At 32.4% G+C, this 144,179-nt stretch overlaps 3 protein-coding genes across 6 annotated transcripts; 1 reads left to right on the forward strand and 2 right to left on the reverse strand.

Annotated features, from left to right (window-relative positions):
* Positions 1-3,654: 3,654 nt before the first annotated feature.
* Positions 3,655-7,567, reverse strand: LOC112751121 (NAC domain-containing protein 55). 2 transcript variants are annotated; one of them, XM_025800170.3, is made up of 4 exons: positions 7,222-7,567; positions 5,719-5,981; positions 4,409-4,532; positions 3,655-4,291 (listed from the first exon to the last, which is right to left on the reverse strand). In XM_025800170.3, the coding sequence occupies exons 1-4, from the start codon at positions 7,373-7,375 to the stop codon at positions 3,858-3,860; spliced, it is 975 nt and encodes a 324-aa protein (XP_025655955.1). In that variant the 5' UTR covers positions 7,376-7,567; the 3' UTR covers positions 3,655-3,857. The 2 variants fall into 2 exon arrangements, with proteins under 2 accessions (XP_025655955.1, XP_025655954.1); XM_025800169.3 differs by having other exon boundaries at positions 3,655-4,532.
* Positions 7,568-24,042: 16,475 nt separating this feature from the next.
* On the forward strand, positions 24,043-28,073 carry LOC112751122 (uncharacterized). Of its 3 annotated transcripts, none has more exons than XM_025800171.2 (6): positions 24,043-24,346; positions 24,419-24,846; positions 24,945-25,346; positions 25,782-26,168; positions 26,596-26,810; positions 27,266-28,073. In XM_025800171.2, the coding sequence occupies exons 1-6, from the start codon at positions 24,198-24,200 to the stop codon at positions 27,518-27,520; spliced, it is 1,836 nt and encodes a 611-aa protein (XP_025655956.1). In that variant the 5' UTR covers positions 24,043-24,197; the 3' UTR covers positions 27,521-28,073. The 3 variants fall into 3 exon arrangements, with proteins under 3 accessions (XP_025655956.1, XP_025655958.1, XP_025655957.1); XM_025800173.2 differs by having other exon boundaries at positions 24,102-24,346; positions 26,602-26,810; XM_025800172.2 differs by having other exon boundaries at positions 24,102-24,346; positions 24,948-25,346.
* A 1,115-nt stretch (positions 28,074-29,188) lies between these two features.
* LOC112751123 (midasin) lies at positions 29,189-72,374 on the reverse strand. The gene is made up of 77 exons (XM_025800175.3): positions 71,964-72,374; positions 71,510-71,820; positions 71,149-71,215; positions 70,779-71,014; positions 70,500-70,709; positions 70,072-70,241; positions 69,544-69,653; positions 69,299-69,418; positions 68,758-68,824; positions 67,133-67,249; positions 66,884-66,980; positions 66,643-66,736; positions 66,419-66,553; positions 66,283-66,339; positions 66,007-66,183; positions 65,794-65,919; positions 63,995-65,713; positions 62,912-62,979; positions 62,627-62,822; positions 62,428-62,532; positions 61,919-62,224; positions 60,764-60,957; positions 60,589-60,679; positions 60,302-60,452; positions 59,427-59,500; positions 57,975-58,122; positions 57,148-57,246; positions 56,583-56,683; positions 56,369-56,458; positions 56,205-56,270; positions 55,836-56,000; positions 55,352-55,559; positions 54,331-55,223; positions 52,414-53,919; positions 52,158-52,326; positions 51,845-51,910; positions 51,154-51,242; positions 50,809-51,060; positions 50,575-50,710; positions 50,390-50,475; positions 50,163-50,257; positions 48,565-48,706; positions 48,369-48,458; positions 47,278-47,401; positions 46,946-47,100; positions 46,679-46,792; positions 45,151-45,300; positions 44,307-44,486; positions 44,019-44,207; positions 43,811-43,912; positions 43,496-43,720; positions 43,204-43,326; positions 43,033-43,114; positions 42,822-42,952; positions 42,563-42,727; positions 41,887-41,962; positions 41,693-41,805; positions 38,514-38,578; positions 38,295-38,408; positions 37,970-38,038; positions 37,718-37,874; positions 36,562-36,722; positions 36,387-36,484; positions 35,907-36,133; positions 35,546-35,791; positions 34,695-34,916; positions 34,457-34,615; positions 33,635-33,859; positions 33,245-33,553; positions 33,023-33,169; positions 32,507-32,713; positions 30,690-32,405; positions 30,306-30,587; positions 30,004-30,183; positions 29,789-29,887; positions 29,579-29,704; positions 29,189-29,443 (listed from the first exon to the last, which is right to left on the reverse strand). The coding sequence occupies exons 1-77, from the start codon at positions 72,066-72,068 to the stop codon at positions 29,414-29,416; spliced, it is 16,272 nt and encodes a 5,423-aa protein (XP_025655960.1). The 5' UTR covers positions 72,069-72,374; the 3' UTR covers positions 29,189-29,413.
* Between the last annotated feature and the right edge of the window lie 71,805 nt (positions 72,375-144,179).

A 144,179-nucleotide genomic window follows, 5' to 3' on the forward strand; every position in this document is an offset into this window, starting at 1 on the left:
ATTTTTACTGAACATGGTATTACGAATCTCTTGTCCCTACACACATCAACAACAAGGTAGTGTAGAGAGAATACATAGGCATATAACTGAAGTAGGATTGTCACTTTTGACTACTGCTGCATTATCAATGTCATTTTGGAAAGACTCATTTACATCAGCAGTATATATCATCAATAGATTACCAAGTTCTGCATTAGAAAATAAATCACTTTTCGAAACTTTATTCGAAAAATTACCAGATTATAAGAACTTTAAAATATTTGGATGTGCTTGTTTTCCTTATTTAAGATCTTATAACAAAGTAAAGTTTGCTTTCAAATCAGAAAAGTGCTAATTTCTTGGTTATGATAGTAGCTACAAGGGTTATAAGTGCATGACTAAAGATGAAAAAATTCACTATTCGAGATATGTGATATTTGATGAAACTGAATTTTTTTATAATTCTCTATTTCATGATAAAAATATAGTAGTGAACCAGGATACAGTTAAAGATCTACTAGTTTTTACATTCAACATTTCACCCCAAGACTCCTAATTCTCCCTAAACTTTACCTCTTCCAGATATCTCAAATTCTCCCTCATCAACTACTTGCCTTGACACTCAAATTACTGAGCATACCCCTTCTAGTACTAGCCTTAATCAGAATTCTTCCATCCCAATTTTAGGCCTTGAAATTTGTCTAGCTTTTGAAAATGCTACAAACACTAGTTCTACTACATCTTCTAATACTCACAATATGCTCACAAGATCAAAAACTAAAAACAATAGACCTCAAACATTAGCTATAACTTCAGTAGAACCTTATGATTTGATTAACAATACCCCAAAGAATGTTAAACAATCCTTTCACTGTTTACACTGAAAAAATGCAATGAATGCTGAAATTCAGGCTTTAGTAAGATGTAATACCTGGGATTTAGTTGAACCACCAAAGCATAAAATTGTTATTGATTCTAAATGGGTATTTGCTATAAAAAAAGATCCGTTAGGCAACATCATCAGGTATAAAGTCAGGTTGGTTGCGAAATATTTTTTTCAAGTTGAAGGCATATATTACAACCAAATATACAGTCCAGTTGTGAGACCTACTACTGTGAGAATTGTAATTACTATAGATCTATCACTTGAATGGACACTTAAGCAATTTGATTTTGATAATGCCTGTCTGAATGGCATTCTTGACGAAGAGGTATACACGTCTCCACCAGCAGGTTATCAATTTGGAAATACATCATAGATTTGTAAGTTGAACAAAGCAATCTATAGATTGAAACAAGCTCCAAGAGCTTGGTTCAATATACTGACTGCTACATTATTATAGTTTGGTTTCACCAGAATCAGAAGTGATATTTCATTATTTGTTAAACACACTAGTACATTTACCGCCTTTCTCTTAACCTATGTAGATGACATTGTTGTCACTGGAAGTGACACTGATGAAATAGACAAACTTATTTCTGATCTCAATAAAATTTTTTCGCTTAAAGATCTTGGAAAACTCAGTTATTTACTTAGGTTAGAATTCTCTTCTTTAACAGATGGATCTATTATAGTTTCTCAACAAAAGTATGCCCGAGATCTATTACAAAAAGTCAAAATAGACACTGCAAATTCAATGCCTACCCCTATGGTCTCAGCCTTGAAGCTTACATCAAATGGTGCTGAACATTTCAAGATCCAAAATTGTATAGAGAGATTGTTGGATCACTTCAATATTTGACTATTTTAAGACCAGATCTTGCTTTCTCTGTGAACAAGGTCTCTTAATACATGCACTCTCCAACAATTGAGCACTGAAAAGCTGTCAAACGCATCCTCAGATATATTGCAGGTATAGTATTAGCATACATTAAATTTAAAAAATGTGCTGACTTAAAATTACTTGCATTTGTAGATGCAGACTGAGCAGGAAATTTGGAGGACATGAAATCGATTACTGGCTATTGTGTATACTTAGGAAACAATTTAGTATCATGGAGAAGCAATAAGCAAGCCAAAGTTAGTCGCAGTAGCACTGAGGCAAAGTATAGGAGCATAACAGCATCTTAGTCAGCACTAGTTTAGTGTCTATACAACAGCTTTTAAAGGAACTTCGAATTCTACAACCAGTGGCACCTACTATTTACTGTGATAATCAAAGTGCTTGCTCATTAGCTGCTAACCCAGTCCTTCATACTAGGTGCAAACACATGGAAATTAACCTTCAATGCCTAAGAGAGATAGTGAATCAAAAGTAACTCTATATCCTCCGTATACCTTCTATAGATTAAATTGGGGATATTTTCACCAAACTCCTCCCATCACCTTTATTTCACAAATTTTGAGACAAACTTAGAGTGATTTTTCAACCCACTGCTAAGTTTGAGGGAGTTGTGAATGAATATAAATAAATTAGTTAGTCTCTATTAATTTTGATTGTTGTTACACTATAAATAATTTCACTATATATGTTGTATTACTCCATTACCCAGCACAGTAGCTACAATGCAATCACAATGTATAAGTTTCAGTTTTACTTCTGTATCTCAAGTCTCCTTCTTTAATTCTATTTTCTGTATCAGTGCATGAGAACACTCTCATATTTCTAATTCTTTAATAATTTTTATAGAGTAATACCCTATGAAGCACGGACACTTTGCTGAGTTGCCGTGTCTGCTGTGTCCAAACCGTGTCTCAATAAAAAATAAAAAATTCTTCTCCGGACACATTTGGACACACCTAAATACCATCACATGTCAGCGTGTCCGGTCTTATTCTTAATATATATTCTTAAAATAAATTTAGATATAGTATATATTATTATTTATTAAAACAAAAAAATTTTAAATACTTCGTATAATTAAAATAAGATATTAAAAATAATTTAAAAAATTAATTTATATTTTAATATTCATTACGGTTTATCTAAAAAATACTTTATATTTTATATGTATGCGTGTTCCCGTGTCATGTGAAATTTTAAAATTTGCGTGTTGGCGTATCTCTTGTCGTGTCCCGTGTCCGTGCATCATAGGTAATACCTAAATTTTTTAATAATTTTTATTCAAAACATTATGTATTTTTCATCAAATAATAATTTTTTAATAAATTTTTTCTTTTTTGCTATTTTTAAATATAGTCTTTTCGGTTACAAATTCTCTTTCAGCAAAAGGGGAAAAAAATTGAAAAAAAAAAAAAAAAAAAGGCTAAAACACGACCACCGAATTTGACCCCAGAAAAGGGCAAAACCCAGCCAGCAAATTCGAATAGGCCATATGTGTGCATTCCACCAACTATACCCGTTCTTATGCATTTCACACATATATTACTGCCATTTGCAAATTTAATTTTTCATTAACTTCACATACTATTTTATCTTTTAATTATAAATTTTTATATTACGTAATAAAATTGTTTATCTCAATTTTAAGGCAATAAAAGGAGACACATAATATGCCTAACCTATGCTTTAAAATAGGAGAAAGAAAAACGGTTATTTTATAGAAAATTCTTGAGTTGTTAATCCTAGAACATGAAACCTAAAACGACTGAAAGGACCCTAATTTTACACCTAATTACAACAACTGATTATTATCACTATTCACAACATCAACATTAAGGTTGGTTGACTTTTTATTTATTACCGAAGGGCAAAGAAAGGACACATACATAACTACTAAAAATTAGGATGTTTATTACAATTTTGAAAATGTTACAATTTTTTTTTCATGTAGGAATGGGAGCGTTACATGGACATATATATTAATAATATAATAATTCACAAGAAGTTTTACAAGATGAGATGGATGTTAGCTATCTAGCAAGCTAGAGCTTCATATACATTATTATATATATGCTTTTCAATTCATTCATCAATTTACCAAAGGGAGTCCAAATTGAATGGTTGCTCCTGTTGTTGTTGTTGCTGATGTGGCATACATTCCAAAACTTTTGATGAAGAAGAAGAAGAAGCATTGATGAGATTTGAAGAAGTTGTTATTAGGTCATCATTATTGGTTCCAATAATAACTTGTTGATGAGGAACTACTACTCCTTGATGATGAGGCATAATATATGATGATGGTGCAAATGTGGATGCAACTTCTCTTTGTTGATAATTATTCCTAAGCTGCAATGCCTTGAGAATCAAGGAATTCATTGATGAAATACTTGGATTCAACAACCCTACTGAAGGCCATGGAACATTATGATCACTTGATGGTGGCCAATTCATTGCTAAGTTCATGTTTGTGTTAACATTGTTATTATTGTTATTATTGGTTAGGTCATGGTGATGATGAATGTGTTGTCCTGAAATAAGAATGTTGTTAGGGAATAATGCACTTGAGGATGATGATGAAGAATTATTATTATTATTATTGGTATTATTAATGTTGGTGTTTAGATTTGGAAACTCAATAACATCACCAAATTCATTGACCAAAGAGGTTGTGTCATCACATGGGGATTCAGGTTGGGAGGATGATGTTTGTTGCGGCGGTTTTTTCGCTGCTGTGCTCTTTTGGAATACCCTGCACACTACCCATTCATCCTACAATAACCATATATTAAAAAAATAGTAAATTAATTAATTTCAGAAGACATATCTATTCACATATGTATGAATAGTTGCCTATCATACTATAAACTTTCATAATTAACGATGGAAAGAAATTAAAATATAAAATCACATTATTTTTTCATCATTAGTGTACATATTAACTAAGAGTGTTTATGTATTGGATATGACTGAATTTAAGTGGATCCGGTCTTAAAAGACAGCAGGATTTATTTTGATCTGACTCGAAAATGACCTAAACAAATTGGATTAAACCAAGTCGATTCGATGTAAAATTAATATATACAAATTTGTAAATTTTATATATTAAAGTAATAAAATTTTATTTTTAAAAATAAATTTAATAAACATTATATTATATTTATATCAAAATAAATTATTTTAAAATAAAAATAATACCGTATAATATAAAAAATATTAATTGAAATATAAACATATAATATGACATTACTAATTTCACTCTAAAATATAGATTTTATTGTTAAAAATAACTTCTAATCAAGTTGGATGCCTAAAACATAAGTCGAATCTAATCCAAAAATAATGCTGAGTAGAAATTACAAACCCAAATCCAACAAAATATACCTCAAATCCGGACTAGGTCTTAAACAGCCCTATTTCTAACTATGGATATTAACTTTTTTTTTTTAATATTTTTGTAAAACTATAACTATCTTCCTATTATGAACACTTTTATTCAATTTTTTTTCATGATTTTTAGATTTTTTTTTCTGTACCTAAAACTCAAACTTGGCATTAATGATTAATAGAAAAAAAAATCTACTGCTCTAACCATATTTTGGTAGAATATATATTAAAATTATCACAATCCGACTTTAAAATTGTCGCTATATATCTATCGTTATTTATATAATGTCAGCTAATATAAATTAATTCTTTTAAAATTATTTTTTATTTTAAATTCTAAAGTTAAATCCTCAACTCTAAATCCAATGAATGTCAAATAATAGTTTTACAAAAATAAGTTAAAATTATCTGATTAAAAATTAAATTTTTATATTAATTTTTTAAAAAAAGAACATAATTCTCTATATGTAACTAAGAAAATCTAATTAATTAATATAGTGTTTGTGAATTGCTTGTGATGAGTGATGAGGTATGCATGCATGATAATAAATTAATAACATATAATTGTTACCTTAGTTCTAAAGGGATTCTTGTTCTCAAGTCTATATTCATGCATGACCCAATTACTTTTCTCACCCCTTGGAGCCCTACCCTTATAGAAGACTAGGGTTTTCTTCATTCCAACCAAAACCCCACCACGAAATATCTCTTTGTCTTTGCCTGTGGTCTTCCAATACCCTGATTCTGTTGCCCTATTTGTTCTTAGTCCTGTTGGATACTTTCTATCTCTTAAACTGAAGAAGTACCATTCCTTCTCACCCATGCTTGCCTTACCTGTTCCAACACAATAATAATCATTTATTTATTTATTTATTTTGGTTCACCAAATTAAGAGAGTGGCTTAGCTTATAGCTACTACGGTATGGTACACCAATATATATTAACCAATACTTTTACTACCATTTAAAAGGTAAATAGTTGAGTTATTTATATATATGAGTATGACTAATAAATGAAAAAGTATAGGGTATTAACATATTATCTGTCAATTTATTACTAAGAATAATTAATTATTATGTTTTAAACACATGTATAAAAAGACACATCCAGGAAATATATCTATAAAGACACTTCTATTAGACACAATCATAAAAAAGATATTTTTATTAGACACATCCACAAAGACACTTCCATTAAACACAGTTATAAACAAGAGTTGATAGAAGTTAGTGGAAATACTGTTGGTAACTTAGCGGGATTGCTAATAAATTAGGTAGTACTACATGCGCGTATGCACATTGGGAAATGTTGTTATTTAGTTATTAATTATTATTTATTATTATTTCATGGATTATGAAGCATATATATGCGCAGCAAAAGTAGAACGGGTCAAAATACAACACTATATGCATAGTGTAAAAATTAAAGAAATAATTTTCCTTGTTGATTTATGAAACTCATCAGATCAAAGCTGTGTTTTTTTTTTTAATCAATTACAATATATATTATAGAGAGACAAATTGAAAAGATCACCATGCATGGATCTTATTAACTCTTATATATATATGGTTGAAAAATTACTTCTGCTCATCAATGTTTTCTATTTTCCTAATTTCATAATTCAATTTGTTCCTATATATGTTTTCAAAAATTTGGAGTCTTTTCGATACAATCAATGGCAAGTTAAAAGCTTTGTTTCAATAATTAAACTTAAAATCTATAAGCCTTTATTTGCAAATTAAATCAATTGTAAAAATAATCCTTAGAACAAAAAATAACAAATAAATTAAAGCTAGTTTAATTTTCTCAAGAAAGAGAGTACTAGTCCATTATTATGTATATATAGAAGAAAGTAAAAACTCACGTGAATTTCATGTGAAGTTGATAGTTGAAAATTATTAGATCATAATTATTTAATCAAACTTATTAAATTATTTAATGATTCTCAACTATCAATTTCACATGAAATTAACTGCACCTGAGTTTTCATTATATACAGAAGAAAGAAATAAAATAAAAAATAAATTGAAATTAGTTAAAGCACTATAGTATATGTGTGTGTATATATATATACCTGGAAGATCCCAAGGCTCAGACTTGTTGAGATCAACAACAGCAATAGCTTTAGAAGTGAATCCATTTTCAGAGACTTTTCTTGTAAGATAATATGTTATAAGCTCTTCATCTGTTGGGTGGAATCTGAATCCAGGAGGTAGATTCTCTTCCATCAATTACTCTTCCTATGAAGAACCCTAAAACCCCTTTGATGATGACCTTAATTAATTTCAGTTTACCAAGCTATGATGTGAAGAATCCTCATCAATTATAACATACATGACCAAGATGAAGCTCTTATTAAATGGTTCTCCACTTTATGGTTTTATAACTCCTCACAACTTCAACAAGAAGAATCCTCATATTAGATATCATAGTTAAATGCATATATCTAACCCTTTGACAAATATGGTACCCTACATCAACAAAACTATACATTTAAATTAAATAAATATATTATATTAATTATAAGATGAGGTTAATTAATTAATTATTTGGAATTGACCAAATTGCCACGAGGGTTTTGGTATTTTTACTAGACAAAATGAAGTATATATACCCAGCGACCTTGACTATATCAATGTGATGTGTTATGTGTCATATTCAATATGAATCAGGCTTATGAAAAGTGAAGAGATTAATAAAATGGAAAAATAAGTATTCAATTATTTTTGAATTAAAATAATAAAATTTATATATGATGAAAATTATAAATTTAATGACGATTAATTTTTTATTTTATTATTTTATTAATTTTTTATTTCAAAAGAGCTAAATTCTTCAATAATAAATATATATTTAAAGAGAGAATAATATGTGAAAATTAATATGATTTTTATTTAAATTTAATTTTAATATATTATCAGTTTATAGTAATTTTACGTATGTATTTAATTACGTATTATTATATCAGTAAAAATAACTATTTTTATATTGATTGTAGGAATGATAATTTAAAAGAAATGATATAATTACACGATTGTATAAAACAACACACTAAATTTTCTATTATTTTTTTAAACTAATTAATTTGAAAAGTAATTAATATTATGTTTGCACGAGGGGGTTGAGTCTATGTTGCACCATACTAGCTAGTTTTATTTTTATTATTATTATTATTATTATTTTGCATGTTTTCTTCTTCTAATAAGATCTATCCTGTCCAACCACCTCACCCATTTCTACCCACCAAAACCTTTCACGTTAGTCCAATGAGAACATGACTTATTGTAACCATATTCTCTTTAATTCATTTTTAATTACTCACACTTGTATTAATCTATTAATTATATATTGTCTACGCCACTGCCGTCTTTTTCTCTCCCTCAAATTCTGTATATTTCAAATTAATTAGTAATTAAATTATATATAATCATTTAACTGATCAGACTTTTACCATCACATACAGCTTAGTTCTTTTGCAGTATATTTTCTAGTCATGTAGCAGGTAGCATTGTCCTTAAATAATATAATAAATTATATGCATATAGCAATTTCATAGTTTGTAGTTATATATATATATATATATATATATATATATATATATATATATATACTTATGTTATGATTTGTTATTGATTATTAGTAGGAAAAAAGTTTAATACTATCATTATTCAATCACATACATTTATCTATAAAACTAACCATATATAGTTTAGTAAATAACAATACATTAATTATATATATGTACAATTTTTTTATACTAGAAATATATTGAAATTAAATTCAACTTTTAACTGCATGTATATATATATATATATATTGCACAGTTAATTCATTCAGAATCTCAATCATGCATAGTTTATGGTCCAGACTAGGAGAAGATCAGGAACAATCTAAAGTAATTTTTTTTTTAAATATCAAGAAGAACGACTATTCAGTGTTGTATATATAATGAGAAATTTTTGGAAGTGAATCATTTTTAGTATTTATAATTATTATTTGATGAGTATAAATACTAAATTATTTTTAATAAATAAATTTTATTAATTTATGAGTGTAAAGTACAAATTTTAAAAAATATAGATACAAATTATATTGAAATTTTGATAAATATATATGTAAATTATATAATTTTTTATGTGTAAAATTTCTATAAATATAAGTGTAAATTATTACTAGTCAAATACTAGTAAAAGATAATAATATTTTTAGTGTAAAAAATGTGAATTTAATTTCAATATAATTAAGAGTGTTGGAGAGCTAATAATGTTATTACTGGTGGTTAAAATGGTGACCAACCAAGAAGACCGTACGTATATACATGAGGGTAAACCTTTCTGTTTGAAACCCTTTATATATATATATAACTCTCATCGTAATTATTCATCAATTAATCTTCAAAGTATCATTCATAAATGTCAATCCTAACAAGAACTTTGTGTATCTTGCATATATATCTTCTTGTTTCCTCACTACTATAGTGTATAGCCTAGGGTTTCTAGAAGAAAGCAAATAAGTCCCAATAATTAATTATTCTAACATTTTTAATTTGCCAATTGAGAAATGAATTATAGGTGTCATGAAATCACTTAAGCTCATAAAAAAAATTAATATAAATAATTATATCTTTAACCTTTTCTTTTAAATAAGTCTTTTTTTTTATTTTTTTTATTTTTGTATATATATATATATATATTTTATTTATCTTATGCTATTTTTTTTTAAATTTACCAAAATTTAAATTCTTGACTTTTTAAACTTAAAATCCGATACTATATTATAAAATTATTTATTTTAAAAATTTAAACTAATAAAAAATAATATAAATAATTATATTTCTAACCATATCTATATGCCACAAAACAAAGTCAATAAATAAATATAAGATCAACGTAAGCTAATTGTGTTAAATTAAAGAACACATGTGAGATGAATGTGTGTTGATGCAAAATAATTAAGATTTCAACATCTGTCGTTTCGTATCATTCCATTAACCTACTCATCTCTATCTCCTTCTTTTCTGTCCGACCTACAAATTCAACAATGCCTACACAATAAAATAGCCTTCTAAATTACTCTTTTTCTTCATTTGTATATATGTCTATATATATATATCTACTATATAATTGAGATATCAAAGAGAGATAGTAGATCTTTTTAAAAAAATATGCATTATCATTTATAATTCATGATTTTTCGGTTTTTAGTATAATGTATTTATCGTTTTAGCCAAAACAAAATTTATTATTATTCACATTTGATATACATAAAAAATTAAAGGTAGACTATTAATACTATCATGAATTCACTTTTTTTTTTAAATTAAAAAAATAGATACATGAATGATTATATATATTTATATATTAGTATATAATGAAAGTTAATAGTTAAACTTGTTTTTATTTCATTTATTTTTTTTAATTAGAGAAGTTTGTACAAAACCAACTAATAATCATTGGATTGAATAGTACTATAAAATTTTGCATTAATCAAGTATCGTTTGACAAATACTTTATATACATTTAAATTAACCTAGTATGTGGTTCTTTATTAGTGTAAGGTATAAGAATTCTTTAGAGAAGAGTAATAAAATTGTGAAAGAATGGGAAAATAAAAGAATTGTGAAAAAGAAAAGATGAAATTTTATTGATTGTTGATTGAATGAATTGTAAATTATGAAGGTAAAACTAAGTATATATAGAGTATTGGCCTATGAAAGATAAAAGTAGATAAAGATAAGATAAAGATAAAGATAATTATAAGATAAGATAAAGACTAAATTATAATTTAATTTGTGTATTCTGTTGGGCTGAATTTGTGGGCCGTGAGATGTCTTTATTGTTGTCATGGGTTAAGATGGAAGAGTGGTTTAATACGCCCCCGCAAGCTGGAGGATGAAAGATGTCAAGAATACTAAGCTTATTCAGATTAAGATGGAAGGGTTGAGGAGATAAAGGCTTGGTGAAGATGTCAGCTAGTTGCCCAGAAGAGGGAATTGGGAGAAGTTTCATCACTCCAGCTTGAGCTTTTTGTCGAACCAAGTGACAATCAACCTCTAAATGTTTGGTCCGTTCATGAAAAACCGAGTTAGCAGCAATATGAAGAGCACTCTGATTATCACAATATAAAACTGGTGGGCGGATAGGAGAGATGCGTAAAAATTGTAACACATTTAGTATCCATTGAAGTTCACAAGTTGTGTTGGCAAGTGCACGATATTCTGCTTCCGTGGAAGAGCGGGCAACGGTGGTTTGTTTCTTGGTCTTCCAAGAGACTAAAGAACTGCCTAAGAAGAAACAATAACCTGTTAAAGATCGCCGAGTGTCAGGACATCCGGCCCAATCAGAGTCACTGAAGCCGAGAAGCTGAATTTCTGATTCCCTTGGAAAGAAAAGTCCTTTGCCGGGACTAGTTTTCAGATATTGTAACACATGCTTGGCAGCTTGAAGATGAGATTCAGTAGGAGATGCCATGAATTGACTTAATTGTTGAGTGGCATACATGATGTCCGGTCGAGTAGTGGTGAGATAGATAAGACGGCCAACCAAACGACGATATACAAAAGGGTCGGATAGCAGGGGACTTTTGTCTTGATATAGTTTTGTAGTACTATCCATTGGAACAGAGGCAGGTTTAGCACCTAATAAACCAGAATCCTCCAAAAGATCAAGACAATATTTTCTCTGAGATAAGCAAATTTCCTTCTCTAATTGAGCAACTTCAATACCCAAAAAATATTTTAATGGGCCCAAGTCTTTAATTCGGAAGTGTTGGTGCAAAATAGACTTAATGGCAGCAAGTTTAGAAATGGAATTACCAGTGAGAACAATGTTGTCAACATAGACTAAAAGGATAGAAATTTGATCACCAATGAATTTGACAAATAAACTATAATCAGATGAGGTCTGCTGATATCCATGAGATAGCAAAAGATGAGAAAGTTTCTCATACCACATACGACTAGATTGTCGTAAACCATACAGTGATTTTAGTAGCTTACAGCATTGATTCGGTTGAGGAGATATAAATCCGGGTGGCAGAGTCATATAAACATCTTCAGAAAGATCCCCATGTAAGAAATCATTATTGACGTCCAACTGATGTATAGGCCAATGCTTCATAGAGGCCAATGCCAAAACTAATCTGATAGTGGTAGGCTTGACAACAGGGGAGAAAGTTTCCAAGAAATCAACACCTTCAGTTTGAGTGAACCCTTTAGCCACAAGGCGTGCTTTATATCGATCAACTGAACCATCAGGCTTACGTTTGATGCGATAGACCCATTTACAGCTAACCGGCTTAACCCCTGCAGGGCAATCAACAAGACGCCAAGTTTTGTTCAGCTCAAGAGCATCCAACTCATCTTTCATAGCACTACGCCAATTAGAGTGTTGATTGGCGTCCTTAAAAGACTTTGGCTCAATGTCAGAATGTAGAGATAAAAGAAACTTTTTATATGAAGATGAAAGAGAAGAAAAAGACATGACTGAAGACAAAGGATACTTGCACTTTGAGGGAGATTGATTTGTAGAGATGAGAGAGGAATTACACAAGTAATCAGAGAGATATGCTGGAGGTCGGTGAGGCCGGTCGGAATGACGAGGATGGGGTTGCTCAGGTGGTGAAGAAGGTGACGGGGGATGAGAAGGTGATGGTGGATTGGTGTCTAGTGTTGAAAGTGATTCGGTGGTCATGGGTTCAACTTGGTTAGGAAACGATAGTGAGGAAGAAGGAGAGGTTGTTGGAGAAAATAAAGAACTATGTGGAGTTGGGTCAATGGGTATAGGTGAGGGTTCAACTGGAAGACTAACTGAATCTTGTTTTTGAGAAGGTGTGTTTGGCAATGTTGGGCTGAGTGTCTGAAATTGGACATTTTTTGTGACTAAGGGCAAAATCTTTTCATAAAAAATCACGTTTCTAGAAATCTGAATTCTTTTATCTTCTAAAACATAAACAATATACCCTTTAAAACCAGATTGAAAGCTGATAAATACAGCCTTTTTGGCTCTTGGATCAAATTTTGATCTGTTTGCCATTTGGGTAGAAACAAAACATAAGCATCCAAAAACTTTAATGTCCTAATAATTTGGTGGATGATTGAATAAAATCTCAAATGGTGTTTTAAAATTATTTGCGGATGATGGAACTCTATTAAGTAAATAAACAGCATGTCTAACAGCATAAGACCAAAAAGATGATGGTAAATTAGATTGAAACATAAGAGCACGAGCTATATTCAAAATATGTTGATGCTTGCGTTCTACCCTTCCATTTTGTTGAGGAGTTTCAACACAACTACGTTGATGAATAATGCCCTTTGAAGCATAAAAATCAGGTAAAATAAATTCTGGTCCATTATCGGAACGAATAGTTTTGACTTTGGAGTTGAATTGTGTTTCAATTAAAGTAATAAAATTTTTATTTGATTTTTTACTTCTCCTTTTGATTTTAATAAAGTAACCCATGTAAAGCGGCTAAAATCATCAACAATAGTAAAAAAATATTTATGATTATGAATAGAATTTTGTCGAAACGGACCCCAAATATCAAAGTGTAATAAATCAAAACTTGCATTAGCTTTGTTAAAACTTTGAGAAAATGAAAGTTTCTTTTGTTTAGAAAGATGACAAATGTCACAAGCCTCGTCATGATGCATAGAGATAAAAGGAAATTGTTTATGTAAATGATTAAGTCTTTGCCCAGAAAGGTGTCCTAAACGAAAATGCCATATATTGGAAGGTGTAATGGGTAGAGATTGGATGGAATTTATGGAGTGTGTAGTGGATGAATTTTTACCGAAATTGGGTTCAAAGACATATAATCCCTCTCTCATTCTGACCAAATCAATTGTCCCCAAATTGTTGCTCTGCAGAGTGCAAGAAGAAGATGAAAAAGTGAGTTCACATATGAGTGCTGAAGTAATTTTTGAAACAGAGATAATATTAAAGTTGAAATAAGGTAAATAAAGAACATCATGAAGAACCAAGGATGGTGAAAATTGAACGATGCCTTTATAAGAAATAGTAGTTCGAGAACCATTTGGTAAATGAACAATAATAGGAGAAATTTGTGTGTAAGAAATAAACTAAGACAAATTTGATGCAATGTGATCTGTGGCACCAGAATCAATGATCCAAGTATTCAAGAATGAATCTCGATTTGAAGAATTGTTAACAGTAGAAAAGGTATTGAAAGAACAAAGATAATGAGTAGTTGGACTTGGCAAAAGCTCAAGTTGGTTTGAAGGACGAGCTTCTTCATTGAAAGGAAGTGCCATGAAAGAAAAGTGTTGGGCTGACGAAAGGTCCAAAAGAGGCTCCGGATGAAGTTGCTGGTGTGCCCTTTCTCCTTGATCCATGGATGTCAGCAGAGCTCAAGAGGAGCTCTGATACCATAATAAAATTGTGAAAGAATGGGAAAATAAAAGAATTGTAAAAAAGAAAAGATGAAATTTTATTGATTGTTGATTGAATGAATTGTAAATTATGAAGGTAAAACTAAGTATATATAGAGTATTGGCCTATGAAAGATAAAAGTAGATAAAGATAAGATAAAGATAAAGATAAAGATAAAGATAAAGATAATTATAAAATAAGATAAAGACTAAATTATAATTTAATTTGTGTATTCTGTTGGGCTGAATTTGTGGGCCGTGAGACGTCTTTATTGTTGTCATGGGTTAAGGTGGAAGAGTGGTTTAATAGAGGATGAGAACACACCAGTGAAGAGAGAAAAAGAACGAGAGAGATCTAAAAGTTCATAGAGTGTGAATGAGAAATAATTTTATTAGCTAATTATTACATTGACTCTTAGTCTTATATAGCAGCTCTTACAGCAAATACTAATTAACAACCACTAACTATTTTCATAACTAACTAAACAACTCTACCAACTTATTTTACTGGCTCAATTGCTATTTATCCCTGACATCTTCCCTCAAACTAAAAAGGGTTGTGAAACCAATTTCAGTTTGGACCTGAGGCGTATAAATACATCATGAGATAGAGGCTTTGTAAGGACATTGGCAACTTGATCAAAGGAGGGAAATATGCACAATATATGTCTGCTATTAAACAACCCAATCCTGAACAAAATGCAGGTCAATTTCAAAGTGCTTTGACCTACTGTAAAGTATTGAATTTCTACTCATTAGTATGGTGCTCTGATTGTCATAGTACAGTGTAGGTGTTGGGCTTTGAGGAAGGTGTATTTCAGAGAGCAGTTTCTGCAACTACATAGTATCTGTCATAACATCAACTAGAGCCTTGAATTCCGCTTCAATACTGGACCTGGACATTGAGACTTGTTTCCGGCTAGAATAAGAGATGATGTTCAATCCTAGGAATACACAGTAACCCGTAGTAGATTTACGATCAACGGGATCAGTGGCCCAATCCGAGTCACAAAACGCTAAAATCCTGAAGTCCTCGCTCTTATGGAACTCAAGCTCCATGTCTACTGTGCCTGCCAGATAGCGCAGAATGCGCTTCACAGTTTTTCAATGTTGTTCTAAGGGAGAATGTAGAAACTGTGAGACTTTGTTCACAGCGTATGCAATGTCTGGCCTCGTTATGGTGGCGTATTGCAAGCTACCAACCACCGATCAATACAGAGTTGGCCTATCAAACACTGCTCCAGATCACGCGTTAAGTCGAAGACCACTCATCATAGGGGTAGGCATATTGCAAGCATCAGCCATATCAGCCCTCTTGAGCAAGTCCTTCACATACTTTGTTTGTTTCAGCACTAAAGGACCAACGACTATTCTCTCAGCCTCAATATCCAAAAGAAGCTCATTTCTCCCAAGTCCTTGAGCGTAAAGACCTCATTCAAATCAACAATATGCTTGGTTACCTCACTTGCAGCAGTGCCGATCATTAGAATATCATCAACATACCCCAAGAGATAAATAGTAGAGAGGGAGCTGTACTTGACAAACAAGCAAGGGTCAGAGGTAGTACTGATGAACCCAACACTCTCAAGAGTACTTTTTAGCTTGAGGAACCATGCACGTTGAGCCTACTTGAGGCCGTATAGTGCTTTCTCTAGTTTACACACTAAATTAGTGCCAAAATTGTAGCCGTCAGGCTGCACCATGTAGACATTTTCAGACAAATCGTCATTGAGAAAGGCATTGTTAAAATCAAACTGACGAATTCACCACTATCTCGACAAAGCAACTACCATGACAACACGGACTGTCATAGGTTTAGCCACCGGATTGAATACTTCCCCATAATCAACGCCTTCCCTCTGATGAAAGTCTTTTGCCACCAGCCGCGCCTTGTACTTCTGGATACTTCTATCCGGCTGTCTATTGATGCGAAATACCCATCGACATCCAATTGAATTTGCTGCTGTGGAGGGATCTATAAGCTTTCAGATTTTGCACTTCATCAAGGAAGCATACTCTTCGTCCATAGCCGCCTTCCACTGTGATGAGGTAAGAGCCTAAGCAACAAAAGAGGGCTCCACTTATGTGAGATCAGATGAGGAAGAGCAAAGCTAGGAAGAGTATACCTTGGGCTTGAAAATACCCGCCTGACTTCTAGTTACCATAGGGTGAGTGCGCCCAACCTTTGCTTCAGGCTCAGGAACAACACACGATGATTGTTTAGTTAACCCTGCATTATGTAACAGCCCAGACCACCCGCTAGCACGATATTATCCGCTTTGGCACACAAGACCTCACGGTTTTGCCTTTGACGATAGGGATGATAGCTGAAACCCCCCACACTCACTCGTCAAAACGCGTCATGCTAGGGAGAGGTATCCACACCCTTATAAGGCATGCTTCGTTCCTCTCCCCAACCGATGTAGGACCTTACAATTCACCCCCCTAAGGGAGCCCAACGCCCTCGCTGGCATATCGATCTGGGCTCCAGCTCTGATACCATCTGTAACAGTCCAGACCAACCGCTAGCATGATATTGTCCGCTTTGGCACATAAGGCCTCACAGTTTTGCCTTTGACGATAGGGATGATAGCCGAAGCCCCACACACTCACTCGTCAAAACGCGTCATGCTAGGGAGAGGTATCCACACTCTTATAAGGCATGCTTCGTTCCCCTCCCCGACCGATGTGGGACCTTACACATTACTCAAGGGAAACTCAAAAGTAAAGTTAGAGATGCAAGTGTCAGCAGTGAATAGGCAAGAATCAGTACAAATAGGACTGGCAAATGGCTCAATTATGGTTAGTGGAGAGGTTGAGGTTGCTCGGATGGAACTAGAATTGGAGGAGGAGATATAATAATGGCTGACTCTGGAACTCTCCCTTAACAAGTGGACGAATTAAATTGAAGAGGTGAGGACTCACAAAAACTTGATGAGGGTACCGTTGTGGCTGGGGGATCTGTTGAGGGTATTAGTGTTATGGGTGCAGGCGTACTAGGGGGTGACTCATGAGAAATTTCGAGAGGTATTGGTGGATGGCGCACATGAATAGGAATAGTGATAAGCTTGGTTGTATGAGGAACTGATGCCTTTAGATTTGAGTCCTTGTTAAAAAATAGCAACTGATAAGAAAATTCAGATTCGTCAAAGACTACATGCCTTGTAATATAGAGTTTTTCAGATGGATAAAGGCACTTGTACCCTTTGTGGTGTGGTGAGTAACCTAAAAACAGACACTTGTGAGTCTTAAAGTCAAATTCGTGTGGTTGGTAAGGGCGGAGCTAAAAAAAGCATGAACATTCGAAGATTTTAAGGAACATATAGTCTGGAGTTCTATTGTTCAAGAGTTCATAGGGTAATATGTACTATGTGGTGGCAGAGAGCAGCAAGTTAATGAGATAGGTTGCAGTGAGGCAGGCTTCATCCCAGAATTTTAAAGGCATGGATGCTTGAGAGAGAAGGGTTAGAGCAGTTTCAATGATATGCCGATGCTTCCTCTCGGCTTTCCCATTCTGTTTATGGGTGTATGAATAGCTAATTCTATATGCAATCCCATTCTCAATCAGGAATTTGGTAAAAGCTTGTGAGGTATACTCTTTGCCATTGTCGGTTTGAAGTGTTTTAATCTTATGCCTAGTTTTGTTTTCAATTAACAACTTGTATTGGACAAATGCTTGCAGGGCTTGGCTCTTGTTTTGGAGAAGATACAAAAGGTATATATAGTTTTAGCATCAATAAAGAGAATATAGTACCGAAATTCCGAAACACTGGTAATAGGAGAAGGACCCCATATATCTGAGAAGATTAACTCTTGAGGTTGACTATAGACAGTTTGAGAGTCAGAAAAAGAAAGATTATGGAGCTTGCCTTGGCAACATGCATTACACAGGCAGTCTTTAGGTAAAAATTTGCTTTTATTCATATAGCCAACATTACAACTTTGTAACACTTTTTCAACAATTCGTGCACTTGGGTGACCTAACCTCTTATGCCACATATCAAACTCATACACTGACTTAGCATTACAGACAATGCCTACATTATTAGTGCTACTTGCTACTGTAGAATTAGATATAAAAAAAATTGAGATTACAAACTTTATGAGTGGGTGATAGATGAAGGTTCTTAGACTCTGAATTGCCTGATTTATTGTTTGATGGTGCTGCTTGTGCAAGCACTCCAACATGCTCAAAATGGTATAACCCTCTTCTAAGAGACCCCTTTAACAGAATTTTCTTGGTCTCCTGACATTTTACAAAACAATCAAAAGGATGGAATTCAAAAAACATATGATTGTCAAGAGCAAACTTGGCCATACTTAGTAGAATTTTGGTGATGGAAGGTACATAAAGCATATTTAATAGTTTAAAGTAGTGAGGGTTGGTCTCATTAAACAGTATAATTTTGTCAATACTATTTATACTCATACCTTGACCATTACCTGTTAGCACTTGATTTGTCCCTACATACTCTGAGCCTGCAATCAAGTTGTTTGCATCAAAGGTCAAATGATGCGAAGCTCCGGTGTCCAGGTATCAGGCTTTGTCAATGAGAGGTGTTACTGTAGGTGTAGTGGCTAAGAGAACTTGAGCTTGCTGGTCTTGTTGTGGCTGGTGGAAGGAAGAGGGAGGCGGTGCTGATGCATTACCAATAGTCTAATGTGGATTCTGAAAATTGTAGGTTTTCGAAGTAGTCATAAATCAAAACCTGAAAGCTCTAATACCATGTAAGGTATTAGAACTCTTTAGAAAAGAGGATGAGAATACACCAGCGGGGAGAGAGAGAGAGTCAACTCTTAATCTTATATAGCAACTCTTACAGCAACTACTAACAACCACTAACTATTTTCATAACTAACTAACCAATTCTGCCAGTTTAACTTACTGGCTCAATTGTTATTTATTCCTGACAATTAGATATGTCACAATGAATTATTTAATCATATTCTTAATGTTGTCGTTTTATTTTTTTTTTTTGTTAAAAAATTTTAATTTGCACAAGTTACTTATTCTTATTCATAAAAAATTTGGATTCTCTAAATTTTGAATTTTGATTTGAGAGAGTAAAGTGTGATCTCTCACTCATAAATAGTTTTTTTTTTATATTTTCTCTTGGTCCTATTTATAAAATAAATGATAAAAAATCACACTTTATCTTCTAAAATAAAATTCAAAATTTAGAAGATCCAAATCCTATTCATATAATAAGTCATTAGAATTCGATGTCCGGATTGATAAAAAACAATACTTTAATATTTTATACAAAATCATTGAAGAAACAAGTTTGCCATACAGTAAGGTTTAAATCGAATTTTTCTTACATATATGTAGATTTTTCTCTATAATTAGTTCATTTTCCTTATAATTAGTTCATTTTCCTTTTAACACTACTTTCAATAACAAATAAAAAGCATATATAAATAAGAATTTAATTTGTAGGCGTTATCTATATGCTCTTCATGAAGGACATCATTTGTTTTATATAATCAGTTTTCATGCTTCTCTTTTTATTTTAACATCCAAAACATGCTTGTTTCTTTGAAAATGTGCTAAAATGAGTAATCATATTAGATAGACACAACAATTACATAAAGTTATGGTTTTAATTACTCTTGTTAATCCCAGAAAAATAGATATTGACTAAGAAGTAACTATATTCAAGCATGTTATTAATGTATAGCTTTGTTTTATCTTTTGAAAAATGTGTGTGGGTCTTGGAATTTAATTGAAGTGAAAATTGCCACCATATCTATATATTGGGTCAGATTTAAGTTTCAGCCATGAGCCCATCATTTCCCCAATGTAATATTTAACTTTTATATTGGGCCTTTTTTCTTTTATGCAACCACAATGGTACGGGTACCCCCTTTTGTACTATTACTATACTTCAAAATTTATTTTGACTTTTGAATGATTTTGGAAAAAGAATAATAATTTAATCAAATTCATATATTTAGATAATTTTTTAATAATGAGTTTAAAAATTAAATAATTAATTATTTTTATTAATATAACATATGAAAATTACACCATGGTACACGCATGAAAATTACATTAAAAAATTCTTCTTCTTTTCCTCCCCGGAATACAACCGTTTATAAGATTCAAGAAGCTTATTAATTGACAAGGAGCATAACATTCAATTCCTTCACATGAATCCAATCTTTCTCTAATTATATTTGTGCATTATTTCCTTTTCCTTTGTCCTTTATTATTATAGGTTTCTTTCAAGTTTAATTTATTATTTGTTCCTCTTTGCCGACTCATAAAATAATTAGGAAATGATTGAATCCGTGTGGTGATGCCAAAGAGGTTTGTTTTAATTGCAACTTTTTCATTACAATATAATGTGATCATATACATAACTTACATTGAACAACTAAAAAGTCGGCCAAATTTCATAAAATAAATACTAAATATAACATTGCAATAATATCATAATAATTAAAATAATCATACTACGTAAACAAAAAATCAGTTATTAAATTAATCATACATATAAATATATGTTAAAATATAAAATATATATTTTAAATAAATTAAATATCGTATATATTTAAATATATAATAGTTAATTTAATAACTAATTTTTAATGTGCATATAGAATTTTTTAATTAAAATGTGAATAATTCTACTAAATAAGTGAAAGATATATTTGTTAAGGTTTCAAAAAAAAAAAAAAAAAAAAACAAAATTTTGATAGTCTCAAAACAATTCTTATATATAAAAAGGAAATAAGCAAAGAAATCATCACTTAACTAAATATGTTCTCTATCTTTTCTATTAATTATATATTGACTAAAAAAACTATTAATTATCTAAATTTTCACTGATTTAGAATAAAAAAACTCTTGTAATAATATTCATCACTAATTTTGCCAGGACAAATTAAAACATATGTATTGTAATATTTGCTAGGGGTGTGCATGAGTCGGGTGAAATCGGGTTTGATGTGATTCAGACCCGACTCGAAATATATACCAGGCCTATTTGTTAGATCCGATGAAACATATACACTTTCGGGCCACGATTATACCGGGTAAAAATCGGGTGAAAACCGGGCCGTTAACATTATATTACCTTGATACCTTCTTGTAAGTTAGCATGTAAAAATATCCAAATTTCTAAGACTCCAACCATTATTTGACATGATAAAATTCACTTAGAAAAATATAATAAGAACTATCTCTTCTCTAAAATTAAAGTATAACCATAATCAATACTAATATTACCTAATAACACCAAATATTTAAATCAATACAAATAACACAAGATTATGCATTAGTCTAAAGTCTTATGCATTTAAAACATAAAACATTAACTTATAGTCTTATATATAATGACTAATAACACAAAATATTAAGGTTTATAATACTTAAATTTCACATAATAATAGCCATCATCCATCACTAATAACACAAAATATTAATTGTGTATGATGACCGGGCCACGGGCCGATTTCGGGTGACCCGAACTATGGTCCGAACCCGACCCGAAATAATGACCGGGTCTACTTTTAAGACCCATACTCAGCCCTAAACCCGATAAAATCACATTAAATTAGCTCCTAAAGTGTTCGAGACCGAGCCGAGTCTTCGGACCGGACCGGGCTATGCACACTCCTAATCTCTGCAATTTTAGTGGCAAGTCAAAGTCAAAGATAGATTATAAAGATTAGAGGAATTCCTAAAAGCATTTTCAATTAAGATCTTTTTTAAAAGCAATTTTATTCCTTATTATTAGGTAGGTGAAGAATACACTAAAACACTTCATTAAAGAGAGAAAATTCTTCCACGTTTTCAGTGTTTAGGGCCAGAAGCAAAAGCCATTAATCATTAATATTTAATAATTTGGTAGGTTAAACCTTAATACACACTATACGTGCATGCTGATAATAAATTTATATCTTTCAATCAACTTACTTTTCCTGAAATAATAATTATATAATTCTTTTTATAAAGTGAAGTTCATATCATTGTCTAATGTCTACCTATGCGTGTGGCTTGGTTTTGGTCTCTTTTTTTTTTTTTTTTTTTTTGTATACTTCACTTCACATTGTTTGATATATTGGGAAAAATAAAAGCATCTTGTTTTACACCATCTCATTTTCCATTTTTCCACATTACATACATACACATTAGAAAACAAGATTTACAAACTTTTGATGAAAAGTATAGTAGAAATTATTCCCTTAGCTAGGGTTCTTTTTTATTATTATTTATTATTATTAGTATTTAAGATAAGATGAAAACTATATTGTCCTGATCCATTGTAAGTGAAATTAAATGAATTAAGATCGCACCTCATCCGACCAAGATGTTATTTAATTACCAATCAAGGCATGCATGAGACACCCTTTTTCTTTTGTTTGGCAAAATTTGGATTAGAAAAATGTTAAGAAATTAGTTATTAAATTAAACGGTATGTATTTATGTATATTTAATTATTTTACGTATTTTTTTAGCTAAATAATAAAAATTAAAATTATCGGAACAGAATAGTAAGAGTATAAAACCTTTTTCACAACAATATAGTCAAACTTTTTATGAATAATAAAATTAGATATCATTGTATTTTTGCATATTATTTATATCTTGATTATAAATGTTGTAATTATTTGATTATATTGTTTATAAAATTGGATTATAAATATAAATTAAATTTGATTATATTATTATAAAATTTGATAATATTGCTTATATAGTTATAAATGTAAATATGTGGTCATTCTGTATTTACATATATCCTATATTGGGAAAGTATCATGGTTCATTTGCATAATCCAAATTTATGAGGGAAAAAAAATAAAAAAAAATAATAATTCCACAATATGTCTTTTAATTAGTACATAATTAATCAAATAATAAACAAATCTATTTCCTTTATAATTTTAGATTCTAGACCAAAAAAAAACTAAAACTATTTTAAATTTAGGTTTAATTATTCTGTCCAAAAAAAATTTAGGTTTAATTACTTTTTCGGTTTCTATAGTTTCACCGAATTTTCCATGAGGTCTTTATACTTTTTTTTTCTTTTTAATTGAGTTTCTATACTATATCAGATTTTGTAATTAAGTCCCTGCCGTGACAAAAACATTGAAATTAACGGAATATTCTGTTAAACAAAACGAATATACCTAACACTCGACTGAATATTCTGTATAGCTTAGTAGAATATTTTGTTAATTTCAACGTTTTTGTCACGGTAGGGACTTAGTTACAAAATCTGATATGATATAAAGACTCAACCGAAAAGAAAAAAAGTATAAGGATCTAATTGAAAATCCGATAAAATTATAGGAACCGACAGAATAATTAAACCTTAAATTTAATTAGTCAAATTCATACTAAAATATAGATAGTGATTACACAAGAGAATGTTCTTCTAAACTCTACATTTTAAGTATATACTTTTAAGATGTTGAGAAAGAAGGCACAATTATTCAATCTTGGAGGATATCCTGCTGAGTCCAAATGACAGATTTGCCCTTGTTCATGAAACTAAACAAAAACAATTTGCAATATATAAATAAGAGATTTTTGTCTAGAATGTTTTTTGGATATGCATGTTAGAAAAGCAAAGCAACTAAGGCCACTTTATATTTTTTTTAACTTTGCTTAGTGGTGAAGTCCCTTTGGAGCAATTGACAGAAAGAAAATGCCACCATGTTCTAAAGAAGAAGCTCTTGTTAGACTCTTCTACAATGTCTCAAGCTCTTTTCAGCTTCTCTTCATCTTTCTCTTCTCTTCTTCTATTTTGCTTCTCAACTTCATCAACTTCATTGGAAGCTACTCCATTTTCCAAAGGTAATAGAACATGCTTGGTTAACATAATTGTTTTTGGTTTTGGTTTCTTATTGTTTGTTTGTTATGTTGCAGGGATCAGCAGTATGAATATGTGTCTTCTGAATATGATGAAGATGAAGAGATTCAAGAAAGTTATAATAATAATAATAATGATGATGAGGATTATTCTATGGAGAGAGATCATATAGTAGCAGATATCATTGGTGGAGGAGAAACCCTTTTGTTTCTTAAACATAATCAGAATCTCTCTCATGAAGAATTCATCACCCCCCAAGAGAGCTTCATTGAAGAAGATGATTCAGAAGAAACCTTTTCAGTTCACAAGTCACCAGTGGTTTCAGATTTTGGAAGTGAGGAACCAGAAGTAGTAGTAGAAACTGAAGAAGAAGAAGAAGAAAAAGAATTGTTTCCAGCAAGAGATGCTGATTCTGTTCCAGATTCTGTCCCAGTTGAGATAGTGACAAAAAGTGACATATTGGATAGAGACAAAAACTGTGATGGTAACATCTCACATCATAGCTATAAGACTATATAGTTTAGTTTGTTACATCATTATTATTCACATGCACAACATAGTTCTTGATTCTACTTTATGCAGAAGATGATGAAGTTGGTGTTGGACTTGTCAAGAATAAGAAGGTGCAAGATTCAAACAAGATCACAAGGGATGATGAGAAGAGATTCTTCTATGTGCATGCTGGTCCTACTATTACACAATTGGACAGTACTAATAATAAGAAACTTATTGGTGAGGAAAAGGATCATAATAATAAATATGATGAGGAAATATTTGGAGATTCTTGCACTGTAGGCTCCACTTCTAAGAGCTCCTCTGAATGGAGGAGTTCCATCAAAGATTCTTGTTGTGGAACTGAAGACCCTTTTTCTTCATCATCAAGGAGAAGCTGCCCCAAGTGGGAATCTTACACTCTTTTTCAAAAATATGATGAGGAAATGTCATTCCTTCACAGGATTAGTGCACAGAAACTTCAAGAAACTGGTAAATTACCTCTCTCTCCTTGTTCCTTGTTTAATTCTGGCTACCCCATAATTTTTTTTTTTTTTACCAATGTCACCTTTTTCGAAATTTATTATCAAAATTCCATCTTTTACAACTAAGTACTCAGATGTTACTCTTACCTTTGTTATTTCATTTTTAATAATATTTGTTGGTCATGTAACTAACGTTGCTCTCAGTTTAAAAAGGGTGGATTTTTAGTAATAAGATACGGAAAAAGTGACACTTTGGTAAAAAAAAAAACGCCATTGGTTTAGATTGAGATTGCAGCTGTTTAAAACCTTTGGTGCAAGTTTAGATAAGGACTAATTACATTTATCTTCACTAAATCTCAGAAGAGGAGAGTGTAATTTGTCCTTTAAATTATACTAATGTATTAATCTTTTTAGTTACATAGTAACAATTCAATTTAATCAGAGTCTTTAAGATCCATTAAGGTGGCTCCAAGGTCAATTTCAGAGAGAATTGTGTACAAGTTTTCAACTGCAAATAAGAAACTAGAAGGTGATAATAATATCCACCATAACCCATACAATGAACTAGAAGCAGCATATGTGGCACAAATCTGCATAACTTGGGAAGCACTTAATTGGAACTACAAGAAGTTTCAGTCAAAAAGAGCTTCAAGGGTTGACCTTGCTGATCCTGGTTGTCCAGCCACTATTGCACAGCAGTTCCAACAGTTTCAAGTTTTGTTACAGAGATATGTTGAGAATGAGCCTTATGAACATGGAAGGAGGCCTGAGATTTATGCTAGAGTCAGGCTCATGGCTCCTAAATTGCTTCTAGTGCCCGAATATCGAGGTATGATAGCTTCGTTAAGAAATATTTTGTATACTTATTTTGTTTCGTCCTTTAAATCGATATGTACTTAATTAATTTTGAAGAAATATACATTAACTCAGTGTAGAAGGCAAAAATAGTAAAATATTTCATTAAAATTGGAAGTTGAAAGATTTATAGCAAAAATAACATTTTTCAAAATTGATATACATAGGATACCTATGGTATGTTATGAAAGTAAGTAATTTCTCTTGCTTTGATTTATGTCATATAATTATTTGTCAACTTCCACTTTTGTAAATTACCTTTATCTTTCTAACCATCATAAAAATAACTTGTCATGCAACATGGTACATGAGAAATTGAGTGTACATAATCCAATTATACACACTATTATTGAATACTGATTAATAATAACTGAGTTTTGTTCTTATTATTTGTATTAAAGAATCAGATGATGATCAGAAGGAAGATGGCTTAGACACAAGAATATCTTCAGCTTCATTTCTTGTGATAATGGAAGATGGGATCAAAACATTCATGAGTTTCCTGAAAGCTGATAAAGAAAGACCATGTCAAATTCTAGCATCCTACTTTAGGAGAAACAAAAGGGCCTTGGTTGATCCAACACTACTCCGCCTTATCAAGAAAGTTAACCATAAAGCAAGTACCGAATTCTAAACTAATTTCTCATTAGCTTCAGTGCTTTCCATATCATTCCATAATATTTTAGCTATAAAACACTTTAGCTATTAAATTCTAAATTACTTTCTCATTGGCTTCTTAAGTTTTCAATGCATAAAGTACAATAAAAGCTTCAAAAGTCACTATTCTAAAAGAACAAAATGTTTGGGAGACAATAAAAATCAGTACAAAACGGTCTAAAATTACCTTATTTTGCCTTTTTAATTATCGCTTATCTTGTTTTATATTTTGTAATTATTGTTGGAATAATTGAGTAACACTAAAAGTAATAAGTATATATTTATCAATGTTATATATATATGAAATTATAGATGTTAGTTAAGAGTAAGTTTAGATTATTGTCTTCCTAACATAGTCATTTGAAAGACTTACTTCATTAACAAAACTCATTACGTGATTAAATGTATATGCAGAAGAAGATTAAGGTTAAGGACCTTCGGCGTTCCGGCAAGTGTTTGAGGAGGAAGAAGCTGAAAGTGGAAGAAGAGATGGAGATTGTAATGGCTCTGATAGACCTGAAAGTGGTGTCAAGGGTGTTGAGAATGAGTGAGTTGAGTGAAGAACAGTTGCATTGGTGTGAAGAAAAGATGAGCAAAGTGAAGGTCATGGATGGCAAGCTCCAAAGAGATTCCACCCCACTTTTCTTCCCTCCTTCTTCTTCACATTGATATGACCCCACTCCACAGAGGCAAAAACACAAACACCAAGAATGCATGATGCGTGATGACATGGATCATGGATCATGAATGTGCATGGGAGTTTGAGACTGCACAAAAAGGAATATTCATAGCACACACTTTGGTGTAATATATGGTTTAAAGAAAATGTGACCCTACTAACCAAAGTGTTTGAAACATGTGGGGGTGGCATGGATTTTGGAGCCTAAAATCGAAAGAAATATTTTGTGTACTTATTTTGTCTTGTATATCAAGTCCATACATATTCTTTTACGATCAGATCAGTTATACGTTATAAAAGAATAAAGTGTATTGAATTGATATACGAGGCAAAAATAAATACAATTAACATGTATGATAGAAAAATGTTGGGTTGCATTTGTGTTAGTGGGTTGAATGTTGAAAGTGAAAGAGCAGAGGACAAAGAAAAAGAACATGAAGAGATAAAGACAAGTGTAGCTTTAGTTTTGCTTTATTAGCTTTTTTATTAGAGAGTATATCTGCTACAACAAGGGATTTGAGATGAATCATAAAGAAGAATATATGAGCATGACTTTAACAGAAAAAAAAAAAAAAGTAAAATCACATGATACACTAAAGTAATGGACTAATATGGTAGGCTTATTTTATCTTCTTTTAGAATAATAGTAATGGGTTTATTTTATCTTCTTTTAGAATAATAGTGGAATGAAAGTAGGAAACCCCACCAAGTTTGGTGAAATTGCAAAATGAATAAATAAAATAAAATGGAATAGTTCAACCTTTAAAAGGGTTTTCTTCCTTGGGCTACCAACTTACCATGCATTGTACTATTTTCTTTCATAAAATTAACCGAGGGACTTATGATTTCCTTGTGAGAATTTGAGCAAACCTAATTGCTTTATGAAAAGTCATACTTTTTTTTACATAGAATGAGAAGTCATACTTCCTAGTATAATAATATTATATAGTTGTGCACTTGTGCTATAGATATTTCAATTATCTGAATTTTTGTTTCCTTTTTCATCGTACTTACTCAATCCTCATATCATAAGACAAGTGTCATATTCCAAATTGATCTTTAATGATTTTTATATCGAATAAATTATATTTTGATAAAAAGAAATTGTCAAATTAATTCTTAATATTTTAGAATACTAGACAAATTATTCCTTGACATAATTTTTCGCAAGAAAAATATGATGATTGAATAGGATATAGTAAATTTGTACCATTCTTGTTCATGTAACTCTTCATACTTTCCGCGAGTATAATTGAATTTAATGACGTTCCAAGTTAAGTAGCGGAAAAGGTTCTAAATGTCGATGCATGTAATTAAATTTCATTACAAGACTACATCATTTTAAGTTAGACTATTTAACATACTTGTTCATGGGAAGGTGATTTATTTTGGCTTTCAATTATGAGTTTGTTTATGAAGACTAGGTAACGTGAACATAGGTTCATGTGTTTTGAGGCTTCGATTTTGGTGAACAATTTTGATGTCAGCTTAATTTTGAGGATTCAAAGGGGTTACATTCTTCCCAATTTCCACGAATTATATGGCTAAAATATTCTGTGTTTTAATCCAAATTAAAATATATCATCATCCCTTGGTTTATTTGATTACATGCCACTGTATTCCAACAATTCCTAATCTCTGTTTTTTATGTAGTTCTCTGTAGAAACTATTGTAGTATTTCTGATAAAATAAATATCCACTGAAACAATTCATTCAAGTTTCAATTGAGAAACTTGCATACATTATTTTGTTGTTGAAAGACTAGAAACTTGCATATATAAAATTGTAGCACTATACAATTTTCTTTCGCCTACTATACAAAATTGAGAAAAAAAAAATCTAGAAATGTTTCTATAAGAGAACTTGCACTCTGAATAACTGCATCAATTCAAATGCTGCATAAGCTCCAGCCACTGAAATCACCCCAATAAAAAAAATTAACAGAAGAAAGCATTGCAAACTTTAAACATACAGAACCATTTACATTTTCACAAATAATTTAAAAAATTTTTCCTTTTTCTCCCAAAAGGAAAGGCAGGGTCATTTACCTGTCTAAGTAGGTCTGCAAGAGTTCTTGGCAGTGCTTCAATGTTCCTCAGAACGACATAGTAGGGAAACGGAAAAGAATCCATGTACTTGGAAAACCTTGGTGTTCCGTCCTCAAAAGATGCTTCCTGCAAAACTCGACGAGGTCAAGATCAGGGGAAAGTGTGATGTGCTCTCATGAAATATGTAAGTTGCGCAAAAAGAGAAGATACCATGAGATCCATAATTGACTTCTCAGATTTATCCAGAACCAAAAACATAACCAATCGATTACTAGTCAATAAATCTCTAACACGTCGCCTCAACCTCTCCTGGAGACATCAAATATTGTAGACCAGTCAGCAAAGAAATTAAGCGTTATGAAAAAAAATACAAAAAAAAAAAAAAAAAAAAAAAAAAAAAACTCCCTTGATATGTGATCAGATACCTTTTCATGAAAAATACCATCTGAAATTATTAATACAAGTTGCTGTAGAGGGTTATGACCGGATGGAAGGCGCGCTTGTACAACCGCAGAATCTAATTTGTTGGTCAAATACTTTAACAGATCAAGAACTGGTTCATCAACTATAGTATTCTCTTGCTTGAATGTCAAATTAGAGACCATCTGCTCATCAGTAGTTCAAATCGACAGTTAGATCGGTTTTCATGAATATACAATTCGAGTACGTCAACTAAGAGAGTACGTCAACTAAAGAGAGAACCAAGCTTTATGTTGATCCAACTAACCTTTATCCCAGCCTCCACAGAAAATGACCTGTCAAAGTCATGTAGTAACTTTATGTTTCCTTTGGTTCCAAAGCTTGCAACAGCAAAGCTCCCCAATTCGAGTTGAGAAATGGCACGGCATACCGTGACCAAAGCTTCGATAGCAACATCACCACTACTACTCTCCGACATACTGAGTGAATCATCAACAGCAATTACTACTTGGTAGTCACGCTTGTTGGGTCTGGTCAGCCTCATCCATATTTTATCTTTAGTATAGTAACTTGCTATGAATTGAATCACCTGATTTTTTTTTTTTTTTTATTGAAAGTGATGAAAAAAGAGTCAATAGTAAGTTCACCAAAATGCAGATAAAATGTTATTCATAAGAATATTAGCATTTACCTTTTTCATATTTATCCTTTTGCCAGTTCTATAATCCCCTTGCAGCTTGTTGGCTACAGTTGGTTCCATTACAAGGCGCAATTGTTCAGCTAACTCCATAGACAATTTTGTTGTGCTAACCTCGTATCTCCTCCAAAGAGCAGCTGCATCGCGCTCACAACTAGGATCATCAGAAGCATCTTGACCTTTGCCCAAGTCATTGTCATGCACAGAAAGTTGTCCTAATTTTTCTGTGTTTTCGCTTAAGTATGATTTCTGGAAAGAAACCAAATCTTCAGAGCGATTTTCAAGATCAATACGTTGACCGGTAACAGGTTTATATGACCCCTCATCTGGCGCCTTCTCGATGTCCGGCATATTAATTTGCTCCCTTTTTTCAGTTTTGGGGAAAGACAAGGAGTTACTCAGAGAATTTATTTCTGATTTTTTCTTCTCAATCTGCATAGCTGCATCTTTTTCTCCAGCAAGACATTCTTTATCGGTGTCACCATTAACATTTTTGTCAACCTGCTCCATTGATGCAGGCCCCAAAGCCTGATCTGTCCCCTTTTCAAATTCTGAAACATAGCCATATTCATCTGCATTATCATCGTCCATTTCACCATGCTGCTCCATGTTATTTTCCTGAAGATCACCAGACACCCTAACCCTTTCCTTCCAGTGCTCAAGTGCATCCCCTACACTTCGATAAGGATTAGGTTGATTTTCCTGAATAAATGAATGCTCATTCTGCGGAAGATGGGATTCAGATCGATTTTCATTGATTCCTCCAGTATTTGATGAATCTGACATCTTAATATCCATCTCAGACATACTATTAGAAGGAAAGCCTCCCAAGAGAGCAGGATTATCAATATTATGTTGGCTATTTGAAAATTCAGGTTCTGCTGTTATATTTTCAGAACTGGAAGTCTGCCGATCAACATTAGACTGTGATGACGATTTAGCAGTGAAAATTTGATCGTTTACCATACCAGAAGATTCAGATGTATCTTTCTTAGGATCCATGAGATCCATCTCGGCATTCTTTTGGCCCTGTCCAACATCTTCCTTTTCTGTGGTTGCATCAACTTCAGTATGAACTTCTTCCATAATTTCATCAGGGGGGCCTGTCTCTTCCCCCTGGTCCCCTTCTTGCATTTCATTCTCAGCTAACTCACCTTGTCCTTCAGGATCTCCCTCTTCCATGGGTTCTGCATCTTCCCCCATATCCAAATCCTCATCCATGTCAGAAGTTTGATTTAACTCATCAGGCATCAACCCAGTAGATTCAGAATATGCTGTTTCCTTGTCCATATTCAACTCTTCTACATTGTCTCCATCCCCAGTTTCATCTTGGCTCGCAGTTTCATCATTCTGAGCATTGCCTTCGTCATAATTACCATTGCCAGTTTCATCTGTGGCATCATCCTTAGCTCTCATCTCTTTAGTGCTTCCATCTTGATCCCTAACTGAAGGTCCAGATTCATATTTTTCATTTGAATCATTCGGAGTTTCATCTTCATTCTTATCCCAGAATTTCTCATCAACTGCTTCACTATCTGGCCCAGTTGGCCCCATTTCAGATTCAAGTTCATCATTCTCACCATCAATATCTTCATCATCCCCTGAGTCCTCACTTAGGCTTACTGCATCAGCTGTAAAATCCTGTTCCATCTCGATACCAGAATTATTGCTACTAGGGACATCCTTGGAGTCATTTAATTTTTCATTTTGCTGCACCATCCAATATAAACAAGAAATATAGTTTAAAATTCCAAGTCCAACCAGAAAACCTCATCAAAACTTACAAAATAAGCAGGTTTGAGGTTGCTAACCTGGTCACGGGATCCCAGCAGCTGGTCTTCGTCATTAATCTGATCACTGACATCATTCAGTCCTACACCCTCCCCCATGCCAGTTCCATTAGCATCTTCAGATGATTTGAGGTTACCATCTTCATCCCGGTTTTCATTAGAAACTCCAAAACCTTCCGAAAACAAAGACGCTAAAATAGTTGCAATCACATGAGTTGTAACTGAAACCTACAAGTTGGCATTCCAATCAAATTATCAAATTCGGCACTGGGAAAATGACAGTGAATTGATGACAATTTATACCCCCCCCCCCAAAAAAAAAAACAACACACACACAAAAAAACACTCTGAAAACAATTATCAGTACATCAGAAGATGAGATTTTCTATAATCAATCATTATAACAGAATATGGCAACTATAAAAACACAGTATTAAAAATAAGCTCTGGAATGAAAAAACAAAAAAAAATGAGATAAAGAGATAAAAAAAACTGTATGCTTATACATAAGATGAGATAAGAGATAATTAAGCTTACAGATCTGTGCATGTCTAAGAAATTTTCCATGAGCTCTTTACTGAAATTCAGCAATAGGTCCATGAGCATATGTAGATCTCTAAAGCTGGCTCCTACTTTGCAAGAATAGCTGTTAACTTTATTGTCAGCATGATTGACCAACTTCTCCTACAGAGACACAGAAAACCCATCATTGATTGATTTATCTAGCAAGAAACAGTACCGAGACAAAACCAAACTTACCCCAAAAGCAACTGTTTTGAAAATCTCATCACAGAGCATGTCCAAGCTGAGATTTGCAACAAATGACTGAAATAGCAATTCCCCCGTGCCAAGATTTACCAAGGACTCTTCAACAGTAGGGATGTTGCTAGACAAACATAAATTCTGGAAAACAGTTGCAATATGTTTATATGTAGACGCAAGGGCCTGATCGAAGTCAGCATTGAGCTCTTCACAGCTTTTTCCATCAGAGCTGTGTTTAGCAGATGACTCTACAGGAATGGAACTTTCCATTTTCGCAATGGTTAACTCTTCCTCAATTAATTTTGCCTGAGAAGTAAATGATTTTTCAACTGAGTTTCCCAATCAAATAATCAGGTTTCGAAAAGGTTATACGAACAGATCATGTACCTTCTCAATTATTTCTTGAAATTGATGAATCAAAATTTCTTTGACTTTGCACCTATCAGGATCATGCTCCCACAGTTCTAGAAGACGTGAGTTGAACACATTTAAAGCCTTGAAATTTTCGGTTAACAGCTGCTCCATATCTTGTGTAACAATGCAAATATGTGTGGTTGAAGTCAATGCAGTGACAGCTTTCGTCCCCCCAATCAGGTAACGATCCAATGATTCCTGTATTACGTTTTGATATATACCAAGAAATAGGAATGATTAATAAAGAACTTTGCATGATTCACAACCTCAAGACTGATATCAATAATCAATATAATATTCTTAGGAAGAAAAAATAATTTACAGAGAATCAACGAAATCAACTTCTGGGAGGAGGAGGAGGAGGAGGGGGGGGGGGGGGGGGAGGAGGAGGAGGAGGAGGAGGAGGGAGGGGGAGGGGGCACTAAGCAGCCCCTACTCTCCAATGCCTAGGCAAATGATTCCCTACCACATTAACACCCTTAGCCCCCTTCAAATAATAACCCTCCCACGCACTTACACAGCATCACACACGCACATGGCCTCTCACACAAATCCTAGTAGCCGAGTCAGCAAGTTAGTTAAAATAACAGGACCTACTAGATTAACCCAATCCCCATGCCCAATCTCCCTGGTGTATCCTCAGCTGTCCCCCTATTCTTCCTCACTCTAACTTGGTATGTGTATATATCCAGTTTATTAACATAAGGGTAGGTCTGTAACACGTTTACATAAATGCAATGAAATAGAAACTAGCACAAATTCAATGCAATTTAGAAACAAAATCATCAGCAGAACCTTTGATTTGAAGAACGACGGTAAAAATTCGTCAATATAAGCAATCATCTGACTGGCTGAAGAACATGCTCTTTCACAAGTGCGTAAATGGCTATGTTCTAATGTCCTCAACAAAAGCATTTGCTCATGTGACACAGCACATAGACTATCAAATAATTGCTGCAGGAAGAGAAAAGAACATCAGAAGCACTGCAGTCAATAAGAAATATCAAAATAAAGAAGAAATGAGGACACTTACTTTTTGTTGCCACAGGCATTTATAAGTGGCAAACTGATTTGGAATAATAGAACACATATCAACAGTACTGTTATCAGCATCCAAGGAAACTTTAAACAAATTTGCCAGAGTATAAACACATTCTCTTAAACATTTCAATTGCTTGCCAAAATCACTGGCAGCAGCCAGTTGATTCTTTTGTATTCCAATGAGCTGATTGAGGAAAGAATTGGACCTATCAACCTGCAGAAATCATTCACACCTTAGACATATAAAATGGCAATGGTAAAAGTATTCATAAGCTTGACAGCGATGACAGAGTGGGTCACTAATATTAAATAGTTCAGTTGTCATTACACAGTATGGTTCAGTTGAGGTTGAGGTTGAGGAAGTGGAGGTAGTGGTTAGGTTGAGGTTGAGGGTAAGGAAATGGAGGTGGTGTTGACAGTGGGTGTGGGTGTGGGTGAGTGTGGGGTGGACGAAGATGAAGATGATGATGATGAAGAGATGATGATGCTGATGGAGGTGGGGTTGGCTGCTGGCCGGAGATAAGGAAGATGAGAGAGAAGTTGAGGATGACGACTATGGTGTATTGAAACTTCGACTTTGACCATCAAAAAATTCAACAAAAAGGTAAACTTGAAACTTATTTCAAGTGTTAGAAATAAAATTAAATATTAGGGGTATTTTTGAAAAACTTTAGAAATATAAAGTATACTTGACATATATATGTGAAAAACATTTCCAGAAAGTATATGTTGAAAATCTTTAAAAATAAAAGTGAAAAAGAAAAGAAAAACTAATCACCAATAAATAAATTATCATAAATTTAGTGAGCCATAGGAGTGCCAATATGAAGAGAGAGATTCCACCTGTTCAAGAGTTATATCTTTATGAGGATTAAGGCATATCTGCTGCAAAAAAAGCACAGATATAACACTTTTGAAATAATGTTCACTAGCTGTCTTCCATTCTATAAGCATGCTTTCTTCCGGGACATTCTTATCTTCAATTTTAGCACCATCTTCGGATGTTATAAGAGGTAGCTTACTATTTGTTAATAGTAAATGATCCACGCTCCCAAAAATTTCAAGAAACCACCAAGATTTATGCTGATCCTATATGTATAAAAATATTAAGGGAATCAAAGGGGGGAAGTTAGAATTTTTTCTAAAAAGAAAAAATAAAGACATAATATTAACTTTCATGGGAACTAAATATTAAGTTTCCCACCTCCTCATATGCAGACTTGTGTCGTGACAACCCACTGCTCTCTAAAAGCTTAAGTAGATCGGACAAAGCTCTTCTCTTTCCACGACTCTTTTTTTCTTTGTTCCAAATATCACCACAGTGAACAGCTGTGTCATATATGTTTTCAATCATATTCCACATGTCTTTCCATCCCTGCAAGTGAAGTTTATCCTGGGAGACACCACAAGCTCTGAATACGCTTCCAATATCTGCACAAATTGCAAGGTCATAAAAAATTGTGGACAAGAAACAAACCAAAATTTTTATTTTTATTTTTTTTTAAAAAAAGAATGAAGTCAATGAATCACAAGTTTGAGTTCTAATTATCTCTTAATAAGAAATAAGGAAAAAGATTTCCATTGAATTAGTATGGTTCTATGTTGCATGAGTACCGGAACACTAGATTACCGGAATATGTATCTAGCACACTGTAGTACAGGATATGAAAAGAGCGAAATCTACCTTCATATTTTGTTGACAAAAATTGCACATTTCTCTTAAGCTGTAAATTCTGCAAAGCTTTATCCAATTTTTCACCACATTTCTCAAACCACAGTGATCTACATCAGAGAAGACATGTTAACAACTTAAAGATTAGAAATATAAAGTGTACAACTTATATTGGATGTCAACTAACCTGTTCTCACCACTGAACAATGTCAAATCAACTGCACCACTGAGCAAGCCCTTATTTATAACATCATAAATAAGCTTGTGCCCACGAAAAGATTGAGCTTTGGCTCCTCTTTGTGCAGCTTCTTGGTTGAGGAATAACAACACTGGCTCTTGCAGAACATCCTTCATGAGAAAGGAAAGAAGACAACATATATAAGGCAGGAAGAATAAAATGCAGCGCTGGAAAATAGACAGCTGGATGAGGAGAGAAGTTTGCACAAAAGAATGAGCCGAGAAGGAAAAATACATGGATACTTGTGTTCATTGCCTAACTTCATATGGATTTATGGATTTAACATGATTCTAATGTTTGGTATCCTTCAAGGGCCCTAACTTGTTTTATATACTTTATAATGGTTTCTTATAACAGAAAAAATCGTAATTTAAGGGAAGTTGATTACACCAGGGGAAAAAAGTGAAAGGAAAAGATGTTGGTTGCACAGAAAAATTAGCTCTAATACCAAAAAGAGATGAGCAAATCTGGAGAACTAGAAAATATGAGTGAATATGAGATAGTTATTATGACTGAGAAACACTGATACAGCAGAATATATAGTAGAATAAATGGGGGCAGATTGGTCCTGTCACTCACTACTGCAGTTACAGGTCTATTATTGACAGTTGTCGCTAACAACCAACTGCTGATTGTAGTTAGTAACTGCTATAATAGACTACACATCTTCTACACCTCATTATGGAGAAGAAATGCCTCCGATTTAGACTCCATTCATAAGTGTTGCCAATCAAGAAAAACAGTGTTCATTACTACTATTACCTGTGTATTTTATTTCCCAGGTTATTGTTAGTGGGAGTGGGAGAGAGGCCAAGCATTATCCAAGTTCAGTGTTTCAACAAAAAGGTTCACCAGGTAGACTAAAAAGTTTTAATACGCAATCATATGATGTATTAGAAGCAACACCTAACTTTTTTTCTTCAAGAATTTTCACAAAGTAGAATATTTCAAGGAATGGAGAGGTAAAGTTAGTTGATTATTTGCTTATGTCCACATATAATGCTGAACCAGAGAAAGATAAGGTAATAAATTAAAAGAATAAAAAATAACAAAGACTGATGCATTAATTATCAAAATGTTATTTAGAGATTCAAGGATCACATACAGTATACTTCTGCATAAGCTTCTTCAGCTTTTGCCGGCTCTTCTTCAACTTTTCAATTGATGCATAACTCTTACTATCATCCCATCGGCATAGTTTCACCAATTCTTTTAGTTCAGTCTCAATTTCTTTCTTACTGGCATCAATGTACTTCAATACACTGCAATAAGTGTCATAATTCAATGTTCATAGATTCCCAAGGTTGAAAAAGTAAAAGACAAAAAATTGAATACAGAGCAAGATTAACGAACTTACATTGGTAAGAACTGCACATAAAAACCAAATATATTGTATAAGTATCCCAACTGCTTAATCCGAAAAGACCTGTCGTTATAATTAACAATTAACAAAGAGAATATTAGAAAATGGGTTATAACTTATAATTTCAAATAAAACTTGCTTGACAAATATTACACATTTATGCTAACTATTCATCAACATATCTAATGGCATAAAAACCGTTGAATTTTGTTGAGGGAGAGAAAGTGACACAATAATATCTATTGTCCTCCATAATGGTTTTCCTTATTCTTGGGCATTAGGAGACAAAGCAACAGCTAGAACTACAAACAAATCATACCTGGAATCATAGTCTAGGCACACACTTATATGGTTTTGTTTAAGGAAAGCAAAAAGAAGCTGGAGACGTTTCCCAAATTCACCAATGCTGGATGTTTGAATGAAGTCTTCCAGGCTGCAATACAGTAAATCAATAGAACAGGTTCAAAGATAAAACAAAAAAATAAAGGATGTCAAACTTTAAATGGAACAACAGAATGAGCTTTTGTTTCGAACATGCCTCTGGACAATGGATTGTGCAGATGGAGAACTGGTCTGAAGAATCGAATACAGAGGAAACCATAACTGCAACAAAAGCAAGTGAGAAAGAAAATAAGATATAGCATAAAAGAAAAAATCAGGATATTCATAAGAACAACAAAAGTAACAACGATAAAGAAAAGGTTTTGCTGGCTCATCATTATAAAGAACTGTAACTGCAATATAATTTAAAGATCATTCTTATCCAAACAACCAAAAGTTGCCAAAACCCTTCTCTAGATCAATTGGCGCAGGTCTCACTAGTTGCCTCTCACAATTTTGTTTTTCTCCTTACTTTATGGAAGTTACAAACTATTTAAGAAGTTACCATCTTTCGTAGTACAAAATTTAATTACAACCAGCAATATAAGGGACTGGATATTATGCCAGGATATTGACAGAATATCTGCCAGTATATCAGCAGAATATTTACTCATTCAAATATACAAATTCTGTTAAATTGTGCTCATGTAATTCTGGGTTTGAAGAAAATAAGAAGCTAAAGTAATATTGGTTTTAGAAGAGAGTCTGTGACAGCAGATGAATTTCAGAGAGCTCAATGAGGATACCATCGCTCTGCTACCATATTAAGATTCATGGTTACTCAGCAGAAATATTAGAGCGACTAGACCTGGGAGAGAGAGCGAGATAATATATTACTTGCGTTAATGCACCATCTAAACTACTAACCATTATCTAACAATAATTCAACAAAGACCAAAAGAGGATCTTGCATGAAGAAACATGTTAGATAATAAAACAATTAGGATGTGTTTGGATTAGCGTTTTGACTATGAAAAGTACGTTCAAGTTTCTTGAACGCTTGAATATTTCATTTGGCTTTTTTTTTTAATTCCAGAACGCAGATATTCTCACTCTCAACCCACGTTTATGATAAGTTATAAAAGTTGTAGCTTATGCGTTGCGTTCACTTGTTACGTTTACCTATTTTATCAATTCTACCCTTTATTCTTTTCTTCAAAGAGGCACAAATAACAATTCATCTTAGGAATCATTAATCCCACTAAGAAGGATAAATTAAATAAAGGAAAAACAACCATTTGTACCCATGAACTTTACGAACGCTGACAAAAATACCCATTAAAGAAGAAAACTAACGTTGTATCCATCAAAGATGGATTCCGTACGACAAAAGTACCCAAATCCTAAATTTATGTTGACTTTTTAATAAAATTCCAGAATTACCCCATCCTTTATCTTTAACCCCTTCTCTCTTCTTTCCCAAATCTCAAACACCTCCATTGCCTAAAAACCCTAATCTCAATGGAGGTGTTTGAGATTTGGGAAAGAAGAGAGAAGGGGTTGAAGATAATGATGGGAGTAATTCTGGAATTTTATTATTCAACATAAATTTAGAATTTGGGTACTTTTGTCGTACAGAATCCATCTTTGATGGATACAACATTAGTTTTCTTCTTTAATGAGTACTTTTGTCTGCGTTCGTAAAGTTCATGAGTACAAATAGTTATTTTTCCTTAAATAAAAAACTAACCATAAAAAAATAACAAAATTATAAGTAGTGAAAAATTATAATCCAAAATAGTATCAAATAAAAGAGTACTACTATAAAAAAAATATGGATTCTATTTTTTTCAGTTTTGTAAAATTTGACAGCGTAATTCTTGTATACTGTTTATTATTGTAATTCTTTTAAAATATGAATGATTTTTTTTTTTTGTGACTCAGTTTTTTTTGGTGACTAAAATATGAATGATTGATCTTATTAGAAAGGACAAATTAAATAAAAATTTAACCATAAGTAATAATAAAATCATAATTAGTAGAAAATTACAATTCAAAATAGAACTAAAAACAAGAATACTGAAAGTACTAAAAGAATACGATGCAAAAAAGAGTATTGAAAAAAAAAACTAAAACTAAAATTCTTATGTATATACCTTAAAAAATGATAGAATAAACCAAACAAGTTATTCTTTTAACCATAATATCAATTAATGATCTTATTAGGTAAGCAAATTAAACAAAAATAACCATAGATAATAACAGTGAAAAATTATAGTGTATAACAAAAGAGTACTAAAAAAATACTATATAAAGATATACTAAAAAACCTAAAAAAGTATAAAAAAATTAAACATGTTTGAAAGGATAATATTATAATGTAATATCATGTCTATTTTAGTAATCATCTATTTAAATGTGATTTTAACTATCATTATCTAAACAATATTCATTCTATCAAAATTAATTTTCTAGAGTTGCCAAACATAAATCACGTTGCTACAAATTCACTTTTATCCAAAATCAATTCTATAAAATCAAGTTCATTCAAATTTTAGTTTGATAAACGTCAATCCAAACACACACTTCATGTACCTTTATCTGAAATGTCAACATTTTCAAAGAGATGTTTCATGATACAAGATAACCAAGGAGAGAGTATATTTAGCCCAAAAAAAATTCTCTTACGTAAGTGTACAATTAATTAACGTTAACAAACCTGAAAGCTATTGTGAAACGAAAACAATATCAAAAGAGTAAAGTATCATTTTTGTCCACAACGATTGGGGTAAATCCTATGTGTCCCTAACGTTTAAATCGTCCTATTTGTATCCCTAACGTTTGTAAAAGTGATTCAATGTTATCCTGCCGTCAATTACACATCATGAGCGCTATAGTTTGAGTTTTAAAAATCTCTTCTTGAAGTTAGAATATAAATGTCTGGGATAGAATCGATGATCTACTCCGAAAAATAGCTCCTCAGATGTTGAAACTAATTTCTACAACATTTACATAATTCACTTTTCTAGGGACATAATTGAATCTAAACACAAATAATGGGTATAATATTAAAATCGAACACATCCAAATAAGACCTAATTGAGAATGAATACATCAAAGTGAGAATAATTGAAAAATATAATCTGATTTGTTAGTATAATTGATAGTAGGATAACATTTAATCACTTTTATAAACGTTAAGGATACAAATAGGATGATTTAAACGTTAGGGACACAAATAGGACATACACCAAACGTTGGGGACAAAAACGATACTTTATTCGTATCAAAATAAAGAGGAAATGGTAAATACTTTGCCAGCATGTCAGGGATCATATCTAGCCCATTTATGATGAAGGTTAAAAAAAAAAATAAAAGAAGTGAATTTCCACTTACTTTGCCAGCATTATGCTCATATCCATGCATCACCTCATCAAGCAAACCAGGCCAAGAGCCCAGTTCTATCTTTTGCCATGATGACAATAGATCATAAATATTATTCAATTTATCTACAAGCAAGTTAAACCAGAAAAATTAGTAATATTAGGGAGTACACAATGGATAAACAAAACTTGAAAGAAGATTCATACCTGGGAAGGGGAACTTTGAACCATGTTCTTGCATAAGTTGAGCCTTGTGCAGTAGAAACTGCAATCCTGAGAAGGCCTGAAGTAGGGAAAAAGGATATAGCTTAGAAAACACAATATATTATAAAAAAAATTAAGAAAGTGTACCCATGGCATACAACTAAACTAAGCTTCATGAGTCTTGTTAGAATATCTGTGAATAAATGAGTTAGCATATTATAGGAACCCTTAGGATATGGTAGTTAATTGTGTATATCCTGCAATTATGTATAGATTCCCTTTTCAGGCTACATAAATTAGTCTCTGTTGTTCAGCTAAAACAAATGGAATTCTTATGTCTCGCTCCTTCTCTCACATTCAACAAGGCTAAAAACAACATTCTAATTCAAAAGAGAACATTGAATTAAAACTTTCCAGAGAATAAACTTTTGAACAGAAAAGGATAGCAGATACACAAGAAGGCTTGAATTGGGTTAAAGTTACAGTTAGATTGGATTTGAAAAACTTGAAATCATATTCAACACAAGAAAAGTACCTACAAACAATTACTATTAGAGAGCAGTAATAAATAATAACCGTATTACATTATACATAGGAATTTTTCCAAGTCAACTGTTACATTTTCTGCATAAAAACAATCTGTAAGGAACGTTGCAGTCTAACCAGTCATGATTACTACCTTTGCTAACGGGATATTTGAAGGAAGAGACAAGAGCATGTCAATTACGTCTGAAATTTTCTGGAGATCATTATGATTTTCCCACTCATTTAGCACGGATAGGATCTCCCGACGGAGAGGTGCAAGTACTTTCAACATATTTGCCATCTCTGGAGCATTTGGATCCTAGTACCGAGAAGAACAAAAAGGATATACATGTCATCATGCAACTACAGAAACATCAAGGGGGAAGAAACACATCTTAAAGTAACAGCCACACCTTGTAAAAATTGTATCTGGTGTCAGATTTGTGAGATGAAATAAACTTCCTCTGATAGTCTAAACAGAGATAAAGTAAGTGCTCTGGCATCAGTTTAACATCTAATCCAGGCAAAATTGAAGAATGGATTCCTGAAAGCAGTTGGAAACAGATACATGAGCTAGGCTCAGAAACAAAAGTTGCAAACATTAACAAAAACAGTGATTACTACCTTTCATTAAATCAATTCCCAAAGAATACGAGTCACTAAAGGAATGCAACCAATCTTCATTAGAAACCTTGAAAGATCCCGACTGAACCAAACGCGAACGTTGTTAAACACAACATATAAATCAAGTTTGCCAATCCAAGCAAAGGAGACAGAAAGTAGAGACAAACTCACAGTCTGGACAAGATCACTAGATCCAAATAACTGGTTGTGAATGAGAACCACATTGCTAACAATAGACTCTTCCAGTTCCTTCCATTCTTCATCCAATATTTCACATTCCATTGACTGTTCCGTCTGATTGAAAGAATAAATTTCATTTCAAATATACATATAGAATCAACTAATCAACTAGAAAAGGATATTTAGAGTTGGAAAACACTTGCATTTGAGTCAAAGGGTTTTTCCTCAGAAGAAACTAACCAACTAAACAAATAATAAAGGATATGAAAGTTGAAAGCATTACTGTATCATTGGGTTTTTCCTCGGAAGAAAATTGTTCCCATTCTGAAAAGGTTTCAGTTGCACTTAATTTTGCAAGAGTTGGCATGTCAACTTCAATAACACTCTCGATTTGGAAAGCTCGAGGTTTAAACTTGTATTGCTGAGATTCATAATCACTTTTGGACTTAGCATGAACTTTCATACCCATCCAAAGGGTTGCAAACTCATCAAATATCTTGTGCAAGAGCTGATGCAAAAAATATTTGTTAAAGAAAGGACTTGTAGAATTCCATACAAATGATTCAGCAGAAGTTTAAACTACAGTAAAGATACTGACCATATAAGTTTTAACATCCATTACTTTTGCATGTGCTATGGAATGTGCAAGCTGAACAAGAATGTTCTGATAGACAGAAGCTCGATATTGCAATGAAGATACCTGTTTTACTTAATCCAGTTACAAACGGATGAACAAAAACAAATTGATTCTATTGATTAAACAATCGAGAAAGTTATTTTACATAACTCAATCCATTGGTATGTACCTTCATATTAGCAGCAATGCCACTGGAGAGACACATAAGCCTTTCCATTAAAGCAATATCAAGCGAGTAAAATCCTTTACCAAAATCAAGTGTGTATGATAGATGCATGTCATGTCTAATGTCATTCCTAAGAGAGATAAACTTGCGTGAAGTTGCACGCGGGAAGCGCATAATTGTGTATAGCATTTCCTGCAATATTCAAAGCTCACCATGTCAGTTGTCAAAAACCAAAACCCCTCAAAACAAATTGCTAAAAAAAGGTAGAAACAAACAACAAAAACAAAATACCATATCCAGGATGATGTTTTCAAGCCCAAGTCTAGCAAGATATTCTTTTTCCAAGCTACTTGACAGAATCAGTGACAATCCGAATTTTATCTCATACACAGCAACTTGTATTGGTTGAATAATATCATTAAAACAAACGTATTCATCCGTCAACCGATCAATGAAATGTGTTGCTGTTTCCTGAAATTCAAAATTGGCAGCTAATGTAAAACTAAAATAAATGAAATGAAAGTTGTTACATGTAAGAATTGGACAAACAGGAAGCATATGTCTTTTACAGGCAATACATCTTGGTCTAGGCCTCCTACATCTGTCTCACGACAGCATGTCATCATTTCTTTGTTTTATTCCGAATTCATGCATGCTTCTCGTATCAAATTTGAATAATACGTGCATCCGAGACCAACTGTCTCCACTTATTAGTTCTTACCAATACCTACCTTGCTTGTCAAGCTGTCATTGAGGAAATTCCATGACAAACAATTTTCATGAATCCTTCAATTTCTTGGAAATTTTATTGTTCACAAGCATACTGAGAACCATTTCATCTGTCCACCTTTTATAGCATGTTATTCTTGTCCTATTTATCACATCGCAATGGGTTCTAACATATTGTCCCATTTTGATAGAATTTTCTCACCTCAAAATAAATAGGACTTGAGAACCATTATTTTCCAATGTTCTTACTCGGCATTTTTTAATTTCAGATGATAAGAAGAAAATATGCATTGGTTGTTCTAATCACAAATAAAAATTTTCTGTGATTTGAGTTACATATAGAATAACAATAAATAGTAGTAATTCAAATTAGTTCAACCAACAACACATGCCTAAGTAGTTATACCTGCCAGTTCCGAGCCCGATCAGCAACCTGTTGAAATTCCTTTACTTTAATACTGCTTTTCAAATCTTCCAACAAAGCAAGTTGTTTTAGAAACTCATGACATTCATTCATTAACTTCTTGTATTTCCATGGTTCAGGGCGGAAGACAATCTAAGTAAAAACAACAATGATCAATGTTGGTTGCTTCACAGAAAATGTCGACAAAGATACAAACAGAAATAAAGATGCAAAATAATTTCATCATCGAACCTCATTAGACACAGGAGGTTTTGGAGAGAGAGAGAGAGAGAGAGAGAGAGAGAGAGAGAGAGAGAGAGAGAGAGAGAGAGAGAGAGAGAGAGAGAACAGCTTGGAAAAAAAATATTGAAACAAGAAAAATACAATGCCAGGTAAATTGCAGTAGTACCCACAAAAACGGAACAAACGCACGAAACAAATGAAATTGTTTAAATAAGTTCTCAACTTGGTAGACCAAATCAGCCCCTTGAAGATTTTTATAATAAATTTGTTTCGTTTCAGTGTATATAAGATATCAATTAAAGAACAAAATTGAAGTGCAAGACTATATTTCATGTCAAATAATGAAAAACCAAATTGATGCTCAAAGACACAAATGTTCAAAGAATAACTTGATATCATGTATATTCCCAACTATATTATTAAGGCTATTGGTACACCCTGAAATTTTTGAGGGGCAAAAGTTAAGGGAGAAACTAACTAGTTATTAATGGCCAAAAAAGAAAAAATCCCTTTCAACTTGTTCGGTAAAAAGTCGAAACAAAATAAAAGTAAAACCACCATGAACAAGTCACCACTGCACATAGCTAGTAATGCTGCCACCATCAATCTGATTCAACTACTCCACCTTGAACAACACCATCCCACTACCATTAATCAAGCCCCAATACCACCACCCCTGTCAATCAGTGTCATTGGCACCACCATCAAGTGCCAGAAACACTACCACAAGCACCAAGAAGGTCGGCATTACTGCCACTTGAAGATCAGCACCATAGCCACCACCATGACTGACGTTGAGTTGCCACCATAAACAACACTACATCCTCCTGTAGTGCAATGCTAGATGACTATCGGGCAAATAAGCGTACAAGTTTGATGGCATTGGCTACACAAAGATGGGTGAACTACAACCCAATGGTTATCAAATACAAGTGATGGGTGAAGGAGAGAATCAGTTAGCAGAGCAATGTCGAGAATAGTATGCATAGGAAGTAAAGGACTTCTATGATTTCAACATAATTGGGAGGAAAAATACCATAATGTGGATTATGGGGACATTTGACCTGAAAGGAGATGAAAATTTTATGCCAATAAAATTGACCCTGGTTTATTATTGATAACCCAAGCATGGATATCAGAATTAGATATGTACCAATCTCTTAATCAAAACAAAAATCTTGATACCACAATGCTGAAAGACAGTAATTATATTCACATCATTCAAAGCTTAAAATTTTGGATGGAATAAATTTGGAAAGTTGAAACAAAATTGAAATAATTTAGAAACCTTTCTTTGAAGCTTCATATGTTCTGCTTGAAGCTTTTCTAGCCTTTCTGCCTTTCTTTTATCAGCTTCTCTTGTGAAAAACTGTCCTGATAAATACCCACATTCTTTCCGCACCTGAAAGAAAACAATAATTATAACCCAATTCACCCAGAAGACAAATAGATTAAGTACATAGGAGTACAAATCATAAAATAACAAACAAACAAGAACGATTAGCTGCTACAAAGTGAAGAAGACAATCTTGATCAAATTCGTTGACTCTAGTACCTGAATTTCAAGTTCAAGTGATGATACCATTTCTTCAATATGAGAATACTTGCAAGAGTACTTAATGGCAGGATCAACATTATAGCTGCTAAGCAGCAGATGAATGCGTAATCCTCCAATATGTACCCATGCACAACCAATGCTATAACTGAAATCTGAGACAAAAATAGCTCAAGTTAAATATACATGAGATTCAAAGAAAAAAAAAAAGATAGTTAACAGATACCAGACTATGTCAAAGTAATAGATTCAAAATACAACATAATATCGAATTATATGCTTAAGAATTATATTTTCTTCCTATATATATATATATAAGCACAAATAATTACCATCAGAATTCGACTGAAGATACAGCTCACTGAGCAGCGGAACAATGATTTTGGGCACTGAGTTTTTCAATCTATGGTGGCTTGAAGAAGCAATGAGAGTGCTCACCAAATTGATTCCTTCTTCCTACATTCATTCAAGGGAATGAGGTATAGAACATAAGCTTGGACTCCGAGCATCAACAATTCAAAAAACCATACAGAACCACCACACAACATTATACAAATAAAGAGCAACATGAAGCAGAAAATGCATCAATAACACATTTCAAGTTGAGTTCCTCATTCTGTCCTAAATTTATTTCATCATTACAACAAGGTCATCCTTATTCATAGTCCCAGATGTAATGAAAACATAGTTGCTATCTGCTAGAGATACATCATCTAATTACAAAAGCTAAAGTACAGGATTATTTCAGTTAACATCAAATGAAACTTTTTACCTCAATTTAAAAGGCTAGTTTTATAAGTAGTAGAGCAAAATATTGAGGAGCTAGAACATTAAATAATAAGCCTACTAGAACTAACAGCATTTTAGAGTCAATTTTCGCAATCTTCTGGTAAATACTGGGAACTTGTGCATACATATTCATAATAAAGGAAAAAGACGCTATAAATGACCCAAAAATGAATAAATAGAAAAGACTACATATCCCAGTCCGACAGCATTCGTTCATTTTAGAAAACCAGTATTCTATAACCTGTTGTCCTAATCTATCATATACGTGAAAGAAGAAATTGAATTATACAATGCTCAACTTAATATCAATCATTATACTAGCTAATGTTGCATTCAAATATATCTCCAAATATTCACTCTGAAAAGTATAATCCATGCTGCCAATTGACAGAATCAGTTTGAAGATAAATTTATCTGTACATTGGTGTTCCTAGATTTTCCAACTTCAATTTGCTACATATATCAGTACATCCAAATGAGCACTATATAATAAAGGTAATAAAGCATCAGCGAATTAATTCCAACCGCATTCAAAAAAAACATCAGCTATCATACTCGTTCAACTGTAATGCCATTATTAAAAAATAAAAAGATAAAATACTGACAAAAAGCATAATAAATAAAATAAACATACCGTGACTGCATTATTCTCTAAAGAACAGAAACTAGACTTGAGTCCTTCGAACTGATCCACATCAAAAGATTTTTTGTGCGCATAGACAATCTACGTTTAAGCAAACCCATAAATTCATGAACTTTTCAAGCTATTTATGAATTTAAGAAATAATAACATAAGGCATAAATCACTGCAGAATTGAGGAAAGCAAAACCTGTTGAAAAAGAGCACGGGCCGCTAATAAAAGAAAACTGGGTAGATCAGGTCCATGACAAGAGCAACGCCACAAATTAGACATTGTAACTCTAAACTTATGACATTGCACTGGAAGTTCCTTGATAGCATGAGTGTTTTTCCTGAATCATGATCCCCAAGAAAATATTTAAAAAAAAAAAAAAAACGAATTCAGTAGAAAAAATAAACAGCTTTATGTGCTTATTTGGCATTATAAGGAGTTCAGAAACTTTTAATATCCATGCTAGGTATTGAACAACTCATGAGTCTGAACCTAAAAGCTTAGATATCCAGGAAATGAAATAATATAGTGTTTAAGCATCAGTAGAGATATCCAGAGTTGAATTACTGTTTGAATTACTCATGAGTCCAAACCTCTCACATTAGGTGGTATGGGCATGCTTTGAGAAGATTAAAAAAAGCATCAAGTCAAGAGGGTGGATAAGATGGCAGCTAGCTGAATGAGTTTTGGGTAGAGGGAGACACAAGGAGACTCTATAGAACTAATCAAACGAGATATAAACATAAATAGGCTACGTATAGACATGATCAAAGATAGCCACACAATGGCATTATTTGATTTATATAGCTAACTCCATCAAGCAGTGTAAGGCTCTACTGTTGTTAATCCTTGTCATGAAACTATTTGTCCCAAAAGATTAAAACTTATCAGAATAGGCACATGAACTATTGTATCTCTAATGCGCCCCCTTATTGTAAGAGCCTTTTTTACTCTTTATTTTCCTTATACTGGAATTCTTTCTATCCTTGGCTGAAAACCAACTTGTCTGAAGACAAAACAGCTATGATCAACAACTTCAACCTCTATATACTCTTAGTGCTCTAATTGGATGTCAAACTGAGGAGTGCCCATAGTATACTCTTGCAACTCTAGTTGATTGTGAAATTGTTCCTTTGGGCGGGAAACCAAGGCATCTTTCCCTTTGGGAACACGGTACTGGAGATTCTTCTTATCTTCTAATTTTGATAACCTAAAGGGGATATTTCTCATCCTTATCTTTATGATATAAAATTCTATTGAAAAAAAAAAAATATGATTGCTTCAACTATTTGGGTGCTTTGGAAAAAAGTTTTCATTTGATGATTGACTTGTGTTCTAGGAAGGAAGGCAGTCTGAATCTATATGATTTTGGTGTCTTAAAGACTTAACAGTTTTTCCTGAAAACTAATATATAACCTCTCATTTTAGCCCCATAAAATTAATTTCTCAAGGATTTACTACATTAGAATATCTTCTTTCCTCAAATTTAAAGTAATGATCTCCTGTGAGCTTCTGAGAGGAGTATATAACAATGAACAATGCACCTTTAAGTCACCTTTCTCTCATTTTCATCATTTATTCTCATTACATAATAATCCTATCTGAAATTTCGACAATGTGCAAAACTTTAATTATTCTAAGAATGCAAACTTTTCTTCTGCAACCAAAAAGATAGGTCTGCTCAAGATTTGAGACAACAAAACAAAGCCAAAATTTGAAATATAAAAATATATTATAAAAAGGTCAAGAATTGTCCTCCTATCTTTCAAACTCTATGGTGCATAAACTGTACTCACGTGATATGGAAGACAGTTGATGCATTGACGGGCTGCAAGAGTATGGGGGGTATAGCAACACTGCTTACATCAAAACCTTCAACCTTTGAGAAATTCTGCATAAAACCGTATATCATGAGTGGTAAAAAAAATTGCATATCAAGCAGGACAACTTACAGAAACAAGTGGTAAAAAAAATTGCATATCAAGCAGGACAACTTACAGAAACAATGTATGCTTGCACATACCTTAATGAAGTCAGGAAAGCATATCCACAATGATTCATGCCACGTAAACCACATCTCTAGAATAAAGCTTGCAATCTTCTTAATCCCTGCAACATTCCCCCCATACCCCAAGGGATGTAGAAGAGGGTTAAATGCCATATTTGAGAAAGTGGATAATATGAAACAAGCAGCAGTTTTGCACGAACCTGCATCCACCGAGGTCCATTCACTCAGGATCCACAATATCTTTCTTTGGGGAGAAAACATTTGTGGAGGGATTGATGATAAACGCAATGAAAACTTTAATGCATTGTCCAGATTGATTGTAAGATAGTCCATAATCTAACAGGTAGCCAAATTTGCCAAGTCAATAAAACAGACAACAAATGAAGCCCCAACAGAAAGAGAGGAAATAAAAATAAAAATAGTGATCGTATTACTCGGTCTTCCCCTTTGAAATCATCCCAGTGAATTGAGGTGAGCTCCTGTAGCAACTCCATATCCCAGAATAAACTGGTATAATCCAGTGGTGGAAATGTATCCTGCAAACTCTCAAATCCTGACATTTGACACAACATTTCGGGAGTAAATGAACAACAAGAAGCAGAACTTTCTACAACAGATGAAGAGTCTCTGTGTCCTGTATTCATCTGCAACTTCTTTTTTTCATGTTCAAACCTTCTTAACAGCATCTGTAGAGCAAAATGAGTGAGAACTACAAGAGAAAAACAAAGGTGCATCATCATTATCATCATGACCTCATTGAGAACATGAAAAGCACAAACCTGATACATCTCCTCCAACTGCTTAACAATTTGCAGATCATCACCATCATGACCCCATTTCTCCATTATAAATGGTGACATTGAAACAGCTGTAATTAATAAAGAAGAGAACATTTGAAGATATCCATTTACAAATAAACAAGTGTGCAATAAATCAGGCATGAACATAACTAACACTTCTACACCAGCAAACAGGTAGTACCAAAAACATCCATCATGTTATTTCAATATGTACACTCCTGAGTATACCTTGCAAACCCAATAGACGAATTACTCAAAACAAAGCCAACACTTTCTACATGGAGAGAAACCACAACAGAGATGCCAAATAATTTTAAACCAAAGAATTAAAGCTACATCATGATTGAGAGGGAAAAATATTTTACAGTACGAAGCCAAAAACAATTTTACACTTCCAAATTCATCATAGAACAAGAACAAACCATTCAGTATATATTGAGTCATATGTATCATTGTATTTGTCAATATAAGTTCAGATGATAAACAAAAGAGACAGTAACCCAATTGGACTAAATGGCCCATAAATATCATTGTCTCTATTATAATTCATATAGCATTCTCAGTTTCTCACACAAAAGAGGAACAAAATGTACAAAATCAGTCATACAAGGAAATAAATATACAAAACTCAATAAAGCAGGGAAAGGAAACCAGGTAGCCAACCATATACCTTCCATCACACCAAAGCGAAGATCTTGATCAAATGATGCAACAACATCAAGGAGATGTCCTGATTCTACAAAAATTAACAAAACATCAATTACAAAGGTTAGAACATTTCGCTAGAACTACTCCAGTTAAAGAACAATGAACCACTAAACCAGTTTTGATGTTCTCAAGATCAAGAGGGCTTGAATAACAAATAAAGAAACCAATAACCTACTGCAGTCATCAAATTATTCAAATACCGAAGATATCGCAATCAAGAGTATTTTTACAGCAATATTCCTACAGATATAGACAAAAAGTGAAATATTGCAAACCTTGATTAGCAGATGCTGTCTTTCGTGGCCAAAACCTTTCAACAAAGTTTAAAAGTTGTTGTTGTTTATCATGTAAAGCAGAGGAAGAGGGCAAAAACGGGTGACCACCATAAATCCACAGCAAGGATTTTTCCGGAAAAGAATACCCCTCCAAATTTTTGCTCTCCATCTATTGAATGTTATTAAAAAAAATTAATTGTCTAAAAAAAATACAGAAAATAATACATATATTTATCATGTTCTCTGCTTATCTTACCAGAAAATTCTCTACCATTTCTGGACAGATATTCATTAGTTTTCCAGCATCTTTCACCAAAGAATGCCAAGAAATTAGCAATAGATCAAACTTTGAAGAAATCAGGTGTTGCCAAAATAGCACATGATCCTCAATAAGGTTAGTGTAGGACTGTATGAAATAATCAAATGTTGAACACTCAATTAGCTTAGGACTTGAAGTAACAAGTTTATTAAGGAACTCATCTTCCAATACATGAAGAGATTTCAAAAGTGGAACAAAGCACCTAGCTCCATCAGTAAAACTATGCTCGCTCTCAGAATATTGCTGCTGCAAAGTTAACCTTAATGGATCAATGCAGCGAATGGCATTACAGATATAGTTAATTTGGCTATTCGATGCAACCAAATCAACTAAATCAAATGACAACATAGGAATTGACTGCAAACCAAAATCAAGTGGGTCACGCCATGCAATGTATTTCCAAATTGGATGCTCCATCATCTTCTTCATCAACTTAATAAAGTCATGGAAGAACTGACAGAAGGGCTGCAACTGAGAACCAAACCAATTAAACCAGAGCAGATAGTACTTAAAGTCATTTTCAGTTGCCTGCTCAAATGTCCAGCTGGCAGCAAAGGATAGCATTTTATTTGTCATCTCCAAGTCAATTTCAGTTTCCTTTTCATATTTTGCAAAAAAGACTTTGGAAGACTTTGGAAACATAATTTCTTGCAATGTCTTTATATCTACAAAATAATGGTTCCAACAGGCAAGAGAAGTTTGCGGAGAAGCTGTTGAGTACTTTTTCCGAGCATTTTGATATTGTTGTGCAGCAAACTGCCTACCAAGAAACTCCAGATACATGCAATCTTGTTTAGTGCACGCTTCTCTTGAGTAGCATGTATAATCCACTAACCTCAATGGCACTTGCCATCCACCGGGTAAACCTAAAGGAGAGTCTGGATAACAGCCATATCCACACAAATTACTTTCGGATAAAAAAGCTGTTTTTGCGAAATTTATTATTTTCTCTCCTTTAACATCACCAAATGAGGAGATATATGTGTGTTCCCAACTTATTTGCAGACTCCAAATGGGATGACAGCCATTCATAAGAAGTTGCTGAAAAAGATGAATCCAATGCGACAGCTCAAGATAGGTTATGCGAACATTAATCTCTGAACCTTCTTTCTTAGCATAAATGTGGGCTCTTGCCATGTAGTCAACGATTGGAGCAACAGGGATACCAGACAAAACAAGAAATCTCTTCACATCTTTGAGTTCTTCATTCTCACAGTTGTATCCACCTGTATCATTCAATGCCCAATAAGGCTGCATCATAAATATTTCAACACCCCTATTTCGCATTGCCCGAGAAACTTCACCGTAGTGGGGATTCACCGTGAGAAACAGGCGGAAATTTGGGTGTGGATGGACAACATAGGGGTTCCCATCAACAATTCCACGCTCATTGACCACAATTGAGCCACTAGGTTCCACCAAAGAGTTAATTCTATCAAGAACCTGAAAACCAAATAAAAAATGCAAAATACCTAATTAGATACATACATACTCAAAAATTTACTGGAATATGATTTCAGTTACATTAGCTAAAAATAATAACAAAACAGTCATCAAAACAAGGAAATATTACAATCAATACACTATAAATTTAAGCTTCTTGGGGATAAAACAAAATGTAGGAAGACTAAAGATGTGACATTTCACGAGGAACCAGTTGTATCTGACACACTTTCAGTATCTGTAGAAAAACAATCAGATCAAGGGAGAGAGAAAATCATACAGATTGACAAGCATTATATACCACACAAGTAAACAACAAAATCTATGCAGACATAATATCTTTAAAAAGCATGCATGATGCATTCAATAATGTCATTAATAATATCACTATTAAATATTGACATCACATACCGTAGGGTTGCATAGATTTGCATTGTCCAAGACAATCCATTCACCTCTCTCTATAGCCTTTATCAATAATCCAGTAACCCATTCAAACTTGGTAGAAATCAATCTTTTCTGATCATCTGCTTTCAGCTTCAAAATTGTCTTCAAGACCAAATCTAGATCCTTGGTTGAATAGGATACAGGAAGAGGATTCTTTTCTAAATTCAACTTAAGCTGTTCAATGATCTCAGCAAGCAAACTAAGAGAACAAACAACTTGCTTCCAGTTTTCGAAATAATTTGAAGCAGAAGCAGCCAAGCTGTCAAAGTTCAAGCTGGACAAGAAAGTAGTCCATCTCCTACATAAATCTCTGTGCCTAAAAATTAATTCCTTTGAAGCCTCCAATTGCAAATTGCTGTACTCATTAAAAAAGTGCCCAACTTGAACAACAATACAGTGAAAATTACGTAGGGCATCATATTGTTCAAAAGATCCAAGCAATTCAGAGATATCAGTTGCAGATGAAAGATTTATTTCATTAAGTACATTGCTTGTGAGATTAGCAAGTAATCTTATCAATGAAGTTTTCCCCGAGCTTGAGGGGCCAATCAAGATGCATAACCATTGGCGCTCTACACACTGAGCAATAGCTTCCAAACTTTGACAAATTTCCGGAAGTATAAGAAGCTTACTTTTGTTGGGCACAGATAACTGGACTTGACTCCTCTTAACAGTAGCATTCCCCACAATTAAATGACTTGAATCAAGCTTAACATGAGGATATGGATTTATAAACGGCATCACCCCAAATACCTCAGTGAAAAGCCTTAAAACTTCCTTGCGGTCAGCTGCAGAACGCATTCTCTGAATATAGACAATGTTCAAGAAAGAATATTCTCCCATCTGCTTGGGTGACCCTAAATTAAGGACAAGGAAATATTAAGATAAAAGATGAGAATGACCATCAGTGGGATAAAGAAACAAATCTATCACACAGGGAAACATAAGTATCAAAATGGTATTAAAGGAAAAAGAAATGTTGGACCTTCAATTACTTCACAAGATCGAAAAACATCACGCAGATTAAACTCCCATGGAAGACCATCCTTAGCAAACTTATGATGCAACATGGTCTCTTCATGCATCCTTTGATTGAATAATATTAACTTTGAGAGTAAAGGTGTGGGGATAGTTGGATATTTTGATTCACAAATTGACAGATAGTCATCCTCAACTAACTGGTCTACATATACCTGTCATCAAATACAAATTCAACTGATAAACTTGCAAATCAAGAACAAAAGAAAAAACTTATCCGACAACTCCAGTTTGGACAAGATGCGAGAAAATAGGACATACACAAGAAATAGAACATTAATACAAACCAGAGGTTAAATAGTATCCCTCTTTGTTTTACATGCTTCAAATTATATAGCTCGAGTAATCCAGCAGGAATTTTGAAATTTTAAGTCAGTTATGCTTGTTTGAGCCTTACCCTTCAAGCTCTAATTAAGATACTGCCAGCATACCTTGGTGAAACGATTTAGAAATGATCTTGGAAGGCTTTTCCGGCCACCACCTTGATGTGATGGATTTTGACAGGCAAAAACTCTAAACGATGGTGGACATTTATAAGTATTTCCTAGCTCTGGTATAAATACCTCAGCTCGGTGATCCAAAATAGCATTTAAACCCTGATTAAAAAAACTGTTAAAACCCATGAGAGAGAGAGAGAGAGAGAGAGAGAGAGAGACCATTAATTCCCAAAGAAGCATAGAAAAAGAAAAACAAAGAATGAACAGTTATGGTGGAAACAATGCACTACTATGGTTATAAATTGTGTTAAGAATGAAGAACAACGAGGTCCAAATAGATATTAAAACTGATCAGGAATTTACCTCTAAAACGGGTTGTGGAGCAAGATTAAGCTCGTCTAGCAAAACCCAACAGCCTTCCCTGAGGGCCTGCATCAACAAAAAAGATAAGAAGATAAATACACGTAACACGTCAAAGCTGGTGATGAATGTTAGATCATGTTAATTTTTATGGCAAAAAGTTTAACCTGCAATAGTATCCCATCGGACCAGGAAAACATCCTGCCTTCATCACTTTCCACTGGTAAATCGGATCCTAATAGATCCATCATATCAGTCTGCAGCAGAAAAGCACATCATCATCATCATAATACATAAGTGAAAATTATCCCATCACAGAAAACAGGAAGAACCATAGATCACAGTAAAGTAGGAACGCACAAAAAAAGACTAATTACTCACCTGTTCAGATAGGTTTATCCGTACCACTCTGTTCCCAGAACATTTCCCCAAAGCCATGATTAAACTTGTCTTACCAACACCAGGACTACCTTCCAGTAGAACTGCAAACCAGAAGTCAATTAAAACAGAAACATGCAATTGTTTGGATGACAAGATTCAGAAAGAAATTTTGGAAAATACAATGCAAATGAAAACTGATGCATTAGATACATAATTATTGTTCAGTTTTATGAATATTTTCAATTATTTTGTACTTTAATTATGAGTCCTACAATAGAATGATTTAGGAAATGATTTTGTAACTTAAAGGGTATTTAACCCTAGAAGTCCCACATCCGGAAGTCCTCAATAAGAACTTGTGTTTTGAAGGCTATCTATAGGGCCTTGGCTGTGATGTTGAAGTATTATCTTCTAAATATCAAAAGTCACTTTTTATCTTTAAGACCGACTCTCTTATTGAATCCCAGTGAAAGTGCCCAAGTTTAATAGTTTTTTTCCATGTTCTGTTTTGCTGTACTATTCCACATCAGTAACATACCATACTATTTCAACATCAGTAACATACCAGGCTTTGAAAGCTGCATCGCACGCAAAACTCTAAAGGCATTTTTGCGGGTAGTCGGTGCCTTGAAATCAAAATAGCCATCCTCACAATGGCCAGAACCTAGAAGCATAACCAAAAAGTCACAGAATAATCCAAAAAAAGCAATCTGATCGGTACTTGGTAGTACTGGGGGGAGGGAGGAGGGGGATTGGTAATGGTAAAAGACTACAAAAGGATAAAAAAGAATTCTTCAACATACTTCAAAAAAAAAAAAAAAACACATCTAATATATCTAAATAGTTTAACTCAATTTTGAAATAGCTCCTCAATAGTTTTAAACTTTTCTAATTCGACCAAGTCCCTTTTAAAAACTCCGTGAATAATTCTTGATGCTTGATATTAAGTTGTTCTTCTTTCTGAAAATTCTAAATAACAAAACTTTCAAACTAAAGGAACCAGGTCAGATAACATTTGTACAATATAGGGGGCTGACCATACAGACCTAATTGAAAATTTTTATACACTACAGAGACTCGATTACAAACTTTCAAACAACAGCAACCTTAATGAAAATTGAATGTAACTATAACAACATTTGAAGTAATTAAAGCTAGAAAACATAAGTGTCAGGCATTGCTATACAAACCATCTCAAATATGAGTTGAAGATAACTGAGCATTCGCAAACAGACACCAAATAAGACACAAGTAGAATGTTATTTACGGTGTTTGGGCTAGACTGTATACACCTATTACTTAATATATAACATAAATTTATAAGATTAATATAAGGGGATATGTAACATTATCTCTCTAAATGAAAAATTGTAGGTATTTGAACATGATTACCTTTCTTGATATAGAATGGATCGATGCCAAATAAAGCATCGATTTGAGAATTGTCAATATGCAAGATATTTGAAGTTGAGGCAAATTCACCCCATCCATAACTTTCCATTCTTGAAAGCTTCGAATGTAACAAATTGCCTTCATCAACCTGCAACAAAAATCCAATCATCATTTACAACTACTGAATCAGAATAATAATGATCCGAGACAATAGTAATATTGAGCAAAGCCTTGTCCCAAATATATCATAGTGCTGTAACATGTAGAATAATAACCCACGACATGAAAATAAAAGTTTTTATCTATCATGCCCCGCAACATGGAATCATTACGATCCATCAAAAGAAATCCAATATTTTTATTTTAGCAGATATTGAAATAAATCCTACTACATCACATGCAGAGGAAGAAGGAAAATTTCAGCATTTTTATTTTGGAATTTAAAAAGCTATTTTTTGAAAGAATCAATCAGCAGCATCTACAAACCGCACAGCAAACAGAAACAGATAAGCCACTAAGCAAGCAATCAATTGTGTAGAAGAAAACATACATGACAGACAGGAAAGAACACCAATGAAAATGGGTTAGCATCCTATCATTTAGGTGAAGACCAGTCTAACCAATCAAGAACTGGACATCAAAATGATTATGATTCATAAAATAATGCACAGCCAAACCAGTTCCAAGTGTCAAACCAAGCAAAATAAACCAAAGCACAGTTTGGACCAACCCAGTTCAAACACTTAAAATCTATAGATTAAAGCTCCTTATTTCACACATTTCACTAACTCTTACATGTATTTCATATCACTTCAAGTAGATTATCCTTATAACATCACTGGATTTGACCAGTTTTGATATATGAACATGAAGAACGAGTTCTGCGAGTTCAATGTTTGGTTAGGTGTTTGACAACATAGGTGTAAAGTGTAAACCTTCAGTAATGAGAATATGCCGAAAATTAAACAGATGTTAACACCAGCAAGAATAAGGAAAAGTAGTATGTACCAACGTACATCTGACTCTATAATAAATGTTAAAACTTCTACTGGGTATATTCTTCTAACTTGATCAGCCAAGTTACTAACAGCACTATTGCTTACTACAGACTTGCATCCTATATGTGCCTCACTGAGGAACGTAATTACATAAATATATCTTTAATATATCAAAACAAACAACCAATAACAAGATATTCCAAATGTTCTTTGATACTTTCACATTCAAATTGCTCAAACAATGATAATTTATTGGGAAAATCCTCCATGTTATATCACTTGATTATAGGAATTTTAAGTTTTGACTTTCAATAAAGATTGATAAAATCACGTGACCAATTCCAATACTGATGTGCAAGGAAATGGACAAGAGGTAATCAGGTAGTGTATAGCAGATGAGCACGGAAACAGGGTAGATATAGTTTCAACAGAAAACGTAGAGGGAGGAACATACTCTCAGCTTTTGCAGAAGAAAAGATAGACATCTCTCCCTTAGCTCTTTAGAATACCTTTCTGAAATTCCAGTGCCTGGCAAAAAATGAGCAACTGTTAATAGAGAGAAAAAAAGAGGACAATAAAGCGTCTCAATTCATAAAGGCATGAATGCATGTAATATGTCATGTTACTGTATACATGAGTTGTGGAACGAGTATGTTATATAGTCCACCCAATCTTGTTGATGCTTATTCTTGTAACATTCGAAGCATTTCAGGCATATGCAAGCTAGTGAAAACTAGATATTTTATTCAATCTTTAGTACCCGAGCTAGTTACGGTTAGATGCAGCTATTTGGATTTGTTGGTGAATAATAAAACCTTAACAGTCAACAATTTCCATCACCACCACACTAACCATAACTGATGAAGAATTCTTTTGGGGGAAAAGAGATCATTCTTAAAAAATAAAGAAATAGAATGAGAGTAGAACTAACATCAAAATTGAAATTTAACTGATTCTAATATGGCAAATAAATAAACAGAAATTCAACATTCAGATGAACAGAATCAAAAGCAAAGAAGAAAACCAACTTCTCAACAGTAAACGACTCAAATATATAACAGCATCCATGGATCAGCATTGCATTAAAACCAAAAGGAACTTCATTTATACAGATAAGAACATATTAGAAGATTAAAACGAGACCAAAATAAAAAAAAGAATAACCCCTCAAGCCTTGTCATACTAGATGGAATTTCTAAAAGGATAAAAGTCAAACGACACCAGAGACATATTAAAAGAAAAGCAGCACCACAAAAATATTCAATATGGCAATAATATATTTGAATGAGAAATCAAAGATGAAGGCATAAAATAAGTGGCAAGCTATACCTAGACTTAATCCATCAAGCAAAACAAGAAAGATTCCATGAAGAAGTGCATATTTAGGACCTAAGGTTTCTTCCATTACATCCAAAAAGTCAACCCAAGAAATGAGATCTCTCACAGTAAGCCTTCTGCTAGGATGTATTTGGTTGAACCACTGAAAAGAAAAGTTATGTAATGAATACAAGCTAAATAACACTATATATAGGTCTGATCTGATGGAATTGATAGGAGAAAAAAAAAAGGCATAAACACCATTAACAAAATTAACTGCATATATCAAGATAATATACCTCAAAAAAACTTATCATAGCATTAACAACTTCCAGGAGCCTTTCACGATAATCTTCCTTTATGTTTCCCGCATTTTTAAGCTTGGAAATTCTGTAAATAAATCAAATAAACCAAATATTAAATATCTGCATATCTAAATTTGTATCCTGTAACAGTAAAGGCTTAGAGAGGTACCTTCTCAGCGCAATGCCTTCAAGCTCATTTAGATCGCTAACAGGAGGAACCCATATCTCTGTGAAGCGATTGCGCAGAGCCGGAGATAATTCCTTCTTTCCAACATCACCACCGGGGTTCATTGTAGCAAGAACAAAGAAATTTGAATGTGCAGTTACTTTCTCCATATTAGACCCTCCTTTTTCAGCTAAAGACTGCAGCAAAGAAACAAACACCCAGAAACCAAAGATAGTGAAAATCAAATCAAACAAATTATTGATGACAAGATCATATGCATATAAAAACATCTTCCACCAGCAACCAATGCCATAGAAAATATGTAATTGTGTTTATTGCTTGTATTGGGAATTTTTCTCTTCATGCTCAACAGCATTGTCTTTTAAAAGAGCATTCCTAGAAGATATCCGGACTTAATGAGACCCCACTCATTATCATTATCACACATTTAAATACCTTTTCCATTTTTTTTCAGTCATTAGGGCATAATTAAGGAGGTAATTTACCCCCTTTCAAAAAATTTCTGTTTGTTATTTCTTCAAAACTGTTCTTTTGGCAGCCAAAAAGAGTTAATAACCCCTCAATTAGTCCTAAGAAGATGTAAGGCTTAGCCTCTTCATTTCACAAAATACTTCTTGAGTGGGCAGCAAGCAGCAACCGACATTTCTTTACATACAAGAAGAAACTCTATGAAGAGAAAAGAATATGCAAAAGAGGAAGAGACATCCTTAGCAAAAGAAAAACAAAAACATTCCATTACTTGACCACCATAGGAAACCATGAAAATAATCATAACTTGAATAGAATAGGACAACCCACATGTCATATAATTTCAGAAACATTAAAGGTGTGTTTGGTTTGCGTTTTAATTTTCAGTATTTTCTGCTATCAGGACTTTGCAAAGGAAAAAGAGAAAACAGTGAAAACAATAAAATCCTGTTTTCTGTTTTTCCCTCCTATTTTATCTTTTATCTTCACAAAATTCTAAAAATAAAAAATACTGAAAATGAAAACACAAACGAAACACACCTAATTTTCTTTGCAGGGAACAGAAAAACAGTGATCAGCGATCCTATATAAAGAAAAAGGTGGTGCTACTTGATACATCATGAGTCTAAAAGGAAGTTAAAAACAGAATGTCAGTATGAGTTAACTTACCAGCGTCCTTTCTGGCTCCAACACACTATTCAATCTCTCAAGTACACTATCATCAGCCAAAGATATCTCATCAACAAGAAAGAGATCACCCCCTCTCATTGCTTTTACAAGGGGACCATCCTGCCATTCAAATATGCTCTGCCACTTCTTGTGCAAGACATCGAGCTCAAACTTTAACTGCTCAAAAGCACAAAGATCTTCCCTGCTGACATCAGGAATTTGAATTTGACCTTCTTTATATTTCCTTATCATGCCATTAAGCAGATCAAGGGTTGAGGCAGCTTGCTCTATGTCAGAAGAAACTAACTATAGAAGAGAACAAGAAATCAGGATTTATGCTACAAATGACTTGGATTAAGAAAAATGGGTACAGAAAATAAAACTATTGCAGAAAACAATGTGAATACAGCAAAACTAGGTCTCAGGTCTCTTACTACATGATTAAAACAGAACTTTGAAATTTATCATCTGAGCCAAGTGGTTAACAATAACAGAAAAATAGCACTCACTGGCTCTTCAGGAAAGTATCTAAATCCCTCTAGCTTCTTCAGTTGTTCAACAATCTCTTTATAGTTAGAAATCAGTCTAGATCTCTCTCTTAGAGGACGGAACCCCTGGAAGACATCATTCTAGTTAGCACCGCAGCTATTAATAGTATTTGAGCTCAAGCCTAAAAACTAAATAAATTGAAGGGGGAAAGATATGTACCCCAATGAAGTCAGATGTTTCTGTATGCTTATGACAGTTCAAAATATGTAACTTCAACTGCAAATAGGCACTTAGTAACTGACATACAGTAGTCTTCCCTCCACCCGTTTCACCAACAAGCAATACAGGTTCACGTAATTGAAAGCAGCGCTCCACAAGGAAGAACAACTTCTGCATGCTTTTGGTCAAGAATACACTGCACATGGAAAAAACCTCAGCAAGTAATAGTGAAGCTATGATTTAGGATCAGCGGGTAAAAGGAGCAATAAGCCCATAGAGCCATACCTATGAAGAATCTCCGAACCTCCTTTCACAACATCCAAATTGGAATAATTGTTGCCTCCAGGAGGTATCTGATATAGAGTAACATTAGCAACACATTAATTATTAGCATTTTTGCGGGAGGGGGAAGGGGGGAGGGAGGGAGGGTGGGGGAGAGACATATTTCCAAAACTGTAATCCTGTTATTATAGTTCAGATACTGATGCTGTGCTTTAATACACACAGCAAGCTAACCCTAAGGTGTAGAACAGACTTTCTACCATAAGTCCATAACTTAATTAGGACAGCTGTCAGGGGGCACTGCAGTTTATATACTAATCTCTATTCTCCTTAGATATCTTACTAGCTTACTCTATTATTAATGCTATGCCATTTCAAGTCTATTAAACAAGTTTTGCACACACAAGATGTTGACGGAAATCCTGAAAGAATAATTTTATTAAAGACCATATCTCTACACAGAAAAGCAGAAGTTAAAAATCATGCATAATTAATCCAATATAGTCAAACCTATGATACATTATTAAACAAACAAGAATAAGCATGATAACAGAAAGTGAAGCTAAAAAATATAGCCAAATGGATGAGTCTCCCACTTAAGAGATTCTCCAGAGGGTAGATATGGGAAATCTTATCACTACAAGATGCTACCAGGAATCCATGACCTCAAGGTAACAATACAGCAACCTTATCCTTGCACTAAGGCTCACCATCCTATCCCTTTGGTTTGTAACAACACAAATTACTTATCAAACAACAACAACAAAACCTTGTCCCACTCAACCAAGACAAAAATCGAATGACTAAGTTCACAGTGCTGAATCCAGGAAACTATATAGGGTGACTTTTATTCAGTATTTTTTATTTAAAGTACATGATGACTACACAAAGATACTGCAATTAGAAAGTATACATAGAAAAGGTAAATCAAATATAAACTTTTTATGTTTTCTATGTATTAAATAGATTGGAAAAATTGAAACTTCCCAGTTTTATCCTCTCAACCTATAACTTAGGGCACCTTTAGTTAAGTTTTATATTATGCGAAATCAGATGCAACACAAGTTAACAGCGCAGGAAAAATACCTGATCGTACAAATTATTTATATTCAGTTTAACCCCTAGATGCTTTTCTAGAACTTCTCGAACAACAGACTTCTCATCCTCATCCCGTAGCCTTTCAGCCAAAAGATAATAACCATCTTTGGCCAAATCGTCAGTAGACACACAAAATTTCCTGTAACGATCAGCCCAACGGAACAAGTCCCGAGGAGTAACGAATCCATGACGAACAGCAAACTGTTTGTAGTCTTTTTTACTAGAACCCTGTGTCTGAAGCCCATGCATGACCCCAACCATTTTTTTTGCACGACTATCAGGAATTTTACACTTGTTTGCCACAATTGTACTCAGCTCATCATCAGGAATTTCACCAACATGAATCTCTACAAAACGATTACGAAATGCACGGGACAAAATTTTACGCCCATTATAAGATGGTGGATTTTGAGTGGCAAAAAGCATAAAGTCTGGATGTGCTTTAATTGTTACTTGCAGTTCAGGAACAAAAAGCTCTCTGTTATCATCAAGCAATCGGTTCAATGCCTCCAGCACATCAGATGGAGCCAGGTTAAGCTCATCCAATACAATCCAGTAACCATTTCTTACAGCTTTAACCAAAACACCTTCATTAAAAACAAGCTTTCCACTAGTGTCAGTTATATAAGAACCTAGATAATCTTGCAAATCAGTGTGTTCATGATTATTTATTCTTACAAACTCATGACCAGTTAATGCAGCAAGATACCGAACAAGGCTAGTTTTTCCACTAGATGTGGGACCCTGTAAGAGGACGGGATATCTCTTTATGAGAACAGCACGATCCAAATTCCGAAGATGCTCCTTGACACTCTTGGTTAAAATATAGTCACTTTCAGATTTGAAGGTTAAATAGGTGTCATCGGGAGGTATATGCCCTCCTAAAAGTAGAGAAGATATCTTTTGCCTCATTATTTCAGTACTGCGTACATCCAACAATGTGAGGAAAAACATACTAAAGCCATCGTATAATGCCTTTTGAAATCCAAATCTTCTCTCTGCTATCCTTGTATATTCTAGAGCACGATAAAGAGACCTTAAACTGAATTGAGGGCTCTGATCAGCACCATCCAGCAACCTCTCTTCAGAATCTTTCTTTGCTGATTTATAGAAACTTACAATTTTATTTACCAGCTTTTGACCCTTATTGCCAATAGAGATGTACTGACTAACAAATAGACTCAAATCATCATCATCCAAAACATCATCAACAAAATACTCTGTAAATCTACTTCTCAAAGACCTTGGCAAATCCCGCTTCCCAATATCTGTTGCTGGATTCATGCAAGCAAATATACGGAACTTTGGATGACGATTTACATAATCAACATCACCTCGTTCAGCTAAACACAAAGCCCCATTTTCCCCTTCTAGAACACCAATAATTCTCTGCAAGGTCTCCGGAGGTGCCAAATTCAACTCATCAAGTAGAATCCATTCACCATTTCTAAGAGCAGTTACAAAACTTCCTTCCACAAAAGAAAACATCATCCCTGAAGACGAATTACTTTCGCAGACTCTGTCAAGTTTTGTAGAAAATCTCTCCCAAGCTTGAATTTGTTCTTCATTTAGTTTTTTACGCTTTTCTGAAGGTGCAGTTATTCGAAGCTGAACTGACTTCGAAACGCTCCGAATTCCTTTGAGCAGCATTTCCCAATTCTTATCAATTAAAAAAACCTCTAGACGACTAAGCAAGTCCTTATTGCTCTGCATAAAAGCAACCAATTAAAACCATTGACAAAAGGAATAGATAAAACAAATTAAGGGGAGAAAAAAGTATTACATACCTTTTTAGAGAATGTCCTGGAAAATAAATCCACAAACTCGTTATACAGAGGGAAATATACAAACTGTGCGTCAACAGGCTTAAAACCCCCAAGCAAGTCCGCAACATCACTTTGCTGACTCATGTTCTGGAGAGAAACCCCATCATGAGTAACTAAAAAGCACTTGAAATAAAATTGAAACAATAGAAAGTAATATAGAAATAACTAACACACCAGAACAGTAAGCTTCTGACCAAGCCTTACAGCCAAATTCTGAACAAGTGTAGTCTTCCCTGTACCAGTTTCTCCAACTAGGAGTACAGGCTCATTATGCTTGACAGAGCACGCTATGCGCTCTAATGCATGCAGCGAACTCCGGATCTCTACCAAAGGTCTTATATTCTCACGTAACTGCATAAGAACATTAAAACCATGTTAATGGAGTCATGAGATCTATGAATTAAAACTGTATCACCCATAAATTCCAAATTGAAAATTGACTATACTGACAGGTTTTTTAGTGTATTGGAGAGAAACTCGGCCTATGCTTAAATCTGTGACAGAATCCTGCATTTCAGAATCAGAAATAATAAGATGAAGCGGAACAACAACTTCTTTATGGCATAGATAATGCACTAAATAACACCTGAATTATAGGTTTGTCATGGGGATACAAGGTCTCAGCAGCAGAAACTGGTACCCTCCACAACTTTGCTATTTCTTTCATTATAGACAACCGGTTTTTAACTGAGGTTGAATATGTCGCAAAAACATCAACAGCCTGACATACAAGACAATAGCCACACATCAAGTCATTCTACCATTTGGATAAAAAGAGAAAGGGGAAGAAACAGACACAAAAACTCAAACCTCTCTATATACACAATAAAGTTGGTATTCCGATAAGCTACTGTCAAAGCAAAAACCTAAACCTACAATCCTGTTGCACCATTTAAGGAGATCCCTGCCATGGAAAACCAAAAGCAACAAAAAGAACATGTTGAAACAAGCATGGGAAGAATTTGATTAATTTAAAAAAAAACAAAAAAACAAAAAACAAAAACAAAACAAAGAAAAGATATAACAAGCACATGAAGAATTTGATTACTACCTTAATGAGAATCTTTTGTCACCATCACCAGAAGCAGAAGTTCCAGCGTGAAAGCCAGCAATTAACTGGGAAAAAGAGTTAACTCTTTCGAAGGTTTCTGTCAAAATTAAGCATGTTTATGTTTCACATTGAGAAAATAAAGAATGAGTCTGTATTAACCATGTTAAAAGTTACTACTAACCAGTTACAGATGTTGAAATTAATCCACATAAAATATGAAAATGTATTTAAACAATATAATATTACTACCTGTAATTTTGTCAACTTGGAGCTCCAAAGAGGGATATTTCAGTTTGACTATCTCTCGCAGATCTTCATTATCTGGTGGCCTAATCATCACTCTTCTCCAAAGCACACTAAGTTGACCTACAAGTACAGAAATTGAAGTTTCAAGCTCATACTTCCAGAAAGAAGAGAAAATAATTTCATCAAACAACAGAACCCAGCTTTCTACTAGATTAGGTTGAATTCACATAACATAAATCATTAGGACTAACCAAAGAGCTTAAAATTGAGAGTTTATCCAGTAAAATGGAAATTATAGCAGAAATATGACTGCCAAAGAGTGGCATGGCTACAGTTTTCTAGATTTATTTGGAAGACATTTAAGGGGAGGAGTGGAATGGCTTGGAAGGCCAACATTTCCTTAGCATGTCGCTCAGCCTTTTTTACTCTGACAAAAAAAAAGATCAATTTATTTTGTGTGCTTTTTGTGGGGTGAGGGGTTACTTTAATTTCTCTTTCCTTCCATCATTAAGATTTCTAAACATCCAGACAAGGGAATAGCCTGCTTTACTTAACCCCAATCCTGGTCTTTCATTTTCCAATTCATTATTAACCACTATACCACCATCATCATCATCATCAATAAAACTTGGGATAACTTTCGGCTTTGTCACCAATATTTAGGGGATATTTCAATTTCCAATCTTTATGTGAAATCTTTTACCCCAACCTTTTCAACATGATTTAATTTTGTCACTGCAAATATTCAAATCATAAGCAGACAAAACATAATGTTGGTGAAGATGCACTCACTATCTATTTGAAACAGATGATATTGTTTACCATTATGTTCTCATATTTTTGTAAAAATTGCTCTATGAATACTAGAAATCAGCCACCAAGTGTGTATATTTATAAGTGTTTCATATATTTTTCTAGCAAAATAATCAAAATTTTCACAATAATCAAAATTTTCACAACAGAACTTGATTATATTGTATATAAAATTTGATTATATATATGAATGCAAAACAATTCCATTCCATATTCCTATATGGGTGGCTAATTTCTTGTGAGCATTTAGTATCGTATCTTTCTAGGGTATGAGAGTGTTTCTCTTTAATTTAAACATTCTTAGAACTCAATTAATCTTTTCCGTTTTAAGACCTAAACACAAGCCTTTTCTTGAAGAATTGAATAAAAGCAATCCAAAATGGTGGTGTTTGGGCATCATTAACATCAGAATTTAACCTTAATTTTTCTTTTTTTTGTTAATATGTTGGAGTTTATTCACCGAAAAGGCAAAAATACAAAATTTTGAAAATGTTAGGTGGAAAAGAAAAGGTTAGGGGTAAAATTGAAATCATGCCTAAATATTCGGAACAAAAAACATATGTTACCCTACTGGAAACAAAGTTGACTAAATAGAAACTAACTAGGTTTTATCCAATATTGCTTATTGGGAGGATCCCTACTAAATCACAATTTACAAGCTATTATGGCCATACCATCATCCCGGGATAGACATTTTTAACAGAGAGGTACAATTTTAGCCATCCAAATTCAATAACTATTTATGAGATATTTATTGTTTATTACATAAGATACTTTAAAAAGAATAAAGGAAAAACAAAAGGGTAGAGAGAAACCTGCATTGTCGAAATTTGAAACGGAAACAGTTGAAAACATTCGAAAACTTTCTGCCACCCTTATTACCTGCAAATATTTTATGCTTCAACAATTAATTACCACCACAGCAGAACACAGTGCAACAACAACAACAACAACAATCTCTTTACAAAAGATGATGCATATATGATCTTTTGGTAACCAGGGTATGTAGAAGATACTAAGGGATTTTATCAGTCTGTTCTCATTATTTTCTTTTTTACTTCCACAGAAAAGAGATACAAGAGTTCATTGCCAAATTGTGTCTTTAGGCAGCAGTTTAGTGTACTTGAACAACCTCTATTTGAAAAGAACATGAGAGCAGGATTATCAACATAACTTTCCTTACTAAGAGAGGCAAAATTGAGGGGAAATTGTTGAAATGTAGCAGACATGCAACTTTAGAGAAGCAGAAAAAATGCACCAAAACTGAACTCTGTGAGCACTAATATACTTATAACACAACCAGCATATGAATCCAATAACTTCATTCAAGAAAAAGTCGCAATGTAGATAAATCACCTCTCCGTGTCCTGTCATAAACGAAGCAGCCCCTTCCAATAAAGGCATTAAAATGGCTTGTACATCAGATGGTGCTCTGTCGATGTCCTCAAAAACAATCCAACGACCACTCTGCACAGCCTGTAATGTCGACAATCCACACAAATAGGACAAGAAACCCCCTCATGATACTTTCTAGCATAGATATCAAAACATCTGAATCGGCTTGTTGATTAATAACTATAAGATAGCAATAGTCAACATACCTGAGTTAGTGACCCAGGTTGCCATCTGAATTCCCCAGGCCTATCTGCGCATACATAACTTCCAACCAATGTTCTACCATCAATTTGATCATCCATCTGGATAGATAGAACTGCAAAAGAGAATAAGAGCATAAACAATTAATAATGTGAAAATGTATTATCATAGAATAAAATCAAGAATGATCAGAAAATAACAAAGATGCAAAAATATTTAAGGTAAAATATTTGAAAACTAGTAAACTAAGCAAGCACATATCAGGTGCATAGCAGATGCTTTTCCAGACAGGACATCAATTCAGCTTACTTCCAGATGTTCTAGTCTAATAAGTAAATCTGAGTGGTCATAGAAGTTTATTCTATGAATTGAGGATTGAAACCCAACATAGTTGCACCATCAAGCTATAACATCTACGTAGAGCCAAACTTAGTTACCATAGTCCCAAAAAAAAACATGCAATGATAATCTACATCAGAACCACATGGAACTGGGGATCTGAACCAAATTAAAAACAGAGGGACCAAACATACCTCTGTTTCCACTATCCTGAGCTAGCTTGGCAATAAAAGCAGATTTCCCAGAGCCAGAGGGGCCATATAAAAGAACAGGCCACTTCTGACTAACTGCCAATAGAATTCTTTCATAGCTTTTCTTCAACGATGAGGTCAATATGAATGTATTACTTCCTGATATGCCAGCCCTAAAATAACACAATTACAAATATGATTCAAAAGGTAAACTGTTTTCCAAATAAAATACAGGGGCACACATCAAGTACTCATCAACATCGAGAAGCAACAACAGATAAACCAAGGGAAAGCAAGAGAGGTGCAGTTTATGAAATTTCAAGCACAATTAAAAGCAGAATAAATGGTATTCAACCTACAATGCAAAATCAAAATTATAAATGGCAGAATAAATGCAAGTGTTTGAATTTAGAGTAAAAATGAGCTAATACCCTTTAACCACACGTTGACTCTTAAAAGGTGGCGGCAACTCATGACGCTTTGGTGAGCTAACAGACAGAGAGTTAAAGCCGAAAGATTGTGAACAGGACTCTCCATTAAAATCTGTGCTTTTGTTGGGAGAAACAGACACAGAATCTGGAACTGGCTCAATATACCAGCTAGCTTTCTCTAGTGATGTATCGTGACAGAACTCTTCCCACCTGAACGTAACAAGTTGTATTATATAAAACATTCACAACTCTAAGTACAACAGGCAGCAAAACACTTACCGTAATAGGCACGCAAATGCTTCCTCAGCTCCAACACTCAAGCTTTCTGTAGCTTTATAACCCAATTTGAGCAAAACTCCTAATATTTGTACTGCACACCATGTAAGGTCCGGGCTTTTAGTCTCTTTTTTAAGACTCAAAAAATAAGACCAGTCCCAACACTTTGAGAAAAAATCAGGTTCCACTAGGAGGAGGCGGTATGATATTCGGTAAACACACAATGCATGGATCTCAACCTAGGAAAACAGAAAAGGTCATTATTATGAATACAAAAGCTTAAAAAATAATATTATCATTAATATTAGGACATCAAAATAGGGGACTCATGCCAAGTCATTACTCATTACAAGAATGGGACAGTAGCACTGACCTTAACTTGTTTCCCTAAAAGTCTCTGAAATGGAGGAGGAGCAAAATCAAAATACCTTAATATGGAACTGTATCAAATAGAATAACACCAACCAGAGAAAGTTAGAACCGTACAATGGCCACATATCTACAAGGCTTCAATTAGAAACCAAGATTATCAATTATAAATAGGGGCCACCTGTGTTGTAGACAAAGTAATAGATGATGAGATAATACTAGTATACTACAACTTAGAGCACACCACTGTATGGATTCTCATCTATCCATGTTAAGAACCACCAGCAAAATTTGAATTACATCTCCAAATATAAACTTCAATCTACTATATACTATATTTTACAGGAAAGAAGGAAATCACCAACCTCAGTAAAAAAGGAAACATGTCAAAAGCACGACAGAAGGCCAAACAAGCATGCTCATGGAGATCTAAACCCCTTTTTCGTTTACTATAAAACTCTATGACATCAACAACTTCATCCAAAACTTCATTTTCCAGAACAGTATCCTCAGCATTAGAACTCAAATTCGGTACAAGACGAAGCAAGGCAATAGCTTTATCTACAAAATTTCGAGCAATTGGACGGAAACACCCCATCAAAGGAATTGTATAATTGGGGTGAAGAAACACCCCCACCAACATATCAACTACTTCATCTTCTGTGATCAACTGTCCCTACAAAAGAAAATACGAAAAAAAAAATAATTTTAACAAAAAAAAAGGCTATCTAGAGAAAATCAAGTAACAACAGCATTAGCAACTAATAACAACAATTCAATTAAAACTGTTCTTACTTGAACCGAATCACAAAGCCATACCTTCTGTGCTAAAGAATCAAACTTCGGAAGTGATTCAAGTTTAGGGCATCTATCAAGAAACCTCTGAAGCGAAGCTTGCACACTAAAGCTACCATCTAATGCCATTAAACCCTGAAAAGAAAACTTTGCACCACACGTAACAGGGTAAACACAGAAAAACAGAAAGAAAGTTATAATTTATATATATAAGTAAAAATTGAAAATTAGTTTAAATGATGAGAGGGGGAAAATTGTGTGAGTGGAGAGGAGGAGATGCCGCTGCTACGCCGAAGGGGAGACTCTGTTGTGTGCTGTGTGTGAAAGAAAGGGTTCAAAGCTTCAACGAAACTGCTTAAACCCTTGTTTGTGACAACACACTGCCTTAAACCCTAATAAGTATTTGTTTCCCCTTTGTGACTGTAGTTAAAACTTAAAAGGGTATTTTCACCAATGCCCCGGGAAAAGCATTATTTACATAAAAGCATACCTCCAAAGAGTCCACGTTACAAAATACTCTTGGAACATTAAAGCGACAAAAACGTCTAAAAAGATTTTTAATTGGGAGAAAATAATCAAATTTTATATACGGGATTTAGCCAAAAGTTGTTTTAAGAAGTAAGAACACATCTTAAAAATATAATAATATAAACTTTTTTATATTTTTATTATATTTAATGAATAAAAATATAGAAAAAATAATTTTAGTTTCTAATCAAATATTTTTTATAATAATTTTCAAATATATCTTTTATGATATTTTTTAATTTGACAAAATTAAAGATTAATCAGTTGCAGATCAAAATTTTATTTAAAATATTTGTCACTAGCTAATTGTTGTATAATTTAAATTTAATACTTATTTAAGTGCAGATAAATAAACTAATTATTAAACTAAACTAACATAATTAAAAAACAATTCTTTTGGTATAGTACATCTGGAGACAGCCCATGAACCATGTTTTGGGCCTTTAGAGGCCTAAATCTAAAGAATAGGCTCGTGAAGTTTTAGAATATGGTTGGTTTGTATTTTTATTTTTTATTTTTAGGTAGGAGTGTGCATGGTTCGATCCGGTCTGAAGATCCGACCCGACTCTGAATATTTTAAGGGTTAATTTGATGTATTTCACCGGGTCTAGGGTCGGGTAAGGGTCTCAAAAATAGACCCGGTCATTATTTTGGGTCGAGTCCGGGCCATAGCTCGGGTCATCCGAATTCGGCCCGGTGTCCCGGTCATCATACACAATTAATATTTTGTGTTATTAGTGATGGATGATGGCTATTCTTATGTGGAATTTAAGTATTGTAAATCTTAATATTTTGTGTTATTAGTTATTATAAGATTATAAGTTAATGTTTTATGTTTAAAATGCATAAGATTTTAGACTAATGTATAATATTGTGTTATTTGTATTGATTTAAATATTTAGTGTTATTAGACAATATTAATATTAATTATGATTATGCTTTAATTTCAGAGAAGACTTGGTTCTTGTTATATTTTTTTAAGTGAATTTTACCATGTCAAATAATGGTTGGTGTCTTGAAAATTTGGATATTTTCACATCTCTTCTCTTTATATATAATAGGAGAGCACTTCAGGGTTATTTACTCGACAAGTGGAGCTGCCAATTAACAACAAATGTCACACTCCAATGTTTGACAAGTGGCAATTATAAAAGAAAGCTTAAAAAAATCATTTCTATTATTATCCAATAGATTATTACACATTACATATTGTGCAAAAGGGGTCTGAGTTCAATAGACTATTACACTTTACAATGTTGTTGTACTCGAATCTTTCTTTTTTTATTTGACATTTTAAATTGTTTATTCTAATTTTTAACCTTCCCTTTAAATACTCTGTCTCTCCATCTTCTTTAGCCATCTTTAAAATACTCTTTCTCTATCTTTAGCCATCTTCAGAAACAAAAAGGAGTAAACCCTCCCTCTAAATACTCTGTCTCCATTTTTTTTTTGAAAAATCAAACACCAAAAAAAAGTATAATGGCCAAAACATTTGACTACCTGCTCGATGTCAACCCAAGAAAACTGGCATGGAATTTCAACGTATATGTGGTGAGGATTTGGGAGGTTCCAAACAAGTACAATGAAAAGGAAATTTGATCAATAGAGATGATCATTCAAGACAGTAAGGTAACTAATCTTTTTATATATAGCAGTAAGATACTTATTTCTCCCTTCTCCGCTAATTTCAGGGTGATAGGATTCATGCATCCATACCCAAGAGTGTTGTTGCTAGGTGGAGGGGCAATATTTTTGAGTTTCAGATGTACGTTATGCGTAACTTCATAGTTGTGGGAAACAAAACTAAGCCAAGGACTACCAATAGCAACTGGATACTAATGTTTTCCCAACGGATAACAGTCACACATGTAAACAACCCAAGCTACCCTCTTGAAGCATTCCGTTTCAGGTCTATTTTGGATTTGTTAAATGCTGAAAGATTGGACAACACATATCTGTTTGGTGAGTATTACTTACACTGTTTCAAAAGTTGTTGTGTGAACTTTGTTCGAAATCTATTTTTTAAGATTGATAGTCATAACTTATTGATGGTTCTTGCTCTTTAGACATGATTGCTGAAGTAGTTGGAAAGGAAGATCCAAGGGATTTGGTTACCAGTACAGGCAAGGAAACCAAACGTATGGCTGTTGTGTTAGAAGACTTAGAGCCCGTTTGGGAACGCACAAAAGTTACTTTTTTTGACTTTTGAATTATGAAAAGTTACGATAAGCGTGTTTGGCACTATTTTTAAGAGGAGCTTTTAACTTCCCGAAAAGTTAATTTATAGCTTTTGGAAGAAGTAAAAATAGATGACTTTCTCCTTTTTGATAAGTCATTTTATCACTTTCGTGAAAAAAAATTGATTTCAAAACAAAAAAATTTACTTTCGTTCTTGATTCTGTGGAAAAATGTTTCCTGTTTCTGCTGGAAATACTGGCCCTCCACCACCATTTTCACGCAATGTTCCATCTTCTAGAAGCATTGGCCTTCCACCATCATCCTCACGCAATGTTCCATCTACTGGAAGTGTTGGCCTTCCACCACCATTTTCACATAATGATTTATCTGCTGGAAGTATTGACCCTTCACCACCATCTTCTGTTCCATCTGAACCAGCATATATTCCTTTCAGGTATTTTTTTTATCATTTTATCATTCTATTTTTATTATTAAATTTGTATTGAATATTTTGTATGCAATGAAATCTCAATTTTAATTTTATTTTTTTTATATGTGATTTTATTTTTATACAACTTGCTATTATTTTTATAATTAGTTTTATAATTTTCTTTTTTTTTATGTTCTTCCCCAACAAATTCATGAAAGTGGCAAGTCCGGAAGAAAATTTAAAGCTGATTGGAATGAACGAAATACTATTATATTCATGAAAATATGTAAAGAAGAGATGGTGGCTGAAAATAGACCTGGAACACATTTTAACAAAGTTGGTTGGGCAAATTTAAAAACAAAATTCTTGAAAGAGACTGGTTTAAATTATGATTCTAAACAATTTAAAAATAAGTGGGAGGCTATGAAAAGAGAATGGGGACTATGGGCTAAACTAAAAGGAAAAGAGACCGGTCTTGGTTGGGATCCTATTAAGAAGACCATACAAGCAAGTGATGATTGGTGGGATGCTAAGATTCAGGTATGTTGCATTTTTTAAAACTATTTCAGAAATATCAATTTTATCGAGAAATTTTTAATTGTCATTTTATCGTCTCATAGGAAAATCCTGATGTGGCAAAATTTAGAGAAGAAGGTCCAAAACATCTTGATGAAATAGAGTTCCTTTTTGAAGATGTTGTAGCTACTGGTGTAGGTGCATGGGCACCTTCTGAAGATATAAATGATAGTTATAACGATAGATATAATGACGAAGATAATGGTAATGAGGAAGAAGGTTTAGAAGATGAGTTAAATGATGAATCAACGCCTCCTAGTGCAATGAGACAAAAGAGAAGAAAGGTTGGAAAAGGGTCTGGAGCCTCTCAACTTTCAACTCAACTAGAACGTATAATTAATGTGTTTGAAGAAGAAAAGGCCAACGAAATAGCTCATAAAAATAACGTACCAAGTATATCTACTTGTTTAGCTGTTCTCAAACAATTACCTGGGCTAGAAGTGGGGAGTGATATATTCTTTATAGCTACAAGACTAATGGCAAAAAAGTCGAATAGAGAGATTTTTATGGGACTAGAAGATTCTGCCTTACAACTTGGTTGGTTGAAGACTCATAGTTTAGCGGATGTGTCTGGTTCTTAAAGTTTTTTTTGCTAGAATGTCTCTTTTTAATATATTTATGTGTTGTTCAAAAAATATTTTCTATGATTATATTTTTTTATTATTTTCTATGGTTGTTTGCTATTTTATATTTAATATGTGAACTAGTGTTTATTTGATATTAGTTTAAAATATTTGTATAACAGGATATCTAACAGCTCAACTGAAAGTTTGATGTCAAATACAAATGCGTCAGACGAAGAATTTGAAAACAAACAAAAGGTCGCAGCCAAATGTAAAAAGAAGACAATGACTTTAATAACAATCGCAACTTGTGTTGATTATTTTCTAAAGTACATTGTGAAAAATCCACGAAGAACTTCAAGGTTGACAGGAAGTAGTTGGGTAAATGAACTTTTAAATGGGCATCCTATTCATTGCTACCAGCAATTTAGGATGAAAAAGCTTGTGTTCCTTCATCTCTATGATGTTTTACAAAGTACTTACAATCTGAAGACAACAAAAAGAATTGGAATTCATGAACAAGTAGGTATATTTTTATATATCATTGGACAGCCAGGTTCAATACGTAATGCAGAAGAGAGATTCCAACATTCAGGAAAAACTATTTCTAGACAGTTTCATTGTGTATTGGATGCTGTTTGCAAGCTTGCTCAACATATTATTCAACCAACTGATCCACAATTCACAGATACTCCAGTGGAAATTAAAAATGATGAAAGATATTATCCATATTTTAAAAATTGCATCGGTGCAATAGATGGAACTCATATACCTGTTGTTGTTTCTGCCGACAAGAAAATTCCATACATTGGTAGAAAGGGGATTACAACTACAAATGTGATGGCAGTATGTGATTTTAACATGTGTTTCACATTTGTATGGGCAGGTTGGGAGGGATCTGCACACGATACTAAAATTTTCAATCAAGCTGTGTGTAGACAAAGTCTTCATTTCCCTCTTCCTCCTAAAGGTTAGCATATTTGAGACTGATATTATTTATATTAGATTAAACTCTTTATTTTTATTAACTGATTTTGTGGTGCACTAAATTTTTGCTAGATAAGTACTACTTGGTAGATTCTGGCTATCCATATTTTATGGGGTTCTTAGGTCCTTATAAAGGTCACAGATACCATCTTCCACATTTTAGATTGGGTCCCAGAGCAAGAGGAAGAAATGAAGTATTCAACTATTATCATTCTAGCCTTAGATGTACAATTGAACGCTCATTTGGATGTTGTAAAGCAAGATGGAAAATCTTAGGTGCCATGCCATCGTTTTCCTTAGACACACAAGTTCGAATTATTGGTGCTTGCATGGCTTTACACAATTTTATTCGACGGAATGACACAAGCGATGAACAATTTGAAGAATTCTATGAAAATTTTGATCTTATGGGTGAAGGTGAAGGTGAAGTAGAAGAACCAGTTTCTAATGATATTACGTGGGAAGAACCGAATGCTGAAAGTGCTAGAAAAATGGAACTAATTAGAGAACAAATAAAGAATCAATTGCCTGATCGATTGTAATTTTAGTGATTTGATTATGTAAAATTAACCTTCAATAATGGAAAGTATTTGTTATTATCGTTATTTTAATATCCATTCTCTTATGTTAAAAAAATTGTATTTTTTGAGTTATTTATCCAAACGCTACAACTTTAAAATAAGTACTTCTATAGTTAAAAATCCAAACACAAAATAACTTATTTATAAGCTACTATTAATAAAAGTCCTTATACTTTAAGCTCCTTTTCCAAAAGAACTTATTTAAGTTATTTACCCAAACTGGGCCTTAGAGTATGTGCTATTTTTAAAAATTGACTTTTTTTTGTACACATATTTTCAGACTATAAAATACCATAATGCATCCTTATGTTTTCAATAGGAACAATAGGATTGGGTGTACTTTGTTTGGGGAGATGGTGGATCAAATCCGACCACACCTTGAAGAAGAAAATGTGGAACCCCTTATTATTGTGCTGCAATATTTCAAAACATCCCGGTGGAACGCCAAAACCACTGTTTAGAGCCACTTTTACATCTCCAAGATCCACATTGTGAGGGATTTAAAAGAGGTGGTTAGTTTTAGGAACAGGTTTGTTTTTTTAAACTTTAAGCAGTTTATATCCAACACATTTAAAGAGGGTCTAAAGTTTGAGAAGTTCAATATTTCATTGAATTGTGTAGGCTCCTGAGTGGTGCACCACTAAACTCAATTAGGATTAGTCAACTTTCATCTCAGGGAGCTTGGTCTGCGGCTGATGAACTGAAGCAGGGGTCGGTTGCAGTTAAGACCATCGAGGAGGCCCTAAATGTTGCAGAGGTAAACTAATGGAAGAATTTACTAATTAATTTTTTTATAGGAATATATTTTAATGTTAGAAATTGATTGAAGTGTCTAATTGAGTTCTAAATAGGTAGCTGCATGTTGGATTGCTGCAACCATTATTTCTATCAATGCTGGAAAGAATGATTGGTTCTACAAAGCATGTAGAAAGTGCCCAAAAAAAGTTGAAACTTCAACTATTGAAAGATATTAAGTGGAGAGCACCATAATATGAAGACTATATTTCATCTTGAATTTTATTGTTAGCTGTATAAAAACAAATGGAGGGTATAACTTATGAATACGGGTTGAATGACAGGTACAAGGTTGAGGTGATTGTCTATGATGGTACTGGCAATATGACTTTGCTCCTTTGGGATAGGGAAGCAATTCAACTTTGCGGAAAGAGGGCAGATCAAATAAAGGAAGAGGAAGTAAGTGCATAATCATTACCTCATAACTTCAAAATGTTGATGTATCCATGTAAAATAATTCTTTTTTGTGAATTTGATCACAGCCTATTGGTGAGGTGGAATACCCCCCACCCTTGATAACATGCTAGATAGAAAGTTTCTCTTTAAGATTAATATAAAGTCAACTAACATCGAGCAATATGACCAAGTTTATACTGTTAGCAAAGTTTGTGATGATGAGGACATCATAGAAAAGAACCTCCCAATAAAATCAAATACTAATTCATCTGTTAACCTCACTGTGAGTTAATAAAGTATTGTCAATGTCTGTTATACATTGTGTTTTTTAAAGATCAATTGTTCACTAATTATATAATTAGAATTCTCATTCCCATATCTGTAGGAAATCGGATGCAATGATTCCGTCAAGATCGCAGAAAATGTGGCCGATATTAAGACTGATAGCGATAATCTGTGTATTCCGGTATGGAGATAGTTTTATTTGTAGTTTTTCTTCAGTCATAAATGCATTTAAGATTTAAGATATGTGTTATTTTATACCATAGCAGTGGGTTTATATGTAGGTTACGTCTTTAGTTTTTGTATAAATCAGAACCAAAAGAAACAAACTACTGAGCAGTATCATCATAGACAAAGTATATCAATTTAAACCCGGTTTGTTGGTTGTGAAAATATTCATCTTTCTTAATTTATGCAATTTTTAAAGAGTGAAGAAAAATAAGTATATTTTTCTATGCATATTTCCTAAAGAAATACTAAGAAAGATTAAAAATACTTAATATATGTTTCACTGTAAAGTTGATACTAAATACTATTTGATATCCATTACTTTTTGTGAAGGATGTTGTGGAAGAGGCTGTTTCAAGCCTCAAGTGCAAGACCCTCGCTAAAAGAGCTCTCAATTGTGTAAAGTCAAGTACAACAACTATTAATGAAAATGAAGAAGGGCAGCTCTCAACCAATAAGTTCAGCCATAAGGGGGGCAAGAAGCAAAAGAGCCAGCTAATAGATGTGGCCAACTGAGTTGTTTATGCTATTAGTGATTTTCAACCATATGCATCTATCTTATTTAGTAGCAATTTCATATTTTTTTTATAAAAAAATGTTGTTTTGTAGGTATTAGTTATCTTAATTTATAGAGTAGAAAAACTTATTAAGATAGGACATTTTGGAAGTGCTCAGTCACTAGAAATAGATGAGAGTCATTTTGTTAACTTTTTTGGATGTTGCTAAGCCAACTTCATATTAGATCCTTATTGTTAGCTAAGATTTCTTGAATTACTCATCTTAGATACTCCTAAATTTTAGTTTGAAGTGGTCGGCCATGTTATATAATTGGCTTATATCATATCCGTATTCCACAATGATATTTAAAAAGAAATGTATTTATAATTAAAGAATATATATTGTGGGTTTATAGGTGGAATATTTTTAACCTGAGAACTATATATATATATATATGGATTAGTATTTTAACTTTTCAGTATTATATTTTATAAATATTGTGGGGATTGACAATAAATATTAATTAAATCTTTCAGGCAGGAGTTAATAACTTGCAACTGTAATAGTTCTTAATGAAAAAGCTAATTTCGGAAATCTATATGAAGTTATGAACTTACTCCTCCTCCTCTCCTATTATAGATTGAGATTATAAAGAGATTATTATATATTATGACTTTTTTGTTAGTAAAATAAAAATAATAAAAAATAATTTTATAGCATAGGATTATAAGAATAATAAAAAATATATTTTTAATTTCATATTGTCATCTTTATATAAAGCCAACATTCAATAATAAGATAGATACCACTGCATTCAAGAGTACCTTAGAGAAATTCTATATGATCGTTGAAATTATTAGGAATCCCAAGATAATGGCTCTTTACTGTTGAAGAAATGAAGTATGCATTTTTAATTTCCAAGATATTGGCTTTTTTACACTGCATATAAAAAAGTTATTAAAATATTATATTATAAATTATTGGAAAGCTAGAGTAATTTTAAGAAATACAAGTTATCACTAAAATAATTTTTATTTTTAAGTACATAGGACTATAATCTGAAGGACTATAAGAGTTATCACTAGAATAGTCATAATAACCAAAGAATACTAGAGTTATGAGTTGGCTATATGGATGCAATCAAAATACTAAAATTTGCCAAAAAATAGGTAGTCCTTGGTATACTATATAAAACTAGGTAGTCCCCTTGAAAAATTTACGTTTAGGTCAATATGTGGTTTTTAAATTAATGGGATGTCATTTTCACGAATAAATATGTGGTAAGCTGGATTCTTGGTTTTGTAGTCAAATAAGACAATATAATTATGTAGGGTTAGAAGCAGGGTGTAATGCTCTAGATTTTACTATACCAGTGTTTAAACACAATACTAAGTAGTAAAGTTGAGGTAGAATGTAACCAAAGTTACACAACTAAGTGTATTTGTGTGGAGAAGGGGCCTAAAGATAGATTTTGCTTTGGCTTACTAAAACAATATAATGGATAGGGTATAAAGCATGGAGTAACGTGAGTTTTGCAGTTGCAGTGTTTAAAGGCAATATCATATAGTAAAGTGTGAAGCATAATGGAATCAAATTTACAGAAGTAATTGCATTTTTTTGTCATTGTGCAATAAATTCTAAATTACTTTTGATATAAAATTGAAACAGAGAAATAAAATTGAATTAGTAGGTTCTAGGCATCAATCTAAGTCAGATACAATGTACAATTTTATTTTTAAATAAGACAAAGAATGAAGAAAACAATAAAGCGTGAGACTTAACAGTTTGAAATGCTATCAGCATGCACTTTCAGCTTAATCACATATTTTTATAGCCTAGATTATATGTTAAACATCCATTGATTCAATTATTTAGAGACGTATTTCATTAAAAAATCAACAAATTTCGTAATTGAAGATAAAGAAAATTTCAGGTAAACATATTTGAAGATGCTTTTTAATTCCAAAGCTGTATTCTTTGAAAATAAGGTTGATTATATATAGTCAAAAAATAATAAACCTGAAGAGACATTGAGTTTTGAAATAGTGTGCTGTTAGAAAAATATATATTTAAATTTAGATGAGATTGAATATGTTTTTTCTAATATTGTATACCTCTGTACCTTTATACTTATTTTTCTTCACTCTTTGAACATTGATAAATTCAGGAAGGAAAAAAAAATTCACAACCAACAAAGAAGGTTTAAATTGCTTATATTTCACAATCAATAATAAGGTTTATATTTAAATTATAATGAGGTTATGTATGCTTTTGACTGATTTATAAAATTCAAAAGGGAGATATTTCTTTAAAAAGGAGATAACAAGTGATGAACTTCATATCCTCTGTCTGTCCTTATTACATGTTTTTTGATATATTAAAAACAAAATGGAATGAAGTGGAGTGTTGACAGGTTATGTTATGCAATTCCAAAATTTGAAACTGAAGTGACAATGTGAAAAACTCCTTTTTTTTTGTTATTGATGATGGAATGCTTGACAATTCATCATTTATGGTAACTAAATGAACTAAATAAAGACAAATTCAGCAATGGTGAAGATTTGATGTTACCCAATGGAAGATAAACTTTTTTTTTGCTATGGCAGTCTAATAAAATAATATAATTATATAGGATGAAAACAAAAAAGGCTACAATCGGTTTTGCTATAGCAGTGTTTGAAGGCAATATCAAATAGTAAAGTGTAAAGGACAACATAACCTATTTTACACAACTAATTGCATTTTTTGTGAATAGTCCTGCAGCTGGATTCTGCTATAACAAGATAATATAATGAAATAAAGTCCAAAGCATAGTGTAAGCTGTTGGATTTATGCTATAGTAGTGTTTAAAGGCAATATCATCTATGAAAGTGTGAATCAGAATAGAATCAGATTTACAGAAGTAAAAGCTTTTTTACTTGAATGTGTGTAATAAACCCAAGACCAATTTGAACATACATGATTATGAGATATTGTCAGATCTGCTATGTAAAAGGGATCAATGGGAAATTCCCTTTTCATGTAACCAAGATATATGCAGTTGAATTAGTGGGCTTTAGGCATCAACTTAGGTTAGCACACAGTGTAAAATTTTCTTTACAATAAAGAAAAAGTTAGTTGTATGGTTAATTATTAATTATTTCAATCTAAATCCGGCGGACAGATACCATGTAATGAACTATATGAAAACACATGTGAACTAATTATATAAATAGGGTAGAGTAAACTGTTGTGTGGTATTCCAATTGAGTGATCATTCCTCTAACTCACTAAACCCCATTAACCAAACGTTCAAACCCTTTACAACCACAATGAATGATATCCCACCAAAGAGAGGCGATCTTCCATTCCTGAGTGATGATATTATCTTGAAAATCTTAGTGAAAGCAGATCCAAAGACCGTAGGAAAGTGCAGAAGTCTAAGTAAAGCTTGGAATTCTAGACTATGCACCAACTTATTTATCAAGCAAAACTATAAGGAAACCAAAGACAGAGACCAAAGCGTCATTGTCGGGATTGGGTCCCCCCCAAGTGATCAAAACTCAATGTGGTATGTTCGAGCCTCAGTTGATACTGGGCGACAGTTTAATTTCAATGTGCCGATAGAAATCAACCATTATGGCTTCTACTCGATCTTAGGCTCCAACCATGGAGTCATTTGCTTGAGGATTTCCATGGGGGGTCTCAATTCTAGGCTACTTATGTGGAATCCCCTCACCCGAAAAAGGCGTGTTGCACCAGACGAAGCTAGCAAGCACTGCTGCCACGTTGTATCTCTTTTTGCCTTTGGATATTTGGAAGATAGTGTGGAATACCACATTGTGCATGTACACAAGCGGCACTACTCTGACAGCACCATGTCCTGGAGTCTTTATAGTTCCGTGGAAAGGGAGTGGACTCATGAAGGTTCATTTGAGAGCAATGTTCAGAAGCTTGGACCCAAATCTGTTGTGGACAATGGCGTCGTTTACTGGATAGGTTGGGAACGTCCTAACTTTCCTGAGCCGGTAAGCATTATCACATTCAATCTCAAGCACAAATCTTTCCATGAGGCTACAATACCCGCAGAGGTGAAAATTTGTGTTTTCAAAAGAGAAAACTGATTTCTACTACACTCTTCTGGATCCATACTCTCTCATGGATTTATACGAGTGCAGAAGATCGAATTTCATATCAAGTGTAACTTCAGAAGTCAACAATATATACACCATCAACTAAATCAGCTTGCAAACAATTGCTCTGCTTGCAGCGGTAATCGTTCTTATAAGTGCCAGATCTGTTTTTAAAAAAGAGGGTGTTTAATGGAATAGAGAAGAGGAGTGGGTGATAATAAATTCTCATTGATGTGGGTTGGTGGTAATAATTGCTAAATGCCAAAAAAAAAAAAAGATGCAGAAGATGTCATGTGTCTTACGTGTGTCTTGGGGAGTTGGAGAGGGGGAAGATTTTGGCGGTGAGAAATTTATTAATTGCTTGCAACTATTCAAATTCAAAATATATCTTCAAAAGTGACATATTTACCCCGAATTTAAACCACGAGTATTCTGCTTACAAAAATAAAGTTAAACCCAACATTGTGATAATGTAATGCTATTTACTGTTCTTTTTCTATGGATAAATAAAAACATGTTCCACACACTATAACTGAATAAAGCATTGCGGTGATTTAGTTAATGGGATTATGGGAACATGTGTCATCGGCGCTATTATTATTATTATTATTATTATTTAAAAAATTTCACTTTTTTTAAAATATTTTTTAATAATTTTTTAATTATTAAATTATGATTTTGCCAAAATTTTAATTAACAATTATTTTTTTACTTTACTACTATCTTTTCGATTGGTGAGGTGGAATACCCCCCACCCTTGATAACATGCTGGATAGAAAGTTTCTCTTTAAGATTAATATAAAGTCAGCCAACATCGAGCAATATGACCAAGTTTATACTGTTAGCAAAGTTTGTGATGATGAGGACATCATAAAAAAGAACCTCCCAATAGAATCAAATACTAATTCATCAGTTAAACTCACTGTGAGTTAATAAAGTATTGTCAATGTCTGTTATACATTGTGTTTTTTAAAGATCAATTGTTCACTAATTATATAATTAGAATTCTCATTCCCATATCTGTAGGAAATTGGATGCAATGATTCCGTCAAGATCGCAGAAAATGTGGCCGATATTAAGACTAATAGCGATAATCTGTGTATTCTGGTATGGAGATAGTTTTATTTGTAGTTTTTCTTCAGTCATAAATGCATTTAAGATTTAAGATATGTGTTATTTTATACCATAGCATTGGGTTTATATGTAGGTTACGTCTTTAGTTTTTGTATAAATCAGAACCAAAAGAAACAAACTACTGAGCAGTATCATCATAGACAAAGTATATCAATTTAAACCCGGTTTGTTGGTTGTGAAAATATTCATCTTTCTTAATTTATGCATTTTTTAAAGAGTGAAGAAAAATAAGTATATTTTTCTATGCATATTTCCTAAAGAAATAATAAGAAAGATTAAAAATACTTAATATATGTTTCACTGTAAAGTTGATACTAAATACTATTTGATATCCATTACTTTTTGTGAAGGATGTTGTGGAAGAGGCTGTTTCAAGCCTCAAGTGCATGACCCCCGCTAAAAGAGCTCTCAATGGTGTAAAGTCAAGTACAATAACTATTAATGAAAATGAAGAAGGGCAGCTCTCAACCAATAAGTTCAGCCGTAAGGGGGGCAAGAAGCAAAAGAGCCAGCTGATAGATGTGGCTAACTGAGTTGTTTATATAATAAGTTTTTCAACCATATGCATTTATCTTATTTAGTAGCAATTTCATGTTTTTTTTATAAAAAAAATGTTGTTTTGTAGGTATTAGTTATCTTAATTTATAGAGTGGAAAAACTTATTAAGATAGGACATTTTGGAAGTGCTCAGTCACTAGAAATAGATGAGAGTCATTTTATTAACTTTTCTGGATGTTGCTAAGCCAACTTCATATTACATCCTTATTGTTAGCTAAGATTTCTTGAATTACTCAGCTTAGATACTCCTAAATTTTAGTTTGAAAGTGGTCGGCCATGTTATATAATTGGCTTATATCATATCCGTATTCCACAATGATATTTAAAAAGAAATGTATTTATAATTAAAGAATATATATTGTGGGTTTATAGGTGGAATATTTTTAACCTGAGAACTATATATATATATTTATATGGATTAGTATTTTAACTTTTCAGTATTATATTTTATAAATATTGTGGGGATTGACAATAAATATTAATTAAATCTTTCAGGCAGGAGTTAATAACTTGCAACTATAATAGTTCTAAATGAAAAAGCTAATTTCGGAAATCTATATGAAGTTATGAACTTACTCCTCCTCCTCTCCTATTATAGATTGAGATTATAAAGAGATTATTATATATTATGACTTTTTTGTTAGTAAAATAAAAATAATAAAAAATAATTTTATAGCATAGGATTATAAGAATAATAAAAAATATATTTTTAATTTCATATTGTCATCTTTATATAAAGCCAACATTCAATAATAAGATAGATACCACTGCATTCAAGAGTACCTTAGAGAAATTCTATATGATCGTTGAAATTATTAGGAATCCCAAGATAATGGCTCTTTACTGTTGAAGAAATGAAGTATGCATTTTTAATTTCCAAGATATTGGCTTTTTTACATTGCATATAAAAAAGTTATTAAAATATTATATTATAAATTATTGGAAAGCTAGAGTAATTTTAAGAAATACAAGTTATCACTAAAATAATTTTTATTTTTAAGTACATAGGACTATAATCTGAAGGACTATAAGAGTTATCACTAGAATAGTCATAATAACCAAAGAATACTAGAGTTATGAGTTGGCTATATGGATGCAATCAAAATACTAAAATTTGCCAAAAAATAGGTAGTCCTTGGTATACTATATAAAACTAGGTAGTCCCCTTGAAAAATTTACGTTTAGGTCAATATGTGGTTTTTAAATTGATGGGATGTCATTTTCACGAATAAATATGTGGTAAGTTGGATTCTTGGTTTTGTAGTCAAATAAGACAATATAATTATGTAGAGTTAGAAGCAGGGTGTAATGCTCTAGATTTTACTATACCAGTGTTTAAACACAATACTAAGTAGTAAAGTTGAGGTAGAATGTAACCAAAGTTACACAACTAAGTGTATTTGTGTGGAGAAGGGGCCTAAAGATAGATTTTGCTTTGGCTTACTAAAACAATATAATGGATAAGGTATAAAGCATGGAGTAACGTGCTGAGTTTTGCAGTTGCAGTGTTTAAAGGCAATATCATATAGTAAAGTGTGAAGCATAATGGAATCAAATTTACAGAAGTAATTGCATTTTTTTGTCATTGTGCAATAAATTCTAAATTACTTTTGATATAAAATTGAAACAGAGAAATAAAATTGAATTAGTAGGTTCTAGGCATCAATCTAAGTCAGATACAATGTACAATTTTATTTTTAAATAAGACAAAGAATGAAGAAAACAATAAAGCGTGAGACTTAACAGTCTGAAATGCTATCAGCATGCACTTTCAGCTTAATCACATATTTTTATAGCCTAGATTATGTGTTAAACATCCATTGATTCAATTATTTAGAGACGTATTTCATTAAAAAATCAACAAATTTCGTAATTGAAGATAAAGAAAATTTCAGGTAAACATATTTGAAGATGCTTTTTAATTCCAAAGCTGTATTCTTTGAAAATAAGGTTGATTATATATAGTCAAAAAATAATAAACCTGAAGAGACATTGAGTTTTGAAATAGTGTGCTATTAGAAAAATGCCTATTTAAATTTAGATGAGATTGAATATGTTTTTTCTAATATTGTATACCTCTGTACCTTTATACTTATTTTTCTTCACTCTTTGAACATTGATAAATTCAGGAAGGAAAAAAAATTCACAACCAACAAAGAGGGTTTAAATTGCTTATATTTCACAATCAATAATAAGGCTTATATTTAAATTATAATGAGGTTATGTATGCTTTTGACTGATTTATAAAATTCAAAAGGGAGATATTTCTTTAAAAAGGAGATAACAAGTGATGAACTTCATATCCTCTGTCTGTCCTTATTATATGTTTTTTGATATGTTAAAAACCAAAATGGAATGAAGTGGGGTGTTGACGGGTTAAGTTATGCAATTTCAAAATTTGAAATTGAAGTGACAATGTGAGAAACTCCTTTTTTTGTTATTGATGATGGAATGCTTGACAATTCATCATTTATGGTAACTAAATGAACTAAATAAAGACAAATTCAGCAATGGTGAAGATTTGATGTTACCCAATGGAAGATAAACTTTTTTTTTTGCTATGGCAGTCTAATAAAATAATATAATTATATAGGATGAAAACAAAAAAGGCTACAATCGATTTTGCTATAGCAGTGTTTGAAGGCAATATCAAATAGTAAAGTGTGAAGGACAACATAACCTATTTTACACAACTAATTGCATTTTTTGTGAATAGTCCTGCAGCTGGATTCTGCTATAACAAGATAATATAATGAAATAAAGTGTAAAGCATAGTGTAAGCTGTTGGATTTATGCTATAGTAGTGTTTAAAGGCAATATCATCTATGAAAGTGTGATTCAGAACAGAATTAGATTTACAGAAGTAAAAGCTTTTTTACTTGAATGTGTGTAATAAACCCAAGACCAATTTGAACATACATGATTATGAGATATTGTCAGATCTGCTATGTAAAAGGGATCAATGGGAAATTCCCTTTTCATGTAACCAAGATATATGCAGTTGAATTAGTGGGCTTTAGGCATCAACTTAGGTTAGCACACAGTGTAAAATTTTCTTTACAATAAAGAAAAAGTTAGTTGTATGGTTAATTATTAATTATTTCAATCTAAATCCGGCGGACAGATACCATGTAATGAACTATATGAAAACACATGTGAACTAATTATATAAATAGGGTAGAGTAAACTGTTGTGTGGTATTCCAATTGAGTGATCATTCCTCTAACTCACTAAACCCCATTAACCAAACGTTCAAACCCTTTACAACCACACTGAGTGATATTCCACCAAAGAGAGGCGATCTTCCATTCCTGAGTGATGATATTATCTTGAAAATCTTAGTGAAAGCAGACCCAAAGACCGTAGGAAAGTGCAGAAGTCTGAGTAAAGCTTGGAATTCTAGACTATGCACTAACTTATTTATCAAGCAAAACTATAAGGAAACCAAAGACAGAGACCGAAGCGTCATTGTCGGGATTGGGTCCCCCCCAAGTGATCAAAACTCAATGTGGTATGTTCGAGCCTCAGTTGATACTGGGCGGCAGTTTAATTTCAATGTGCCGATAGAAATCAACCATTATGGCTTCTACTCGATCATAGGCTCCGACCATGGAGTCATTTGCTTGAGGATTTCCATGGGGGGTCTCAATTCTAGGCTACTTATGTGGAATTTCCTCACCCGAAAAAGGCGTGTTGCACCAGACGAAGCTAGCAAGCGCTGCTGCCACGTTGTATCTCTTTATGCCTTTGGATATTTGGAAGATAGTGTGGAATACCGCATTGTGCATGTACACAAGCGGCACTACTCTGACAGCACCATGTCCTGGAGTCTTTATAGTTCCGTGGAAAGGGAGTGGACTCATGAAGGTTCATTTGAGAGCAATGTTCAGAAGCTTGGACCCAAATCTGTTGTGGACAATGGCGTCGTTTACTGGATAGGTTGGGAACGTCCTAACTTTCCTGAGCCGGTAAGCATTATCACATTCGATCTCAAGCACAGATCTTTCCATGAGGCTACAATACCCGCAGAGGTGAAAATTTGTGTTCTCAAAAGAGAAAACTGATTTCTACTACACTATTCTGGATCCATACTCTCTCCTGGATTTATACGAGTGCAGAAGATCGAATTTCATATCAAGTGTAACTTCAGAAGTCAACAATATATACACCATCAACTAAATCAGCTTGCAAACAATTGCTCTGCTTGCAGCGGCAATCGTTCTTATAAGTGCCAGATCTGTTTTTAAAAAAGAGGGTGTTTAATGGAATAGAGAAGAGGAGTGGGTGATAATAAATTCTCATTGATGTGGGTTGGTGGTAATAATTGCTAAATGCCAAAAAAAAAAAAGATGCAGAAGATGTCATGTGTCTTGCGTGTGTCTTGGGGAGTTGGAGAGGGGGAAGATTTTGGCGGTGAGAAATTTATTAATTGCTTGCAACTATTCAAATTCAAAATATATCTTCAAAAGTGACATATTTATCCCGAATTTAAATCACGAGTATTCTGCTTACAAAAATAAAGTTAAACCCAACACTATGATAATATAATGCTATTTACTGTTCTTTTTCTATGGATAAATAAAAACATGTTCCACACACTATAACTGAATAAAGCATTGCGGTGATTTAGTTAATGGGATTATGGGAACATGTGTCATCGGCGCTATTATTATTATTATTATTATTATTATTATTATTATTATTATTTAAAAAAATTTCACTTTTTTTAAAATATTTTTTAATAATTTTTTAATTATTAAATTATGATTTTGTAGAAATTTTAATTAACAATTATTTTTTTACTTTACTACTAATTTTTCGATACTCAATATGTATTATTTTAACATTAAATTAAAAAATGTTACCACTGTTAATATGTTTAATAATTAATATTAATAAATAATTTGATTAATAAATTTATCAAAAATTATTAATAACTTTATCAAAATTTAAAAATAAGTTGTGATGGATAAATCCAAAATTTAAAAAATTAACATCTCATTTCTTCACATATTGACAAAGCAAGTTTCTTAATAATTAAAAAATTATTGGAGGGTATCTTAGAAAAAACTAATTTAATCATTCAAAATTTTTTTTATAAATATCTTGAAAAAAATATAATTTAATCAATAGAAAGATAATTTGTTAAAGAGTATTTTGGTAAATAAAAATTTATTATAAAAAGTAAAATTTTTGTTAAATAATATTTTTGTAAAAAAAATTATTTTTTCTTGAAAAATACGTAAAGTTAATGGTAGTTAATAAAAAAAAATTTAAATAGATTAAAAAAGAGATTTTTTAAAAGGTATATAAAAAGAAAATACATATTTTATAAATAGAAGATAGAGCAATATTATTTTTACATCTCTTAAAGAAAGAGAATGAAATTATTATTATTATTATTATTATTATTATTATTATTATTATTATTATTATTATTATTATAATAATAGGAGGCCTCAATGTCATATCGAGTGAGTAGTAAAAGAAAAAGAGAAGTGCTAGGGCCAGCAGATTTTATAAGTTATAGCCATCAATTAGCCATTAATAGTGTATTTAATGGTGTGGGATTTTATCTAATGATAAAGAATCACTCATTTTTATTTTGCTGGCTAAGTATTGACCAAATTTTAACAAATCTGCTGGCTTCCTAGACTTTTCCAAAAAAAAAATAAATATCGACCGAGGAAATATATATCATATACCAAAAAAAGAAACATTATCCTTCTACTTTTTCGTACTTAATTGGGACATATTACATTATACTCAAAGTCAATATATATCAAGTGATTTAGTTAATAGTAAGTATGATTCCAAAACAATGCAAACTCATATGAATTATATAACAGTATATACTATTAAGTAATTGAAAAAGCGTCCCGCACTTCGCGCGGGTAGCTCACTAGTGTTAGCTTATAAGAATGTATCAAGGTAATGTAATATTAACGACCCGGTTTTTACCCGATATAATCGTGGTCCGAAAGTGTATAGGTTTCATCGGGTCTAGGGCCGGGTTCGGGTCTAATAAATAGGTCCGGTATATATTTCGGGTCGGATCTGAGTCACATCATAAAAATTAAAATTCAATACACAAATTATTTCTTAAATAATTTATTTTGATATAAATAATATATAATATTTATTAAATTTAATATTTAAGATACAACTTTATTAATTTTTATTATATAAAATTTACAAAATCATATATATATTAATTATGTATCATGTAACCTTTTTACTACTAGAATGTCGTGCTTTCCGTTGCATCACTCTAATAACGAGAAGTATTACGACGACTTTAAATATATCTTTATATAGTGAAACTCTTTAAACTGAAAACCACATTTTACTTTGTGTGAAAAACCAAAAATACTTTTTCTTTTCTTTCATTATATAATCATGCATACATACACTTCAACCACAGCACATTACATATGTTATATATAAAAGAAACCTTTATACAAGTAACATACCAAACTTCATACATTTCTCATTACAATTCTTATCCCTCTTTACAAGATATAATAATAATAATAGCAAGAAAAAATAATAACTAAGGCATTAAAACAGATCCAACGCAACCGAAATACTCAAAAAGGTCTTCCCAGGCTTCTCGTTCATTTCTTGAAAAACAGAGGGCTGTGGAAGTAAGAACTTAACCACACGGTCTCACCAGAAAAATTTTAGAAATGGTCACAATATATATATATATATATATATATATATATAAGAAATTTTAGTATATATTCGATATTCTATTTATATATAATATATTTGATATGAATATAGAAAAAGTAAAGAAAAAATGAAATTGTCGAGAACCCTTTAAATCAAGTAGTAATGTAATGATTCAAGGGGTTCTCACAAACAACAAACATATTTACATATAATTAATTCAAATTTTGTTATGTGGTTTATTTCTCTTTTTTGGAGGGTTGTATTGATTTTCATTAAAAAAAAGTTAGAAAAAATTTGATAGAATGGCTTCAATCTTGTCAACCGGAGTGAGAAAATAAAATCTGGATAAATACCAATACTTATTACGGGTTTAAGGATAGAAATCGAAATAAATAATTCTCGCGGACCAGAATAAAAAAATACGAGTTTGGTGTATTAAAAAGCTTGTATCCATAGAACATCGGCCATAACATGGATAATGAATAAATAGGAGTTAATATAATTCCAATTTTGTTTAAAAAAATTATTAATATTTTTGTCATTAAAAGATATTTTTGACTGGTTAGTATTCCAAAAAAATCATCAATTCTGCAACAAAACCGCTCATGCCTGGCAATGCAAGAGAAGCCATTGATAAGATACTGAAAACTGTGAATATTTTGGGCGATGAAACTCTTATTGTTATTTATTTGATCAATCGACAGCGCGACGAAAAAAAGTATAACTATACTTAACAATAAAATACTGAGAAAAGCCCACCTACGTCGAAGATTTTTTGTTGCTGTGGAAAAAAATAGAAGTCCCGCCCCTATCAACATAGGAACTGGAAGCGGAATGAAAGGTATAATCCATAAAGATTGATGTGTATATTCCATAAAAAAAGAATAAAAGATAAAATATTTTTTTTCCTAATGAGTTTTGTTTCTTATTCATCGGTTTTATCTCTCTTTTTTTTTTTGCAAGTTAAAAAATTTTTTTACTGGCGAGCCACGACAATTGCACCTATCAAAACAGCTAAGAGAATTATTGAAATTAGTTCAAATGGAAGAAAAAAAATATGTTGATAAATGAACTCCAATTTGTTGACTAGTACTTATTAAATCTTGCTCTATAATCTGATTTGGTCTTGTAGTCCAAATAAGCCCGTACCATGATGCATCTGGAATAGTAGTTATTAGTGAAACAAAAATACTTGTACAAACCATCAAAGTAATTCCTATACCTGTCATATTTCTTGGATTATTTACAAGCGGTATTCAAGCCCTTATTTTTGCTACTTTAGCTGCGGCTTATATGGGTGAATCCATGGAAGGCCATCATTAACTTAACAAATTTAGGAAATAGTCTTTTTTTTTTTAGTTTCTAGTTTAGTTTGACTCGCCACAATATATGTGCGGCTAAAGAATATACTTAGGTAACAAAAATACATAAAAGAGAAACAAATAAGTTTTGAATTCTGATTCTATTAATTGAATATTCATAAATACGGGGTTAAATTAAATGCAATCAAAGTATAAATAAATAAAATATATGATTTGGTTAAAATATAGAAAAGATTACTTGAGAGCTGTAAAAAAAAATAGAAAAAACATCTTTAAAATAATGAATCTTTTTCCTATTTTTTTTTACTAAACTAAAAAGAATCTTTGTTTTCAATTTTTTCCAATAACTTTTTGGTATTGTTTTCGTTGTATTTTATTTTGTTCATTCTATCTATAACATAAATATTTTTTACATTATAATATAGATCTAATTTGAATATTATTTGATTAGAGTCTATTAATGTTGTAAATGTAAATATTAAGAACTTTAACTTTGAACTTTGTAGGATATTTCCGTTTACGACATGTGAAAATGGATATTACATAAAACTAGAACGTATTTGTATTTCATTCATATTCAATTCAACAATAAATAAAAATTCTATTTAGATCACTCAAATTTCAATATTTCGTTGCAAAGATTCAGTTCTTCGATCGAACGAATTTTTTTAGATTGATTATACCATATGGATATAAACAAGGATATAATCAAAAAGAAGAAAATGGCTAGCAAAAACCTAAGACTAAGATTTGAAAGAGGAGCAACAATCGGACAAGTGGGGAATGTTGGGGTAAACCAGAAAACTTTGGGTAGAGTCGGATCTAAATGTTGGCTAGGTAAACGTCCTGTAGTAAGAGGAGTAGTTATGAACCCTGTAGATCATCCCTATGGGGTAGTGAAGGGAGGGCCCCAATTGGTAGAAAAAAACCTGCAACTCCTTAGGGTTATCCTGCACTTGGAAGAAGAAGTAGAAAAAGGAATAAATATAGTGATAATTTGATTCTTCGTCGCCGTAGTAAATAGTAGAATAGAGAAAATCAAATTTGTTTCTTCATCTTTATAAAAAATAGGAGGAATTCACTATGACACGGTCACTAAAAAAAAAAATCCTTTTGTAGCCAATCATCTATTAAGAAAAATAAAAAAGCTTAACACAAAAGCGGAAAAAGAAATAATAATAACTTAGTCCAGAACATCTACCATTATCCCCACAATGATTGGCCATACCATTGCTATCCATAATGGAAAAGAACATTTACCTATTTATATAACAGATCGTATGGCCTATATATATAAAAGGCGGATCAAATTTAACCGTAGTGATCATCGTTTATCTTATGAATCTTACCGATCAACAATTAATTACCAAAAATCCATATTTACATTTCAACTAATAAAAACTCCAATAAAAACAAATATATAATAGCATTTCACTACATATATTAAAGAAGCAATTTTGCCAAACTCACCGCTGATTCAACCAATATAACATAACCAAATTACAGCCTCTGGCCAAACACAAAATCACATCACGGCCTTCGGCCCAACACAATATCACATCACATCCTCCGATCCAAAACAATATCACATCATGGCCTCCAGTCTAACATATACGCAAATCACGGCAATCTGAAACCACGAGTCACAATCACACAGACAGTCAACCAATCACACAAAAGAGCAAGTACAACAAGTAGTACAATTAGCAGTTAACACGATGTCAATTAGGCAAACCAAGTAATTATGCAGACCCAAGCAAATGCAATATGATATATGTCTGTCCTACTGGCCATGAGCTCACTTGTCGGTTATCTGCAAAACCCGACACGAAATCCAATTGACACTCCGGATGGGTCTCTCGATATGCATCCCTAGGAGGAATTATACAAATCATGGTACCATTATCTCAATGGATAGTGTCGTTTCACCTTCTCCTGTAGGTATAAACCGTGCCAAACAACGGAAAGTGCCATCTCACATCAACGCAGAGTACCGTCTCACCTTTCATCCGAGAAAAAGTGGGTGTTACGTATCGCCATCCCCACTATCACACCGCAACCACGAACAAGTAGGAAGAGACCTCCGTCCTTACCCAATGCAGGTGCCAAAACGGTCTCAAGTGGGAATTACGTATCATCGTCTTCACGAGAGTGTCCTCAAAATTATATCACGCAAGCGAGATAAACCACCGTCCTTGCCAATTCAATGATCAAATTTCAATAATAGTCATAATCAATCATAATCATAATCAAAATCGGCACCACAAGTCTTTATATTTATATTTATCACGAAGATGATCATCCTCAACCCATGAGCGGGATAACACCACCGTCCTCATCATGGGCGGGATAAAACCACCATCTCCACGAATTCATAACGCATTGAGTAAGCAGGATGACACCACTATCCTTACCAGACAATCAATTAATGTCACATACTTTCTTTAGTCATATTGCATTTAACAAGATTTTTATTGGAAAAATTACTCAACTTAATCTGTTATAACCACCCCAGCGCATTCAAAGATTTTAAAATAGTTCTCATACTCCATATGGAGGTTACGGGAGTTTACAACTCACCGGAGAAGTTTAACAGCTCAAAGCGGCATTCAAGCATTCACCCGACATAAAACTTTTTCTTTAATCGCACTTACAAATTCTCAAAAATCAATCTTATTACTTTAAATTCTTTGAAGTCCTAAAATTGTAACTCTATAATTAGAATCAATCAAATAAACTCATTTTTAGAGTTAACCAAGTTTCCAAAACCGATTTCAATTTCATTCTTAAGTTTAAAACATTACCAAAGGATTCAGAAATAATTCTATTTTGCTAAATAAAATTTTGAATACTTTAACTTCTCTTTCAAGCACCAAAACTTTTCCTCTAAGACTCAAAAAATCCTTTATTTTCAAATACACACTTACCTTATTTTATTTTTCATTAAAATCCTCAAAATACCAAACTTTAATTCATATCAATTCACTAAAATTCATTTTCAATTCAATTAAATAACCAAATCATAATCCTTTTTATAATTAACCAAACCAAAGTAAGCTAAATCTCTAATTCACTTCTATTACGCTAGTTTTCTCTAAAACTCCTATAAAACATAATACAACAACAACAACAACAACAACAACAACAACAACAACAACAACAACAACAACAACAACAACAAAGCCTTGTCCCACTAGGTGGGGTTGGCTACAAGGATCAAATGACGCCATTGAGCTTTATCATGTATCACGTCTACAGAGAGACCATTTACATGTATATCTCGTTTGACCACCTCATGGATGGTCTTCCTAGGTCTTCCTCTGCTTTTCACCCCTTGTCCATCTTCCATCTCATCCACCCTTCTGACTGGGTGCTTTGTCGGTCTTCTTCTCATATGTCCAAACCACCTGAGACGCGATTCCACCATCTTTTCCACAATAGGTGCTACTCCAACTCTCTCTCTTATATCTTCGTTCCTTGTTCTATTCAATCGTATATGACCACTCATCCATCTCAACATCGTCATCTCTATCATACTTAACTTATGTTCGTGCTCTCATTTAGGCGCCAACACTCTGTACCATAAAGCATAGTCGGCCTGATAGCAGTGCGATAGACCTTTAAGTTTTAAGGGTACTTTTTTGTCATATATAAAACCAGACGCACTCCGCCATTTTGATAAACTTGCTTGAATCCTATGATTTACATCCTGTTCAACTCTCGATTATCCTAAATATATGATACACCCAAGATACTTAAAACTTTTAACTTTCATAGGATGTTTTCTCCAATCTTTACCTCTGTATTAGGGTTTCCCCTTCGGCGGCCGAACTTACATTCCATATATTCTGTCTTCCTACGGCTTATGTGCAGACCATACACTTTTAGAGCTTCTCTCTATGAACCCAACTTCTTATTTAGTCTTCCTTTAACTCTCCCATAAGGACGATATCATCGGCAAAAAGCATGCACTATGGCATAGGCTCTTGGATATGCTCTGCGAATACTTCCAAGACTAATGTGAAAAAGTATAGATTTAAGGATGATCCTTAGTGTAATCCTATATCAATAGAAAATTTCTCTATTTCACTACCTTGAGTTTTCACACTAGTTGTAGTCCCATCAAACATGTCTTTAATTGCACAAATATATGTGACCTTTACTCTTTTCCTTTCCAAAACCTTCTATAAGACTTCCTTTGGCACTCTATCGTACGCTTTTCCAAATCAATAAACACCATATGTAGATCCCTTTTATTACTATGACACCTCTCCATCATCCTTCTTAACAGGTATATCGCTTCAGTGGTGGATCTGCCTGGCATAAAACTAAATTGGTTTTCTGCTACTTGGGTCTCTTGTCTCAGCATCCATTGTATCACCATTTCCCATAACTTCATGGTATGGCTCATGAGTTTGATCCTTCTATAATTTTCGCAACTTTGTATATCCCCCTTATTCTTGTAGATAGGTACCAAGGTGTCCTTTCTCCACCCATTTGGCATCTTCTTTGACCTTAAAATCTCATTAAAAAGCTTGGTTAACCAACTGATGCCTTTCTCTCCAAGGCCCTTCCAAATTTCAATCGGAATATTATCAGGTCTTACTGTCCTACTATTTTTCATCCGCTTCAGAGCCTCTTTTACCTCGAATTCTTCGATAATAGTCGAAGTTTTGATCTTCTTCCCTCGTGCATAACTGACCAATGCTCGGAAGAGTCTTTTGTCTTTCACTAAATAACTCGTAGAAGTAACTCTTCCACCTTTTATTGATCTTCACCTCTTGAGCCAAAACCTCTCTGTCTTTATCCTTTATGCTCTTAACCTAATCCAAGTCTCTCGTTCTTTTTTCACAGCTATTTGCAATTTTATATATACATTTTTCTCCTTCCTTCGTGCCTAAAGACTGGTAGAGACACTCATATGCTCTTGTTCTTGCTTCACTTATAGCCACTATTGTCTCTTTCTTAGCCGCCTTATATTTTTCCCAATTAGATGCATTGTGACACAAAGATCACTCCTTAAAGCACTCCTTTTTTGCTTTTATCTTTTCTTGTACACTCACATTCCACCACCAGGATTTTTTGTCTATTGGTCCTATCCCTCTAGATTTACCAAAATTTTCTTTTACTGTTCTTCTAATAACTTCTGCCATCTCCCTCCACATCTCGTCCGCGCTTCTATCCCCTTCCCACTTTGCCTCTTCTCCTATCCGTCTTAGGAAGCTTATTTGTTTCTCACCTTTCACCCGCCACCACCTCGTCCTTGGATTCTTCGTATGATGTCTTTTCCTTAACTTTTACTCAACACAAAAATCCATGACGAGTATCCTATGTTGTGTTATTAACTCTCTCTCGGAATAATTTCATAATTAATGCAAAATTTTTACAATTAATTTTACAAAATTTTTTCTACTATTAGGCAGAGAATAATTCAGAATGCAAGGTTCGAAACAAGAACTTCAAAAGAACCAAATTCAATCAGAATGAGATATACATAACATGCAAGACATGAAGCAAAAGAACCAAACCTCATCTTAAGAAAAGCAGATATTTCAGGGAATTCAAGTAAGTTAAGATCAAATGAAAATAGCATATGAAAAAGGAACAAGATTGGGGAATAATTAGTTCACTTTCCAAGAAAGAAACCCCAAACAAAACTTCAAGATAAACCATGGAAGAACAAGATACGTGACTGAGCAACCCCGAGATGTAACTTCTAACATTCCCAAAACCCATAATTTGCATCACCTATTAATTCTATTTCGTCTATGACAATCCATTAGTATTTCCGTATGCACAAATCATCAGTATTAAGTTGGCCAGACCTAATACCATGAGAGATGTAACGGTCGACTAACAGCATTAATCAATAGACAATCATGCATTTAAAACTCAAACTCTTATCATTAGGACAAGTTCTACTGCATGATAGACACTTAGAGTATGCAGTAAAGTATAGTCAGTCCATTTTCAAGGCTCTAATGAGAACGAACTGCTCTGATACAATAATGTAACACCTTAACTTTTAGCACCTCGTGATCGTACCAAAGGTAAGGCGATACTAACCTAATTTCTTTTATTGTCTATTTAGTATTGAGCCTTTACGCGTAAATCTATTGATAGTTTTACTAAAACTTATAACTTATTTATATTTATATTTTTAAAATTGAGGATCGTTACACAACAAACATAGCATTATCTGGCAACCAGTTCAATAACAACCAACTCAATTAACAATCAGAATATTCAGCCTTCTTAATCAATCAATAAATCAATCAGATGACAATCACATCCATCCAAAACCACTCAGTTTAACCCGTAAGATTCACATAATCACAAAAATATATTTTTCATTCCAATATCGAGTTATAACAATTTCTGAAATAATATGGGTTTTAAGAAAGAACCCCTATCTCGAATCGTCGAACTTAGCAATTATTAAACGCAACGAACCCCTTTTTTCTTTCAGTTCATAGCAATGACAACAATTTTGACCGTTACCGCGGCAGCAACAGCCATTAAAAACCGCATGCAATCACAGTAACTCAACCCTAAGATATTAACATTGAGTAAAACTCAACAACTTATAATAGGATAATAACGTTAAGAGTTTCGGGGAAAGGACTACTTACTGTACTAAAGAGGAATCAAAGAATGGAGTAGTTGCAGCTCCAGCAACTACCTCCGGCAAGCAAAACTCCAGCAAGGTACTTATACCGGAAGCAGAGAAAACTACCAGCAGCAGCGCCTGCAAGGAACGGCCTTGCTGGCAGCGCACGGCTCGACGTCGGCTTGGCAGCGACAGTGCGACGGCAACGAGGTGTAGTGGCAGTGCGGGAGAACTCCGTCCGTTGATCTCTCTCTCTCTCTCTCTCTCTCTCTCTCTCTCTCTCTCTTCGAAGCTCGTTGGCGGCGGCCATGGAAGCTCGGCAACGGCAACCTAGTAGCAGCGGTGATAGATCGACGACGATAGAGACACGAACGGCGGCGACGAAGGCTGGCGTGACGCCTTCCTCTCTCACCCATGAACTCTCTCTCTCTCTCTCTCTCTCTCCTCCACCATTGGCGACGACGACGGCGACTAGGCGGTAAGGCATGGCGGCGGCAGCTCCTTCCCCTACTTCTCTCTTCTTCTTCCTCCGCGTGTGGGTTCCATGTCTGTGTGAGTGTGTTGTGCGTTGAGTGTGTGTGAGATAAGTGTCATGAGTGAGGGTGGGGTGAGGGAATGAGAGTGATGGCGTGTGTGTAGTGAGGGGATGAGTGGGTGTGGTATGTTAGGGTTTAGGTTAGTGAGTGTAAATTAGGGTTTGTTTTGGGACTTTGGGGTTAAGGTAGCGTAGTAATTTTAATAAAAATAAAATGGTAAGGTAATAATTTAAAACTAAATTAAATACAAAATAATTATTTTTGAAATATCATTTAATTATCAATTTGTAAATTATTTTTAAATAAATATTAATTCGATAAAGATTAGAAATAATTAAATTAATTTTTTATTTATAAAATAAGATTTAAAATCAATATATTCAAATTAAAACATATAAAATTCTTATTATTTTTTAATTATTAAAACTCTAAATTATAAATAAGAAATTGTTCCACTTATATTAAAAGTTTTTAAAAATATAATCTTAAACAAATATAATAAATCATAAATAATTTATTATTTAAGTTCTAAAAATTCAGAGTCTTACATATCAAATTAATATAGTTTAGCCCGATTTATTTTACATTAAAATCGAATTCGAATCTTTAAAATAGATCAAATACAGAGGAGCCACCTCACTCTGACGGTGACTTAGTAATAAAAATCAGAAAACTATTGAATTTTAATTGGGAGATTCAATTCAATTTTATTAAAAAGAGAAGTTAATGTTGTGGCTAATCTGATAGCAAAAGGACAAGCGTGGAACGGGACAGAATTTACCGAATAGTTGGACCCTTGATCGGAGTTACGATGCTCTCCGCCATAACCTTGTTGTGCTATCTTGTTGCTAAGTGTCTTTTTTTTTTCCCCTGAGATAGCATTATTTGTTCTAACTTTTTCTTAAACATAAAAAAATAGATCAAATAAAATATCAAAATCAAGTCCAGTTCTAAGTGTATGTTTGGTTTAGGTTCAAAAGGATGAACGCACGTTCAAATGTCTCGAACATTGAATCAAACTTGGTTGGATATGATTTTTATTCTCAAATGTACATTTACTTGAAGCAATATTTTGTAACTTTTGCTTTCAATTCTTACCGTTAAGAATTGATTGCAAAATTTATTCTCTCAACTACTCTGCTTCATATTCTATTTTCTTTCTTTTTCTATATACATAGTTATCTTTATTTTATTTTTCTATTATCCTTCTTTTCCTTCTTACTTCATCTTTTTTACATGTAAGATCATCTTCATTTTATTCAACTATCCTTTTTATCCTTATTTTTCTCATCTTCAATAATCGAGGTAAATTTCTTTCTTCTGTCATAATTTTGTTTATTAAATAATTTTTGTATTGAAAAAATCGTTTTTTTTTGTTTTAAAATTAGTCAAATACTAGTTCACTCCAAATTAAAAAATAAAGATAAATTCTACCTTGTACCACTCATCAAGAAAAATATATATTTGAGTTAAGATAAAATATTACGATAGACTTCAAGAAAATTATGTATTTAACCTAAAATGAAATTTGTTGATATGTTTTGACTTGTTCTAAAGGTTGTCTGCTCAGCTCTGATTCAACATGCCAATTTACAAGTTTTGTTATGTATTAGAATATCTTCACAAGCTTGTCAAAGCCATTTCTTTTTGTTAGGAATATGACCAATTTGTCTACTATGTCATACATGCTTTCGGAAAAATAATGGTGGCACACACACATACTGGTAATGGAATTTATCCAGAGCATTAGGGCTCCATTATGTGGTGTCCTATTTTAGTTACTAAAATAGTTCAATGTATTATACTATTTTTAATTTAATTTTATTTTATTGACCTTTCTAATCTTTTATGGGTATAGTGGTTTTATACTTATTTATTTAAGTGATTGTAGTGTAATGAGTTTAGTTTTTTCATTCTTGTAAGTAGAATAATAAGTAATAGAAGAAAAAGGATTATGGACACTGAACCTCAAAAGCTAAAGACTGCATAGGATCTGGATACGACTTACCACTTTATTTAAGTATGCTTTGGTCAAAGTAAAGAACGTCATGGAACCACTCTTACAAAACAAGGTTGAAAAAATGTTATACTTCAATTCAAGCAGAGGAGTGAAAGATAATATGATAAAAGACAAATGGGATAACCTTAAAAAGGAATGGATTGCATGGTGCAAACTATTTGAGAAAGAGACAGGTTTAAGATGGGACGATAATGTTAAGTATACTGTTGATGCACCAAAAGACTGATGAGATAAAAAGATATTGGTATATAATATAAGAAAATAATTCAAAATTTTAATTAATGGTATTGCTTATTGCATTGACTTAATCAATTTTATATATGCAAGAAAATCCACAATATGAAAAATGGAGGCATAAAAGACTTCCATATTTCCATATGCTCATCATGAATTAACTGTCTTGTTCAAAGGTGTTGTAGCTACTGAAAACTATTTATGGATACCCTCATTGTATTATTTAATGAAATACATAAAGATGATGATAGGTACCACCTAAGCTTTGAAAGTGATTTTCTAAATTTAGAAGAAGGTTTAGGAGATAGTGAGAAAGTGTAGGCTATATAATGTTTAAGATAATATTTTATATAATAATATGTTTTAATTTAAAATAATAATATTAAAAGTTTAATCTAATCTTTATCCTTTTAGTAATTTTACATTTAAAAATAATTCTGGTCATTATTATTTAAATAATATTTTATTAATTGTAATTACTTTTAAATCAAAATATCCAAACATAAATCACATTGAAACGAATTCAATTTTAGTTAAAATCAATTATAGTATAATCAAATTGAATTCAATTCCAATTTACAAAAGCTAAACTAAATATACACTAATTAAATTTGGTTTGACCCTGTAACATAGAGTGGTAAGTGCTTGGTGAAAGAGAGAAATATGATTGCAATAATGTAAAATTAAAAGAGGTAGAATGAGCAATTAAGCCGTCATTCATTCTAACTTAAGTATATTCTCTAAATTACTCCACTAACCATAGGCATGCTAGTAATTTAGTAGCACTAGGTGGCTTAATCAACATAATTAGTAAAAGAAAATATTATTAAATCACACATCAATTTTATCAAAATATTTAATTTTAAAGAAATATAGACGTTAAAGTTTTGGGAGATACTTTTTCCATTATAGACTTTTCCTTGTCTTGGTGAAGTATTTGATGACCATGTATGCTATGCTTTTACTACGGTATGGATTACCCTGTCTGATATAATCGTGGCTCGAAAGTGTATAGGTTTCATTAGGTCTAGGACCGGGTTTGGATCTAATAAATAGGCCCAGTATATATTTCGGGTCGGATCTGAGTCACATCAAATCCAGTTTCACCCGACCCATGCACACTCCTATTTTTAGAGATAAGTATTGTTTTGGTCCCTAAAGTTTAGGATCGAAATCGAAATCGTCCCTCATATAATTTTTTATTTAGAATCATCATAAACGTTTTATTTCGTATTAAAATCGTCCTTTTAACTTTTTATAGACAAAAATACCCTCCACCAATACCTTTACTACCACCATCAGCATCTTTACCACCACCAAATACACCGAATCAGATTCAATAACACCAAATCAGATTAAACAACATCAAATTCAACAACAAAATCATCACACAATAATAATAAAATCAGAAAATAACAAATCAAAATTAGAATTAGAAGCAAAGACAGAAGCAGAAGTAGAAGAAGCAAAAGAAGACAAAGAAGTCGAAGAAGCAGAAGTTCAAGCAGAAGCTCAAGCAGAAGCAGAAAAGAGAGGGGGAAGAAGGGGTGACGGCAAGCCAATGACCAAGAAGGGAGGAGTCGCCATCGTCTCACACGCGTCGCCGTCGTCGTCGCCGTCGCCATCGTGTTGCACCTAGGGGAGAGGGAGCGAGGGACGCGAGCCAGTGACCAAGAGGGAGGAGTCGCCGCCGTTACACGCGTTGCCATCGAGGTGAAGAATGCATCGCGTCCAGCCGCCGCTCAGCCTCGTCCCGCCGCGAGATGGAGGTCGTCGCGTCCCCGCCGAAGAAGAGAGAGAGAGAGAGAGAGCCTGCAAAGATGGAGAAGACGCGACAGTGGTGGTGAGTGGTCACCGTATTGCCGCCACTTTCGTCTCCCCTCCCCTCTTCCCCTCCTCCTTCCCCCCCAACGCATTCTTTTCTTTTGTTTTTTTAAAAATTTTATAATTTTGTTAACGTAGGGATAATTTAGTAATAAAATTAAAAATTTTATTAAAAATGACGATTTTAATTTGAAATAAAACGTTTAGAACGATTCTAAATAAAAAATTATGTGAAGGATAATTTTGATTCCGATCCTAAATTTTAGAGATCAAAATAATACTTATCCCTTATTTTTATTTTCAGTATTTCTATTTTTTGGATTTCATAAAAAAAAAATAAAAACAATAAAATTATTATCTTCTATTTTTTATTTTTATCTCCTATTTTTATTTTTCCTTCAAAATTTTCAAAACACGCTAAAATAAATAAAAAAATAAAAACGCAAATTAAACGCACTATTATTTTTCCTTTTCCAAGGTAAGTGTAGGACACAATGCAAAATCGTTGACCAAAAAAAGGACACAATGTCATGTCTACAGTCTATTATTAAACAATTCTTATGTTTGTACATCGAATTTTGGTAAAATTTTCTACAAACATAATTATAAAAATAAAATATTTTATTCTTAAAAATTAATTATTTTATATCAAATAAAATTTTTAATGATAAAAAATCTATAAATCAAATTTTATTTATTTTTTACATACGTCTTTTTTAATAGTCGTTTAAATATTCTCATAAAAATTCACTAATAGGATTTTTGACAGTTTAGAAATTCACTAATAAAATCTCGTTGTAAAGTATAGTTTCTAAACCAAGCAATAATCCTTTCATACAAAAAGTTGTTTATCACTAGTACAAACCCCTAAAATTTATAAACCGAAGTATTGGACCTCGGGTCGTTCTCCCTAGGAATTGTAATGAAGTGGTTTGTTATTGGTTGTGAGTTATTTTGGGGTTTTAATAAGAAACATGAAAAATAAATGGCAAGAAAGTAAACTAAGGCCTAAAAAGGTCTTGGCAAGGGTTGGTGGTCAAAGATCTCTATCCTAATCACTAACCACAATATGAGAATTGGCAAGGATTAATCTCATTAAATCATCCTCTAACTAGTAGTAAAAGAAAGTCAAATGAGCTATATCAATCCTAGTCCATAGGTCCTAACTCTCCACTAATTCAATTAGTGAGAACTAGAGTCAATGGATCCCAATCATCAATTACTTGGACATTAATAACTCAAGAGTTCCTAAGTTACCTTTCCAAGCCAAGAACATAAAGCTCTACTCTAAAATCCAACCAAGCATTTCATCAAACACTTGGAAGACATAAAAGGAAAGCATAGTAAAATTGCAAGAAAAGTAAATCTACACTACTCAATTTACAAGGAATTAAACAACAACAAATCAAATGAACACAATTATTATGATTTACCTTGAATTGAATTGAAAGAGAAAGGAAGGAACAAAAGTAGATCTATAACAAAATATAAGAACAACATAAAGGAAATTATAACAAAAGAATAGAAGAAGAATGAATGTAACAACAAAGAATTGAGAGGTAGAAGGAGATGAAAGCATGAATTAAAATCTAGATCTAAGAACTAAACATAATCCTAATCCCAATCCTAGAGAGAAGTGAGAGCTTCTCTCTCTAGAAACTAACTCTAACTACTAAACTAAGCTAAACTAAACTAATGGTCAAAAGTAAGTAAAAGTATGTTGATTCCCCTTCAATCCTTGGCTTAAATAGCATCAGAAATGAGTTGGATTGGGCCCACAAGGCTTCTAAAATCGCTGACCACGTTTGCATTAAGTGGGTCATGTGCCACCATCGGCACGTCCGCGTACCGTGCGCGTGCGCGCCCCTATGCGCGATGCAACTATGGCAAATCTTGTATCGTTTCGAAGCCCCGGATGTTAGCTTTCCAACCCAACTGAAACCGCATCAATTGGACCTCTGTAGCTCAAGTTATGGTCGTTTAAGTGCAAAGAGGTCGGCTTGACAGCTTTCCGGTTCTTTCATTTCTTCATGAGTTCTCCAACTTGTCATGCTTTCTTTCTTCATTCCCTTGATCCAATCTTTGCCTCCTAAACCTTAAATCACTTAACAAACATATCAAGGCATCTAATAGAATCAAGGTGAATTAAATTTAGCTATTTTGAGTCCTAAAAAGCATGTTTTCACATTCAAGCACAATTAAAGGAGAATATACAAAACCATGCTATTTCTTGAATAAATATGGGTAAAAGGTGATAAAATCCCCAAAAATCAATACAAGATAAACCCTACAAATGGGGTTTATCAGTACCTCATTATTGTTATTGACAAAATGGTCCTTAAAAGATTTTAAAATTTGACAAGCGTACCCACGAGTTCACCGGAGCACATTTCCGGCAAGCACAGTGCTGACATGGTCACTGCGTTTTGATGACATGGCAAATACCCTTCCCCACCCTAATTCTTCTCCTTCTCCTTCCCCCTCCCCAACGCACTCCCCCCTTCCCCTTCCTGAATGCATTCTCCCTCCTCCCCAACCCTAATCCTTCCCTCCCCCTCCCTAATCCTAATCCCCCATCTCCAACGCACTTCCCCCCTCCTCAATCCAAAATCCCCCTTTCTGAACCCTAATCCCCTTCCCTTATCCCTTTTAATAAATTCATCAATTTCCGCTAACCTTTCAAAATGATTTGCAGATTTCATTTAGCATTTCAGATTAAAACCATATATATTGAATAATTTTGTGATTTGGCATTTCACATTCCAAAATCAAACACTTTTTTCTCATGCAATTCTCAACGATGTTAACAATTCAATCAAGGAGAAAATCACACGATTTAGCAGAAGGAAGAAGAAGGAATGGTGAATGCAAGATGATTTTAACAATTTTTTTTAAAAAGAACAAAACCAGCAAATTCGCGAGAAGGAGAGAAGAGAATCTGAAGCAGGACGGCGAATGAAGCGGTTCCGAATGGCAAGGGAGGAGGCAGTGTAAAGAGTGACGGGAACCACGGGAGGGAGCTACTTGCGAGAGAGGAAGCAGTGCCAGAAGTGAGACCTCGTCTTCGATACACGGAAGAATGCGAAAGGGAACGGGGGCTAGTAGCAAGCACATACAAGTAGTGAAGGCGACAGCAGTGAAGACGAAGGGGAGAGAGAGTTGAGAGTGTGAGACACTGTGTTGGGAAGGGGATTAGAATTCAAAGGGGTAAAGGAAGGGGATTAGGGTTCAGAAAGAGGGATTTTGGATTGAGGAGGGGGGAAGTACGTTGGAGATGGGGGATTAGGATTAGGGAGGGGGGAGAATGCATTCAGGAAGGGGAAGGGGGGGGGAGTGCGTTGGGGAGGGGGAAGGAGAAGGAGAAGAATTAGGGTGGGGAAGGGTATTTGCCATGTCATCAAAACGCAGTGGCCATGTCAGCACTGTGCTTGCCGGAAATGTGCTCCGGTGAACTCGTGGGTACGCTTGTCAAATTTTAAAATCTTTTAAGGACAATTTTGTCAATAACAATAGTGAGGTACCAAAATGTCAGCGTTTGAATCTTTCGAGTATTGATTTGGTCATTACCTCTAGTTTTATCTGAGCCGGATTATAGCCAATGGATCACATCCCCAAGCTTGACCTATTGTATTTTTGTGGTGATACGACGGGTTGAATTTATGAGTTTTTGTGGTGTTATAAATCGGAATGATAAGTATAGCTCGGAATAGTGATTGTAATCATAGTTCAGAATGGTGATAGTAATAGTAGTAGCTCCCAAGCTCAACTTGTTGTAAGTTGAAAAATGATAGTCATGCTTGAAATTTGGTGTAGATGAATAGTAAAGTAAAATAAATTTGAGAATGATTAGGAATAATGGTTAAATAATGAGGATAAACCCCTAAGTTTAATCTGATGGCATGGAGGATAAAATATTTCTTTGAAAAAGATTCTTGGTATGCATCGGCTGATTTCGACTTATAGATGCAAATTTGTTTGGAGTTATTATTCCGACGTATAAGTGTCGGGTTGTTTGGGTTGAATCAAACTTTATAGATGAAAATATGATTGGATTTGTTCCGACATATAACTGTCGGGTTGTTTGGATTTGGTTTTGTTGGTAACTGTGCTTTTGATGAACTGATACCCAACATTCTTAGGTGAACTCATTTCCTTTATATATGTGATGTTTTTGCTTCGACATGTCTATAGATTTATGTCAATAAGTAATTATACAAGATAGGCTAAGTGATACGTATGCTCTTGAAATTGTAAGATTGAATAGGTATGACTAGTAGTAATCAATGAGAATCGTTGTTGATAGATCAAATGGATATCGTTGGTTGTTGTTGAGTTGTGTGGAAAATTGGTGAACCGATGTAACAGACCGGGGCATAGCATATACGGTGCCGATATTTGGAGTTGTGCCAACTTATAAATAGGTTTGCTTGAAATTATTCTGACTCATAGGTGTCAGGTTGTTTGAAATGAGTCCGACTTATAGATGTCAGTTTGTTTGAATTGATAGATAGTTTAGTAGCTTTGAAAATCGAAGTATAACTCGGTTTTGATTAGTTGATTAAGCCACTTGTTGCGGTTTGAATATTGTTACTAATTGATTACTGGGTCAATAGCTGATTTTAGATATTTGTTTGTGGATAGTATCTTCAGACAATAGAGGAGTAAAAGTCGTGATTTGCTTGAAAACCAAATTATAATTCAGTAAGGAGAGCTGAATTTGAATAATGGATTTGGATATCCTTTTAAATAATAAGTTTCAGCAGTTGACTCAATGTCAATGGATTTGTAATTTGCTTTTGGAATTTAACCATCCAAATTGTAAATTTTTTTTGGTATGGAAAGAATTGGTGAAATATAAATTGGTAACGAGCTTTATGGGGGGAGTTATATATCTCAGTCAGAGATTCGTATATGATTCTAAAGATTCATGGCGGAGTAGTTTATGTTTATCGTGTATGATATGACTTATAGATCAATTAGGAATGTTGAAAATGATAGGGAAAATAAAAGGTAAAAGAGTAAAGATATTTTATTAATGAAAACATAACACATTACCGTATTGTCGTCTTATAAACTAGGTTGTGATACACCTGTTAGGCTAGTCTTTGTATATTGATTTTGGTGTCGAGTGGTCGTTAGAAAATGCAAATTGTCCGAGTTAAAATCCGCATGGCAATACTGATGTTGCAGTTGTTTTGGTGAGATGATCCATAGCACTGTTTGACCTTTTTTTTATCGACGTGATTGTATTATCCTGTATATAAGACTTCGACGCAGAAATGTATAATAGAAAAATTAGTACCAGATATATTTAAAGAAGGTCAATCAATAATGAAATACAGATTGATAATATACAACTAAATATAGCGTGTTCAAGGTAGGTATATAAAATGTTAAAATACAATAAGGTAAAATGGATCAAGTATATAGGTTAGTGTATACTTTATAAAAGGCTGTGTCATATTGAAGATTAAAATAAAAGAATTATATAAGCAGGATAGGTTATGCTTATGAATTGTTTCACCGTAATATAGGACTTGTCAATTTTATGTGTTGAGGTTATTCGCTTCTCAATTGTCATTCAATTTAATTTTTAGGTTTTTTTTTCTTTTTGTATTGTAAATTCAGTTTTAAATTCGTCGGTTAAAACTAAAATTGAATCCCTTTATTACGGGAGCAAAATAATTGAAGAAAATGAAAGAAAAAGACTTGAATAAAATAGCATGAATTAAATACTGAGAAATTAAAGCGTGGTTTCAAAAGCAAAATAATAATTATAGCAATGGCAATGTAAACACTAACGGGAAAAATTTGTTGTAAGTTGGCTTAGATTCATATATGATTCACCTCTTGGTTATGTATCAGAAATAATAAAATCAATTTATTTGATCAAATACTTGCATAATTATGCTAATTCAAAATTTTTAAGGAAAACATGGGAACTGAAAATGCAAATATGTAGTTAAAATTGTGTACCGTTAGATAATATTACCAGAGCATTGGTAGAATTTGTTTCTTCTATTGATGAGTTTGGAGTGACTATTACCACAGTTATTATTTCCAAGGTGTGGCCATCACCACTGTCACTATTAATGATTTCTTGATCATTAATAGTTTGGCTATAGTAGGGAGTTAAGGAGGTGAATTATTTGCTTTTTTGCTAATGATTAAAGGTAGGGTGAATAATTGATTCAAAGGTATAGTTCATTTTTCTGATGCTCGGACTCGCTGGAGAGAAACAACGGTGTGCACCTACAAAGGCGCTCCAACGCTCAAATTAGTAAGAGTAGAAGATAAATATAAAGTTATTCAGAATGAATAACGTACCTCTTTGCGTAGTTGAAGTTTTGTATTCATAGAATTATTGTGTTTGGGGCGGTTATAAGTATTTTCAAAACTGCTTTACGGAGCTTTAGCTAATTATCTAGTAACTGTGTTTTAGTGACCCATTTGGGTTTGTTTAGAGAGATTTGCGGAGAGATTTCTGTGCCGATTTGGGTTGACATGTGGTTGTTTGATTTTATAGAATAAGTCCGTTAGGAGAGAAAAACACATACTCCACATACTCAACGTGTTTATTTAGTTTTAAGCAGATTCTGATTTATAGTTTTATTTTAGTCAGGTTATAGCTAACGGATCAAAAATTATTTAAAAAATAAATTTGTTATATTTTTAATACATTGAAACATTGAATACGTCAAAAATATTTAAAAATATCTATTATTATATATTTCAAATGTGTTCTTAGAACACAAATTAGTTATATCTTTAAATTTATAAAACTTGCAGCTGAAAGACTTAAGGGACATGTCTAATGATTATGGTTTTTTTTTTTAAAATAAACATGTAAAAAAAGGAAAAACAACGAAAAACAAGTAAGAAAGAAAGATTAAGCAACCCTGTGAAGTAAGAAAAGCATCACGCTACAAAATCTGTTAAAGTTTATCCTAAAATTCCAACCACGTTATCTTCTATTTGGTTATTAGAGCAACTCTAACGCTATTAAGAGGAGTTTCCCTCCTGACACATAAGAACTATTGTACCGTTAGAGTGAAAAATGAAGAGAGGTCTTTTATGGAGATTAAGGTTGAGAGTTCCACTAAAAAAAACTTTTAACATTTAATAATTTCTTGATACGTGACAAGTTAATAAAAAAAATTAAAAGATACATTAAATATATGTTACGTGTACGTTAATTAATATATAGGAATAAGTTGTTTTGGATCCTAAAGTTTAGGGTCAAAATTAAATTCGTTCTCAACGTTATTTTAGATTCAAAATCGTCCCCAATGTTTCATTTGGTATTAAAATCGTTATTTTAAATAAAATTTTAAATTTATTACTAAATTATCCCTAATAAAAAAATAAAAAAATAAAAAAGGAAAGAATGCGAGGGGAGGAGGAGAATGGAAGAGAGGGAAGGGGGAAGGGAAGATGAGGGGAAAGAAGAAGAGGGGGAGGGGGAACAGCGCCGGCGAAGCTTGGAGTCGCCGTCGCCGTCGGGAATCAGAACCAGAGGGAGAGAGAGCTCGTCAGGGAGAGAGGAGACGCGACCTAGGGAGAGAGCTCGCCGTCGCGTTCCACCACTGCCGTCGTTGCTACTGACCTCGCTGCCAGTTTGCGTCCTCGCCGTTGCGCATTGCCGTTGCACCTCGCTGATTTTGCTTCTGCTTCTGCTTAAGCTTCTGCTTTCGATTCGGCTTCCGATTCGGCTTTGCCTTCTGCTTCTGCTTCCGATTTGGCTTCTGCTTCGCCTTCTGCTCCTGCTTCTGCTTATGCTTCCGATTCTGTGTCTTCTTCTACTTCTGATTGTGATTTGTTTTTTTTTTTATTGTTATTCTGGTGTTGATTTTGTTGTTGAATTTGATGTTGTTGTTTCTGAATTTGAATAATGTGTTATTGTTGGTGTTGAATATTGTGTTCTTGAATCGGATTATTGGTATTTGGTGGGAATAAGGGAGGTGGTGGCATTGGAGAGTATTTTTGTCCGTAAAATGTCAAAAGGACGATTTTAATATCAAATGAAATGGGGGACGATTTTAAATCCAAAATAACGTTGGGGACGAATTTGATTTTGACCATAAATCTTAGGGACCAAAACAGTACTTATCCCTAATATATATGAGTGTATGATCATTGTATATATCTTATATATAACATATATATTAATAAAAATATATAACCGTTATTATATTATCATTATTATTAATAAATGAATATTTTGTTACTTTATATATATTACTTACATACACTTTTATTCTCAAAATTTTTTCTACTCTTTTTTATTTTTTTAAATTTACGAAGTTAAAGTTCTACTGATATTATTTTTTGTTCAAAAAAATAGATCCAAACCAATTCAACTCTTTTTTTAATTACTTACAAATTTTTTCTCAAACTCTAAATACCCAAAATCTCAAATTTTAAATTGTCAAATTCCAAATCAAAACTTCACACTATCATATATATATTTCAAAGTCCAAATTCATAAAATCTTCTTAATTTCAATTTTTAAACGCTTTATAATAATCAATTTTCTATTTTTCAACCACATAATCAAAATACACAAATACTACATTATCCATTTTCATCTATATTTAACCTCTCTATCCGAAATATTACTCCAACATTCTTGCCATTTTTAACTCAATTCAATGCATTGAGACATGACTCAACTAGTGTTGGTGGCTCTTCTAATCCAGCCCTTTAACTGATACAATCTAGTCCATATTCGCAATATTCAGATTTTGCCAACCCTTGTGGATTAGATGCTATCGATTTCAATGATGATGTCTTTGAAAATCTTAGGCAAGATAATATTCAACACGGAAAATCGAAAGACAATGAGATGTTGATTAGTGCATGGTTGAATATTTCAACTGACCTTATAGTTGGTATCGATCAAAAGGATGAAACATTTTAGAATCGAATTTACAACTATTGTAGAATTTAGCGCTGACATAAAAAAGGGAACAACTGCATGTAAGAAATAATGATATAAAATTAACAAGGTAGTTGCACAATTTGCTTGTTGCTATGATCAAACTAGTTGAAACATAAGGAGTGATTTGAACGCTGAAGATATAAAGGAGTTGACCTATAAACTTTTTTCGACAAATTATGGTCAAAAATTCACTTTTGAGAGGCATTAGAATATTTTTCGTTTGGAGTAAAAATAGAGAAGCCAACTATTAATACAAAGTGGAGGCTCAAAGAGAACCAAGGTCAATGCAACTAAAGCGTACTCATCATCATCAAACTCAGAAATACCGTTGGCTGCGAAAATCGGTGTGGACTCTCTCGTTCGCCCACAAGGATCAAAGAATAGCAAGAGAAAGGGTAAGCGAAAAGTACAAATGTCTGAAGATCTTAGCGAAAAGAAATCATCGACTGTTAGATATTAAAAATGTTAGAGAAAAAGAGCTAATGGATAGGGAAAAGGAAAGAAAAGAGGAGACGGAACATAGAGAAAAGATTATGGCAATCAAAGAAAATGAGTTACAAATTCAAGCAGCGATGGAAGAACAAGAATTACAAACTCAGAGGTATATTAAAGAAATAGAGATAAATGCAAAGGAAAGGGAAATGGAAAGGATGGTTAAGGAAAAGACAAGAGAAATAGATATGAAAATACTTAATGCTGACACTTCTTTAATGAGTGAAAAACGATGAGCTCTTCATGAGATTGCAGGTGAAAAAATAATTAATAAGTGGTTTACTTAATTCCTTGTATTCATAGAGTTAAGTAGTCTGTTTTATTTTATTATGTATTACCGTATGTGATGTAGTATGTTTTGTTCATTTGTGATGTAACTTCTAAAATTAGTCAATATTATTATGCGTTATTATTTATGAAAGTAACCATTGCAAAACTAGCCGTTTTAAAATCAGATAAGAAAAAAGTTAGCCGTTGTGAGCTAAACGTTGCAAAACTAGCAGTTGAAAAGTAGCTACTTATTGCGAATACACTTATAAATATCAATTATCAAATATTTACATTCACAAACTCCATTTCAAAGCTAGTTTCTCAGCTCAAAAGAATACTAAATATTAAATTTCAAGAAATGGCTAGAAATTTTGATGACATGTTTAATGAGGCTTTGTATGGTAAAAAAAGGGCGAGATAACACATTCATGGATAATTGGATCTATAAGTGTTTGTTCAATGATTCAGGAGAATAAGATACCGAGAGAAGCTCTTTTCAACCCCTCGTAGATGGATCGATAAAGATTGAGAAGCAGAACATGATCGTCTTTTCAAAGATAACTTTGCAGATGAGCTGGTGTATAATGCTGACATTTTTCGACAAAATTTTCGAATGAGAAGACACGTTGTAACCACCCTACCCCACGAGGCCTGTAATTTCTGATTCTTTGCAGCGTTTGTTGACATGATATATATATATATATATATATATATATATATATATATATATATATATATATATATATATATATATATATATATATATAACAAATTAGAATTAGAACACGTAGCGCAAAACTTTTCTTTTAGTACTTCCAAGCGACGAACCTTTTTTCGATTCAATTATTCTATGGAATAAGTACTCCCAGAAGATTTTAATAATCTCCTTGGTTGTTCTTGAAGAGAACTAATGAATGAATCATTGAACCATATTAGTTAGATAATCCAAACCCTTGAACCGGTTTGGTTTTCCTTCTCCCGGTTCAACCAAACCATGCTTCCCTTAAATAAACCAGAGCTAAAGAAACTCTGATTAAACTCATCTTCTCTTCTCCTCTCATAACCGAACGTGTTTTCAAAGGAAATCATGGTTACCTCTTCATGTAATCTATGTTGTGATGTGGTGTTGCAAGAGGAAGAGGCCACGAAGCCTTGTCACACCAGCTCACTTCTTCCCACCTTCTGTAGATATATATAGATGAGCCAAGTCTCTCAATTTTTCTGGAAACCACACGAAGAGAAGAAAGGAAGCAAGAGTGGCGTCCTAGAAGAAGGAAGAGGAAGACCCAGCAGAAATCATCATCATCTGCGTGCGTCACCACCAAGAAAAAGGAGAAGGGCCATCAAGAGAGCTGCTACCCGAAGCCAAAGAAGGAACCCTACCTCTTTCCCTTCCTAGTTTTCTTAGTGTTCTTCTTGTTGGGTAAGAACCAATAACTCTGTGTTCTGTTGCTTTTCCCTAAATTAAGGATTCTACCCATATTGAGCTTCAATTCTTTTAATTGGTGACCAAACCAATCAAATTCAGCCCATCACAAGAGTAAGAACTCTTTTCTTGCTCCATATGCAACTCGGCCAATTAGCCCTGTGAATTGACAAATCTCTTTATTTATGTTTGTTAGGGTTTTCTGATTTAATATAGCAAAGGACAGACTTTGGTTTGTGAAATTCTCGAAGAGAGGTAAGGGATAGTATATGTAGAATATCTTGTTTGTAGCTATGTGTACTGGTGATGATGGATGGTTTACTATGTGTTTGATTGATGAGAAGTGTTTATTAATTTTCTGTTATGATGAAATGCAGAAAAGTGAATTAGAATTATGAATTTGCGTTTGTAAAAAGGGATAAATTAATGAGTATGAACTTTTAGAGCTGTGCTGACCATGCTAGCAACTTCAGTTAGTCAAAAGAAAGGTAAAATTATTATTTTAGATGAATTCTAGGCTTGAGTATGAGATTTGGTACATGAGGTTGTTGGAAATACATTGTGCAGAAATTCTGCAAAAATCTGCATAATTGGCAGCAGAACGAATGACTTTTTGAGAGCAGTCCAGACCTAATTTTTAGATGAAGTTATTTTTATGTAAAACTTTAGTGTGTCTTGAATATGCCATAAAAATTTCAGGGAATTTTGCCAAGCGGTTTGGAAGATATGAATTTTTGAAGTTTAGTGATTGCTGCAGATTTTTCTGGTTTTCTGGTTCTGCAGTACCAATTTCCAGACGCTATAACTTTTAATTTAAACAAAATTTTGAGTTCCTCCCAAAAGGTATTTAAAGATTTATCAGTCTATTTTAAGTGAGAACAAGTTTCAGGTTCATATCTATTTTGTAGACTTAGATAAGTCATTTGGAAGATGGGTTGTTTGCTGGAAACTCTGAACTGGTTTATGAAAATAGGGTTCCACTTCCAATTGATAATTAATTAATCAAATAAAGTGATATAAACCTGAAATTTGTGGATTCTGAAACTTAGGGATGTTGACTGTAATCTCACCAAAATTTAGAAGCAACAAAATAGAATTGAAATTATTATGGAATTTATAAAAAACATGGCTGCTGTCTATTTTTCTGAAATTTTGTAAATGCAATAGCAGAATTTTAAAGCTTGTATAAAATTCAATTCTAATCCAAATTCAGTAAAACCTAACTTAAATTAAAGATTAGAATCTCTAGAATTACCTTACCAAGAAAAATAGGTTGTGCATAAGTACTTACAACATAAGAAGGTTTTAGATTAAACAAGCTTAAGAAATGAAAAGAAATGTAAGTTGCCCCTAAGAAGGGTTAAAGTTAAAGACAATGATATTGAGAGATAAAGAAAAGAAAGAAGAATGAGGAACAAGGAATGGAACAAAAGTTGAGAATTATATTGAATGGGTCTTGTGCCGAACTGCTAATGCGAAAGTGCGCGCCTAACGGATAGCCTGAGATTGCTAATACGGGAATGTTCGCCTAATTGATAGCCCTGTTCCTTACTATGATACATATTGAACTGTTATTATAATGAGGCCTAATTGACACGGGTAACCGTGATGCTAAGGTGTCTAATTGACACAGTAAAGGGACCATATTCGGGGTCACTCCGAGTAACGTCGGGTTGTGGGTAGACAACCGACGCATGAGCTCATGGCCTACACTAGGAACAGGCATGCATCATCTTGTTTGCGCATATGTGCTTCTTGTGAATTATTTACTGCTATTTCCTTTTTGTCTATGCTATCTACTTGTTATATGCATGTGTGTGCCTTAAGTCTCTGTGTTTGTTTCCCTTTTCTTTCTATTTCGCGACAACTTAGAGACAAAGACCCTAGGTTCCCCTTTTACCTTGCTGAGAACTCTAGGTTCTCACCCTTCTTTCCTTTCTTTTCCCCCTCCTCAGATGGGTTCGGCAAACGAGTCTGTTGAGTTTCGGGTTTCGGTACATCGCCCACGTTTTGACCCCGGCATGTCGTACGTATTCACTCTAGCTGAAGACCATTCCGAAGATCGACCTAGCTGACTTTTTACTCTTTTGGTGATCTTAGTATTACTTTTCTCTCGCTTTTGTAGTACTTTTAGAGGGGTAGGACATCTTAGTAGTTCAATTCCAGTTTAGGAAACCCGTGTGAGGGTTGGGACTGTTTTTCTTTACTTTTGTCTCTATAAATATAACTTGGTATAGTACTCGTTATTTTGATACTTGGCATGTATCCTCAAACTTAACTTATGTTTATATGATTAATATATGTCTACTGAGTTTGATTATACTAAGGTTCAGTGCTTGACTGTTGAGTTTGATTATAAATGACTACTGAGTTTGATTATAAATGTTTATTGATTTTGATTATAGTCAGGTTCGGTGCTATATTTGACTACTGAGTTTGATTCTAAATAGTTTATTCACAATTAAACCGGTAAAGGCTTATATTAAAATCTGAGTCTAGAGCCAAGTACGTCCTTACGACAAGTAACACCTAAACAATTGACATTGGTCATGACGTATCGAAAGTTGGGGTGTTACACACGTTTTTCTTTGGATAGTAGACGCCATTTCAAATGTCTATCCATATTTCCAACAGAAGGTCAATGCAACTAGGAGAAGAGGCTTGTCACCACTAGAAAAATGCAATGTTGCGATATGAATGTTAGCATATGGCATAGCAGCTGATCCTGTTGATGATTATGTTCGCGTAGGCGAGAGCACCACAATTGAATGCTTGGAAAAATTTGTTGAAGGTGTCATTTCGGTGTTCGAGGATGAATACTTGCAAAAACCAAATTCAAATGATGCATGGTGCCTGCTACAATTGGCAGATGGTCGTAGCTTTCCTAGCATGTTAGGTAGCATTGACTGCATGCATTGGCAATGAAAAATTTGTTCAAAGGTGTGGAAAAGTATATACATGAGTGGTTATCGTGAGGTAGCAATCATAATAATTGAAGTTGTAGCATCTTCAATCCTTTGGATATTGCATGCATTCTTTGGAGTGGCTTATCACCACCTCAGTTGAAAGAAAAAGATTTTGCACCATGCAATTAATTTCTCCAAAAAAATACCCAACTTTAAAATAAACTGCAACATCAACAACTGAAAGGAACTTGATTGAACACATGTGTCAATTTCACAATGCTTGTCATCAACTATAGAATTTAACTATGTTTTTCTTTATATTGCGTACGCACAGGTTCAAAATTTTGCGGGGCGTGCGTGCGCACACAAATCAGAAATCACAAATTCTGCAGAATCTACAGAATTCAGATTTTTGGCCCAAACTTTCAATGATCATATCTCCTTTCACAAAATTCAGATTTCAACCAAATTTAAACCATTTTAAAGCTTATGGAATTATCTTTCGATTGATATAAAAATCATCAAATTCTGAAAATAATAACTCAAGATATGATCCGTTGAAATTCATCAAAATTCCATTTTTACCAAAACTCAAACTCCCAAATTTCAAAACATACACTTCCAATTCCATTCAAAATCAACCAAAAACTCAATCATCCTAACGTCAATCATTTCCAAACCTCATCCAGTTATCAACCCACCGATTCCACCACATTTAACCAAATCTCAATTTAACAAATCTCACATCATAATCAACATTTTATATTTCAATCTTCAAACAAATATTCAATTCATCAATCATCATACATATAAATACATATCAACATCATACTTCAACTCATGCTCATCAATAAGAACCCCAACCTTATCATCCATTAAACATATCTCATACAACTTTTACATGCTTTGCCAACAATCATCATCATTCACAATCTTTCAACCACTACTCAAATATTCATCTCAATCCAATTTAATCAATCAACCACATCAACATTTCACAATCCACTAAATTCATACACAACAACACAATTCATTTCAATCCATCAACAACATTAATAGTTCAACTCCTATCTTAAGGTTTCTAACCTAAGTTTTCACACCACATTACATTTTAGATACAGGAAACTGAAACCATACCTTGGCCGATTCCTGTTCAACCCGAAACACTCTCAAATTCAACTTTCAAGGTTTCCAAACTCTACCAATAGATTTCCAAGCTTGGTGATCCACTCCAAAGCTTTCCAAAACCACCAATTAAGTCCCAATACACATATATATAATGCCTAAGCTAAAATATCACACCAAAACACAATAACTCAATACCCAAAACTTTAAATTCAACATCTTCACTAGGATTTGAGATCTCTTACCTTACCCAAGGATTAAGGAAGCAAGAACAAGCCTTCTCTTCAAGTTAATTTGAGCCTATACATCCAAACTCAAAAATCTCAACACTTTACCCACTAAATTTCGAAAATGAGGGCTGAGAATTCGAAGATGGAACTGTGGTTTACCACAAGAATAATGGTATGTATTTTGTAGAGCTTGACGCCGTAATCGCGTGGCCGCAAACGATGCGTCAATCGGAGTTCCAGATCAAAAGTTATCAACAATGGAAGATTGAGATGAATAGGAGCAAGGGTTTTCTTGTTTCCCTTTCCATAACCAGCGTGTGTGTGTGTTTTGAAGAGAGAGAGAGAGTTGAGCTCTCTTTAATGAATGAGGTTTGGCTGGGCCCTTGGGCCCAACTTGGGTTCGGTTGGTCCGATTTGGCCCATTCGACCCAATTTTGGGTCGAATTTTTTAAAATTGGTGTCAAAATTCTCGTTTTAAATTTCTCTATCACATTAAACCATAAAAATCTCATTTCTCACTTTCTAGAATATATTTTAATTTATAGGTTAATTAGTCATTAATTAACCGAATTTTACAGCAATAATATTTGCAATGTCAACATTCATATCGGTAGGAACTTTATGAATGTGGATCAATGTACGAGACAAAATTTGGATATGTTTTTGTGACATGTGCATCTAGGAAGAGCTCTGAAGATATACTTAGTGAATTGAAGGTAAAAAAATATATAATATAGAAAGTTCATCATAAAGACATAGTGTTTTACAAAAGGATGATGAAGTATATTTTTTATTATATAGACGTGCTTTATAAACAAATAGGCGGTTGAGTTGGATGTTGCATCAACGAGGAAAATTAAATTTATAGAATTACACATTACAGAGCTTCTTTTAAAGAAATCTGTCCAAACTATCAACAAGGGATATAGTAATCGTTGTTTATTTTTGTTTACTTTTAAAACCTGTCTTAGCATATTAAGGTACCTTTTTTTTTAAAATTACTATCTAATAACTTGGGAATTGTTGGTTTCTTCTAATTATACTAAGATTTTTGCAAACGGGTTGATATTTTCAGTATTAGCGGAATATTCAGGTGAAATAGTTAATGACAGTTTAGATGGGACAGAGATTGATTCAGAAAACAATGTAGATGATATCTCCTACGTTGGAATTGACATCTCCATGCAGTTTGATCTGAATAAGGTTCCGAAAGAAGACAATAAAACTTTAGATGACCAACAAAGAGAAGATAACGTATACGTTGCAAAATGGGGCTTTAATCTGAACAAAAAGCCATGGTTTGGAAATGACATATTAGATCCTCTATCACGTAAAGTAGTAGATTCTTGACAGAACATTTTTGGCCAGGTCAATACGATGTTGAAGAGAAAATTTGACCTTTTATCTTAAGACTTACATTATTTCCCTTGATTTAATGGTTTGGGTTGCGTTATTACATATTTCACTAAGTTAAGAATTTATTAATTTAGGTTTAGTAAGGTATAACTTCGAAGAAGCCTATTATTAATATATGCTCAATTGAAATTAGCATTAATTTATACATATTTTACATATTTCTTTTAGATTTATGCTTGAATACAAACTTAAAAGATCTTATAGTAAACGAAAAAATCTAATTTGTAAATTTGTTCACATAATTAAATAAACATATTTTTAAATTAATTAATTTTTTTACGTAAAATAAATCTAAAAATATTGTTACGATTTAGGTAATAGTGATTCAAACATATTTCTCAAAATAAACTTATTAGAATATATCGAAAATTAAAATACGGACAAACTCAATTTAATTACTAATGGAAAATTCTAATTTTACAAAAGATAACATTTTTCTATTACAACAGTGAAGAAACTAGTGAGAACTTAAGTAGTGTATACTCTGTTGGTCTTTAAAAAGAGACTACATCCGAATATCAAAGTTAAGGTTTTTAATAAAATTAGCGGCGGTTGGGATGAAACCACCGCTAAAAATAAATATTGAATCACTTCCCGCAATTAGGTTAATTTAGCGGCGGTTAGACCTTGACCGCCACTAAAAGCCAAATGAATACCAACGCCCCACATAGTCGCCACATCAACCTCCTTTATTTTTCATACTGTGGCAGTTTTTTTCAACCGCCGCTGCTATCTGTCGGGATTGTTGTAGTGTTTGAGCCAATACCCTTGGAGTCTCTCTACACAAAACGAAAATCAACTCTCTATTGGCAGTATAAGATGCTAGCATCAAATTGACTTTCATTGGGTTATCCGAAGAGGGTTTCCGAACATCAAGCCAAGAAGAATATATCAAGGGGCTAATCTTTACCAGGAAATTTGAAGCTTATTTGCCACCAAGCTTTTAAAGAGTTGAAAATGTCTATTTATATATGGTGGCGCCAAATCTACCACAAGCTCACAAAGAACAAGAATTTCTTACCATTTCATTAAATCTGAATACAATTTTGTATAGACATGTTACCAGTGTCCCAATAATTGAAGCATCCAGCCTCTTCTTTCAAACATTTTCAATCACAGTCTTGAATGCATTGAAATTTTTTTACCATTATTGCATCTGAGGCACATATCGGAGATTGTTCATCCATGCGTAGCCCTAAAAGCAACAGTAGATAAAGCATTATGGAGGCATAGCCATACAAAGAGCTTAATCTTTTTCTAGAATCTTCAACTTCGAAAGTCAATTAGAATTTTGAGTTTCATTCCAAACAAATTGGCGTTGTGCCAGCCACCTATATCCCACTCTAATTGTGTACACCTTTAAGGTTGTTGAGTTCCAGCACCATCCTTATTCATTACCATTTTGTAAAAACAGATAAAATCTCAAAATTGCCTCCTTTACTATTTTTTTTAGAGAAGTCTTTTCATGACATATTATGAGAATTTTAATGACCAAACGATTTAAAGTTCGATCCATATTATTCTCCAAAGAAAAAAAATAACATAAGATAAATAAGAAGGGAAAAAATCTATGCAAAATTCATGCAGACCCAAAAAAAAAGTTATCGCATGAGAGAACATGATAGAGATATAATTATTCGCGTACCTTCTTATGTCAGCTTAAACTCTCAGAAGTGATTTCATAACATTTCAAAATGAGAGTTGCAAGATCACTTAGAATATATGAATATATGGTAGTACCCTATAATTTTCCCAGCAAGCTCAAAGCAATGTTAATAAGATTGATCAAGAGCTCTTATACATTAAGAAAACCTCTTTCTTAAATACCCCCAAAGTTCGGACTATACTGCACCAATATCCTATGACATTCCTTGGTAGAGAAGTAGGTGAAAACTCACATAAAAATCATTAAATAATTTAACATATTTGACTAAATTATTATTCAATAATTTTTACTATTAACTTTATATAAAGGCAACTGCATGTAAATTAAAACCAGAGAAATATCCAAATCCAAGTTCCCCTTCAAAAGCATCCTTAACATAATATGCACCTAAAGTTTATCTCTACAATTAAAAATAGGATTGTCAAACAGGTCAATCCAGTCCATTTAGGCCCGGTCTACTTAAGTTCGTGGGTTATACGTGTTGGCTCGTTTAAATTCGCTTTGTTCATGTGCCTTGGGCTTGGGGTGATCATAGATTGGATCTGATCCACGGATCTACAATATTTATCTACATCCGATCTACAATTTACGGATATTATCTGATCCTTATGATCATCGAATCGGATCCGATCCGCAGTCAAATAGGATCGGATCACGGATTATATATTTATATCCACATATCCGAAAATTAATTAAAAATTATAACAAAATAAAAATATATACTCTTTTTAATTCTCATTCCCTCCAAATCCTATTCCCTCTAGCTGCGTCCCCCCAAACTCACCTCACTTCCTCTTGACTCTCCTCTTCTCACCAGCTTCTTCATCTTATCATTCAACATTGCCGACACGCCGGAGGCCGTCGACTCCCCTCACCTCCTCACTCTTCTTCAATGTTGCCAGACCGCCTAGACTAGGGATGTCAACGGGACGAGGTGGGGGCGGGAGATGTCTCCCTGCTCCCCGTCCTTGCCCCAGATTTGCTCCCCAATCCTCGCCATGCAGGGATAATTTTTCTCATCCCCGTTTTTCGCGTCCCTGTGTTTTTCGAGTCCCATTCTCCATCTCCCTATATTGAACATTTATATGAAAATTATAGTGAAAATTTTTTAAAAATAAAAAAAATCACAAAACATTATTACAACACACAAACATATCTTATCCAATATTATAAGTCCAGAAATACAAAATAAAAAATCAAAGTTCATAAAACAAAATCTTAAAATATATCTTCCATTCTAAAAAAAACCATAAAATAAAGTCTTCAACATCGAATATTTTTTCATTGTCAGCGTACAACTTTCAACAAATAACTCTATGTTCTCTGTTAAAACAATACAAACATGAATATGTTAACATACATCATAAACAAGAATACCATATATTAAATAAAAATTTGACATAATAAAAAAATAATTACCTAAACTCCTAAATCTCCTATAAATTATAAACTATAATAAATCAACAACAAGAACACATAATAGAGTAGATTATTCAGAGAACACATAACAAAGATTATCCAGAGAAGTATCAGACCCTAACTATTTCATAATTATTAACGCTATGTGTCTAAGTGCAATAGATTACAGGAGATTATACAGAAAATACATAATAGATATTATACAGGGGAGATTTTAAACTGCAATAAATCCACAAAAATGGCAAAAAACACAGACGAAAAAAGAGCATCAAACCTGAAATAAGGTGAAAGTGGAGGAGGAAGAGGACAGACAACTGGCAGCTGTAGTGGGAGAATGCGATAACGACTTCATTCAAGGAGTTGGGGGACATGTCAGTGAGTTCTTTCGATGAATTGGGGGCACGCTTCGACTGGGAGAGTGGCAACGGTGCGGTGAGAAGGAGAGTGGCAAGGGAGGTGGCTGGCTGGGTGAAGAGAGGATGGAGAGAACAGAGAAGGGGGTATCGTGAGGGTTTACGGGTGAGAGTGACTGGATAAGCACGATGCTAGTTAGGGGAAAAGGAATTAGGGTTCTCACTTTTTCTATATATATGGAAGGTGAAATGACTAAAAAACTAAAGTGAGAAATAAACTATTAAGGGTGTTTAAGTAATTTAATATATTCGGAGATTAGCGGGGACGGGGATTGGGATCCCCGCTTAGGTTTCGCACCTACCTCGAAAGAATTTTGTCCCCCATTCTCGTCCCCGCAAGGAAAATTCTCCGTCATTAAGGCTCCATTCAGGGTGATCCCCACGGGGATCCCCGCCTCCCGGGGAGTTTTGACATCCCTAGCCTAGACTGCCCAGTCCTTTTCTTGCCACTCTCCTCCTCGCCTCTGTCCATCGCTTTTGTTCCAGTGTTTCTTGAGGTTCATCCATGCCATTCTATTTCGAGATTCTACTTCTGGCTTCTGCTTCTATGTTTGTTTCTTCTTCTGGCTTCTGCTTTTGTTTCCATTAAGTTATGGGTTCTGGCCTTCTGGGTTCTACTTCTGTTTCTTTTAAGTTTTAGATTCTGACTTCTAGTTAAATTCTCTTAAAAAAAATTTGGATTCTATCAGCTATTAAATTCAGATGTACTACTATTAGAAAATTTGGTTCCATTGTTGTTTTCTTGAATTTAGTATCACTATTAACTATGAAATTTCTGGTTCTTCAATCTTCTTTGTTGTTATTTGAATTATGGTTTTGGTTCTTCAAGAGAATTTTTTCGAATTTTTTTCTCTTTTTCTTAATTTTTAATTCCTAGAAATATTTCTTTAAATTTTTTAATTGGATGTATCTAATACCTGATCCGATAATTTTAGTGTGGATCAAAACAAAATTTTGATCATATTCGATCCGATCAAATCCAATCCGTTCCATGCATAGTCTTATATGTGCCATAATTTTTCAGTCTGATTCATTTATGACCAGACAAAACGGGTTAAATAGGTTGGCTCTTTACTTTTTATCAAAATAATGTTTTGGCAAAAAAAATTTATTTGGATCGAAAACTTAAACAAATAGAGATTTTTTAGTTGATATATTAGTTTTTTTGAGTCAGATCAGGATAATATTAAAAAAAAAGTGCTAATTTTTTTAGAGAAATACAAAACAAATTTAAATGGATTGTCCAATTATTTTATGGACTAATGTGTCCAACCTGCTATTTTTTTGTGTTAATTACATTCAATCCGTTTATTACAAAATTTAAACGAATTTAATTTTAATAGCAAAAAATCTATCGATTTAAATAAATTGATTTGACAAATTTAAGTTATTTTGACGAACGCAATTAAAAACTTGCCAAACCTTTCTAATGATAAGATGTAAAAATTTTTAACCAAATAAAATAATTAGAATATATATATATATATATATATATATATATATATATATATATATATTTGATAAACTTTTTTAATTCTGACGATGCATAGATTAAATAAATCTAATATAAATAAAAATATTAAAAAAAATTTAAACGGCTTCTGATAATTATTTCGAAAGACAACAAACTCCTTAACAAAAAAAATATTCAATTTAGTTCCTAAATTTTATTTTTATAGAACTGATTAGCTTCTATGTCAATAATTTTTTTTTTTGGCACAGAAACTAATCAATCCCATAAAAATGAAATTCAAAGACTGAGTTAGATATTTTTTTTTTGTTAAAAGTTTCATAATTCTTTTAAAGTAATTATCAAAAAACTGAATTGAGTATTCACTCTAAAATATTCACTACACGTTTATGTTTAATAAAGGAAGATAAAAATATGAATAAACGCTGTCATCACTAATCTACAATGCCCCTGGATTTGTGGGTGTGTGCTAGGGAAATAGATTATTCTTAATATAGAAGTTTGCTAGTTGCTTTAGATTCTATTTTTCTGGTTATGATTGGCTCCTCTATATGAGAAAGAGCTTCATCTGTTTGTATTATTGAATATGTTATTTAGAGTACCATTTGAGAATTATTGGACTCCTCTTTCTCTCTTTGTCCCTCTCACTCTTTTTCACAAACCCTTCTCGGTTTAAATTTTTTTTTAAGTATATTAGTATATTAATAAATTTCAATCATTGATCTTAATTATATTTTTTATATATATATTTTTATAATTAAAATTAATAATTAAAAATTATTAGAATAGCAATGTATCAATACACTAAATTTTTCTATATATAGAGTATTCAGTATTACATGTTTGACTCAACAAACCTACTTTTGGACTAAAACTTAGCTTCCACGTGCTTATATATTTCTATTTCGAAATTATTTCCAGTAGCCCCCACACACTTATATTACTTTATTTGTTTTAAGATAATTATTTTAAAAAATAAAATTAAAAATATTAAATTAATTAACTTTAGTAATATATGATTTAATCATATAAATAGATGAAATTATTCATAATACTAGATACATGATTTTTAATTTAATTAATTATTTAATCATATAATTAAGGTATGAATATTATTAAAAAATTCACACAACAATAATACAGCATGAAAAAATATACGGAAAACAAGAAAAGGAAGTTGTCCCCACCAATTTAAATCCATTGATGTAAAAGCAAATAAGCATATATACAACACATAAAGAAAAGGCAGAAGGGTGCGATCCCCACTTGTATGCATCTTCATTCGTGTAAGCACATGCTATTGCCAACATTCAAAGTGCTATTGTCACTTCCACTTTGCACCTATATTTTATTGGAAGAATTTTAAGTGTACTAAATAGGCTAATTTTTTTTTATATTGGAAGAGTGTGTGAGTTTTGCTTGGTTATGGTGTATACAGGTGTTAGACACAAGTGTGGGAGAGGGAGAAATCGGACCGTCCGAATTCTTTGTAAAAAAATTCGTTAATCACAAATCGGACCGTCCGATTAGTTTTTGTTTTTTTTTTATTTATTTAACATGAAATCGGACCCTCCGTTTACAGGTTTTTTTTTTTTTTTAAAAAAATTGAAAACGGACCCTCAGTTTTCCATTTGTGTTTTTTTTTTATTTTTCCTTTAAAACAAAACGGACCCTCCGTTTTTAGTTTTTTTTTTTTTTTTTTTAAAAATCAAAACGGACCGTCCGAATTTTATAAAAAAATTATTTTTTTGTAGATCTCCTCTAATCGGACCGTCCGAATTCCTTATTCCAAATCGCTCGGTCCGATTTCAGCCTCTTGACACCACATGCATGAAAAGCACCCCTATTCTCCATAATGCTGTTACACCCCAGCCCTTCCCCCATATTAAAAATAAAAAACGTACTAAATATATCGATGTTTCAATTATTTTAACTATTAATTTTAATTATAAAAAATATATAATTTATATTGTTAAAATATTAATGTTTTAAATATATTTAAAAAAATTTTTATTTATATATATGGTATATTTTAAAATGGTTATGCTATGATGATTATAATAGTTATAATATTTTAAAAAATTATTAAAAATTAAAATAATATTTTTTTATTATTTAATAATATTTTTTAGTTTAAAAATATATTATCAAAATACAAAAAATATAGTTTATATAATCACTGTAATTACTAAAATATCTTCATATATATATATATATATATATATATATATATATATATATATATATATATATATATAATTAAACCTTGTTGTATGACTTTGATATTGCTACTTTTGTTTTGAGTTGGGTATTTTAGGAATGTCAATCCGATAGGATATAGAGAGGGAGAGTGTCTCTCTAATTTTCATCCTCATGCCCCTAACTTTTTTCTTTAATTTCCGTCCTTAATTTTCATTGTGGGAGAATATTTTGTTCTATTCAAACTTTTTGATAGTCTCCAAGAGAAATATCAGTATTTGACAAATATGAACATCCAAAAAGAATAAAACACACACAAGAGCTAATAGGGGAAAAGTAGAGAATGGTAAACAAAGAAAGGGAGAAGAAAGAGAAATAAGTATTATTTTAATTTTTAAATTTTTTGTTAAAAATCACTAAAATTATAATTGTTTATAACTTCTTTTTGTTTCTAAAACTGTCTATATCATTACAACTAATTTTGAAATGGCACTTTCCTAATCCAATCTTAATTTTTAGATGAAATTACTTCAAATAAAAATAAAATTTAAAAATAAAGTAAAATGACACTTTAATTTTTAAAAATTTTGATTTTAGACTAGTTAATCTTTAAAAAAAAGTATTAATTAGGTCAATTATAATGACAAACGGTATACATATTATAATCTTTTGTCTATAGATAATTGACGAATGGATTTTTGACGGTTTAAAAATTCACTAATAAAATCTCGTTGTAAAGTATAGTTTCTAAACCAAGCAATAATCCTTTCATACAAAAAGTTGTTTGTCACTAGTACAAACCCCTAAAATTTATAAACCGAAGTATTTAAACCTCGGGTCGTTCTCCCTAGGAATTACAATGAAGTGTCTTGTTATTGGTTATGGATTGTATTTTGGGGTTTTGGGATAAGAGACATGAAATGTAAATGACAATGAAAATAAACTAACAACTAAAAAGCACTTGGCAAGGTTGTGAGAATTAGAAGTCCTATCCTAGTTATCCTCCTCGATTGTGACCACAATTGTCCATTGCTACCACTTAGTTAACCTCTAATAATGGAGGAAAGTCAAGTGGATGAATCAACTTGATTCCACAAGTCCTAGCCAACTCCCAAGGGAAAGACTAGCTTTAGTGGTATCTAAATCAATTAGCAACTTCTAATTATCAATCAACAAAGGAATTAGATGACTCAAGTGTCACTAATTACTCTACCTAGGCCAAGAGGAACAAAATCTACACTAAAACTAAAAGAGGCATTTCAACAAACACATAGAGTGCAATAGAAGTAAACATTATTAATTGCAAGAATTAAAGAAATCTACAACTACAAAGGCAAGAGATCAACAATAGAAAAGCAAAGAAGAACAATTATTATGAATTACCTCTTATTGAATTGGAAGAAAGTAGAAGGAACAATACTAGATCTACAACAAAATATAAGAACAACATAAAGGAAATTACAATAAAAGAATAGAAGAAGAATGAATGTAACAACAAGGAATTGAAAGGTAGAAGGAGATAAAAGCATGAATTAAAATCTAGATCTAAGATTATTAAACTAAACCTAATCCTAATTCTAGAGAGAAGTAAGAGCTTCTCTCTCTAGAAACTAACTCTCAAAACTAAACTAAACTAAAAGTGATTAGTGGTTGGGAATGATGATGATCATTCCTTATGTCTTCCCCTTAATCCTTCATCCTTTTATTCCTTTCCCTCAGCAATTTGGCGCCAAAAATGGGTTCAGAAACCCTCTCAAATCGCCAGGCACGTGTTGCATTAATGAGGTCATGTGCCATCATCGGCGCGTGCGCGCATGGTACGCGTGCGCGTCCCTGGTCGATTCTGCAATGTGCGCGCGAGCGCCTTGTGCGCGTGCGCATGCATGGCTGACTTTGCTTCTTTGACTTTTTATGCTTCTCTCCACTTGTATGCTTCCTTCCTTGCTTCCTTTGATCCATGCCTGGCCTATTTCAATCCTGGAATTACTAGCAAACACCTCAAGACATCTTATGGAATCAAAGAAGAACTAGAATTCATCAAAATAAGGTTTAAAAAGCATGTTTTTACACTTAAGCACAAATATGGGAGAGACAACAAAATCATGCTAATTCCTAGGTTAAATGTGACAAAAGGTTATCAAAATACTCTAAATTCAATGCAAAACAAACCGTCAAATTGGGGTTTGTCAATAATGTAGTTGTCTATATATTCTATTATCTATAGTGACATGTCTTATTGTCACATGAGCGTGAAAATGATATTATTTTGGACAATAAAACTCACGTGAGAACGTTTGGATCACTAATTTTGGCAATATTAACAGCTCCATTATAATAAAAATAAGTATAAACCAACCTTAGTTGACCAAGTTAAGGATTTAAATTATACCTCTTATTTTTAAGAGAGCCAACTATAGTAAAAATATCTATAAACTCATATTGGTTGTCCAAGATGAAGATATAAACTAAACTTATTCCTAAGATAGTTTTTTAAGAGTAAAATAAGCACAAAACTTATATCATATTCAACTCAATTTCACTTCACAAAAAAAAATTTTTCTGAAGTAAAACTAAAAAAATCTTTAATTCTAGAAAAAAATTATTCTATCTTTATTTTTTGGAATCCAACTTTTTTTTGTTTAGGAGAACTTCGCCTAAAGCCTTAAGCGAACTTTAGTATTTTGGACAAAATTCTCCTAACTCCTCAGCGAACTTCACATATTTTTTATGGCAAACTTTATTACCGTACTCGTCCAATTAAACACAAATTATAATAAAAAGATAATACTTTTTATAAATAAAAATGTCATCTACCTCTATCATATATCTATAATAATTTTTTTTACTTTTTACGTGTGTTATTGACTATTGGCATATACCTTAAAATTTTTTACATTGTATTCTTAATTATTTTTTTTATTATGTTTACCCTTATTCTTCTATTTTACACCATATTTAAATATCTATTACACTATAAAAAATATTAATGAGTACACAGCGTAGGAAGTAAAAAAAAATTATAATGTAATAGATATTTAAATATAACGTAAAATAGAAGAATAAAGGTGAACATAATAAAAAAAGAAGAATAAAAATTAGTTAAGAATACGACGTAAAAAATTTTAGAATATATACTAATAGTCAATAACACATGTAAAAAGTAAAAAAAAAAAATTATTATAGATATACAATAGAAATAAATGATATTTTTATTTACAAAAGATATTAAAGAACTAACTAGAGTAATGTCTCTTTTAGTTGCTGAGCAGTAATTATTCTGTTATAAATGTACAAAGAAAGATTCAATTAGAACATAAGAGTGACATTCTGTTAAAGTTGTTAGGTAGAGAGTCTTGATCATATTCAAGGGTATAGAGTTGTATATATAGCCTTGAATCACACTAAATTCTGTAACTCTTTTAATACAATATATCACAAAGTATTGTTGAGTTCTCATTCTTTCTTATTGTCTACCCTTTGTTCTCAAATCTTCATTTCACTCAAGATCCGTTCAAAATGTATTATTTTTTGTTTATAATTTGTTTTTAAATCTTCATTTCACTTAACATCTATTCAAAAGGCATTATCTTTTATTTATTAGTTGTGTTTAAATGGGTGGATATGGTAAAGTTTGCTGTTGAAAAATTTGGCAAATTTTGTCTAAAATACTAAAGTTTATTTAAGGCTTGAACGAATTTCTCTTAAACAAAAAAAATGTTGAATTCCAAAAAATAAAGATGGAATTATCTTTTTTTGAAATTAAAGATTTTTTTTATTTTGCTTCAAAAAAAATCTCCTAAAAAATGATACATGAGTTATTTATACTAGTGAAAAAGAAAAAATTTTTGTGATTTGAATAATGTGAAACTAATATATAACACAAATTTTACTATCCTAAATAATATAGGATTTGACGATTTGTATTTCCTTATTACAATTAACTAGTATACTTAATCTACTTTTTCTACTTGCTCCCATGGTATGATGTACGGACACTGACACGGACACGACACACGACACAACACGACACGGGACACGCTGACACGCAAATTTTAAAATCTTACATAACACGGGGACACGCATACATATAAAATATAAAGTATTTTTTAGATAAACCGTAATGATATTTTAATATTTATTGATATTAAAATATAAATTAATTTTTTAAATTATTTTTAATGTCTTATTTTAATTATATCAAGTATTTAAAATATTTTTTGTTTTAATAAATAATAATATATACTATGTCTAAATTTATTTTAAAAATATATATTAAGAATAAGACCAGACACGCTGACACGTGATGGTATTTAGGTGTGTTCAAGTGTATCCGGAGAAGAATTTTTTTTTTATTGAGATACGGTTTGGATACAGCAGACACGCGTGTCAGACGAGTGTCGGTGAGTGTCGTGCCCAAAATGTGTCCGACACGCAGACACGGCAACTCAGCAAAATGTCCGTGCTTCATAGTTCCCATGTAGTCATTCTTCTTGAATTGGAAAGAACTCTTGTGTGAAAAAGACTTAAAAGACGATGATTTTATTAGCGAATCAACACTAAAAGATCATGTTGGCGAATCCACGGTAAAGACTTGCACTCACAAATCAAATAAAATTTTACAAGATCCGTGGTAGCAGATAGGGGTGGAAACAGGCCAGGCCAGGCCAGGCTTTGCTCTTAACAGGCCTGGCCTGTCATGTAGTTGATTGGCCTGCAGTCTGCTATAGACTTTTTTTTCAAAGTACTAAGCCTGGCTTAAAACCTGTTAAAAGGCCTGCTAATTTTTTTTTACAAAAATAAAAATATTATTTAAAAAAAATATTTTTAATAAACATATTTATATATAAAAATGTCATATTTAATATTTATAAAAAAATTTAAACTTTAAAGTATTTAAAATATACAAAATTATTTATAATTAAATATAGTAAATTTAAAATATCTCATTATTTTGTTAATAATAAAAAAATTATTTATATATATAATTATATATTAAAAGGCCCAGACAGACCTGACAGGCCATGCCAGGCTAATTAGTGAGCCTAGACCTGCCCTATTAACATAATAAGGCTTTTATAACAGTCTGAGCCTGTACCTATTTTATAACAGGCCAGGCCAGGTCAGACTAAACACAGGCCAAGTTGCAGGCTGCTTGACCTTTTTCCACCCCTAGTAGCAGACGATCTCATTCGTGTCTTGATGAGTCCACACTCAAAGATTCTGTTAGCGAATCCACGCCATGCAGCCATAAATCAAATAAAATTTTACTAAAGCAAGTGAGAGCTGCGAGAACTAACCTTATTTTGATTCCAAATTGATGCTGGAATATTTAGATCACTAATCTTAACGAGATTAATAATTTCACTATGATAAAAATAACCATAAACCCATTTTAATTGGTCAAACCAAGAATATAAACTTGACTTTTTATTCTTAAAATAGCCTAGAGTAAAATACAAACCAAATATATATCATATTCAATTCAACTTGGCTTCATAAAAAAAAAAAAGAATACATAAGTTATTTATACTAAAAAAAAAATCAACTTGGCTTCATAAAAAAAAAAAAAGAATACATGAGTTATTTATACTAAAAAAAAAAATCGTCATAACTTATGCAATATAAGATTAATAGATAACATAAAGTTCACAATTTTAAACAATATAAAATTTGTATTCCTTTATTACAATTAATTAATATACTTAATCTATTAGTTCTACTTGTTTTAGTTAAAAATATTCATTATCTTGTGAATTTTCATATAACATTCATTAGTTACTTTTTATTTATCACAAATTCTAACGAAATATGTGAAGTTTCGTTCCAAAAATTTTTTATTGAATAAATTACTATCTGTACCATGAAAAATATAAACGCGGATAAATGTATCCATATAAAAATGAAATGACGATTATAACTGCAAAAGATGGTCTTCTTGTGCCAAAAATACCCGCTGCTAATTACGCAATTGGTCCGTTAAGGTAGGCCATCTTTCATAATTATAATCCTCATTTCATTCTTATATATATGGATACATTTGTCAGCATCTGTATCTTTTATGAATACAAATAGTAATTTATTTATTTTTTATTTAAAGATCTTTTATAAATAAATAAATTACTGTAATTAACGGTATATAAAGACATGTTGAAAGTTTTATATGATGAATTAAAAAAAATAATATAACTATCATTTATTATCATAAAAAGCCTAATTAATATTTTTTTAAGAAAAAATTTATTCGAGTTCAAAATTTTCATTAGCTTAATTATCACTTCCCTCTAAAAGATAAAAGAAACTCTGCCCACTCTACTACCAGCACCCCCCACTCTCGGTTGGGACGCTAGCAGCCTAGCAGTACGCAATGTCAATTAATTGATGCCGTTTGTTTTTGTTGCGCCAACCAAAATGATTATTATACACCACTAGACGATGTTAATTATGTGTATTTATATTCCTTAATTACAATTTTTTAATTTACAGTATTTTATTTTTTAAAGAATTAACTCCTTAGTTTTTAGATTTATTAAAAAATTATAAGAATATTTTATATATACAAAAAAACCAATCACTAAATCAACTAAAATTTATTTGTATATGTTTATAAATATATTAAATTACATATTTTTTTATCTAAATAGTTGGCTACTAGAATAATTTAATAATTCTAAAATAAACAAATTTATAATAGACAATAATCAAAATTATTTAGATATAATAATTTTTTTATGAGATATTAAAGAAGTATTTAATTTGTATATGTGTTAGTTAATTATTGACTACTTTTTTATGTATATGTAGTATAATTAAAAAAAGTTAATATATTTTGGTATCTGAATTTTTTAATTAATCTATAAAAAACATTTATAAGAGTACTATTTTTATGGCACCCTTACTGAATTGGAGCCAGGTTGGAGTTTTAATGGAACTGTAGTTGTTTTCATAACTATTTTGTAATTATTTTTTTTATTTTTTTTCATCTTTTTCAGCAGATTTTTTATTTTAATAAATAAAATAATTATAATAATTATTAAAATAAATAATTTAAAAATATTTACTAAAATAAATATCATTCTCTTATCTCGTTTACAATATAAACGAGATATATGTATTTATAAATAATTAAATATAATTTTTAAAAATAATAAAAAAATATTAATAATTTAAATTGGACCAAACTCTAAAAATGGAACGTTTCAAATAATAGGGAAGATGAACGATTCTAAATAATAAGAAAGATAAACAATCAATTTTAAATAATAGGAAAGATGTAGGGTTCATTTAAAATAAACACGCGTTTAAATTATTTAAAATGGATAATCCATCTTAAACACGTTAATAGGGAACGTGTTAACGTGCTTATTTTAAATAGACAATTTATTTTTCTTATTATTTAAAATTAACTGTTTATCTTTTTTATTATTTAAAACTGTCCATCTTTTCTAATATTTGAAACATTCTATTTTTAAGAGTTTGGTCCAATTTAAATTATTAATATTTTTATTATTTTCAAAAATGATATTTAATTATTTATAAGATGCTAACTCAATAATTCATACAAATTAAAAAATGGCATGAAGTTGACGCACAATAAATAAAATAGATAAAAATGAGAGGAGAATTGAAATGGTTATCTCCCACTTCCTCTGTTTTATTTATTTCCATCAACCTCTCTTAACAATTGGCAAACCTCTTCTAACAATTGGCAAACGATTATTTCCTACTCTTCATTTATTTTATTTATCTCCATCAATCTCTCTTAACAATTGGCAAAGAGTTATCTCCCACTTCCTCTGTTCACTATTTTAATATTTTTACTTCCATAACAAAAAAATTAGCCACATATAAATGTTAAAAAAAAAAGAAAATAAAGTGGTAACAAAAAAAAAAGAATAAAATAGACATTTTTAAATAATTTTTTTTAAATATTTTAATATAAATATGTTTTATAGAATTATCTTTTATATAATAAAAATATTTTAATCTCATCCGTTGATTTAAATTTTTAATGGATAAAATTTATAAAGAATCTTAAACCACTAAAAACCCAAATATTCTTTTCTCACCTAAAAAGCCACCATGTTTCAAATCAAGAAAAACATCGTCTATTATGCACTAGATAGTATGATAAGATGCGAATTCAATTTATCTTGTTGATGTATTCTGGGACGGTGGTGCATGGATGGCGTAGGTTTCGAAGATAAGAGGTTCTGATGCTTTTTGTCTCGATGCATACTAAATGTTAATGCACTACATTGTTACTCCACATACACAAGGTTCCGTTACGTCTTACACTTGTTCATCAATAAATATTCATCATCATATGATACATATTCTACTTAGTAGTTAGAATAAGTGTCGTGGTAATAGTAGGGCATATACATAATTTTCTATGTGACAATTTTTTATTTTTGATATTAAGTTAACAATGATAATTTTCTATGTGATAGAATAATGTTCACCAATTTTTTTAGGAATATTCGATTCAGTAGGATATCAGATGTTTATTATTTCTGGTATTGAAATAATTATTTTGGATAGTATAAGTATATTATGTCTAAGAAATTAGTAGTATTTTATTTTAGATGTTTATTTTTTAATTTATATTGGACCAAATAAACAGCCCATTGTACATGTTGTACAGATACTTTATTGACACTTTAGATTTTTATACTTTTTATAATTTTTAAAAATATCAAAATTATAATATTGAGATATATTATTCACCTATCATAGATGAAGAAAAAAAATTAGTCTTTGAGTGTGTATAATTAGAAAAATTATAAATAATTTTTAAAAATTTTAAGATAAAAATATCATAATTTTATATTTGATTTAAAATTTAAAAATTTATTTTCAAACAAATTTAATTTCAAAAAATTAAAATATTATCATTTTAATTTTTTGTTTTTTTAAATATATTTAATTCCTATAAAAATAAAATTTTAATAACAAACTAATACTTAAACCTCACACTTTTTTTTATATAATGCGTGTTTATATGATACTTTTATTCCCTGATATGATTTATGTTTCGGCACTTGTCTGATTCTTTTATGTTTTGGTATGTCATCAGCATGCATCATGTATGTATGCACGCTCTCTTTAGCTATATAAGTGGAGAATATCCAAAAACAAAAATTTCTCTAACATTTTATTTTGATTTTGACTATCTACTTTATTCAAAGTTCTCTGGTTGGAAGATTTTCTAATATTACTTACTGCTATGGTGGAAATAGGTTAGAGGAGCTTACAAATTTTTTTTTGTTAAATCAGTCTAATTTAAATCTATGATTATGTGTAAAAAGGAAAAAAAAATTATAACCTGGATTTAAATTGTATGAAACAGGCCAGGAAAATTGAGACCGTTTGATTTGGCTTTATTTGGTTTGATATAATATAAAATTTGACTTAGAATTTTTTATAAAAGAAAAAATCTATTATTTTTATAAAAAATCAAAATCCTAATAAAATTACTAAAAGAAAGTTAAAGTCATCTTGTTCCAATAAAGATGAACACTGATTGATAAAAATAATCAAAATTATTTTGGGGTCATCTACTGTAAAGATGCATCTTTACAGATTTTTGTCTTTATTGATTCAAAAGCGTGTTATTTAAAAATATTGCTTAAAGAAAAAGTGTTACCTTTAATCGTTAACTTGGCTCTGATACCAATTTTTAAAAGCCATTTTTCGAAATTTCTATTAACTCTTTCATATAAATTTATAAAAGTATTGACTATTTCTACTATTACTAGTTTTTATAATTCTGATTTCATTTATAATTTTTCAATCTTGTTTTAGTTTATAATTCTTTTTTGCATGGATTATTGTATATAAAGTCTTTTATCTGTTTGTCTTTTTCTTTAATATAATTTCTCAAATCCTCAAAAACTTCTTTTATTTCTACACTTTCTGTTGTTTCTAGATATCTTTTTAATTTTTCGACTTCGTTCTCCATTTTTTCTTTTAACAATTTTAATAATATGTTTTTCAGGCATTTATAAATTTTTTAAGTTTAATTCCAACTTGTTTATATTTATTCTTATTTCTATCCTTTTTATTATAAGGTCATTAATTTCGAACTGAAGATTATTTAATTCCCTTTTATACTCTTTTATTTTACTTTTTAATTTTTCGCCCTTTTTCTTTTTATTTTGTTTTCTGGTCTTTCAATCTTTGTATGCTTCATTATTTATCTTAAAATTTCTGCAAATTCTATCATCGATTCATTACTATTTTCTAGAGACTCTATTAATTTTTCTAGCTCTTCAACTTCTCTTTTCAACTTGTCATAGATTATTTTTAGAGCTTTAAATGCTCTTTGATTTATTTCAGAAAACTGTAAATAATTTAAACGATTTTCTCTTTCAAAGAGCTCTTGTTTCTTGTCTTGATAAGTTACATATATTTCTTCTTTATTTATTGTCATAATTTAGTGTTTAGAGTTTCATTTAACTTTTCGACCTTTTTTGTTAATTCTTTTATTTCAGAATTTTCTTCTTTAATTTTTAACTTAGATAAACTTAAAGGGCTATTAATTTTGGATTCTCTTATTTGAAAATTCGATGAAACTAATTTTCCTGATGGTTCTTTTAATAATAGAACTGGGTTTTCAATAGCTTTATATTTTAGTATTTCTGTTTTTACAATTTTCTGAAATAATTCATCGACATAAATTCTTTCTCTGTTTTTAAATATTATACTATGATGGCTATTTGTTAAAGCATAATTTATAGCATATGTAATCGAAAATGGTTCATCATCTTGTTCCATTAGATTCTTTCTGTGAAATTTATAAGCCAAACTTATAGATCTACCAAGGTTTTCAGTTGATAAAGGTATAGCATATCCAAGATGGGCGTTGAATTTAACATTTACATTTGCCAGGTTTCCATGAACAATTCCGATTATTTGATCTATTGGGTCATCAGTAATTCTTTTGTCACAGATTGCTAAGCTTATTGGTGAATTAATTCCTTTTATATATGTAGATTTGATTAAGACTTGTATAGTACTAATATGAATCCATCCAATTTTAGATCTTTTTTGTTGATCCTTAATTTTCTCAATCTGTTTACTCAATTCTTCATCATTTATCAAAGTTATCTCAAGTTTTTCATTGGCGGATTTTATCTTTATAGGGGCTTCAAGTTGAATTTTTCCATAGTATATTATATTTTTTCTATTAAAAACTTCTTTTAAGAGATTTTCTTTATTAAAATTTTCATTTGATTTGAGATTTAATTCTGTTTTTAGAACAGCCTGTTTTTCATTATCTAATAAAGCAGTTAATCTATAATAATCAGATTCTTCTGTTAATTATAAACTTTCTAAATAATTCATAAATGAAAGACTAGGATGAAGATGTACCTTTCTGGAGAAAAACTTCCTTTATTTTGTATATTTTACATAAGGTGTTTTTATCTCCAGAGGGGAGATTGTAGATGCTAACTCCAGAGGGGAGTTTAGAATTATTTTTCCCTAAGGGAATTCTTCTTCAGACTATAGAATCGCCTTGGCAGCTTCCTCCTTGCTCTCCTAGCATATGAGTACTCTTAGCCTCCTGCTTTCTATTGTCTGATGCTTTTACAATTGCCTAAGCAACCTATTTATAATAGTTGGGTTTGATGGACAATTCCCATCCTTACCCTTCTTATGACGTCATTGCTTACGTCATTGTTTTGTTCTCTTGCACCAGCTACATTGTTGGTGCTCTATGACCTAAGTGCTTACGTCACTATGCAATAATGTTAAGAGATGCTTCAGATGCACTGTCCTCCTCTTTTATCATGTGACCCTCAGATGCATTGTCTTCTTCCTTCATCATGTGAGTTGATTCCGTTTCATTATTGCTTTCTTCAGATATCTCTGAGGCACATAGCTGGCACTTGTGGTCTTCTCTGTCTTTTATCAAATAGCAGAGATTCCTCTTTATCCCTTCAGGGAGCTTTTCTAAGAGTCCAGATAAGTTATAAAATGCTGATTCAAATTCCACCAAGAGTCTCATCTCTCTTTCTTCGATTTCATTTCTTTTACTGGACACAAGCAGAGTATTTCTACTTTTATAATTAATCCTTGTGTGAGATTCCTTCGTTATTTTTTGAGTTCTTTCAAAGACCCTTTCTAATGTGCTGGCTAGCCTTCCTTCATGACTGTAAATTGTTAAGTCTTGAATCTGATCAATTGGTTGAAAATTTTATGGGAAGACGGACATGAATATTACTTGGTGTGCTGGAACCAAGCATTCTTCTTCTTCATTAAAAATAGGTTGACTGTTTGTAAATTTTAGGGATATATCCCTTGGATTTACATTGTCAATCATATTTTTAAATCTCTTTACTGCATCAACGAATCCTGCAGGAAACTCACTAATAATTTTTAGATCATTAAAAATTAAAATTGTATCAATTAATCCATATTGAAAAAATTGATAGGTGTCAGATGGGGAAGCATCTAGAAATATAACCAGCTTTGTTAGCTGTTCTTTGGCAATAGGATAATATACCAAAATTGCCCTTTTTTCTTCAGTCCAATTCAGGACTATGTTAAGGGTTTCTCTGAGATTTGATCTACAGACCCTTTTCTTTTCCTTGATTTCAGCCCTTGTAGGAATGTCTCTTATTATCCCTGTTCTCTGGGTTTGAATTGGAGTTTTATCTGCTCTTTTTAGAGTTTGCTCTAGATGGAGAGCTTCATATTCCCTAAAGGATTTCTTTGTCTCTTCCAGTGTTAGAAACCCTCCTTTATGAATTATCCTTGACTGGTGTGTGAATGGTGCTGCTTTTTCCCAGGCATCATATACTCCTTTCATGGGGCCATTATAAATTACATAATATTTTTTATCTTGGGTGGATTTTTTAATGATTTCAGCAATTGTTTTATTTTCTGAAATTTTTTCTTCACCTGATTTGTCCACCATGCTTAGCTGGCTGAACTCTGATGGTTTTGCTTGTTGTGTTGATTTCATTGCTTCAATGGCCTTCTTGAGAGATTGGATCTGTGTCCTTATTTGCTGACAATGCTTGCATTTTTCGAGTTCTTGCTCGTATTTTTGAATTTCTTAATCTAATGCGTTGTAGACGAACTCCATTCTCTTGTTAATGTATCTGCAATAACATTTTTGTCACCCTTAATATATTCAATTTTTATTGGATATTGTAACAAAAATAATTGCCATCTTACCAATCGTCCATGATTATAATCAACTTTTAAATTATATCGTACGAAACCTGTTAGGTAACTTGAATCTGTCCTTAATGTAAATTCTCTGGGTAGTAAATCAATTTTCCATTTCTTAAGAGATTTAATTGCTGCTAGAGTTTCCTTTTCATGAGTGGTATATCTCTGTTCTGTTGGAGTAAAAGTTCCTGAAATATACCTGCAAAGTAATTTCTTTGGGGAATCTTTAGAATCTAGTGATTCTTTTTCTTGTTCCAAACTTTTTATAGCTTTCTTAACTTTTAGACATCCTGACCAGGTTATGTCTAAAGCATCTGTTTCTACTATTAAGTAGTCATTTTCTTCTGGAATATAAAGTTCTGAAAGTTTTTCACATAATTCTTTAATCCTTTGAATTTGCATACTATCTTTTTCATCCCATTTCCATTCTTTTTTAGTACTTATTTTTGGAAATAGGCTTTTAGTGTATTCTGTTATATTCTTTAAAAATCCTTGATCAGAAATATAATTTATACACCCTAAAAATCTTTGTAATTGTTTTCTATCTTCTATTTTATTAGGAAATAAATTTACCTTTTCTAGGACATTTGGCTGAAGTTTTAGCTTTCCTTGAGTGGATAGAATTAATCCAAGAAACTCTATTTCTTGTTTTGCTATTCTTGCTTTCTTTTTGCTAAGAACTAATCCTTTTTCTTTACATCTTTCTAAAACTATTAATAATTTTTGAAGATGATCTTATCTATCCTGTTTTGTAAAAATTAGTATATCATCAATGTACACTAAAACAAATTCATTTAACTCTTTTAAATTTTCTTCCATAAATCTTTGATAAATACCTGGGGCTTGTTTTAATCCGAATGGTAATACATTCAATTCATAGAGCAACACACTTGTTGATTCTTTTGTTGGGCAAGTAAAAGCAGTTAATTTCTTTGTTTCTTCGTCTAAACGAAGTTGCCAATATCCTGATTTTGCATCAAGAGATGAAAACCAAGTTGCTCCTTTGATTTTTTCTAAAATAGAATCTTTTCTTGGAAGTTTATGAGCATCACCAATAGTTGCTTCATTCATCTTCTTATAGTTAATAACCATTCTTCGTTTTCCCCTTTTAATTTCATTATTGTTTTCGACATAAAAGGCTGGAGCCGCATGAGAACTTTTACTTAATCTTATAATTCCTTTTTCCAAAAGATCTCTACATTCTAATGAGAACTCTTCTCTATCTCTTGCGGAATAAGGAATTTTATTTGGAACATTTATCTCTTTTGTAGGATCTTTTAATTTAATACTTACTAATTCGTTATTTGTATTTTTAATATCTAAAGGATTTTCAGCACAAATTTCATCCAAAAGTTCTTCTATCTTTATTTCAAGATTATTTTTTGGGATATTTATTTGAAAGTATAAATTTAAATAACATGTCTCTAATATAGAAAATATTTTAAATTTTAAGATCTTATCTATAGTAGTAGTTGGTATTTTTATACGTTTTGATTTTTGATTTATTGACGAATCGTGTGGAGCTTTTAAAACTATATATGTTAATTCTTGAATGAATGGATGATATAGCTTTAAAAAGTTATTTCCTATGATAAAATTCATTCCAGAATCTAACATATATATAGATGGAACAATGAACCTATAATTTTGAATAAAAATTTCAACCATCTCTGCTTTTTGGTCAATTTTATGTATTGATTTGTCAGCTATTCTAACTCTTAATGGTTTCTTTAATTTTTTCCAATCAAGTTTTATATTTGAACTAGCAAAACATTGTGTTGCTCCAGAATCTATGAAAGCATTTATAAACTTTTTTGTTATTTTTATAGTAATAAATGTGGCATTATTATTCAGTCTCTGAGTCTGTTTCCGAGACATATTAAAAAATATAGTCTAAGTTATCATCAGATTCCTCTAATGGTTCCATGAAACAAGACTTAGCAATTTCTATTTGTTTGGTAAGATCCTTTTTATCCTTCTTTTTTGGACATTCATTTGCATAGTGTCCTTCTTC

The sequence above is a fragment of the Arachis hypogaea genome, chromosome 15 (assembly GCF_003086295.3).
Source record: "Arachis hypogaea cultivar Tifrunner chromosome 15, arahy.Tifrunner.gnm2.J5K5, whole genome shotgun sequence".
NCBI lineage: Eukaryota > Viridiplantae > Streptophyta > Magnoliopsida > Fabales > Fabaceae > Arachis > Arachis hypogaea.

Coding starts and splice junctions, on each gene's coding strand:
- LOC112751123 (XM_025800175.3), bottom strand. CDS start 72,068: ATGGCATTAGATGGTAGCTTTAGTGTGCAAGCTTCGCTTCAGAGGTTT. Junction 71,015..71,148: donor TTTTAGGGAAACAAGTTAAG/GTCAGTGCTACT, acceptor CTGTTTTCCTAG/GTTGAGATCCATGCATTGTG. Junction 29,444..29,578: donor TTGCAGACCTACTTAGACAG/GTAAATGACCCT, acceptor GGGTGATTTCAG/TGGCTGGAGCTTATGCAGCA.
- LOC112751122 (XM_025800171.2), top strand. CDS start 24,198: ATGCCACCATGTTCTAAAGAAGAAGCTCTTGTTAGACTCTTCTACAAT. Junction 24,347..24,418: donor AGCTACTCCATTTTCCAAAG/GTAATAGAACAT, acceptor GTTATGTTGCAG/GGATCAGCAGTATGAATATG. Junction 26,169..26,595: donor TCTAGTGCCCGAATATCGAG/GTATGATAGCTT, acceptor TTTGTATTAAAG/AATCAGATGATGATCAGAAG.
- LOC112751121 (XM_025800169.3), bottom strand. CDS start 7,375: ATGGAAGAGAATCTACCTCCTGGATTCAGATTCCACCCAACAGATGAA. Junction 5,982..7,221: donor TGAGCCTTGGGATCTTCCAG/GTATATATATAT, acceptor GTGTTGGAACAG/GTAAGGCAAGCATGGGTGAG. Junction 4,533..5,718: donor AGAATCCCTTTAGAACTAAG/GTAACAATTATA, acceptor TGGTTATTGTAG/GATGAATGGGTAGTGTGCAG.